Source organism: Eublepharis macularius, chromosome 4, assembly GCF_028583425.1.
Source record: "Eublepharis macularius isolate TG4126 chromosome 4, MPM_Emac_v1.0, whole genome shotgun sequence".
Classification (NCBI taxonomy): Eukaryota; Metazoa; Chordata; class Lepidosauria; order Squamata; family Eublepharidae; genus Eublepharis; species Eublepharis macularius.
The window spans coordinates 109281601-109417483 of NC_072793.1; the positions used below are offsets into that span (position 1 = coordinate 109281601).

Consider the following 135883-nt stretch of genomic DNA (forward strand, 5'->3'; position numbering starts at 1 on the left):
CTCCCCAAAACAACATAGAAAACATCTACAACTTCTCTCCAATATCTTTCCCTTTGCCAGGACCCATTCACTGTTCAAGTGCCTTCTTGGGGAGCCATAGTGGTAGGGCGCAGTCTCGGGAGAAGGCAGCAGATGCGGCTTACGCTCGCTTCTGATACCGGTGCCGCTGGGCCCTGCCAGGAGCGCGCTTCTGCATCCGAGGAGGGACGTACAGAAAGTGGGGGCCGGTAAACCAGCGCTCGGGGCGGCACACCAACTTCAGCGGGCCCTGATCTTTGCCGTCCACGCTTGGAGCGTTTCCTTCCCCGTTCGCCCCCTGCGCCGCGCACGCCCCAATCATTTGTTCCCCTCATGCCTCCCCTTCGCGCGCTCAGTTTTTGCTCGCGCCCCACAGTCAACCCCAAGCTGCCTCCGTCCGGCCCGCTCCGCTCGGGCGGCTGTTCTAGTCCACCGGGTGGTAGGTGGGGCGCGGGGGACGGCTGGAGGGCGAAGAGGCGGTGCCGCCGGCATGAGAGGCGGCGCCTGCCCATAGGACGGACTGGGAGGGGGAGTTCATGCCATTAGAAGGAAAGAGTTTCTCCGGCTGAGTTGACAGCGCCAGGTCAGTGTGGGAGCGAAGGCGGTAGCGAGAGCTCTCTGCGGCGCGGAGGGACGGCGGCTCTGGGACGAGCCTGCCTATCCTTTTAGGGGCTCCGTGACGCAGGGAGCTCTGGTCGCAGGGGGCGCGTGTCTGCGGTCCTAGGGAAGACGGGACAGTGGCAGGTGGGAGGTTGGACCAGAAGGAACCGTCGTGAGGCATAAAGTGAAGGGGGCCGTGTCGCCATAGAAACGGCCCTCCCCACTTTTTCATGCTCTTACTAGCAAAAGTTAGAGGACGCCTGATAAGACGGGGGAAAGCAGACCCGGGGGGGGGGGGGGGGCGTGTTTGCTACAGGAAATGAGTGTTTGGGGGTAGCAAAGACAAACACGTCGTTGATACTCGGGGAGTTATATGTTATGCTAGAACGTAAGATCGATCCTTGGTAGCAAAAGCTGGTATCTTTCTGATTGGGGGTGGGTGGGTGTCACGTAGATGAAGCTCTGTAGGGTGACCAAAAAAGTAAATCTGTCGAGTAAAGAAACACATCTACTCTGTATCAATTTCGTGTTGTTTGTAAAAAGAGCGAGCTATGTGTGTGCCCAAACTCATAGTTAATGGCTAGATATACAAGTCAGGTGGGGTTGGACACTTGGAGACTAAACCTCTGTGCAAATTAAAAGAAGTCACACTGGCAGATAGTGCAGTATTTGTGTGAGTGAGAGGGGTGTGTGGGGGGGGGGAATATAATTTGTGTATTGTCATGTAAGTCTTCAGAAAGAGAGTAAAAATGTTTGCAACTCCTTTAGCTGTGGGCCTGAGGCTGACTTCACAAGATCTGAAGTAAATTATAATGGTCATGAGAATACATTATTAGTAGGAGTTCTTCGTCACTTCTAAATGTCTATGTGGCTATGGAAAAATTCTCTTGTCCTAGGGACCTTTGCTGGTGTTGCTAGTTACCTTTCTGATGTTGGAATTGCTTGAAAACTCAAACTGTTCCTGTGTCAAGGTCCATTGTGAATTCAGGCAAGAAGATAGGCAAAAACGTTCGCAAACATGTCTAATTTTTTAATCTTTTTTTGACTTTCCATCCACAATAGGGAGTTTAATGGGGTTCCAAACATAATCCTGCCACAGTAGAGATTATATTTTGTATTGTGAAATATATGATGTCTTGGTGTCATATCCCAAATCTGTACTGTGTTTTGTAAGTTTCCCAGTGTAGTTTGTCCCTAGGGCTGGCTGACTAGAGACTGCAAGTTCCTGTGGGTGTTGTAACATTGAGGCAATATGTGTGAGTTATGATCCAACATGGTAACAAGGTCATGATTTAAAACTGTTGTAGTGGAGGACCAGTTTCTTCTAGTAGTACTTTGATGATAAGACAAGGAAGTTGCTGACTTCTTGGAGTTTAGAACTCCTAAAGTACAAGGCATAGTTTTTCTTAATGATATTTTGAGAATATCAGTTATCTGATCAAAATTCTGAACGTAGGGTTTTAACTGTAAGATTTTATGTCCTATTATCATCCCTTTATGATGACACATGATGCACAATAATCACCAAAATATATTCTTCTTTTTGAAGTAACACTTAACATATAGTATCACTTTTAAAAATACATGTAATGCAATGTTCCTGAAAATCTATTAGGGGAGAAGACATGGATATCAGTCATTTGCGAACCATCTCTGTCATACTGGATCCTGCATTACTTGGACAAACAATGTTTTCACATATGAAGCTAAAAAGCACTTTTGAGCATCTCTCTTAGTAGTCCAGGCATGTGAGAATTTTACTAAAGTGAGAGATGATAAAAGAGAAATCAACAGAACAGTGTAGTCTTTACCTTTGCATTATAGATCAATTTATGGAAAAAACCCATTTAAACTTGGTAGGTGAAAACCATCCTAGCTAATGCATTCTGTTGGTCAAACCCAGGCTGGTTTTTCTTCTATAGCTCACTCTGTTAATATCCTTTCTAGGTTCCCATGGATGGCAGTGGAAAAATTGTTCCCATTATGTCACTTGCTATACCATCAGTTATTTCTTTACAGATCGTCTAGATAATCTGAATTGGAATTCTTTAAAAAAAACACCTCTGTTGAATTTGTTTAAAGATCTTCATGAACATGTATGGTATATCTCATCTAGTACAGTGGTTTTCAATCCATGGCCCTCTGGTTGGTCACAGAACCCTTATGCTAGGTTGTAAGCCTGTGCAAACCAGCTTTTTAAAAATGCCTTTTGGAAGGTTCTACTGCTGATGTGCATTTGTAGAGAGTAAGGGCACCATACTTCCTGCCTTTCTTTGCATATGCATACAGAGGAACAACAGTATGGCAAAGTGAGGTCACTTGGTGGTGGAGAGAATTCCTCCATGGATCTGATCTTTGGTGTTCTTCTTTTCTATGGTACACCCTCTGGTGTTTGGGTTATGTTTCCTGTGCCCAGCTCTTCTGGTTTGTTGTCCATATTCTTAGCCTTGACACTGGTGATATAACTCTTGTCTTTCTGGTGATTCTGATATTATTTCCTCTTTTTTGTAGTTCAGGGTGTCTCATACTTGGTGGGTTCCAGGTCTGTTCTATTGTATCTACAGAACCCATGTGAAATTTAGTCCAGTGAAGGCTAGAGGCACATGACTGCACTGAAATGGGTACACTTTTAAAGCAACCACTGACAAAATAAACATTTGTGCATTTTTATGCATCATGGTGTATTCTTTTATTTCCTTTTTGCTATACACAGAGCAAGTGTTGTGTATGAATTGGACCACAACCATGCACCATTTACATGGAGCTTATTTTTGGTGTCCCCAAGACACTAACATTTGTTATAGTTTAGTCCTATGCATATTTACTCAGAAGTAAGTCTCAAATAAGTGCACTTAGGATTGTAGCTCTAGGATAATAATTGTATTGGTTTTCAGCAGGATTTCCAAACATGGAAAATTCCACAAGGTTACAGTTTTAGGTTACTAATTTAAAATTAGCAAATCTTCATACCTATTCCATTCTTTATACCATCACGTACAAATCTTTCTATAACATTTTGGTTTATGTCATAGAAATTTATAGCAGAATGTAATTAATTATCTCATAAATTACCAGTGTTATGCTTAAACATCAATCCATTGAAATGTACAAGATTCTACAATTTCATTTTGAGAAAATCTTATTCACTGATTAAACTCATGATCAGGGAAACAAAAATGTATGTTGGAACTTTTTTCCAACTAAAGGAACTTGTTGATTATTATTGTTTGATTATACAAGGAACGACACCTTTGTAAAGCATATGTATGTATAATTATATACATATTGCAACCACCAACCCTTGTTTCTTTACTATTTCTGCAGAATTTTTCAGTGATAAGAAACTTTAAGATTCCATTGAGTGATCTCATCAAACTATGCACCAATGCCAGTATTGATTGATACTGCAGCTCTCGGACTGATAGAGAAAATGTGCTTTCATGTTTGAAGTCCCAGACTTCATATCACATAATGAAATTAAGAATGGAATTCACTGCAACTTCTTCTGCAATGCTAACCACTGTAAGGAACTCTTTGCCTCCCTACCCCTACCCAGTTTTGGTATAACAGGATGTTTTGCTTGAGAGTTTTTAAAAAATAATTACTAGAATAAATTATTTTTGCAAGAATTAATTGATGAACAACTAATACTATCCAGTCTCTGAAAATATAATTCTTAACTGTCATCTTCCAATTATTTATTAATAATTCACAGTCTATTGCTTTTGTGTTTTTACCGTTCTTTGCCTAAACTTCAAAATTACAAGATACCTGTATTTTATATTCTTTGTCCCTACACTAGCTTCCCACAACTATCACACATTATTTTTTACTGTGTGACAGTAAAAAGAGGCTTACATTATGTGTAGAAGGACTGCTATTTGGAGAATTAAAAATTACATTGCATAATTATAAACCTTTGGATATATGGACTCCCTGGACTGATGCCTTTTCCTTTTTCATCCTTATATATATAACATAGTATGTATAAAAGGCTTGTTATCAAGGACAGATTTGCACAGTCAACTCATGTGTTTCAGGGTTTTTTTAGACAGTTTCCCCCAGAGCTTTGCCTCATCAGATATACTAGTGCAAGTATATCGTTCCTTGTAACAGTAACAGAAAAAATACAAGTGGGGGACTCACCTCTCTGCCCCACCCTGTCCTTTCCCCCTTCCCTGTCCCCCATAGCCTCTCCCCTTTTTCTGCTTCCTTCTCTCCTTTCCATCTGCTTTTATCTGCCCCCATCTACACACAAACACACACGCGCACACACACCCTGTAGCCTCTCCCCTATGAACTAGTTGCATGGTGCTAGCTGAGCCAGGTTTAGTTGCATGGTGGAGAATCTGCAAGGACTGGGGTGGGTACATCACTATTCTCTGTATCTCCTTCCCCCCACTATTTCCTCTTTCCCTTCTGGCAGCCTCCATATATCACCTTTCCCTATGTCCTTTTCTCCTTCAAACCCACTAAACAACTTATCTTTTGCCTGTCCCACATCTTAACCTATATTTATTAATTTGCTTCATTTGCATACTGCCTTTCTCCACAATGGGGACCCAAGGCAGTTTAAATCATTCTCCAGGTCCTTCATATTAACCTCACAACTAGGATTCCCAGATGCCTACCAGTGCCTGGGGATTTGCCTCGTCATCAGCTGATCACCCAATGATCGGCAGGAGGGGCCAAGCTCCCAGAGGCTGCCCACCATCAGCAGGCACCTCAGGACCATGCACCATGCACTTCCAACTGGCAAGGCGACATCACTTCCGGATGTGATGTCATTGCGCTGACTGCAGAAGTGTTCCCACACTTTGTTTGCTGGCGCTCGCACAGCCAGTGCGGTGACATCACTTCCGGAAGTGATGTCATCACACCGGCTCTGGTGAAGTGCCAGGGACTCCACCCTCTCGAAGGGAAGTGAGGGATACCTGGCAACCCTACTCACAAGACCCTGAGAAGTAGATTAGGCTGGGAGTGTGTGACTGGATCAAAGTTACCCAATGAGCTTCTACAGCAGAGTGGCGATTTGAAGCTGGGTCTGCCAGAGCCTACTCTGAAAATCTAACCACTACACTACACTGGCTTTTGGGGGGGGGTTGCTATTGAACAGTAGTAAGCAGCTGGGCCTGGATGAGTCATACAAGTCATGTGGTATCAAGTTGTCTGGTGGTTGCTTCTGAGCCTGGCCCCAATGAGTCCTCCCTCAGAGACCCAAACAGTTCTAGAAAGGGCCCTGCCCCCTCCCCCTCCATCCTACTGACAAAAACCAAGTCTGGAATACTGTTATGGTTACCTAGCAACAGCCACTGAGAGCTTCTGGTTCTTAAAGCTACAGGAACTCCTTTTATCATTTTTTTTAAAAAAAACTTTTTTTTTTTAGATTTCAGATTTTTCTACAAACCTGGGCATTTTTCAGGTATGTAGGAAGAGCTGTCTTGTCCATTCATGGCTCCAGTCTCTGGATTTAAGCACCTACAGATCAGGGCTGCTTGGCTATTAGTATATAAGATGCCACTCAAACCAGTTTATGGAGATGACCTACACAATATGCCTACATAAGTAAAAACATACCTTTAAAAAGCAGCAGATTTAGTTGTGCGCACATTTGCCCTTTTGCTGAGAAATATGAGTTGCCTAGGTTATAAATACAAATTTCTAAAGTTAAGAGTCCTATAGATATCAACTAGCCCATACTGGCTTGATGCATTTGCATCATTTCAAAGGTGCAGAAAAACTACAATTTAGTATTTTTTTCCAGCTTCGCTAGCTTTATGTAGTGTTGTAGCCCAGCAGATGTGATATATTGTGAGAGGGTCTTATTGAGCAGAGCTGCGTCAACATCATATAGCTCTGCATTAGCAAACCATCTCATACAAAGATGCAGTGTAGGCTGGACTTTAGAAGGGTTACTGCTAGTTTATTTAAAAAATAAAATAAAAATTATTTTTGTTATGTACACATCTTGTTTTGTTATGTACACATCATGTTATGCACACATCTTGTGTGTGCGCGCACACAAGTTTCTCATACTGTTCAGAAGAGGGCATGGGCTGCTAGTACATGAACTAGATCTGGTGATGCTCAACAGACATGTAGAATTCACCCTTTCCCCTCATGACTGTCATCTGCATAGCAGGCAGACTTTACACAGTCAGGACAAAGTCTTTGAATTCAATATTACAAATCTCAGAGTCCCATCATGCTGAACAACAAGTAACTTACCTGCTATTTTGCAAGTTGATAATTAACAATTATATATATATTATATATATATAATTTTGGTGCATGTATATTGTACAGTATCTTTATGTAGCTATAGCAAGGCCATCAAAGAATCAAACATGTTGCAGTTGTCAAGTGATTAACATTCATGCATGAATTTACCCTCAGGAGAAACTTTTAAAATGCTCATGATTTCAGTGTGGTGGTGGAAAATGCCATCAAGTCATAGCTAACTTATGACAACTCTGTAGGGTTTTCAAGGCTAACAGGGGTGTTTTGCCATTGCCTGCCTCTGCATAGCAACCCTGGTTTCCTTGGAGATCTCCCATCCAAGTAGTAACTATACGGCTGACCCTGTTTAGCTTCTAAGGTCTGATGAGAGTGGGCTTGCCTAGACTATCCAGATCAATTTCAATATGGAAAGATATTTCACAGTCGAATCAGGTTATAGTTTCCCAAATAAAAAATATTTTGAAATGTAGTCTATCAGCTGTACTTTGGCATTTGTGAAAACAATTATTTCCCATGATTTAATGAGAATCTGAAATGGATTATTAGGTTGGCTTCCCATTGGAATTGGCATTGAAGTAGACATGCTGGGGGAGGGGCTGTGAGGAATATGCAGTGAGAATAAATTATTAGCAAACTTCTCCCTGTTGCACTGTAGAACAAGACTGCAGAACTCCAGGGCTAGATAGTTAGCATCCTGCTCCCCTAGCTCTGAACCTCAAAAGTCTAGTATTAGCATAGGTGGAAGATGGTTTTCTCTTTTCTTGTCAGTGTGTTATTGAAGAGAGTAGGAGGAAATTGATTTGATCCTCTAATTTCACCCTTCATATCAGGATACTACAAAATATTAAGGGCACTGCCTCCCAAACTTAAAAAGTCACAGGGAGGAGGGGTGTTTTAGTTTGTTAGATCAAAATCCATAAAAACTTATAATATCCTGGAGTGTAGTGTGGTATAACTTTTGTCAGGGAAGCATGCCTTGTGCTGGACATCCCATAGCTCTAAACTCTCAGAGATATTATAGAGTGCTAGGGGCTCAAAGGGGAAGCTGGATAGGGTGCTTAACATTCCCCACCCCTCAGCTGTTTTTCCTCAAAAAGTTACCCCACCCTATAATGTTTTCTGTCTAGTGGGGAAACTGTTTGAATGTTCTCACCTATATCTTTCCCCCATGAGAAGAATGTCATTTTGGGCCTGAGTGATTTTGACAGAACAACAGTAGGAAGAGAAAGAAGTTAAGTAGCTCTAGCTCCATTCCACTCCCTGCAATCCTTTTCGTGTAGTTTCATCCTTCCTTCACTGTTTTTATTTTTTCAAAAAAATACTTTGGTTTTTCAAAAAAATATTTTGGGAAGAAACATAATGTAACTGACTGTCTCTTACAGTGTGGTTGAAAACCTGTCTTCGGAGAGAATTTTGAAAACCTGTCTTCTGCTTCTGGGTGTTTTTGAGTGGTATCTGCATTTAACATGGCATCTGACCTGAATCTGCATTTGTTTTTGAGTGCAAGATTTGGGAACAGTAGAACCTTAGAGACCAACTAGATTTCCAGGGTGTGAGCTTTCAAGAGTCAAAGCTTCCTTGCTTACACCATGGAAATCTAGTTGGTCTCTAAGGTGCTACTGTTCCCAAATCTTGCTTTTCTACTACAGACCAACATGCCATGTTGAACACTGCTACCAAACTGAAACTGTTTTTGAGTGGTATCCACATTCAACATAGAATCTGACCTGTCAGCAATAGCTGCTGCTGCTTTTCCTCTGCCTCATTTATAGCCCCTATACTTTCCTGGTAAACCATGCATAGCATCCCTCCAACAGAAAAAAATATAAAAATCCATCCCTTATATCTGTCAGAAGTTATTCTGATTAATTCAATAGACTTTTATGTAATCTGAATTTTTTCCCATGAATTATCTAGGTTCTTGCATTACATCTTTAATAAATTTTTAGAGTAGGTTTCTGGGCCTGAATACAGTTTAGAAGAGTTTTAATGAACACAGATTACATTTTGTAGGTTAGATTTGTTTCTTCTGTTCTTTGTCATCAAACCACAGCCTCTATCACCATCAAAGGAGTCTAATATATTTGTAGCAGCTCAGGATTGTAGAATAAGTTACCTCATGCTGTTTTACAGCTCAGCGGTGATGATGATAACAAACTGCCTGAGGAGCCAGGATTCTATTATTCATTCTCATCATGGTTGAGTGGGACAGCTGTAAGTTTCTTTTAATCTTCATTCCTGTTAAACAGGAAAATGTTTGACTACTGTTCATCAAACTATATTTTGTGGATAGTGACAAAGCTTGCTGTTCCTAGAGAACAAGGCTCAATTTATATATAAAGTAACATTACTTGGAGAAACTTTTCCTGGACTTTAGTACCTCAGGTGGATTATCATATACTGTTTGAATGTTTTCCCATCTAAACAAAAAACTTTTTACATATAAAAAGCTAATATATGTAAGCCAATCTTTTTTGATGTTAGCTTTCTATGTGCAAGGAGCTTCTTTTTTTTCCTAATGAGAGAGCCCTATTTACATCACCCTATTTACATCCTGAAGTGGTCCAACACTGTAAAAATATTATCAGTTAGTTCTGCTGAAGATACATACAGGCTTCAGTCTTAAACAAACATACCAGGGAAAAGGTTTAATTGAACCCAGCAGGATTAATTTATGAGTAAATGTGTTTAGGATTAGACAATACAGAATACAATATAGGTATTTTATTAACTTTTATAAGATTTTTTTTCTTTTTTTTAGTAGAAGAGTGCATGTTTGTAGGCCTGAACAATTGACCTACAAAGAGAGCGCTTGACCTATTTTATAAAGAGCTGAGTCAAACTATTAGTCTGTTTAGCTAAGCTGACAACCATTCTTAAGGCAGGCTGAGATTTCTTCTATGCCAACTATCTGAAACTGGAATTGAACCTGGAGTCCTATGCATGTAAAACCTGTGTTTTAATACTACCATATCATTGGTAGTATATTTCATGATATAGTATTGCATTGGGGATTTTTCATGATATAGTATTGCATTGGGGATTTTTCTTGCATATTTAAACTCTATTTAAAGTGTAGATATATTGTTGAAGGCTTTCACAGCCGGAGAACGATGGTTGTTGTGGATTTTCTGGGCTGTAACGCCGTGGTCTTGGCATTGTAGTTCCTGATGTTTCACCAGCAGCTGTGACTGGCATCGTCAGAGGTGTAGCATCGAAAGACAGAGATCTCTCAGTGTCAAACTGTGGAGAAGATGTTAGCAGGTACCTGCTAACATCTTCTCCACAGTTTGACACTGAGAGATCTCTGTCTTTCGGTGCTACACTTCTGAAGATGCCAGTCACAGCTGCTGGCAAAATGTCTCAGGAACTACAATGCCAAGACCATGGCGATACAGCCTGGAAAATCCACAACAACCAAAGTATAGATACTTTTCATAATGAGAACAGCAATAGAAAAATAGGTTCTACACATGTTGTGAAAAGGTAATATTTGAATACAGTAAAGATATGGCTTTAAATGCTTTTGGAAGAGGTTTGTTGTTCTTTTCTTTCAGAAAATTCAGTAATCTATGGATTCTTGATACTTGGATTGAAATTATTTAAATGCCAGTTTTGATTATATTTTTGCATCATAACTATGAAAGGTATTCTCAAATTGTAATATCACAAGGCTGTTCTATTTGTTAGTTCAGATCAGGTGATACATAAAGAAAAATGTTAATTATAGGCTTTGCAACTGGATGATCACTTAAGCAGTAATGGTCAGAAAAACTGGTTTTACCACTGAAGGGGAGGGACTCTGATAATCCGTATCAGGAGTGTGAGAAAAAGATAACTTGCTGGATTTTCTACTATTCATCTGCATTGCACTTTTATTTTCTAGTTATTTCTCTTTTGGCACGTTGATTAAAAGTAAGAGCGCTCATCCAGAAAGAATTAATTGTGTTCCCATAGAAATGGATAGAGATTAAGATAGTTGTTTCTGATTTGTCTCTGCTGGTTTCATAAGCACAACTTTATCCCTCCGGATCTGGGCCAATATTTTCATTGTTTTTATTCTTGAATATATTGTTTTGCTTTAGTTATTTAACATCATGACAGAAAGATTTTCTATGCCAGCAAATGGCTTCAGATAGGTAATGCTTGATTGTTACACCAACAGGTCACCACAAATCACAATTCTACATCAACACTGCAACCCATACTCTGACTTTATTTTAAAAGTAGGGAGTGAAATCGAATGCCTGGACCCCTGTTACCTGCAACAGGTTCCTGGAGTTCATGCCATATTGTCAGTTGCCATGTAGAATTACAGTCAAATGGATTTCTAGTCCTTCAAAAGTAAGTTAAATATTCTTTCTTCAGCAGCATCTGGTTATTCCCAGAAAAAAAATTGGTGAGCATTTCTTGTGAGCATATTTGATCGGAAGCTCATTACGTGTTTTCTAGAGAGATTTCTGGCCTTTCCAAGAATCTCTAAAATAACACTAAATTTCATAGTCTGACTATGGTATGATCCAGCTATTCCTAGAATTGACAAACATTACTACTGCGAGTTAAAAAATTAGAAAACGGTATTTTGAAATCTTTGTTATGGCTAGACCCCCAATCTGTTTTCATAATTCAGAAGTGCATACCAATGATAGATCTGAGCATTTTTCCTATAAATTATTTTTTAATCTACTGTCCCCCCAAATTGACCATTATAATATATAAGAATACATATTCTACTAAGGTTCAAAGACTAGGGTAGCCAGCCTCCAGGTGGTGCCAAGAGATCTTCCAGAATTACAGCTGATCTACAGGCCACAGAGATCAGTTCCCTTGGGGTAATTGGCTGTTTTGGAAAGTGGTTCCAAAACAGCCATTTACCCCAAAGGTACTGATCTCTGTGGCCTGTAGAATGGACTCTATGGCATTGTACCCTGCTGAGATCCCTCCCCAAACTCCTCCCTCTCCAGGGTCCAACACCTAAATCTCCAGGAATTTCCCAACCTGGACCTGGCAACCCTATTCAGTAGCTGCTTTCCATGCTAGTTATAGGGTAATGGGGCCTGTCCTTTATACTCATCTAATTATCTAATAAAGTATTCTTTCTTCCCTCTTGACAAAATGTTTTTCAGTACCTGTGGAGGAACATTTGGTAGAGGAAGGAGCACTTCATTAGGTATAAGTGGCAGAGAGCTGGACAGTGCCCACTGCCCAGCTTTCATCAGGCTGTTCTGTATCCTTTTTCCTTTCCTATCCCATTTTTGAGAGTACAAGCTTCAGTATCCACTAGGCACAGGGCAAGTATGAAAAGTAATGACAGTGGAGCAGCTTCTAGTTCACAAAGTACCCTAAAATAAAATAAACTCTCTCTGTGTCTGATTGGTGGTGCTGATGTTCTTCCTTTATTTCAGTATGGTGGTCTTAGTAATGTTTAAAGCTGCACAGGCCTGAATGTAGCATGAGCTTGCTAAAGGGGCTTGTTAGGCAGGTATGAACTCTTCTGTATCATTTCCCATGCCCTAGACACCTACCTGCTAACTTTACTTTCTCAACAACCTAGTTAGCCACATGTAGTGCATGTCATCTGTGCTGATTGTCTGATAGTGCTGGAAGAAATTGCCTCTGATTTCTAATCCCACTCCTTACTTTTACTGTTTTGCCAGGAGGTTAGAAGAAAAGGAGCCTCCTGCGTTTGTTAAAGCAGGGTACTATATCATTCCATTGTATGGCACAAACTGTTTTAATTCTAGAAATAACTTTTATGGAAATGTTATTTCTGATCGTTTATATTATTAGTGGTTCCTCATTTTGTTTACGAAGGCAGTTTTTTTGTGTCAGCAGAGTCACAGAAGTCACATCAAACAGCTGATCCCATGCATCATTTGCTAATGCAACCACCATGTGAGGTAATGTTGTGGTTGTGAAAGTCATGTGCACATCTTTCCATTCATTTTTCAACTAACAAGATGTTGGTTCTGTGTAGGTGAAAGTTCAAGTAAAGAGGTAGAAAACCTTCCAAGTGGTTTATCTTTGTTTTTAGAAATAAACTGTGTAATTTTATAAACAAGAAGCCATCTCCTTACAGAAAAAAACATTCACTGGGCGCTTGGAGGATATTGCAAGGCTGTGACATGCCTCATGCTTGCCGTATTTGGAATATTTGCAGCATCTTTGTTCTGCAACACAGGGATCATTTTTGTTTTCAAGATGTTTTGTATACATTATTTTCCAAAATCAGAGAGATAGGGTTTCTGGGATGCAAGCCCAAGTTTCTGAAGAAACCTGGTGGTGAGGGCAGAAAGCAAAGATTTGTCTAGAAGGTTTTCTAGAAGGAAGGGAATATCAGGAATTTAAAGAGGAGCTTAGAAAAAGAATTTGGGAACACCTGATGCTAGGGTTTAAAAACTAATTTTCTGATACAGAGTTGGTTCCAGAAACATATTCATAGGACAAGATGATCTCAGTGGCTGGCTTCGAATCATTTTCCACAGACCAGTCCATTCTTGAAACACTGCTGTATTTGCATCATCTGGAATTTTCAGTACTTGTTGAAATCAACAGTCACTTGGAAGGTTTTTGCTATGCCATGCTATATTATGCAAGTATTTCCCAATAATTATATTGGAAACAGATAATAGAACAAGGCAGGTTAATATGAAATTTCTATTAACTCCACATTCATCACCAAGGTGTTGTGGTAACCTCCTGTCCAAACAGAATTTTACGTTTTATATGTGTCAACTAGTTACTCAGATACAGTTGTATGCATAATCACCAATAAATGTAGACTATTACAGCAGATGAACATGAAGGCTTGCATCTAGAAACACTAAAAAGAGAGGATGAAATGTGGAAGAATAGAAACATGACAGGACAGAAAGAGACTATTACATTCAAATTTTGATGTCACGGCGGCATTGCTTATGAACAAATGCTTCATCAAAGTTCTCTAGTCACAGTTAGGGAAGAACAAAAATAAATTTGGGGATTGGATTGTGAATATTCAGTTGCTTCTTCAAGCAGAAATCAAAACTTGGTATTTTAGTATCTTTATGAATTTTTGTCTTTGCTGAGTTATGTTCTGTACTTTATAAACCCAAACATACACTGTCCCTGATACAATCTATTACAAAGACAGACAAAACACTTTAGGAGACTTACTTTTTCACAAAAATGTTTTTGTGGAGCTGAAATTTTAGTTGGTTAACTCAAGTATTTAATAAATGATAGATGTTCTTGAGACTAAGATTTCTAAACTCTCAGCATTTTCTGTTAGATATACACAGTATACGTAATAGTTTTGGTAGAAAGTTTTGTGCTTTGTGGATAGTTTATAGCAGAATTTATATGGCAAACACATACACATTTATAGTGTGGGTGGATGTGCAAATGCAAACTAAGAAAACAAATTACCTGTGTTCCTCAGATCATATTTAATGGGTCACACCACATAGCATATTTTCTACCTACAATCCACAATCCATTCCTGGCATTTCATTAAAAATGTGGTGCTTTAGAAAGTGGATGTCCATTCAAATGTTGATTAGAAGAGCTAATTTCCCACTGAAATCTATGGGAATGAAGAGCACTAAAATTGTATTGGACAGAGACCATTATCTTCTACATCATACATAATACATAAGATAATATTTAAACAGAAAAATATCCACGTGAGCCTCAATAATTGGACAGAAATAAGTTTGCCAACCTTCAGGTCAGGCCTGGAGATCTCCTGGAATTACAACTCATCTCCAGATGCCACAGATTAGTTCCCCTGGAGAAAATGACTGCTTTAGAAAATGGACTTTATGTCATTATACCCTTCTGAGGTTCTTCTCCTCCCCAAACCCCACCCTTTCCGGCCTTTATTCCCAAATCTCCAGAAATTTTCCAACCCAGAGTAGGGCAGCCCTAATTTGAAATTCTATATGCAGTTTGCAATTAAATGTCTCCTCCTGATATTGAGGATCCATGTAAGGATTTGTGAAGATGGACAAATGTACGTTTGTGCTCAGTTCTTTTGGTGTACTATTGAAGTTAATAGAACAAATACATTTCTCCTTCTCCCATGACATTCTAAAATAATGGCTTCTCAAAATATTAAAACAGAGGGGGAGGTATGAATAACAAGCCTAAGATATATGATTCAACTTATTTAAATAATGCCATGTACTTTAATAACAAAATCTGGTGGTGGTGGTGGCGGCTGCTGTTGCTGTTGTATATCTATGATTTGTTATGGCTCTTTAAACTTATTGCCACTGTGTCTGTCCTGCTGAAATACCATCCAGTGCAAAGACAAAATAAAGATAGATAGGTGACCTACTGTAGATAAGAACAACAAATTGTTGATTAGATAGAAGATTCCTGAAGAACTGTAAGAAAATGATTTGACAGTTATTAAGCCATATTATCTATCTACTAAATGGGACAGTGTGCTTCATCTGGCTGTCAAGTTTCAGTTTGGAGCTAAACATGACATAGAGAGAGTTGAGTGATAGGTTTTGGTAAAAATTTGGAAGGAATGCTGAGAGAAGGAATGGGGAGTCAATCCCTGCCACTTTGGGGAGGGGGATATTTATAGATAAGATTAATGCAATTGGATAGATTCAACATCTTTACCCTTGGGAGAAATTATATGTACATAATGTTAAACTATCTAAGCAAATTCTTCAAAGTGACATACAGCTGGGAGGTTAAAATGTACATCTCTGTACATTTCCTGGATCTTTCTCCTGCCTGGACCAGCTCTAACTTTGACTTTACTGTTCCAAAGTTTCTCCTGACATATATGTTCCTTGCATGGGCTGTTGCACTCCCCTGGTCAGGTCAGCTGTGGTCGGAGTTGCCTTTGCATGCTCTTGTATGGCATCAAATGGAGTTCTTTGATTTATAAGGGCCACAGGAATTAAGGAGCTAGAGAAGACATGCAATCATTCCCAATCAACTGTATGCACATATTCCTCTCTCTATGGATTCAGACAGAAATAATAAAGCATCACTTAAGTCAATTGAGATTTTGTTTGGACTGTGTTATTTCATTCAAGCTTGGGCACCGTTACAAGTTTAGTTTTATTATTTACTGAATTAATGAGAAAACATTTTTTCGTAATCAGTAATTTACAGAATAGATATTATTTCTAAGATTATCTAAGCCTGCACATGACTATCAATGATGACTTTTCATTTCTTTTGAGGTTTGTATTTCAGTATATCAGCTACTGAATTTTGGAAACAAGATTTTAAAAACAAGATTTAAAAGTTTGTGTTCTTTTATGTAGTTTTTTTCTTAATGATTGGAATATTTGGTCAATGGGAGAGTCAGTTCCAGGGTTAAATTATAACTAAAACAAATAAATCTATAAAAAGAACAACAGTTACATAATATATATACACGAAAAAGGGAGGCACAGATAAGGGTATCTGAGCCTGTTTGGTTCCAGTGATTTTATGACTGCGGAATTCAATTATAGGTGTGTTGAGAGTAACAAATCACAATTCTGTAAATTAATGGGACACAAATATCTTTATCAAATTATGTATGTGTTCACATGCAAAGTCCAATCCTGCCTTTCATAAATAAGCTCTTAGCAGTTATGTTGGACACCCCTGATGGAACTACTGAGATACAGAAACTGCTTTGTCTGAATTGTTTTTCAGACATGCATTGTTATATTACCTTTGCTTAAAATGAGATTAACCAATTGATTTTTTCCCCTTTATAATAGCACTTGGTCGTACATTAGCTATATTTTCTTGTGCATACCTTAAAATGTTTGTTGTTTAATCAAGCACAGGATACAAAGGACATTCTTGCACCTATGTGTGTATGCACGTGGTCCCCTGAGTTTTATGTTCTCTAATATGAATAAAAACTGGATGAATAAAGATTTGAGAGCAAGCAGATTAGCCTCCAGCTGACTGCAAATTAATTTTTGTAACCTAATCTTTATAGATTTTATAAACTGCCTTTTTTGTAACCTAATTTTTGTAACCTAATCCACATAGATTTTATAAATTGCCTGGCTTCTCTCAGAAATAGTTCAGCACCATTTCTCAGTCATGGGCAGTGCGATGAACTGAGAAGGCTGTGATTTTTCTTAAGAGTTCTGTTGCTTAAGTTGCTTAAGGCTCTGTTAAAGAAACAGGACTTTACATTTGAAAGTGTGGATTCGTATATCCCAAGCTGTTTAAAAAGGTTTCTTTCAGTTTAGGGTGAGGAAATGTGATAGAAAGCAGCAGTGCTGTTCCTTACAAATCGTCTGGCATAGGAAAGGGTCATCGAGCACTTGGATGTATTTATTCCACTTAAAAGCTCATGCTCAACAGACTCAGCACCTGCTTGCTTACTGTGTGTAATTATTGTTCTCTGTGCCTAAAATCTATATGTAATATTACTAGTTAGCTGACAAAGTATCATGTCTATCTTGGGAAATGGCTCATGCAGCATGCCCTTTTTTTCTCCCCACTGGGCCATTTTGAGTAGGGGGAGAGCACTCCATGGCTTGCCAGCAAGTTCACTGTCCTTTCTTTCCCTCTTTGTGCTACCTGAAATGAGTTTGGAGACAACGGACAGGAGATAGACGCAAGGGCACAGCACCAAGAAGATAATCTTCTAGAAGGAAGGAGAGTTGGGTATTAGTTGGGCACCTGAAGGGCCAGACAGGTTCCTCATGATGCTATCATCAAGTCATGGATTATTATTTGCCAAAATCTAGTGTGCAGCATTTTGAAATTCTGAATATAGTAACTTTTTTGAGAAATAAGCTGTTGTATATTACAACACCAAATGTACAAACTTCAAGGTGAGCATGCTTGTTTTACAGCATTACAGAAATTAACGTTTTAAAAATACATGATCAGAGTTGGCCAATAAACTACATCAAAATGTCTCATCTATTAGCTTGTTTCGGTTCAGTATAAAATGTTTACAATACTAAACACAACTGTAAGATATGATTTTATACTCTCATGAGGCTCTTGCAGCTTCACTGTTCTGTGATCCTCAGCATTTGAAAGACTGATAATTTAACACTTAATAGATAGTGGTATGGATTGGCCAGAATTGCCTTGCAATCCCAAGAAGAGTTACACCCTTCTACATCCTTTGAAGTCAGTGGTCTTATCAGAAGGTAATTCTGCTTAGGTCTGTGCTGTTATGATGTTAAATTAATACATTTTTACTTCTATCGCTGTATAGTTCTGTAACTTTTGGATCGTGCTTACCGGAAGCACTATAGTAGTTTGTTCATACAGTAGGAGATAGTTTGAAATGACGGTGAAATGTTCATTTGGAGCCTTAGTTCATTTGTTCGTTCGTTCGTTAACCGTTTTGGAGGGAATGGGGAATGTTATAGGGATTCACAAGTGCTGAAATTGGGAAGAATGAAATAAATATAGGTAAGCAATGCATTCATGATAGCAGGTATCTGAAGAAGTGAGCTGTGGCTTACTAATTTTGTTAGTCTTAATAGGTGCTACTGGACTCTTGTTCTTTTCCCCTGCTACAGACAGACTAACACAACTACCCATCTTGATGATAGCAGCTATACAGCATCTTTGTAATAATACATTTCAAAAAAGTAAAAAGGGGTTGTCTGAAAATGAACAATGATACCAAATTGGGAGCTGTGTCTGGAAGCTTATGGGAGTTAGTTGCTCATCAGTCTCATTTAAATTAATAGGAAATGTAATCACAAGTAGCATGTCTCATTAATTTCAATGGAATTTAAGTGTGACCTGTGTCCAGATTGAGGTTTTTGAGTTAACCAGTAAAAATATCCACAAAGAAATACTGTTAGCCTTGTGGATCAATCAAGTGTTTAAGCCAGGATTCAGCACCACCACCCCACACACACATTCACATATGCTGACAGTAGCACACCAGACCATTTGGTTTGGCACCTAGAGCCCAGAGCAGATCTCTGCCTGAGTAACCAAGGCACTGGCAGCATTGCTAGGCCCAGTGGTGCAGGAGAAGGCAATAGGCATGGTTTATATCAGTCATCACCTTCTAGACCTGCACAGTCTCCAGCTCAATCCAAAGTGAATCCATGAGAAGATGGCAGCACCACCAGAACTTGGCTTGTTTCAAGTGTGTCTGGCCAAGTCATACCATTAGCACCCCTTCCCTGCTTTGTTGGCACACCAGTGTCTTTACAGTGGGCATTGTCACCCACCATGCCCCCAGCATCAGGGCTGAAAAAAGTTGTCTACTCCTGGTTTGAACTGAGCAAAGCATAATGGTACCTCCCTAAGTCAGAATGTTATAAGTAGACATGAGCACGAACCCCAAAAAATTAATGAACCCACAGTTTGTGGTTTGGTGCCGCTGCCGAACCCAAACTAACAAACCGTGATGAACTTTTCCCGCTGGTGAACCAGTTCATAGTTTGTGGGGCTCAGAACGGCCCCCGTTGGACTTAGAGAGCCCATATTCATGGGGGAGTATTTAGCAGGCTCTCCTCCAGCCAGCATCCAAGTTTGGTCAAGATTGCAATGTTATACCCTCTCCAATTCAAGGCCCCCAGGAAACTCCCACTTGATAGACCAACACAGGAGGTCTGTGGTTGGCCGTCAGAGCTGCCTATCAGGGTTTGCAGGGATGAGATTGGAGTGCCCATGGCTACAGAACACCCCCCTCCCTCCCCTGGGTGTCTTCTCCCAAGTTGTAACCACTTTGCAGCTCCATGGTTGGAAGGAAGGCCTGCCGATCAAGGTAAGCTGGGCTTCCATTCAGGTTTCCAGGGCGACAGAAGGAGTGCAAACAGAGTTCAGGCATTCCCTTGGCTCCGTTTCCAAGGGAATTGATTGATGGTACCTGACTGTCTGGCTTCACGAACCGCTGACATACGCAATGAACCGGGCTTCTTACAAACGCTGGATTGTTGGATTTAGATGCTCACGAACTGCTGGATTGCGAACGGATGATCGGGCAGTTTGTGGGTTTTTTGCATTCGTAATGCGGTTCGTGCCCATGTCTAGTTATAAGTAAAAGCTTGGGGAATATCTTAGTTACATTTCTATTTTATGTAACATACCATGTAACTTTGTTTTTAACCACTAGAGATGCTTTGGACATCTGTCAAGACATCAGTGACGTGTACTGTAGGAATATATGGGAGTCCTTTCTCCTGAATTTTGTCACTGCTGTTTTCCTTATCTGTGAAGGAAGCATAATTACTCCCAGAAGAGAAATTCCATGTTAGCTTGGTCTTAAAATAAAATTTTAAAAAAATCTGAGGGAAAGGTCACATCCTAATAACTGTGAAAATCTAAATTCCCAGGGAGTTTCAAGATGATACTGACTACTGCATTGACAGTTTTCCAGTATATGTGGTTGAAATGCTGCCAGGGAAAATCCTTTGTCTACAAGTATAATTAGGGGGTTAAGGATACAACATAAGCATCAGTCCCCCCCCCCCTTAAAATACCTTTCTTCTTATGGAAATGATCTCTACCAGGCTCCTGGTGATTTGTGTTGATGTTTGGTGTAAGATCTGTGAAATCAGTAAGAAATGTTGTTGCACAGTTGGCAACAGAGATCCGAAATTATTGCTAAAAAGAGTATTCTAGGATCAGGAATCGAACAAGCTGCATTTTTACCCCACTGTGAAAAAAGCACCTCATAAAGATGTTATTATCTAAAACAAGAATTGTCATGTCACTATGGCCCCATATGTTTGATAAGGAAACTATGGAACTGTAAGATACACGATGGTTGTCTTTTATGAAATGATGATCTATAGATGAAGTAATCTTAATTACAAAAAATCTTGTCACAACAACCAAGTACTATTAAAATAAATTAGACATATTAGCCTTGATTAATTTGTTTTGTTGATTTCAACAGAACTTTTTCATAGCTACTGTTCTCTGAATTGGGGACAATGTTTACTCTAAATCCCAGTTAACCCCATTCTAAGACATAGTCATTCAGAAAGACTAGAAATCATTAGGTTTTTCTGTACCAATCTTACATGGGCTTAGTAAAATGTACATTCTCCTGAATACCTGTGTTGAGTTTCTAGGAGCCTAATGGTACAATGCTAAGGAGAGTTATATCCTTCTAAATCCATTGAAATGTACAGTTTTAGAAGGGTGTAACTGTTTTGGATTTCACTGCATGTGACCAACCATGAATCCCTACTCATAAGATGTAGTCCAGGTCAACTAAACTTCATTGTCATTAACTACAGATTAATGATAGAGTGCAACAGTAGATGTCAGTATTAGAAGAAAAAGCAAAATCCAAAATGTTGGTCTTGAATAAAAAAGCCCATTGTCATATCCCCACTCTCTCATGGAGATCCCTAGGAACCTTTGAATAAGTCAGCTTACTGACTTTGCAGAGTTGTGTTGCTGCTCTAAGTATATCTTGATAAACAAATAAATTCCAGATATGCCTGGAAGACATCATTCTGAAATATGCTCTGGTTGCTGTGTTGCTGTGGTATTAAAGTCACTAACTCCCTTGATAGACTATTCCAGTAGTTCTTCCCTTTCCAAATGCTATATATATTAATGCATATATATATGCATTAAACTAAGCTACTACTACAATAGAAACTGCAGTAGTAGCTTAGTAGCTTAGATTAACGAAGCATTTCCAAGTTCTTCACATACATTATTTCATCCCATCTATGCAGTAGCTCCACAAAGTAGATCAGAATTATAGCAGATAGGAGTCTGAGACTGAAGGACAGTTGCTTTTTTAAGACTACTGAATGAGTTCATGGCAAAGGCAAAATTTGAACTGGGGACTCCTCTCAGAGCCACTATGCTACACTAGAGCTACTTATTAAGCTATAATCAGCCATGCTTGAAGGTACTTGTTAAACCATAACCTTGAGTCTGTCACTGTGGACATTGTCCCAGTCTTGAGCCATTCAGTGCCTCTCTGTACCCACCGCAGTTTTGCAATCATTTTTCCAACATGTATCATACTGCCTTCATGTGCTTGTCCCTTGCCCACGCCGTCCTTGGCTTTTTTGATGTGGTAATGAAATGCATGCCTTTTTTCCACTTGCATAGTCTCCTGCCTAACTTGCTTGAGCGTGGTCAAGAGGAGTGTGTATCTATGTCTACCAGAGTGCTACATTTCCTCTTAGCTAAGTCTAAAAGGACTTGTAATGAGGCAATGTTTCATTGAGGCTATGTTTCATTGATTAGACTGCTTTTCTGCAAGTGGCCTTTTGTGGTTGTTTTTATACTATAATAGACATGATCTAAGCATCAGACAAGTGTGTATATACTTGTTGGTCCCTGTAGTTTTATTTTTAAGTTAGTGATTTGTTAGCAATTTGACCTCATTTATCCACTAAATGATCTCCCTTCCTGAGTTCAGATGTACAAATTAAATCCAAGAGTTGTTTGTAAATGACACCTCCAAAATATAAAATAAAATTGATGCAAAATACCAGAAGATAGTGATTCAGTTGTAGGATTTTAGACCAAAAGAAAGCTTTAAAGTTTCCCTGTAAGGTTTGAAAATTTAAAATTACTAGTATAGATGGCAGAGAATGATTGTCCGAATGGCCTGTTTCTAGGCCAACCGAACGATTCTAGAAATTGTGGAAAACTGTACGCTTCATGGAAATGATGTGAGAACACTTGCTTTTGCCTTATTTCACAAAGTACAGGAAGGGCAGGATGTGGGATGATATAGCCTCTAAGGACTCATCCTGGACATAAACTGGTTCCAGTTGTAGATTTGCATATGGAAGGAATGCAGGAAGTGTACTATTCTTGATTTTCTGCTTTACTTTCCAGCAAATTGCATTGGGACATCATCCATGCCTAGATTCAGAATTTATTTTAAGATATCGTTTCAAATATCAGTGGGATGTGTATGTGTGTTTAATTCTTTTACTTTATTTACAAGAATTAGCCTATTTACATATGTAAATGTACACACACGGAAGATACGTATTCACTTAAGCAAAATCCTCTAGATACATGTCTTAAAAATAAATTGCTAGCTTGATAGTTTTTCTAATGAAGCTCTGAGTAAGCTCCAGTTTTGTGTGCTCTCAGGCACCCAGTAAGGCTTATTTTTTTAAGGATGTCAAATGCTGATTAAAGGACTGTAAATTTTTTGATCTGATTCAGCTGAACAGTAAAATGCCACAGTTACTCAGTTAAGTAATACATCCCACCAGAAGCACATGACACATAGCAGCAGCGGGCATGCTTCGGGGGTAATAAAAGTCACAGTTTCCTAGTTCCTCATAGACTCCTTCCTTAAACAGAAAAACAATTCCATTTAAAGTATTTCAGCTGTGTCTTTTAAAAGTGAAAATCAACATTAGTTTTAAGTGGTTTCCTTCCTAAGTGATCCAGAGTATTACAAATATACTTGTCAGTTTTTAATAAAAAACAAGATTTAAGTGATTCCCCCACCCCAAGGCACCTTCTGAAGCTTTTAAGATGGTTTCATCTAAATTACAAAATGTATAAAATGTATACATTTTTATAAAACATGTAATAGAGAAAAAGAGAAGTATGTTATGAGTATTTGAACAGGGTTTATGGCCAAGCTGTTCTAGTGGCTGTCTGGCTATGGCTCAATGACTTTTTCAGGCTACCACCAACATTTGCTATGTGCACTTAGTTGCCAGCCTCCAGATAGGGTCTGGAGATCTCCCGGAATTACAACTGATCTCCAGATGACAAGGATCAGTTCTGCTGGAGAAAATGGCTGTTTGGGGGTGGACCCGGCCCACTGCGAACCACACTTTACCCAGGCTTCACCCCCAAATCTCCAGGAATTTCCCAACCCACAGTTGGTAGCCCTAACTTACTAGCAAGTCCTTGCTATAATATGGGACTCACAGAGTCAAACTAGTGCTTTGATATAAAGATAGTCAAGTAAACACCACCACGTGGACAGATCGCAATGAATGGAGGCAAATATTTTGAAGATTACACACTTGCAACATAGTGCATTTTCAGTGAAGTCTATAAGCATAATGAAGTGTTTTATTTAAGCAAAGTATGAGAATGGATTATACCCCATAAAATACAATGTAAAACTAATTTCATAAGATAATGAAACATGAATTGAAACATCTTCCCTTTTTTACAAGTATCAAAAATTGATTTTTGTTTCATTTCCATTTGAAACATTTCATTCATTTGCATTTCATTAATTGTTATGTTCTTTCATCTTAATTATTTTATTATCATTTTAATTTGTTTAAAAATATATTTTAATAGGGGAAACATATAGTTAGAAAGTAACTTCATTTTATGTCCAGCATGGAGAAATTATCTGGGTTTGTAACACTTATTCAGAGGATCATCCCTGCCACATTTCAGAGAGATAGGAGAAAGGGTTTCAGATATACAATTAAACTGAAAGGTTATGAAACTTAAAGTATGATGTAGCATGTGTTTCACATTTATTTATTTATATAATGCTTTTCTCCCCAATAGGGACTTAGCTTAGAACATTGTTCTTTCCTCCTCCATTTTCTCAGAACAACAACCCTGTGAAGTAGGGTTGCCACACTACAGCCAGCAACCCCGGGACCATTTAGGGGGTGGGTACTGGTGTGTCAACATGACACCAGCATGCAAACGTCACTTCCAGGGAAAACCACAGAGTTTTTACAAATCCTAGAGCGCTCCATTATGTCATTTCTGGTTTTCACTGAAAGTAGTGTCAGGATACTGGTACAATGCCAGCATGCACTCGCATTCTCCCCCCTGTTTCTTCCCACTGGCGCTTCAGGCACTGGTGGGTAATGATGAACTGGATTGCTGGGAGGTCTCCTATCAGGAACACTGCAAGAAACTAGACCTCTGACCATGCACTGAGCCTGCAATATGATTGGGAGATACACTAGTGGGGAAAGGCCTATTGGAACTCTGCAAACCCTACTGTCTGGAACTAGTCAAATGATACATTTGTCCATTCATTTTGATTCATATTCGTTATCTTTATCCTATTGGCTAAAATAAGTATGTTTTTAATGTAAAATTTGATTTTATTAATTAAAAAGTACACATCTCTCATTTTTAGCAGATTTTTCAATGGGGAAAACACAAAATAATAGTAAATGCATTTGATAGGGGATGGGAACTGACATTTACAATCTTTTTTCTATCTTGCTTAAGCCTTAAAATATACTACAATTTGAATTGTCAGTTCCAGGTTGGGAAATTCCTGGAGATTTGGGGGGTGGAGCCTGGGTAGAGTGGGATTTGGGGAGGGGCCTTAGTGGGGTATAACGCTATACAGTCCACTCTCCAAATCAGCCATTTTCTCCAGGGGAATTGATCTCTGGGACCTGGAGACTAGTTGTAATTCCAGGAAGTTGGCAACCCTAACTACAATAGATGTTTTGTAAAATCATATTTGTTCAAATTGCTGATCTCATTCCTCAAAAGCTTATTTTTGGCTTTAAGCATGCGGCATAAAAAGTACTAGAAGCAAGGATCTCCTCCTTTTGTGCTTTTTAAAAAGAAAATATGTCAACATGTTTTTGTATATTTTGTAAAAAATCTAAGGAGGAAGAGTCAAAGTCTTGGTAGTAGACCTTTAATCTCCAGTCCTATGTATTGTATTTAAACTCTGAAATATTCATAAACTGAAATCTTCAGTCCACTTTATTCTATAATAACTTTTCTCTAGATTGTTTGGAAGTATTTTACCTGTCCATGGAAAATCCATTTCCCCAATCTGAGTTCTATTCCCCTCCTGACATGGCTGAGGAACAACTTCACACGGATAAATCAATCTGATTCTTTTTCCATGTTCAAAGATAACCTGTTGAGGCACAAATACATCTATTTAATTAATGCTGAAGAACTGTTAGCAATTATACTAATGCAGCACTTGAAATAAGCTGTTGAGAATATTGTGGTTTGGTTTGGTTCGGTTTTGGTGAGGCTTGAATATTTCAGCCAGCAGTGACGTTTATATTAACTGCTATTGCATGTTCTGTATGGAATTGCCCCAGTGACCGACTGGTTTTCGGTTTTAATTATTAGAAAAAATGAGCCAGGGAAGACTAATGGGAGCAATCTCGTTGCCAACTCCCTTTTTATCTTCAGGGCAGAATTCCAGGTGTTGGCCTCTATACATGTTAGATTTTATGAGTCTTGTATATTGCTTACTGTTCTGAGTTTACTGAAGAAGAATCTTTAGCAGTTCCCTTAACATACAGAGACATATTATATTCTTTTGGAGGGCAGTCACTATGATCCTCAGAAAAGCCTTACTAAAGACCAGTTTAGTTTACACATCTGCTGCCTCTTTCAGGACACAGGAAGAGGCATAGGTACTGAGAGTAATGTGCTGCCAGGGTAAGCACCTTAAGCAATAGCCTGAATCTGAGCAGGCTGTTAGGATTGTTAGCAGTATTGACAGAACAGTCTTAGGATTCACAAACCAATTCTCCGCTTTATGTTGTTCAAATCAGTGTTTTCCTGCAAGCTAGTACTCTATTAACCATTTGGAGATTGATGGTAAATGCAGGTGAGAAGCTGCCATGATTTACGGTGGACTTTGATACTCTCCAAGAATATTTTCTTGTGTGTGCCATCTGGCTGTACAACATCAAGTAAAGTGGTATCTTCAGTAGTCATATTACAATTGGAAAGTTGCTTCCATTTGCATGATGAAATGTTTCCAGTTGTATTCACTAGAGACTCTGGTAATGCTACAGCCATTCTCCCATCAGGCTAGAAATGCGTGGTTCCTTTCAGAATTTTTAACCATTTATAGGCTAAAAATATGGGTGAGCCATGCTGTTGGTATAGTAAAAAGAGTGGGGCTTTGTGACCTTTTAGAAGAACTTCTAGAACATCTCTGTCTAATTTACTTCACTAGGTCACTGTGAAGGCAAAAGTCATGATCACTGTCCTAAACACCTTAGATTAGGATTTTAAAAAACATTGCAATAGAATGAGCTGCAGGTTCTTTAGCAAGGCAGAAGTGTGATCTTTCCACTTGCTGGTTTTCTCTTCATTTCTTTACATTTTTAAACCTGATGACTATTTATCTATATGTACATCACTAAGGTGCCACACTGAACTGATACTGTTTGCAGAGAAAGGAAATAAAAATACTTAAATGACTTGTAATACAACAATTGTTTAGAAAAGAACTAAGAGTCTTAATTTCAGATTAAGATAGAATTTGTAATATATTCAGAGGTTCCCTTTCAGTATTAATTTTTGCATGTTGCACAAGAGCAACATCATTGCATTTCATTTTGAACACACTCTAATAAGGCATTATTCTCAGTGAAAATAGTTAGATAATAGAGACAATAGCTACCAAAGTGATTTATACACATATCCCTGTTAACATAAGTCAGCATTAGAGATGGGCACGAACCGAAATACGAACCAAAGCTCATCATGAACAGGGCCAGTTCATGGTTCACAAACTGGCAGTTCATGGGAGCTCATTTATCACAAACCGTTGTAAATTCTAGCCGGGTTCATTTGGTTCTTATTTCAGTTCATCACTGCAGACAGCCTGGCATCAATCAATCAGTTTCCTAGGCAATGGGGGGGATGGGCTCTCTACAGACCTTCTGCTGACTCAGAAGTGACTTTTCATGAACTGAACAAACCAGTTCGCAAACCGGGGCAAGTTCGTGAAAGTTTGTGGTTCGTGGTTCGTGAAACGTGACAAACTATGAACCGCACAGTTCGGAATTGTCCCAGTTCATTCCCATCTCTAATCAGTATTACATAGAATTTATTTGTTTAATTCAAAATGACAATTGTATGAAAAGAGCTTGATTATCAACAAAAAGTAGTTAATTTGCTTTTATTGCAACAGTGCAGGTGAGAAACTAAGGACTTTTTTCTTGTTTGAGAGGGCATTTTGTCCCCTGTGGTCTCTGCTTAGGTCAAGCTTTATTCATTTCAGCTGTATTTCTACCTTAAGGACTTCTGCGGGAAAGCTAAAAGTTGTTGATTTTTTTGTTGGTAGAAGACATCATTGGGGTTTGGTATAATGCATCCCTTAGAATGATATTATTTATTTTATTTTATTTATTCATTTATGGTCCTCCTTTCTCACTGAGACTCTAGGCGGATTACACAGTGTGAGAGTAGTACAGTCAATATAAAGTTCAATTTCATAAACAATGCTGTAGGGTAAATAAACACAAGTTTACAAAGACATAACATTAGTAGGAATCCAATACAGAGTTGAAGAAATGCTGAAACAGAACATAAGCAATTCTAGAAATACAGAATATATATACTCTTTGCTCTTGAAATGAGAACGTAGTTATTGGCACAGAATAAAGTGACAGAATAAGTACATACAAAAAGAGACATTTAAAGAGGAATAAATAATATAGATAAGGAAATTATTACGACTAAAAGAGAATGGGGATATACAAGGAAGTAGCAGAAACCTAGTTCAACTGTGAAAAACCAATGATCTGCAATATTGCAGCAATGTACCAAAATTGGATGGCATCCTCTCCAAAGGCCAACATCCTGTTTTCCAGCCTTCTCACAATCACTTTTAAAAAGATGAAAAATTGGTCCTAAAATTCACATACTGCAAAAGAAAAGAGAAAATTAACCAGTAAGGTCATTCAAGTTCTAACTGGTACTCCCCAAAGCCAATACATTCCTTTCTTTATAGCCAAGTGGTCCTTTTCAAACATACTGAGTTCCTTCCATTCTTTACAGTCAACATGGAAATGTTTTCAGCCAAATTCTATTTGCAATGCTTTAAACGGATGCAAGAAAAAACAGTATGTTGATCCTCATGGACATGATCATGCAAAGTACCATCTGCTAAATCTACAGTAATATTCCCTGGAAGTTATTTAGTGCAAAAAAAGAACTGAACCATTGAAAAAACGTTTTGTAGCTTTTCTGCAATTTTAGAAGCTGGCAATTTGACATTTTTCAAATGTTTGTAAGAGTGAAGGGGGTGGGCATTGCCACCTGCTCTGTTCCTGATCCTGGCCGGCTGAAGGCAGGGGCGGGCATTGCCATCTGCTCCACACTTGATCCCGGCCACATGAAGGGGGGACGGGCATTGACACCTGCTCTGTGCCTGATCCCGGCTGGGTGAGGGTGGGGTGGGTATTGCTACCTGCTACGCTCCTGATCCCAGACAGGTGAAGGGGGCGGGCATTGCTTCCTGCTCCATGCCTGCTTCTGGCCAGGGGAATAGGGGTGGGCATTGCTGCCTGCTTCGTGCCTGATCATGACTGGGTGAAGGAGGGTGGGCATTGCCACTTGTTCCACTCTTGATCCCGGCTGGGTGAAGGGGGAGTGGGCATTGCCTCTTGCTCCATTCTTGAACCCAGCTGGGTGAAGGGGGGGGCAAACATTTCCACATGCTCTGCTCCTGATCCCAGCTGGTTGAAGTGGGGATGGGCATTGGCGAGGACTTTTTTTCAGCTGGAACGTGGTGGAACGGAGTTCCAGAACCTCTTGAAAATGGCCACCAGCCATGTGACCATTTTCGCCAATGGTGATTTAAACTTTTAAAAACTTCTCCCTTGTTCCAGCTGACTCAAAGTGACATCATTGGTCCTGGGAGCATGCATGCAATTTGCGCGTGCACATGTGGTACCAGGGGCACCACCTCCCGCCAAGAGTTGCCCCCTGTGCCGGCAACCCACTGAGTTCCACTACCTCTTTTCCCAGAAAAAAAGCCCTGGGCATTGCCACCTGCTCCACTCGTGATCCCAGCTGGGTAAAAGTGAGGGGCAGGCATTGCCACCTGCTCCACTCTTGATCCCCCTGGGTGAAAGGGGGGTGGACACTTCCACCTGCTCCACTCCTGATCCCAGGGGGATGAAGACAGGGATGGACATTGCCACCTGCTTTGCTCCTGATCCAAGCTGGGTTAAGACAAGGGTTGGGCATTGCAACCTGCTCCGCTCCTTATCCCAGCTGGGTGCAAGCAGGGGGCAGACATTGCCCCCTCTCTGCTCCTGATCCCAGCTGGGTGAAGGTGGGGGGCAGGCATTGCCACTTGCTCCGCTCCTGATCCCAGCTGGATGAAGGTAGGGGGCAGGCATTGTCGCCTGCTCCACCCCTGATCCCAGCCTGGGCTTCCCACCGTGGTGCACTCTTTGGAGGTCTGGCTGTCTCATCTGGGCTTTCCTCCACAGCAGCACCCTCTGGAGGTGCACCAGGTTAGGAAGTGAGTTGTCTTGAATAGACTTAGCCTTTTATATAGTAGGATATATATATTTAACTGTGATATGCTATTCTGTCACTGATATCATAAATTCATAGAACAAGTATGTGAGTGTGTGCATGTGTGAATGTGTGTTATGTGCCATCAAGTTGGCTCTGACCTATGGTGACCCTATGAATGAAAGACCTCCAAAACATCCTATCATTAACAGACTTGCTCAGGTTTTGCAAACTCGAGGACGTCGCTTCTTTTATTGAGTCAACCCATCTCGTTTTAAGTCTTCCTTTTTTCCTACTTCCGTCTACTTTTCCTAGCATTAGTGACTTTTCCAAAGAATCTTGTCTTCTCATAATGTGACCAAAGTATGATAGCCTCATTTTTGTCATTTTAGCTTCTAGGGAGAATTCAGGCTTGATTGAATTTGTCTTTTTATCTGTCCATGGTATCCACAGAACTCTCCTCCTGCACCACATTTCAAATGAATCAATTTTCTTCCTGTCAGCTTTCTTCACTGTCCAACTTTCACATCCACACATCATAATAGGGAATGCCATTCTTTGGATTATCTTGATCTTGGTTCCCAGAGAGACATCTTTATCTTTGAGGATCTTCTCTAGTTCCCTCACAGCTGCTCTTCCAAGTCTCAGTCTCCTTCTGAGTTCCTCGTTGCAGTCTCCCTGTTGAACACGTATACAGAAAGAAAAAAGTTTGCACAGCAGTCAAGTTCTATTTCTTTGGAGGCGATAGGGATGGGGTTAATACAGAGAATACAATCCAAACCCACAGGCAAGCCAATTTATCTCCATTTAAAGTGGTGTTTAAGCACATTTGTGCATGCTAGATGAGGCCTGTTTATCATTCACCTAAGCTCAGTTTTTGCTAACAGGAATATTTAAGAAATAAAGCAGTATTGCTTTATATTTCAGCAACTAGGAATAATCCTTGTTGAAACTCGGAATAATCCAGAAAACAACTCTGCCTCTCTACATATATTCCTATTTAAATCCCTCTACTAATTAGTAAATGTTAAAATTAGGCTATGAACTTTTTAACATAATAAAATCAATGTATGTGGTAACAATGATTTCTTTTAAAACACGGAAGTGTTCTGTGCTGTTTCACAATATTTTCAAATTATTGTAAATGTTGTTAAGGCAAGCTTGTAAACAGTCACCTGCTTAGTTGCCTGAGGCAAGCAAGATTCACCTTCAGGTAAACAAAGAGGGGGGGGAGTTTTTCGAAATGAATCTCCTCCCCCCTTTTAGGGCATCAGAGTATTATAGTACATAAGTGCGGGTCGCCAAGCTTGGCAAATATTTTGTATGATATATTTGCAAATCTGTGTAAAATTGTATGGATATTCTTTGTGGATATTTGGGTGATATCTTTGGATCCAAACCACAGGTTTCTATGTCTATGGATATTTGTGGAGAGGCTGCGGTAGATCACCCACTTGCATATAGAAGGTCCCAGGCTCAATCTAGTTCAAAGGATCAGGTGGTTGGTGATGTGGAAGACTTCTCTCTAGGTCCGCTGAAAAGCTGCTGCCAGTCCAAGTAGACAATATTGACTTGATTGGCCCGTGGTCTGATTCAGTAGCTCTGTTCACACATTATAGTGAACAAACATCCAATCTGTGTACAGTGTACATTTGATCGCTTTTTATACCTGAGTAACTCTCATGTTACATTCAGCTCATGTACAGCTGAGTATGTTACTGAAATGGCACTTTTATCCTGGTTTCATTTGTTAAGTGACTGCAAGTTGACTGTTTCTTAAAACGGGTATATGCATGTACATACTAGAGATGGGCACGATCTGCATTACGATTGAAAAAAACCCATGATAATGGTGATCGCGCGATCGTGACCCAGCGAATCGTTATCGTCCATGGCCAATGATCCAGCGATTGGGTGGGGCCTGGATCGGGGCGATCGGGCTTGGATCGGGGATCCAGACACTCGGGCTCCAGCAATCTATTGCCCTGGCAATGGAGCCAGGGGAATGCCTGAGCTCTGTTTCCCCTCCTTCTGTCGCCCTGGAAACCCGAATGGAAGCTCAGCTTTCCTTGATCAGCAGGGCTTCCTTCTAACCACGGAGCAGCAAAGCAGTCACCAGTTGGGAGAAGACACCCAGGGAGGGAGGGGGAAGGGGGTGTTCTGTAGCCATGGGCATTCCAATCTCATCCCTGCAAACCCTAATAGGCAGCTCTGACGGCCAAACACAGACGGCCAAACACAAACACAGATGCCACCGGCATCACCCACTGTTCCTGTATCGCTGGGAACAGCGGGGCACCCCTCGACTTTTGCCTCCATGATCCACGATCCACGGATCGGGAACAGGAGATGCTCGGTGCGGGTCGTTAAATCGGGATCGTCGCCGGCGCCGATCCACAATCAGCTTGATCATTAATTTTTTTTGGATCATGCCCATCTCTAGTACATACAGGATGTATGTGCATTAACTGTAACATGTGAATATATAAGGCTGCTTTGTGTGTTCCTTTTAGCACCAGACTAGACATGACAAGCATTTGTGGTTCAGAGGTCTTCAAGTGTAAATGAGTGAGAACTTCTAATTTTAACACCAAAATGAGGAAGGTGTGGGTGAAAGGAGATAACTCTTCACACTAGCCATTTTATCTTTCCACTGTGCCCTTGGTGGAAGAAAAGGGACTTAACTGGCAAACAGTGGAGAGGTAAGATAGGGGAATCCAAGGGCCCATCTGCCCTCTTCCATTATGAATGGAAGTTAAAATAAGACACTACTGATCTCCTAGTCTATACATTAACAGGGTAGCCATGCAACCAAGAGACATTTCTACTATTCTCAGATCTTTTTTGTCCTTACATAGGTTAAATCTATTGTGATATTAGTTAAAGTGTGTAATGGAGATAAAGTGCTGATCTGAAGAACTTAGCCACTGCCACTTTTTAAAGTAATTATACTTCTCATGAAGTTTTATTTTGAGGTCCACAAGATGTTTGGCTTACACTACAGCTCAGGGCAATAGTATGAAGACCACATATGCGATATAAGGACGCAGAGTTCTGTATTAGTAGCTTAGCATCTTGATCTTTGCCAAAAGGAGCAAAGGTCTCAATTAAACAGGCCAGATTTTTCAATAAAGAACTGATAGTGATACATGAGCCACCCACTAGCACTCTAATAGAATGATTCATAGAGAGCAGCACTTACGACTTTCATAATGAGATTTCACTTGCTATTTCAAATGCATCTGATGCAACACAAGGGAAATGGGAATTGAAACATATTTTTGTGAGAACTGAGATAATGTCCTATGTTCTGTGTTACCTCTTTGGTACCCTCTGACCCTTTTCATTGTCTGATGTACCAAGATGAGTGGTAAATATATGGATACAGATATATAACTGTGGGTAATTAATTAACACTGTTCTGCTTCTGTATGGTTATGGGCTGTAATAAAGATTGACTTGACTATAAACCTGCCTTTCTTCCAGAAATCTTGGACCTAAGGTTTGTAACAGCACACAATTAAAACAATAAAAATCTTATAGAATCATTGAGTTGGAACGTGCCTTGAAAACCATCTAGTCCAACCCCCTGCCCAATGCAGAAATAGCCTAAAGCATCCTCAACAAGTATTCATCCAGCTGCTCTTTGAAGACTGCAAATGGAGGGGAACCTACCACATCTCTAGGCAGCCAATTCCACTACTGAATCACTCATTAATATGAAGAATTATATTCCTGATGCCCAGCTGGTATCTTCCCTCTTGTTGTTTAAATCTGTTGTTCCAAGCCCTGTCTTCTGATGCCAACAAGTACAGCTCCTTTCCCTTCCCCAATTGACAGCCTTTTAAATAATTAATCCTCAGCCTCTTCTCCAAACTGAATATTCCCAAGTCACAAAATCACAGAGTTGGAAGGGGCCATACAGACCTTCTAGTCCAACCCCCTGCTCAATGCAGGATGAGTCTAACGCATCTCTGGCAAATATGTATCCAGCCTCTTCTTGAAAACTGCCAGTGAAGGGGAGCTCACCACCTCTCTACACAGCTGATTCCACCTTTGAACTATTCTGACCATGAAAAGGTTTTTCCTAATATCCAGCCGGTACCTTTCTGCATGTAATTTAAGCCCATTGCTTCAGCTCCTTGTCCTCCTCCAAATGACAGTCTTTCAGATATTTAAAGGCCCTCAGTCTTTAGCCATAGGGCTTGGTCTCCAGGCCCCTGACTATCCTGGTTACTCTCCTCTGCACCCATTCCAATTGTCCATATCCTTTTTGAAACAAGGCCTCCAGAACTGCACACAATATTCCAGGTGGGGCCTGACTAATACAGTATATAGTGGGACAATGACAGCCTGTGATTTGTATGTTATGCCTTTGGTGATACACCTCAAGATTGCATTTGTCTTTTTTGCTGCTGCATCACATTGACTGCTCATATTTAGCTTCCCATCTGCCCATATCCCAAGATCTTGTTCACACACACTGCTGCCCAAAAGTGTATCCCTCATCCAGTATGCATGCTTTGCATTTTTTTTTAGCCAGGTGGAGAACATGGCACTTATCCGTGTTAAATTGCATCTTATTCAAATCTGCCCACTTTTCCAGTGTGTTCAGATCTCATTGAATTCTATTCCTGTCTTCAAGGGTGTTCGCTAATCGCTACTCCTCCCAGTGTGGTGTCATCTGCAAATTTAATGAACAATCTATTCACACACTCATCCAGATCATTTATAAAAATATTGAAAAGCACTGGGTCCAGAACTGACCTGTGTGGCACTCTACTGGACACCTCTCTTCAATCATACTTGATGCCACTGACAACCTATTAAAGGTTACTCCAGAAGCCATCCACTGAATTTATAAAACCATTAGTCATTTTAAAAAATAACACACTGCTGGCCCCTCCATGTACATAATTTGCTTACTGGTTCATTGTGGTTCCAGGACAAGGTTTTCAGAAAATAACTCCAAGTAGTAATAGAAAAATATATTTACCTACATCATGCAAAAAAATGTAAAATGTTATATACAGGACTCTAGCTCTAGGTTGGGAAATTCTAGGAGATTTCAGTGTGAAGCCTGTGGAGGGGACAGAGTTTGGGTAGGTCCAGGACCTCAGTAGGGTATACTGCCATACAGTCCATCCTCCAAAGCAGCCAATTTTTCCTGATCTCTGTCACCTGGAGATCAGTTGTAATTCCAAGAGATCTCCAGCCCCCACCTGGAGGCTGGCAACCCTAATTACATGTGGTTCACTGTTTATATTTCTTCTGTAAACAAAAGGATACAGATGCTTAGATTTTCCAATAAAAGAAATCATTTGAGATTTAAAAAATACAATGTAATACTATGCCTACTTTTCATAAACTATATTGTTGCTATTTCCCATTTATTGTACAGCCCAAATAATGAATACAGACAATGCAGTGAAATCAATAGTACTTATTCCAAAAAAACAGTTTTGAGATTTGGCTTCAAAAATACAAACACATGGATGAGTTAAGTCTTAAGAATCTATTATGTATAGGAATGAACTGTTTAAAAAAATCATATTTAAGACTTTTCATCATCTTCATGTTGCTAATTTGAGTTTTCAGCTGCAATGTTAAGTCACTGAACTCAATTAAATCTTTTTCCTGTATAATGACATAAGAGGATGGTGTCAGTCAAACTCTAAGTTTACTAGGTATGTTGTGCTCCCTCTACTGACCCTGAAGCAACATAGCAAGCAAACCTAGTGCATTGTGTTTTGTGGAGCAAGAGTGAAGGTTGTCTTGGTTAGTAGGTGTTGGAATAGCAAGAAGCAATGGGAAACAGAAATATGAGTATGATTTACTTGCTGTCCTCTAAACAGCCTGCGTGATCTTAGATCCAGAGGAGTTAGCCATGTTAGTCCATAGTTGCAAAATAGTAAAGAGTCCAGTAGCACCTTTAAGACTAACCAACTTAATTGCAGCATAAGCTTTTGAGAACCACAGCTGTCTTCGTCAGATGCAACATGATCTATTCTGTGATCTAAGCAGCTGAAGGAGAGATAAAAAGTATAATTCATCAAAGAAGAACATACTTGAGGCTATTGTGTATACTCTGCTTTAAGTCATGATAGCATTCAGTGAACCCCTGCTTCTATGTGGTAGTTTACAGCAGCGAAGCAACTGTTTACTGGGGATGGCAGTAAATGGAACATAACTATTTAAAAAAAAATTTTTTTTAATTTCTAACATAAAAACTACAAAAACCTACAGAAATATAAAGGGAAAAAAGGGGACTGGGGAAAAGGAAAGAGCAACATATAAACAGAAAACACACACTACGTCTACATGTCTTGTATTCCCTTCATGCTGCAATTTTTCTTTAAAGTTAACTTTCTAACATGCTATCAGATTGGTAGATCTTATAAAATACAGACTACATTCAGGATCAGGTCTTCTTCCCCCCCCCCCCCCCCGCGTCTCGGTCTCAGTTCTCTCTGCTCAGCTACAATAGCTGCTCTCGTTCCCTCCTCCCCCCCACTCTCCCCTTCAGACTTTGGACTTTCTTCTTGCTGAAACTCCTGATGGTTAGACAAAAAGTCTCTCAGCTGTACTTCCGATATTATCTTGTAGGTTTGATCCTTGTATCTGAACCAGATACCTTCCGGAAACAACCATTTGTATTTTACATCACATTTCCTCAGGAAAGCCGCAAGTCTTTTATACTTAAATCTTCTTTTACGAGCCAAAAATGGAACATCCTTCAATATCTTAACCTTATTGCCCAGATAGTCTAAGTCCACATTATACGAATTATATAAGATGGTGTCCCGAGTCTTCTTAGATGAAAAGTCAATAATAATCTCGTGAGGCAGCTGACGCTTCATTGCATATTTTGAAGATGTCCGACGGACTTCCAAAATATCGCTTTTTAACTCTTCTTTAGTTGCCTTTGCGAATGACGCAAAAAGTTCCGACACCAAATCTTTTAGATTTTCACTTTGCTCCTCTTTTACATTCTGGAGACGCAGTACCGTTTGGGCACGGTCCACTTGTAATCCTATTATTTGATTCTTCAAGAGCTTCACTTCTTTACTTGTTGCTTTCATGAGTACTACGTTTTCGCATGCAGACTGCTCTGCTCCAGACGCTGTTTCTTTAATGGTTTTCACTTCGCTTTCCACTGAATCAACCTTTTGCCTCATTTCATTTAGCTTCGCTACAAAGGGCTGCATAGCTTCAAAGACCGCTCGTCTGACCATCTCTTCCAGGGTTTCCCCCTTCCCCTGTAACATCACCATCACCGATTTACTCATCGCAGGGCTCTGCTTTTTCGTCGCCATCTTGGGGGGGGGGCGGCAGCTAAGTTCCAAAACTCCATGAAGGGGAAGAAATCCGCGCCTTCTTAGCTTCAACTCCCACCAATCCGTCGCATACGCTTAGAAATCAGAAGGGATTCGCTTACTTACAGGTTTTCACCTTAAATCTGCTTATTGCTGTTCTCCATGGCCCGGCAGCACGCGAAGTGCTGCGCAAGTCTGCCGGCCTCCGTTGGAGCAAACAGGCAATTTACCCCCTGCATTGCTTTCAGGGGGTTCTTCCCGCCGCGCTCCGGACCCTGCCTCCCTCACTGGGAGTCCTGGGGGTTAACCCTCGCAGGTCAACCGCCCGGTCAGGCTGCTCGGACGTTTCCTCCCGGACCTGCGGAGAGGAGCGTCCGACATGGCCGGGAAAACGAAACCAAATCAAATGGAACATATCTTAATATGGAAATGGCAAATGATTAAATGCCACAACACTGAAACTTGCATAGAGTACATGGGAAGGTAGCACCTCCCTTGTAACATTAATAGTGCTCTATATATTTATGTACTGTAGCAAATAGTTCTGGGCAGGCACCACTTCAGAACTGGTAAGCAAGAAAGTCTTAATTCTATTTTAAGAGGAAAAGGAATAACAACCATGAATTATTTGTTTCTTTCACATGTGATCATATTAAATGTAAATGTGTAGATTGTCTGTATAGCAAATTGGAATACACCTGGTACAGTCAACATAGCTATAGAGTGTATGGTTGCCAGGTTTTCTCAACCTCCTGGCAGGGGACTTATCTCTGGTGTGTGTGGGGGGGGGGAAGTGACGTCATCATGTGGCTCCGCAGGGGCTCAGATTGGGGCTGCTGCAGAGTGTGGGGGTGCTCCTGCCCTCCACAGTGGCCCAAAACACACCCATTTTGGCCCAAATCAAACTTGTTTCGGGCCCATTTTGGCATGGATTGGGCCCATTTTGAGCCGCTGCGGAACATGGGAGCAGAACACAGGAGACTCTGCAGCACCTCAAAACAGGCCCAATCTGCCCCCAAACCAGCCCAATTTGGGCTGAAATGGGCGCATTTTGGGCCCCTGTGGAGGGCAGAAGCGCTCTCGTGCTCCGCAGCACCCCCGATCCGGGCCAAAACGGGCCTGATCCAGGTGGCTGCTGTGCACAGGAGTGCACTGCACCATAGGGGAGCGCACACGGAAGGTGCACGCCCCCCTGCTGGCCAGGTAAATGGGGCAGGGTGTGTGGGGGGGGATTCCCTGCCCCTGCTGGGGGTCTGGCATCCCTAACAGAGTGTAAAGTAAACTGTTGGTGGAAGAAGCTTAATCTCTGCTGTATTCACATCCCAGGACTGTTCCTTAGACAAGCCTGACCTCCTCAGTGGTGCCACATGATCAGATTGTTAGATACATATTCTGCATCCACTTATAATTTAAGTGTACATAAAATGCATATTTATCTAATTCTTTTTGCTATTTTCTCTTTAGGGATTTTTTGGGTACTTTTCCTGTGCTGTTTTTGTAAAACCGGTATTAAAACAGGATGTCGTGCCTGCTTCCTTTTGACAGCTGTAGGAACAAAAATTGATCATTTTGTCTGACTAGAATGTCTTCTATGTCTAGAATGTAGACATTCAGGTTAGCGGAGAGACAATGCAGTAAGGGGCAATTTGTTATCTGGGATGCTTTTCATGCCATGGTGATCTCATGTGTAATGTTTATTGGCACTGGAATAACATGGAAAAATCACAGCAAAATTCTAAAAAGTTCAATATTGTTCTTAGCCTCAATTCTTGTATGAAGAATTTACAAGAAATTGATTACTTCTAGTCACCGAAAAAGTTAACTGTAGCCAAGGTTGTTTTTACACTATTCTTCTCCAAGAGCTCCGGTCTTACACCCCTTACCCACCCCCAATTGTATTATTCTATGAATCCTGAGAGGCGGGATAGGCTGACAGACAGCAACTGGACCAAGGTAACCTAGTGAGCTCCACAGCAACTAAGGGAATTGAATCCAGGTCTTCCCAGCCCTACTCCGGCACTCTAATAACTGGCTGGCTGTAACATTGGGAATAATACTAAGGATAAACACAGAGAATTTACCCAAGCAAATCTCACAATACAGGCCTGGCAGCAACCACTGGGCAACTACCATGTACCATGTATGACTCACACAGGCCTAGGTGCTTGGTACTGTTTAAAATCAGCCACACCATGAAAGCCAGTGTGGTACACCAGTTAGGTTTCAGACTAGGATCTGGGATACCCGTGTTCAGATCCCCACTCTGCCATGGAAGCTCGCGGGTGATTTTGGGCCAGTCACACACTCTCTGCTTAACCTACCTCACAGGGTTTCGCTCCTCCTGGCAGCCTATATATGCTCATCTTTCCCTATGTCCTTCAAACCCACCAGAGAACTTGCCTTTTATCTGCACCCCATTTTTAGCTATATTTCTTAATTTATTTCACAAGGGGGGCCCGAAGCAACTTACATTATCCTCACAACAATCCTGAGAGGTAGGTTAGGCTGAGTATGACTGCATCCAAGTCACTCAGCAAACATTGCAGAGTGGTGATTCAAACCTGGGTCTCCCAGATCCTACTCTGAAACTCTAGCCACTGTACTGGCTTTTGTGGGGAGGGGGCTGTTGAACAGTAGGAAGCAGCCAGGGCTGGGTGCTCATTTTATTATTTGGGGGGGTTGGGGTTAAATGCCCAATTTTTTTTAAGTCTTAGATTTTTCCTCAGACCTGGAGAATTTTCAGGTGTGTAGGAAGATCTGTCTTGTCTCTTTATGGCTCCAGTCTCCATAGGGTTGCCAGCCCCCCCTTACCTCCAAAGTGGGGGACAGGAGGTCAAAGTGCAGGCACCTAATCCAGCTCCGTAATGCACATATATACTCCAGAGGCCCCAATGATGTCTCTTCCAGTTGAAAACCTGAAGTTATGGGGTCTCAGTGGGGGGAATATTGGCCCAAAACATAGCTTTTTTGCTATGTTTGGAGCTGATTTGGCCCCAGTGAAACTCCGTAGCGTCCACTTTTCAAACGAAAGTGTATCATCAAGCCTCTGGAGCATGTGCACATGTTTCACTGAATGCTGCAATGGCTACTGGCCTGTGTACCCCCGCATCCTTTCATTCCCCCCCCCACTAGTCAGGTGAGCAGGGCTGGGGGGTGAAAGGTGGGTGCAGGTGATCACTCATCCCCACCAGGAGGCTGGCATCCCTAATATCTAGATTAAAGTATCCTCAGATCAGAACCTCATGGCTATTCGTATATAATACAATACTTCAGATTCTTTGAAATGAGCACTGCAGTTCTAAGAGACACAACACTGTTTTAGGTTTTATCTCCAAGAAACTCAGGGCAGTTTGGATCATCTCCTATTCCCCCATGTCTTCTAGGCCACACTGTGGTAGATTAGGCTAAGGAACAGTGATCAGCCCAAGGACATTCAGCATGCCAAATGGCTGAGTGTGAATTTATTTAATTATAGCTCGCCTTTCTCACTGAGACTCAAGGCAAATTATGCAATGCAAGTTGATACAGTCAGTTTTAAGGACCTTCCAATAAACAATGTAATAGGGTCTATAATGGCAAATTGGCAAAGGTTTAAAACCAGCAGAAATCCAGTACATAAATCCTACCCAGTAGGATCGTAACCAAAGCAACAGATAGCACAGAGTAGTAAAATCTGGGGTCCCTATCCCTCTACTCATGCGTCCCTCTGAGATGACTTCCTTACAGTACAGCCCCCTTATCTGAATAAAAAAGCCCTCTTGAATAATTCAGTTTTGCATCATGAACCCATCTTCTAGTCCAACACTCTGACTTTAACTGACTCCACACCAAAAGGAGATGTTTACATTTACAAGCAAAGGAATGTTTTGATTGCCTTCACACTAATTGCATCCTGTCTTCTTGTGATATATGTCCTGTTCTTTCCCCTCCCCTCCTCTTCTGTATTTGACCAGTTCGGATCAGGCATCTGATGAAGAGAACTTGATTCTCGAAAGCTTATGCTACAATAAAATAAAATTGGTTAGTCTTAAAGGTGCTACTGGACTCTTTTTGATTTTGCAACTACAGACTAACACGGCTAACTCCTCTGGAACTCTGACTTTGTATCTTCCTGGCTTTCTAGGTATGGCTAAAGTAGCGGCATTGCCAGTGTGTAGCATCATTATTGGCGGGAGCAGCAGAACTGGCAGGGATTCTTTGGGAGTAGTATCAATCAGTCTTCTTGTTTCTACAGGCTTTAACACAGAGGCTGCTATGTTTCTCTTAAAATTCATTTTAAGCCTTGAAAATGCAGAGAGTTAGCAAGGAAAGGTATTCTTATCTGAGATGATTCCACTTAAATAACATGGAAAACAATTTCAAAGGCATCTTCCATCCATGTCCCTTATCTGAACTATGACGATTAGATTTTATTTTCTGAAACAGAAATGGCGCTAATAAATTAACAGCCACATATTTTTCCCAACACATAGCTCATGTGGCACCACTTCACTGACTTCATTGCTAATGTTTATTTTCATAGATACAAAAGAGTTGCAGACAAAAATAATCTAAGGCTACCAAAGGCCATAAATGCTGTCCCTGTTGTACTCAAATGCTTGTATATAATTTTTAAAGCAACCTATTTCATGAATGTTAAATGCTTTGGGGTGCAAAAATTCCAGTGCTCAGGAAGAGAACAGACAAAATTCTATCACTGAATCCTCAAACCATGAGAAAAAAGATGTGGCAATACAGCAGTGCTTTCCATCCAACACAGATAATTGTTTGTTTTGAGATTGTGGTCTGTGAAAATACTAGCTCTGATTGGCAACTTATTTTTTAACAGTGACCAATATTTTGAACTGACTGTGGGCTTGATTGGCAGCAGAGTTCTCACTGTCTACTGTTTGGTTCGATTTACAGACTCTCTTCCTCCAAAATAAAGGTACAGGCAGAGGACTCTAACCCCTTCTTCCCTCATGTGAACATCAAGAGAAGCCTTGGCAATACCTTCTGCCTATGTCTTGGCTTGCAGACTTATGCCTAGGAACAATCTGCTCAGGTTCATAATAGGAGGAGGGCTTTGCCTTGATGTCTACACTGGGGAACAAAGAGTTAGAGCCCTTGGAGATTGTTAGAGGCCTTTGCATATAATGTGAGAAGGTGTGTATGCACATAATAGCTGTCTTTGGGCTCGAGTCATACTGGGAGTCAAATGCAAAGCTTTCGGGGCCTAGATTTGGAAATCAGTTGCCTATACTGGTCTTTATGTTTGTGTCATTTGGGACACAGACAAAGTAAATGAATAAACAAGCTTATTCTGTAATTTAAACTGATGGGGGGCAGTGGAAAGGACATGCAGCACATCTTTCAATTGCCATCTTCACTCATTTCCCCAGATACATCTACGCTTCCTGAATCTACCATATTATTTTAATGGTTTTCCTCTGAAGAATCTGTGGGAGTTGTAGTTTGGAGAATATGCTCAAAATTCTCTGTTAGATATGTACAGGTCCTTTTTACATAACTTTAGAACTTCCAGGATTCCCTGATGACAGGGAAACACTGTTTAAATTGGTTTGTTTGTTTGTGAAGATCTCTCTTCATTCCCTCTACCTTTTTGAGGTCTCACTCCAATATACTTTTTCTGGATCCAGTTTTACTAAATGTACTAATCGTCTAAAGTGTTGTGTGGTATATGCAGCACCTGTTTACTTTATCTCGACAAAGAAAGGCATAATCATTGAAAAGATTTTTTCAACCTACTCCCGGATGTGTTTACTCAGAAAGCTCTATTGATTTCAGTGAGGCTTATTTCCAAATAAGTGTTTAGGATTGCTAACTTCAAGGCATGCCCAGACTCACCCTGGTCACAGAGTACATCTGCTGCCTTAACTGTGACACCAGCTACTGTGAAATGTTTGTATATGTCACAGAGGAAGTTAAAAGTTGACACAAGCCTCTCCTTATTCTTATAGTGAGATAGTCGATAAAACTTTGCTGCTTTAAACAACTTTGGGGCAGAAAGACTGTGTAGTGTTAGCTTGTTCAAAGTAAACAGAATCAAACAGTTTTTTATTACATAAAGGTGTAAAGTCCACACATGCCAATAGGTCCCAAGTTCAGATGAAATACCCGAGCCAGCTAAGCTCTTTAAAGTTCCTAACGTTTCTTCTAATCTCAGAGGGTTGAAAGAAAGAAAGAAAGAAAGAAAGAAAGAAAGAAAGAAAGAAAGAAAGAAAGAAAGAAAGAAAGAAAGAAAGAAAGAAAGAAAGAAAGAAAGAAAGAAAGAAAGAAAGAAAGAAAGAAAGAAAGTGGTTCCTAATAAGCAGCATCTTTTGTGAGTAGGGAAACACTCCCACCAGCTAAACAGTAGAGACTTAGGAGTCAATGCAATATGAAAAGTTGTGAGCTTGGAAATTCCCAGTTTTACTCTTACTAATTCTTACTACCTAATGGGAGCAATATTAAAATATTGGAACCACAGTGTTATAACACTGAGACAAATGTCTACAGTAGAGGTGGGCACAGATGGGGAAACGAACCAAAATTTGACACAAACTTGCCCTGTTCGTCATTCATGAACAGGCGGCCCGTGGGAGGCACGTTTTTCACGGAGCCACGACTTTTGGTCGAGTCCGTTGGTCCATTGCTCTGTGAACGCAGGCATCCCAGCGCCAAGCAATCAATTCCCTAGGCAACATAGGAGCTGCCTGCAGACCTTTTGCTGCCTTTGGAACACACCAATCTTAGCCCTGAAAACCTTGATAGGCAGCTCTAGCTGCCAACCAGAGAGCTCCCATTATTCTCTATGTGAGCATTTAGGGTGGAGCTGCAGTTTCACTTTCCAGCCTGCAGTTACCAAGCAAGGAACTGCTTGTTGCAGGAGGTTTTTTTGCATTATGTGTCGCAAGAGAAAGGGTTTGGGCTTGTGCTGCAGCAGCGCTCTGGGACCAAGCTTATTATAAGTTACTGGGTTTCCTCGGCTGAGGACTCACTCTTCTGTTTCATTTTTTCCCCTTTCTATTCTTATTTGCTTGTGGGGTGGTGGGCTAGGGCTCTGAGGTTCTAGAGATAAATCCGTGTCAGCTGACTCCATTTTTAATTGATCTGCAGTTTTTTAACACAGAGATGCGAGGCCCCCTCCAAAACAGGTGCACACTGGGGCAGCCCAAGTTGAGTGTGCTTGTTAACTGGCCAGCTTGCCCAAGGAAGATGCAAGAGGAAGACAACAACCTGACCTAGCTGCCTCTCCACCCTATTTGTTCCTATTGCAAGGAAAAATCTGACTGAAACAGGATAAACACATAGATCCTGCCTTTCCCAGGGTCAAGTCTCCCTGAAATTTGGGGGGTCTTTAGGGGACACTTAGGAGTAGCTTCCCTGCGAATTTGGTCAATTTTGGACTTTGGGAAGGGCATTTTAGAGCACCTCAAAGAAGGCGCCCCCTTCCACCCTATTTGTTCCTATTGCAAGGAAGAATCTGACAGCAAATGGAAGTTTCCTGGGGGCAGCCACTTTGGAGATCTGAAACTCAGACTTATGAAATGCAGTCTTGGCCAAACTTGGAGGGTGGCTGGAGGAGAGCCTGCTGAAGACTCGCTGTGAGTTTGGCATCTCTGAGTGCAAAGGAGGCAGTCCCAGGGCCCCTGGAATTGATGGACTACAGACTGACAAACCGCTCTGTGAACCGGGGTTGGTCCATGAAAAGTCCATGAAATGGACCACAGGTCGATGGTGTAGTTTTTTCCTGGTCCATGCCCACCTCTAGTCTACAGTTAGGGATTAACTATGAGCCAAATTAGATGAGCTTATTTTTAAACAGTTGGGTCTGGGTTAGCTGGACCAAGCTCAGGTTCCCAACCTAAACCACATGGCAGTTGCAGTGAATGGCTTTTAAAAATAATTAAGGAGAGCTCATTTGGGGTTGGAACTCTGCTACAGGGGAGGAAGGGCTCCTGCATCCCACCCCCAGCCATTTTCCCATGCAGGAACTGTGCTTGGGCAGTTATTTCACCATTTTGGAGTATTCTGTGCATGTGTAGCAGCAAAAAATAGCATGTCTAGTTTGGTCCTGAAACAGGGTTAAGTATCTGTTATCAGTGGCTTGGGAATTCTGAAGTCATTCACCAAACATGTGCAGTGTGTAGTATTTGGAAATTTTGGTGAAAGTATGTAGAACTTCCCACTGCAGGGTAAATAAGGGATGTATGGTAAAGTCAGTACTTTTGCATTTGTATACAATGGTGCTGTGAGGAAATTGCTAGTAGCTCTGTTCACATTGGTGCAAAATATGGAATTTATCCCTCAGAGATGCCTTTGTCCCAATAAGTTTACCAATCACTGTTCACATACTATACTTTGTTTAATGCACTATATCACATTAAAGTTGCCTGTTTTTTGAAATCAATTGCAAAAGTTTTCTGTTATAGGGACAAAGATATTTGCTGGTACAAAGATAGTAAAGTATAAACTGGCAAAAAAAATTGCAGGGAATATGAGCAACTACCATGGTTTTTCCTCCAGATGTAAATGAATGGAAGAAAAAAAAAACCAGAAATGCTATGCCTATGTAAATTGTATGGAAGTAAGAGGCTTTCTGTTGAATTTAATGTGTGACTAGCAAGAGAGGTATGAGAATGCATCCAGATACAGACCATGCTTTTTAAAAATCCATCTTTCCCATTTGGTATTTTGAGGCACATAAAATTAGCAGTACATCATTAGATACCCGAATCATAATCAATTAAATTAAATAGAAAGTTTACCTGAATCCTTGTAAGACTCCTAATCTGAACCTTGCCAAAACTGAAATTGTGCTTTCGCCTGGCAGGATCCTCTGTTTTATATTAACTATTTGTTGGCAATTTTCTGGGTGCAAATACTGGATAAGATCCAAAGAACTATATAATTAATTCCATGTCTGCTTTCAACTTGTTTCTCCTTCCTAAGTTTCATAGCAAGTGCTTTTGAAACTGTTCACTTGGTGTCTATATTAAACTCTTTTAAGCATCTGGTGAAGTCCATCCTACTTACTGTGCTTTAACCACATGTATGTTTCAATTTTTTTTGGTTCTTATTTCTTATTACTTACTTCTGGATATGTTGCCTTATTCTGTTTTTTCCCCTTCTTTTGTTTTCAGAGTTTACAATGGTTGACACAGAAATGCCGTTTTGGTCCGTAAACTTTGGAATTAGCCCAGTGGACCTTTCTGCAATGGACGATCACTCCCATTCCTTTGACATAAAGCCTTTTACCACAGTTGATTTTACCAGTCTTTCCTCACCGCATTATGAAGATCTTCCTCTCACAAGAACTGACCAGACAGCTATTGATTACAAATATGATATGAAACTTCAAGAGTGCCAAAGTATGTCATGTTTTATTGTTGTTATTTGAATGGTTTTAACCTTTGAGAAGAGTTTCTGAATCTTCAATTCTTGCAGATATATCTGAAACAAAATGCTTACATCTTTATTAAAAACCACACACACAGAGTAAATAATCTAGGTCAGGGATGAGCAGAAGATCATTCAGGATTGATCAATACCTCTCCGAACAATTAAAAGTAGCTGTTCGCCCTTTCTCCCGTGCTTTTTAATTTTTAATGTTTATTTTATTTGAAAAGGAAGAAAAATAAAAAATAAGCTTCATACACAATAGAAATAAACAGACTACAACAATAGTAAGAAATCTACACATAAGCATCCATAAAAGGTTTCCAAATATCTAAAAATAAGTCCATTCATAGTTGTCATATATATGCCATACATTCTAATATAGATAAAATTGTAAGGTCCTCCATCCATTGAAATATGGAAGACGGACATTTATCTCTCCAGTGTTGTAATATAAGTCTTTCAGCTATAGTAAGTGTGCAGTAGGCCTATTTTCATTGACCATCATTTAGATTCCAGGATACAGGTAGGTATCCTGTAGGATTCAGGAGGACACAGGTAGTTTAAAAGTATGTAAACATCCTCAAAAATCAATGGGTAATCTAATACAAAATTAATATGAGTAATATCTTCCTCCCAAAAAGATCAAATAATTGAACATGCCCAAAGCATATGCTTAAGAGATGTCCTATAAACTACAGTGGCAACAATTAGATACTGTACTTAGTCCTTTACTATAAAGCTACTGTGGTGTCACTGTCTAGTATATCCTAAACATTATTTTTTGCTGAATGCCATAGCTTAAGACCTTGTCCCATTGCTGTGGCAAAATTGGGTGATCTATCTCCTTATTCCATTTATTCCTAAGATCCTGCATATCATATTTATTAACTGATGTAAAATATTTGTAAACAAATATTGTAGGTTTCCCTTTTTGCATAGATTCAATAAGAGTTTCTAAAAAGGAGGGAGGTTCTGAAACCATCAGTGCTGCAGGATACCAACAAATGTTGTAGTTGTGAATATTGTCATCTAGCAAAAGTTGACAACTTTTGCTGGAGAGCTCAGCTGAGAAAATATTTAAATATAGAAAATATTTCCTCTCGCTTTTTAAATCTGGATTGACCCATAATTTAGCATGTGAAAGTGGGTCAAATTGATATTGTTGTGACGTTATGTGCCATAGTTCTGTAATTGTAGGAGGAACAGGATCCAGTTTAACATGAGTAAACCCTAATGCACTCCATTTAAAAAGGGTAACCGTACAAGAAGCCTCCAAAATTTTCAAGATGACCAATCCACCTGGGAGGAGTAGTCCCAATAATTAGTATATATCTGTAAGTATATATCTGTAAGGGATATGAAAAGGAATTTCACACGAAACAGATATAATTCTAGGTATAATATTCATTTTGAATGTATTTATTTTACCCCATAAATGACATTTAAAATTGCCCATCTGTCCAAATAAAGGATATATCAGCAGTTAACTTATTAAAATTCAACTGAGAGCAGAACCACAAGTGACAAAAGGCACAGATTGGACACTTGTCAGCTTCCCTCAAGTTTTGATGGGAAATGTAGGCAGCTTGGCGGAATGTTGGACAAGTGACAGTTGAAAAGGCCATTGGACAGCAGTCAGAGAGCGAAGCTGCGAGACCAGGATGCCTACATTTCCCATCAAAACTTGAGGGAAGCTGACAAGTGTCCAATCTGTGCCTTTTGTCACTTGTGGTTGTGCTCATAATCATATACTTAATATTTCTTGGAATCAATAATATTCTAAGATAAGTGATGATGACATCTGGGTGCCATCTAAATTGTCCATTAGCAAGCAAATACACTCTGTAATATATTGTCTTCCAAAGGCATCAGTTCAGAATTTGTCCAAATAATTGAACAGCAAGACAAATCACCATAAGTATTAATCACGTTCATTAATGCTGGGATGGAAGACGCCTTCCTCCAGTGTTGCTGTAATCGCTTTCTCATTCTTCCTTCAAAGTTACCACACACCTGCTTCTCCCTTCTTTTGTGTGGAGGAGGAGGAGGAGGAGGCATGCTCATGCACACATTATTGCTCTGGGAGGGAAAACAACAACACCAGCATGCTCTCCCATCCACCTCTCCTTCTCCCAGGTGGGAAAAGAGTGTGCCGTTGATTCGTTCCCCCTACAACAAAACTGTTATTTCTTCCAGAGAAAACATAGAGGTAACTGTATATTTTTCCTGCACATGGCAAATTATACTTGGGAGTGGGGGCGTGGTGGTTTGCTTTGGTAAAAGAGCACAAAGATTTCCCCACCTAAGCACCTCAGGCCTGTTCTGAAATGCTATAATTGTACAAACCTCCATTTTGTGACCAGCAGCTCCTGGAAAAAAATTATCTCCCAGAAGCATAAAGTCTGCCCTTCCCTGGTCTAGATTTTCTAAACTTGTCTGTACAGTTCATCAGACAGTCTGGGATGCAGAGATTACTTTCAGACCTATAGGGATTTCGTGGTTGTATGAAAAGAATTGAACTGATTTTTTTTCTTTCTTTCCTTTAGCTGGTCATTTACCACTTCATTATTTTGTTCATTTTCATGGTCTGGTTCTCTGTTCATAACAACTATGTCATTTTTATCCTGCCCTTTCTCCAAGGTCAATGTATGTGTTTCTTCCCTTCTCCATTTTATCCTCACAATAACCCTCACAACAAGTGAAGTAGGTTAGGCTGTGAGGGTGACCCATAAACACCATAGCTAAGTGGCAATTTGAAATTGCGTTGCCCCAGTCCTAGTCTGGTAGTCTAACCATTATACTACATTGGACATCAATATATGACAGAGATGCCACTTCATATACAATCATGCATTTTAAAAGGGGGGAAGGACATTTTACATATTTATAACTCGTGTATTAATTCCAGAGATGTGAAGTTACCCAGCTGTTAAAAATGTCAAGCTATAAACAGTATATGTTGAATGATCATTAGTGATAAAAAGCTGTAGTGGGGAGGGGGAGAATAATTAATTAAAGATGAATTGCTCTCCCATGAAAAGTGGATTATTTACATAGCAGTGACATCCTGCGTGGAGCAGAATCTGTCAGATAATGAGAAAGAACAAAATACAGTAACTGATGCACGGGAGTCAAGGAAATTGCAGACAAAATAAAGTCACGTTGATCAGTGTTATCCAAAAGGTGCACTACCAAGTTTCAAAATGCCACTTTTCATCTAGGATTTGGTGCTTGACTGGTTTGAACATCAGGAAAATGTCTGGATCTTTTATTCCTTCACAGACATATCCTATTTGCAACTCTGCTGAAACATAGTAAATAGCCTCTGCATTATAAAGTAAAGCCTCTGAATTATTTGTCATATGCACAAAATTCTCACCAGAGGTTAATTATCAAAAGACTAACAACAAAGCCTGTTGTGGGAAAAAATACAATGGGCTCTAGAAAGGGGAGGGTGGGCAGGCAGACATTCCCTCCTCCTCCATCACTGATCCTGGCTGGATGAAGGCAGGGGGGGGGGGCAGGCATTGCCACCTGCTTTGCTCCTGATCTGAGCTGGGTGAAGAGGGGATGGGCATTGTCCCCTGCTCCGCTTCTGATCCCAGCTGGATGATGGCGGAGGTGGGCATTGCCACCTACTTCACTCCTGATCCCAGCTGGGTGAAGGCGGAGGGCAAGTATTGCCCCCTGCTCCATGCCTGATCCCAGCTGGGTAAAAAGTGGGCAGGCATTGCCACCTGTTCCATTCCTAATCCCAGCTGTGTGAAGGCAGGGCACGGACATTGCCACTTGCTTTGCTCCTGATCCCAGCTGGGTGAAGGCATGGGATGGGCATTACCACCTGCTTTGCTTCTGATCCAAGCTGGGTTAAAACGAGGGGCAGACATTGTCCCCTCTCTGTTCCTGATCCCAGCTGGGTGAAGGCGGGGGCAGGCATTGCCACTTGCTCCACGCTTGATCCTGGCCTGGCCTTCCTCCCATGCCATGCTCTCTGGAGGCCTGGCTTCCTCATCTGGGCTTCCCTCCACAGCAGCACCCTCTGGAGGCACACCAGGGTAGGAAGTGAGTTGTCTTGAATACACTTAGCCTTTTATATAGTAGGATGATTGATAGAAATAGCTGATTCCTTGTAGTAATAAGAACAACAACAACAATAATAAATTCATTGTAACAAATTATTATTAGATTCATTGTAACATTTTCTAAAGTGTCTGTTGGAGAGTTCTTCTAAAAAGTAGCATTGGATTTACAAATATTTTTATTTTAAAATATCTCTATTGTTGTTTACAAACTGAATAACAAAGTAATTAGATCAACTGTACTCTACACAGATAATACTATTTGTTATTAAAATTGATGTTCCGTAACAAAACCAAGATTCTTTAAGATTCTTTCATCTTAAAGTAAACTTTGCCTTATTTATATGGAATAATTATTTTAAAATATTTTATTTTCCTAAATGATACAAATCCTTAATGTTGTGGAATTACATGGTTATTTAGCCCCTGGATACAAAGGTCCCATTCCACTAACCAAGGAGCCTTCTTCTGATGTAAGGAATCTTCTCCCTTGCACGAAGAGCCTTGCTGCAGCAGAAGGTTCCTTGCGTCAGATCTCAGAAGACAGTTCCTGTGATAGTGAAACAGAACCTTCGGCTCTGGGCCTTAGAAGACATGAATAACTTGCCATACAAAGCAGTTCATGAGATCAAAACTGTATAAGGCATGTCAGTTCCTTCTCTAATTATGGAAAAATCTAAATGACAGTAACAGCCAGTGCATAGTAGTATAGTCTACAGTCCCTCCCTATTTTTTTAATCAAAGCATCTCTTTGAACTATTTCCTTACAGCACAGCCCTATTACCTTTGTAAGAAAGCTGTCCTGAATACACACACGTACACAATTTTTATATTAAATTTTGTGTTTCTAGTGAAGGCCGACATAATACTGAGAACAAAGCTCAGAGTACAAACCAGGCTTTGCAGTTGAAATGGGAGGCTAACATACTAGTGAATCAAACACTGGTCCAGCCATTTTTTTTCTTTAACCGTGCTGCATGTAGTCCATCTTCTCTTTTTTCATCTGTAATATCATCACATGAACATTCATGCAGTTATCTGTTCCTTTGTTATTTTTTAAAGGAAACTTTTTTAAAAAATGCAAAAACATTACAGGAGTTGGGAGGGGGGTTCTTCGTGATGTCGGAGCAAAACTTGCTTCTGCTTCAGAGTAACTGAACAGGTCTTATTTCAGTGCTTAATTCTAGAAGAGTGTAGGCATGTTTAAGTATTAGACATAGTAAAGGCAGGCTCACTGCTCATTAATTCTTCTTAAATCTAAATTTGAAAGAAAGTTTGACTGGCAATAAAAAATTGTGATTGTCTGGCATGTGGCCTAAATGACCTACCTAATTTGAAACTCTTCCATATATTTCACTGCAGTTGGGCCTTATTGAATGAGATGGTAGGGAGTGGGAGTAAGTAAAAACACACCTTACCTTTCTGCCCACTCAGAACCACAAGCTGCATGCAGGGATAAAATGCTTGGATTGGGCCAAATCCAATGCCAATAAGTTCAGATAACATGGATGATTTTCTCAGAAACAAATTCCAGTGTGCGTCTACTTGAATGGTATGCAACTTTGTGCATAATGGCCAGTGGTATTGGATGCAGGGCAAGCATATCAGGAGGTTGTAGAGGTGAGGTACATTCTCACTATCCACTCCATCTTGTGTAGAAGAGGGTATCAGTTTAACCAGGTCAATGACTTCATAGCCTTAGTCCAGCATACCTGCAGGACCACCTCCCTCTCTATATTCCTCTATGGCAGCTTCGCTCATCTGAACAGGGTCTCCTGCAGGTGCCAGGCAGCACATGGGCAAAATCAACAGTAGCCCGTACACAGGCTTTTTCTGTGGTGGCCCCTACCCTGTGGAACAGCCTGCCTGAGGAGGTCAGGAGAGCCCCCACGTTCCTGGCTTTCCGCAAACAGTGCAAAACTGAATTATTCAAAAAGGCTTTTTACTTGAATGGGAGGGCTGTATTGTAGGGATGGGGTCTCAGATGCTTCGCTAATGAGTTAAGGACCATAGACTTCACCACTATGTTGCCTTACATATTATCTGTTGCTTTTAATATGTACTCCTATGTACTACCTGTGCTTTATGTTGTCTAATGTCAATCCTAGACGTGATTATGTTCTGTTCCAGTATTTTCTTCTAGTTTGTACTGGATTCTTGCTAACGCTATGTCTTTTTAAACTTGTTATCTATTTACCCTATGTCATTGTTTATGGAAATGTCGTGACACAGTATGGAAACGTATTTGATATACTGTACGGAAATGTACTTGATACTGATTATACTAAGCTCATACTGTATAATCCGCCTTGAGTCTCAGTGAGAAAGGCATAAGTGACATAAAATAAATAAATAAATAAATAAAATAGCATACTAACCATACCAATCCCTTGTCAGAGCAGAAAACTGGCAATAATACTTGGTTCTCAAAATACTTTATGTCACCATTTCTTACAGCAACCCTATAAGATAAGCCAGTATTATCTCCATTGTATTGTGAGTTGCTTGTCTAAGTCTTTCTCATAAGTTTATGACTGAGCTGAGATTTGAACAAGCAGTCACTGGGTTCTGAACTACAACACTATATCCAAATACCTACAGTAGCAATTTGCTAATTATTTGGTTCTTATGTTATCAGATGCCCAGGCTTTGGGGGTGGGGTGGATTCTAAGACTGATAATTGCAAATTGGTCACATCTGTCACTATTCTTGCATATGTTCGCATGCAGTTCAAGACTATGGTGAATCTCCCTTTTGAAATGTTTTTTTTAATTGTTCAGGTGTAATCAAGATGGAGCCCCCCTCTCCACCCTACTTCTCAGAAAAAGTTCAGCTGTACAATAAAGCTCATGAAGAAGCTTCCAGTTCTCTAATGGCTATTGAATGCAGGGTGTGCGGAGACAAAGCTTCTGGGTTTCATTACGGAGTGCATGCATGTGAAGGCTGTAAGGTAGGATGGTCCACAGCAAAAAAGTATTTGCTGATATTTCAGGCTTCATATTCCATTCCTGTTATCAGACATATCTAAGCACCAGGCTTGCAGTCATTTAATGCTAATAGCACAGGATGCATTTATTGGCTCATCTGTCATCTCTATTAGATAACAGTGACAATAAGAAAAATTCTTTATATTAAAAGCCTGCCTGGTCCACAAACCAGTTTCAGTTGGGAAGGCAACATCTAAATTCACAAGTGCCCATAAGGTTTTTTAAATATTTGCTCAGTTTCTCAAATAAAATAAAGGAATCCTGAAAATTGAATTGTATTGGTCTGAAGAGATAAATATCTTTTCAGGCTGTATGTAAGCAGAAACAAAAAATTTTCCCATGCAGTAAAGGTTCACGATATAAATAGAAATCTCTTTAAAAGATATTTCCCACCAGACCCCACAAAAACCGCTCAGAGTACATTTGTCAATTTGTAGTCTTTCTCTCAAGATACCAAAATACCTACCAATAACTCTTTTTATAGCATTATTGATTCCAAATGTTTTTCAGTAGCTGTAATTTAACACTATTTTTCCCAGTTTACAAAATTAGTTTTGCAGAGATATAGCTAAAAAAACAGAAAATGTCTTCAGACAACCATCACCTTTCTTTTGTATTATTCACCCTAAAGCAAATTGGTTAGCTGTTGTGTTATTAAAGTCTAAGCATAAAGATCAGGAGATAATTTCCATGAAATGGATGAAACTGCTTCTAAATAAATGAGTAACTTATAGATTACAAATGTATGTTTTAGAATATTGTATTGTGCAATGTGATTATAAAATGTAAAAAATCTATCCTTGCATTTTGTGACACAAATGTTAAATGCAAGTTTCTGTGATACAATGGATTATACCATAGAGATGTCAGGGAACAATGGAAGATTCTTTAAGGCTAATACTTCCAACTATTCCTTTATTCTTATTGAAGGGTTTCTTTCGAAGAACAATCCGGTTAAAGTTAATATATGATAGATGTGAGCTCAACTGTCGAATTCATAAGAAAAGCAGAAATAAATGTCAGTACTGCAGATTCCAGAAATGTCTTGCAGTTGGAATGTCACATAATGGTGAGTATGTTTGCTAACATCTATATTTCTTATATCAATAAAGATTACACACATAATTTGTTTTATTATTATTTGTTTGGTATAACAACTAAGGATTCATTTTACTGTAACAGTTCAGGATAGAGGATACGAACAAAATATCCACAAAATGGAACAAGGGACAGATAGGGGATTTTTCTACAAACCTGAAGGAAGTCCCAGGTTTACAGGAAAATCTGAAATCTTATATATAATGGGTTCAAAGAGTGGGCAAACCCTCTGGGCCTGGTTCTGGTGCTGATAACAGCCACACAGTACCCCAGAAGCTCTCCCAGAGTAGTATGCCCCGCCTGTTTATACCAGACTCACAGGTTTCAGGGTCCTTAGCTGGAAGCCCTTGTGCACAGCAAGCAGACACTCAAGACACAGGAAGGATAATTATTTATTAGCTCAAGAGAACAGTCAAATTAACCATACTCACTCTTGAGGCAAAGCAATGGCAATAAAAAAAAGAGCTTGACCTAATCGGAGCTAAAACAAAGCCCACTAGACAAATAGGTACCCAACCTCCATGCTCCTGTGATTCAGCCTCTTCCTTCTTTCTTTTCGATCCACCCCGCCTTTTCTTAAGCCTGGGGGAGGAGCCGCCTAATCAAGGACAACCACCAGGTGCACTTAATTAGCCACTTATCCACTGTTCTAGACATCCCCCCCAATTCTCCAACAGGGTTGTTAGAGCATGGTGGAGAATTCAAACCAATTAGGCAAGACAGCCTCCAAACATATAACTGCAGCATACAAGTGAGCAGACAACATAGGTTATCAATACAAAGGTCAGCAAATTAAAATACACACTTAAAATATGGCAGGAATACAAATGATTACAAACTGCAAATTACAAATAACTGGATTGTTCAGGATGGATACATGCAATCATATTACAGCTTCACTCAATATCATCATAACCTCTCAACTGGGCATAAGCTAGGACATTATCATTCCCCTTAATGCAATAACATCAAAGGAGAAGTTCTGAAGGCTTAGAGCCCACCTCATGACTCTGGGGTTTGTCTTCTTCATCCTATGAATAAATATAAGAGGATTGTAATCTACTTCAAGATGGAAATGAGTCCCCTTTAAGTATGTTTCAAGTTTATTTATTCCCCAAATCAAAGCTAATGCTTTTATTTCATACAAATTATACCTCTTCTCTCTAGGCCAAAGTTTACGACTGAGGCACACTATTGGACAGAGACGATTATCTAGGCCTTCCTGAAACAACAACACCTTTATCCCACATTTTGAAGCATTTATTCTCACCACAAAGGGTTTAATGCAATTAGATGGTTTCAACTCAGGGGAACGTGCTAGATGTTGCTTAGTGTGAGGCGGCAGAATGCCCTTAACAGGCTCTTGGGTGTTATAATTATTGTCCTCACAGAAAAAAAGTTCCCTTTTACTTTCTGCAGCAGCTTGAGTTTCCTCCCCCCCTCTCCCCCTCGCTTCCACAACCGAAGCTGGGGTGGTGGACATTCCTGAGGTGGGGGCTGCTTGACTCTCCGCTTGCCGGCTGCTGATTCCAGGTTGCTCTACAGCAATCTCTTGCAACGTCTTTGCCTTGCTTCTGGTGATAACTGGAAACTCTTTAACAGCTGTTTGCAAAAACTTAGTTCTTTTTCTTGGTATTGGCAACTGCTGGTGGCAATTTTGTTCTTTAATTTCTGCCAATTCCTTCTCCACCCCGCAGTCAACATGCTTCTGACTCAGGTACACCGGGGCACTTCCCATACGACCCAGCATCCTAACAGTTCTCATATTAATCCTATCTCTCCCTTCTCGTGAGGCAACTTGGGGCAGGCTCTGGTCCCTTCTAGACTGACGAACTTGGGCTGGCCACTTCCCTTCCAAAGACACACATCTACTCACGAGTTGAGGCTGGAGTATCTCTCCAGAAGAAACAACAGAATCAGGAGTACCTGCTTCTTCTCTTTGTTGTTGTAAATCCCAATCTTCTTCAGGTACATAGTCCCGTGAATGTGCAGTTGTTTGAATTCCACTAGAAATAAAATGCATTCTAGGCTGCCACAGTCCCGACTTAAGCTGCAAATCAGGACATTGGGAGCGCACATGTCCTGACCGACCACAACCAAAACACACAGTTTCTTTCTGTCTTGGCTTCTGCCCTTCCCCACACTTTGGCTCCCTCCTTCCTACTTCAGACACAGGCAAAGGTCGGGGCTTCAGTGTTGGAGGAATAGGGGCCACTTGCTTGGAAACTGAATGCCAGCACTCCACAGAAACCTGACTGGCAGCTGCAATTTCGTCCAGTAGCTGAGCCAACTCTGTCACAGTCCTCGGTCTCTGAGCTCTAGCAAGCATAGCATATTCTGCTGGAACAACTTTATACATCTGCTCCTTCAGCATCAGGTCAAACAACCCATCAAAAGTGTGGACATTAGCAGACTCTACCCACTTAACACACATAATTTGTTTTATTATTATTTGTTTGGTATAACAACTAAGGATTCATTTTACTGTAACAGTTCAGGATAGAGGATACGAACAAAATATCCACAAAATGGAACAAGGGACAGATAGGGGATTTTTCTACAAACCTGAAGGAAGTCCCAGGTTTACAGGAAAATCTGAAATCTTATATATAATGGGTTCAAAGATCTCTGAAATAATACTAACAAAGTCTGTCGCTTTAGGAAAATAATGGCCACTGACTTTTCAGGGGCCATTTTGGAGATGACTGGGGAAGGCAATGGCAAACCACCTCATAAAAAGTCTGCCAAGAAAACGTCGTGATGCGACATCCCCCATGGGCCAGTAATGACTCGGTGCTTGCACAGGGGACTGCCTTTACCTTTTAGCCCCCCTAGCAATATTACTAGGGTTGCCAGATACCCTTACCCTCCCAGCAACAGGGGGACGCAGCACTCACTTCTTTGTACATGCATGCTTTGTTCTGGGCTGATTTGGGCCCCAAACAGCCCTGATTCAGACTATTTGGGGCCCAAATCAGCCAGTGTGAAGCACGGGAGCACAACATCACTCCCACCTGGAAGGCCTGTCCCCCATCTTCCCCCCCCCATGAGTGAAGGGGTGGAGGATCTCCCACCCCCACCAGCAGAACAGCAACTCTAAATACTGCTGAGTCTTTCAAACCTTCGTTTCTGTAATTATGATGCCAAAACAGCATTGGAAAAGGTGCCATCCCATCTCCTACCATGACCCCTGATGGAATTCACTGGCAACCACTATTACAGCTTCACCTGGTCCAGTGGCAGCTGCCATATAGCCTGGCCAGAATTTTATGAGGCTGTTAGGAGACAGGAAGGAGGAAAAGCTGATGTCAAGGCTGTTAGGTTGGCTGATGGGTAGGAAGGAGACAAGGAAACAGGAAAAGAGAAGACCCTATGGCGATGCCCTGGATGAGAAAGCTAAAATATGGGAGGGTCTGTGGCATTTGCTTAGCATGCAGAAGGTTCCACATTTGATCTCCAGTATCTTCAGTTTAAAAAGGATTTGGTAGTACTAGTAATTGATGTGAAAGACCTCTACCTAAGACCCTAAATAGTCGCTGTCAGTCTTAGTAGACAATACTGACCCTGCTGGACTAACGGTTTATTAAGTACACAGTAGTTTTGTGTGTATGTGTTTGTGTGTGTGTTCAAATAGTGGGGGAGGAGGCACAGGGGGAAATTAGATTCCCCTACTTGCAAATCCTTGCAAGTCTCCCATGTGGTTCATGCACTAAATGGTAGGCTCAAACTGGATAATTGATATTCCATATAGAAGTTAGAAATTTTCAGCATGATCCAGTCCTACATACATTGGAAGTTTTGTGCACAGGTTTGTACACTCAATATGAAAATGAGATACCCAGCAGGGAAGACAAGCACTTTTGACAAGCACAGCAGCTGACTACTATTCCTCTTATTCATCATACGTAGAGCAGAACCACAAGTGACAAAAGGCACAGATTGGACACTTGTCAGCTTCCCTCAAGTTTTGATGGGAAATGTAGGCAGCTTGGTGGAATGTTGAACAAGTGACAGTTGAAAAGTCCATTGGACAGCAGTCAGAGAGTCAAGCTGCAAGACCAGGATGCCTACATTTCCCATCAAAACTTGAGGGAAGCTGACAAGTGTCCAATCTGTGCCTTTTGTCACTTGTGGTTCTGCTCGTAGACAATACATTCTGTTTTGGGGCTCTATCTGCACTCACCGGTAATGGTTTTTTTACACATTATGCCAGTAATGACACTACCACCTTCCTTTGAACAGTATCATATTTTGCTTTCTTTTGAGAGGATTCTTAGATTAAAATTGCGCACTTGGACATAAAGAAATATTCACTTCTCCTCCAGAAAAAAAGCTTCATAGGATCATGGAGCACTGAGTTATATTTCTTCATCCTAAAGGGAGGGATTTGTGAATGTATATTAGATACACTTAATTATTACACCTTCTAGACCTTCAATCCCAAGGATGTGTGAGAACCTTAGGCAAGTGACAAGAAAGCACTCTAAAAGCCAGAAATCTTCTGGTACAGAGAATTTGGTCAATGACAAAGAGCCCAGGCTGAGGCAAAATAGTAGATCTAGGAGTTTAATATCATCTAATGACACTAGATGGGCTCTCTGGTGCTACCTCACTTCCTATGCCAGGAGGATTAAGGCTATGACATTCGAAGTCCTGGTTGCAGCTGCCTTAATTTCCTTCTTTGGCCAGTAGCCCAGGTACTATTTGGAGCCACTTTCTGACAGGAGCCTCCTGGTTTGAACTTCATGGCACCTGATATGCTAGGCTCTGAAAGTTGGTGTGGAATTAAATTCTATGGCAAGAACTAAAGAGGCAAGATTTAACTTTTTAGAGCACATTTCTAGACTTGTCAAAATGAATCATTTTTGTGAAAACATTTTTGTTACACACCCACATATAAAAGTGTCTTCTTTCAGCAATTTGGAGAGAACCATAAATAGGGATAAAAGTATCCACATATTGTGTGGGATAAAGAAAAAAGAACAGGTCCCCATGTTGACAAGGCAACCAGTCAAAACTCCTTGTCTTACTGTACTGTGCTGTGGCCTGGCCTCACAGCACAGTTCAGCTAAACAGTAAGTGCATCCTTGCTTTGCTTGCCCTCACTGATGGCATTATGTAGCAAATAACATATTGCTCACTATGTAATCCCAGCGTGCCTGGGGTTACAGGATGAAGAAACCAGTGTCAAAGGAGGAGTTGAGAAAGGAGTATTTTGTATTTCTCCAAAAGCTTCCTTGGTGAGCATCAATTTGTGTCCAGATTTCATCTCAGCTTTTTTCCCCTTACATTTTATACTATCTCTGTCTACCTATCATAATGTGTGTATAGCTTAGCAGAAATCTTGCTTAGCTCTTGAACTGTGGGTTAATACCTATGCTGAGCAATCAGGTGGAACAGTTAGTAAATTGCCCACAACTATGGTTGCCAATCTCCAGGTGGACATGGACATCTCTCGAATTTCACCTGATCCCCATGCTACACATGAAATGGCAGCTTTGGATGGTAGATTCTATGACATCATATCCCCACTGAGTGCCCTTCCCAGGCACTGCCCCCAAATCAAGGAAATTGCCAATCTGGAGTTGGCAACTTTAACCACAACTGTAACATGTATAACTGAAAGGGTGAATGTAGAATTCCATGGTGAGCAAAGTGGCTTAGGTGGGAGAATTGCAACTTGGTGGGTAGTGGCACAAATAAGTGGACACACACACCCCTCTGCCATCCCTCTCCTTCTCTGCTAAAAACCACCCCTTCCCAATGTTAGCATTTAACTACCTCACATAGTCCATTCGTCATGCAATTTGAAAGACGAATCTTGAACACTTAAGAGTCTGGTCAATTGTACATGATCATTTAAGACATCCTGTCTGTACTTTAAGGTCATTTTTTGAATCACTGTGAAAATATTTAACATCAGGATTCTTGAGTGAATGAATTCTAATGAAGATTCTGTATACTTTCCTTGGCAAAGCCAAGTGAAAACAGGAATAGGATGTCATAACAGAGAGACTTATAGAGTAAAGAATTGAAAACATGAGTGGGAAAATAACTTCTTTGGGGGGGTTGTTGTTTTCTGAATATTAACAAAATAAGTTTATTGATGCCAAAAGACAATCTTAAACTTGGAATGATGGTACATCTGGTGAATAAATTGTTCTGAGAAATATTTTCTCAAATACGATTTTTTTATTTGAAGGACAAAAATTGTACTTGCCGGGTTTGTTATATACAGACAACTGAGAGGAATGCATGTACTAGTAACACTTTTAACCAGATGAAACGTTTTGTCTTGGGAGCACAGTGCCAACGCTTCTATGAGCTTTCCTGTTGGATCCAAACCTATGTTGTTTGTTTTGCCTATATCCAGCTTTAAAAGAGATTAACTAGACAGAATTCTAGGGGATCCATGAGGAGATTTTCCCAGCATTTAAAAAAATTCAAAAAGCAGCAAATGGGGCTACCATGTCCATTGTGGGGAGAAGGTAATAGTCCCTCCACAACTATACCACAATTTCACCCACTGAAATTAGGCCCCACACATACACATATTATTGAAAGAGGGAAAAGAATGCAGTCTTTTTGTCTGTCTCTCCTCTCTGCCCCGTTTCCATGGTTAATAATACAGCAGGGGAAGGGTTGGTTTCATTTGCTGAATCTGTGTGGAGATGAAAGAGTTAAACCTCTTTTCCTCTCATGCAGTATTCTAGATCTGAAATGAGGACCTGTGCAGCTCTTGTTTTACTTTAAAAATGCTGGGAAGATCCAATCATGGAACTCCCAACATGTCAAGGAGTGATGAATTGCCCAATTTCTAGCCTTATTAATCATTTGGCAAATTAACTGTCAGTGTTTCATCATTATTGGAACAATTGGAGATGCTCTCATTCTTGAATTATTGTTGACAGAAGTAAAGATTTGCAGGAAGCATATTGCATACGTATTGCACAGTTTGGCACAAAACATGAAAATCAGAATTCCTGCCTAGAATGTTCTTGCTATTAAATGAATCCTTTAAAATAATGAGAGCATTACTGTACATTTTTTAGCTAGACACTGTAGCAAAACTATTCATATTCTGAGACCCAGCAACATTATCCAGCACAGAAGCATACTTAAAAAAAAAACTGTAACAATATCTTTCATGTGATGAGTATGTATCTAGTGTAATTGCCTGGAACTTCCATGAGCTATCACAGACGAATTTCTCATCATCTTTTGCATTCGCTCCCTGTGATTGGGATAGGGAAACAGGAGGACAAGCTGCCACTTGTGTTGACCTCCAGCATTTGTGGTTTATGGCACTTATCTAGGAAATTCTCAGATCGTTAAAGGTATTATGTGCTTTGCTATGAGTTTATTGCAGGTAGATAGAACAATGTGGCTTAGGAACATGGGAATTGTCGGTTGTCTGTTCTGCTAAGAGCTATAAAGTTCTGTTTACATGGAAAATTGCTATAGGAAAGGAGACTGTGAATATGACTGCTACCATACAGAAATTAAAAGATGCATATAATAAAGTTTGGTCCTCAACAATACATTGATTCTGCTTTATATGTGAGCACCCACCACCTGATGTAGCAGAGAAGCTGGTGGGTGCCCTTTGCCTCCACTTGAAAACTCAAAGATCCTATGAGTCTGGCCACACTAACAGCCAATCATGTGAACAGTTTGGTCATGAGATTTTCTTTCCTCCTTGAAGACTTAAGTAAAATTGTGGTGTAGAGATTTTTTTTAAGTTAGTTAAGTTTTCTCTCCCTCAAAAAAGAAAGTAAACAGAGCCTCCATCCAACTGACTCAGTTTACTCATCATTTGAGGTGCCTGGTGGAGGCTCTTGCCAGCTCATCTTCTGCATGAGGTCTGTGGTTGCTACTGCAAATGAATGGGCCAGAAGTCTGGTGGAACAGCCTTCTCACTAGACTTTTAGGTGGTGCTCAGCATCTAGAAGCTGGAGAATGACCTTTTGTAACTGTCAGAGTTTGCCAGACCACTTTTAAATTTGCATCATCTGAATTTCCTCTGCATCATTTTATTTTTTGTTTAAAGGAGTACTGTTGATATTCCATCTATATTGTTCATCCAGAATTCTACTATTTTATGCAGAAGATGAGCAGGCATGGTAACAGCTGTAGAAAGTCTCCCAAATCACAGAGTAGCTTGAATGTAGTTTCATTAGAAAAGTTGATCATATACAAGGTACATGTAGCAGTTCACCGAGAAAGAACAAGGCTGACCTATTTGGATGTAGACCATTTGGATGTAGCATATGGGGGTCTAAGATGTGGGAAAATGTTTTCCTAAAGACAACAGAGCAGGCAGCTTGATGATGATTTCTTACTGGCAAATGTTGCTGGCAACTAACAAAATGCATGTACTGTCTCTGCAAGGAGAGGGGAACTGATCCTACAGGCTAGAGTCCAAAACAAATAGCCATAGGCAATTATTCAAAGATTTCTATTGGAAGAAATCAGAGACAGGAGGTATTTTCAGGAAGAAGCCTAAATTTAGACTATATGAGGTAGTCCTCTGTTCCCTGTGGAGTTGCTAAGTTTCTTTTAATTCAAATAATAGTGCCAGAATGGTTGCAGAAGAATGGTTGCAAAAGTGAGAGAGAGGTAAAGCAGTGGGCATTTGGCAGTAGGTTTTGCTATGAAGACCCACGGCAATCAAAATGTGCAAGCAAAACTGTGTCTGTCCTGTTGATGTAAAGTCAATCAAGTGAATAATGATTGCCTTCTTGTGTTACCGTTTCATCCAGGTGTGGGGAAAATGCTATTTCTGACCAAACAACATAGCATAACCAGAGGTGTGCCAAGTATGTACATAATAGGAAAGAACTAAAGAGAACTCAAAATAAGCACACCTTTTTGAACTTGGAAAGATTTGTAGCTAATGGTGGACATTCAAGTATGTTAAGTTATTTACATTACTTGAATGCTACATTTCAGCTATAATGGATCTCAAAGCAGTGCTGTCTCTCTTCTCTTGTATTACTTTCACAAACTGATTTCCACTAATATTTACCCCCTTTCCTATCCCCCATCTTCACTTTACTTTCAGAGACTGAGATGATGTTTTCTTGAGATTCAAAGTGGTTTGCCTTTGTTTATTATTGCAAATTTGGTGCATTGTGGTTGTTAGGACCTGATAGTGGTGCTGTATATGACAAGTCCCCAAACAATGTAAAGTTGGAGAGTCCACATAAACATTAGATGGTTATTTTGCCATTACAGTACACATGAATGCTGCAAGCTAGAACAAGAATTTAGCATCTTCTGATACATTGCTCTGACCCATATGCTAAGAGTGTTCCAACGTGGCAATTCAGTGATGGTACAGAATTGCACCTTGCATATATACCAGCAGTTTATATACTCCCATGACTTCAATTAACAGTGTTGTCCCAGTTCATTTACACTGAGAATTATGGAGCCATTTACACTGAGAATTATGAGGCCACTAGGAACCGGGATGTATGAACAGTAAGAGTCATGCTATCCAGCTATGAGATAAGATATTTGCCTTTTCAAGATAATCTTCTTCCTTCTATGCTTTACAGTTTTAGTTCTGGTACAAAAGCACATTCCTATGAATGTGGAATGCTGCCATATGGACATTCACTCAGAATGAATCAGGCTTCTTTGGTCTCACATCCAATCGAGTGAGTAAGCTACCACCAAATTCCTCTCCTGAGCATTATAATAAGCCATTTTGTATGATACTTTCCAATATTATGGAACCCAGATACTCTCTTTAGCTATTTTATGAAGCCCACCGCTGGTTACTCGTCTTATGGGCTGAACATTTGTTTCCATTCTTCTTAGTGGACTTTCACAATCAAATCTGCATTCTGTGAATCTCTCTTTAGAAGATAAGGAAAAAGACAATTACAGCTGCATACGTATCCATTAGATGTGTTGGTTTATTTCTGTTGTAACTATTTGTTTGTTTGTTTCCCCCTCCCCTTGTGCAGCCATTAGGTTTGGAAGAATGCCACAAGCTGAAAAGGAGAAGCTCTTGGCAGAGATTTCAAGCGACATCGACCAGCTAAATCCTGAGTCTGCTGATCTGAGAGCCCTGGCCAAGCTCTTGTATGATTCATACATAAAGTCCTTCCCTCTGACAAAAGCCAAGGCGAGGGCAATCTTGACGGGAAAGACAACAGACATATCAGTTAGTTCTTTCTGCCTTCTATTCTCTTATTTAAGCAAATGATTTACCATACCGACAAATCAGTATTGTTGTCTTATGGGTTTTTTTTTTATAAAAAACAACCTCCTGCACTTGGCAATTGCATATTTCAAGCCAGGGTTGAAACACAGGAAATGTTTTTAGATAGGATAAGTAAACATTATTTGAAATAACCTAATAAAATATTTGAATGCAGCACAAGAATGTGAAGGTCAGCATAACCTTACTGTACTCTGCTTCTTCCTGTTCTGTCACCCCTTTTCCATAGGTTATCTCCCACATTATCCAACAAGACTATCTGTTAAGAGAAAAGGCTCTAATATTCATTCCAAACATCCTTAGAGCAGTACAGCATTTAGTAGCTGAGAGACCATAAAGATCCATTCTTACAGAGTTTTTCATTCTGACTTCCATTTCTTAAATGTATCTGATGTTTGACAGCTCTGCTGCAAGACTCTGCAGAGCTAATACTAAAATTCAATCATGACTGCAGGATTGAAATTATTAGTTTAGAATCAATTTGTGTTTTATTCGGGGGGGGCTGTTTTAGTTTGGAAAATCTTTTCAAAGAGTGACCCACATATGATCCAGAACTCTGTGTATATTCCAGTGGGCACACAGAGCTCCTGCATACATAAGTTTTTGTCTTAGACTTCAAAAAATAGGGCAGCCCTTTGAACATGTGCTGCTTCACTCACCATTAAAATTGATGAGAGAGCCCCTGCAATCAAGGTAGTTCTCTGTGCATATTGGAGCATGCATATTCACAAAGGTTGGAATTCATCAGTTTTTATCAAGATGAGAAAAATCTCCTGTTTTCTTGCCTGTCACTAGGTCGTTCTTGCCTGTCCCTAGGAATTATAAGCCAGTTTTGATACACTATTTAAAGCAACATCCTAATGCATTTAGCAGATATATGCAACAATAGGAACGGATTTCATCCTTTAGTCGACTGTATATCAGTTTGTAGAAGTATCAGTGAGGCACTCTTTTACCTAGTGTTGAATTTAACACAAAATGCACCTAATTTTTCCTCCTATTTCCCCACAAATTATCTCCAAATCTGCATATACCCTATCCATTCTCTAGCTTAGAAATTTATTTTATTGTGATTTATCACTACTAATATGTCATCAATAACAAAATAAATAAAATGCTATTACCTACTTGTCTTGCAGAGAGGCATTCTGGAACTGAGAGCGAGAGCTGCTTCTCTTCAACCTTTTTTGTATTTAGGTACAAATACAAGAGTACAAAATATGCATCTGTCACGTTAGGCACAAAGGGCATGTGCATGAATAAATTTCAGTATTTCCTTTTAAAATGCTCATATCTGAAGAAAACTTCATCACCATTTGTGAATATTTTGATAAGGAAAGCCATGACTTTTTACATACATGTGCCCTTCTACCTAGCACAATATTTGTGTATTTTTTGCTCGGTGTTTGTGCCCAGACATGATTCTGAGACACATAAGGCTTAAAGTAGTTTCCCCAAAAACCTACAGTGGCCATTCACCTTAGAAGTGGCTGTGATCAGGATCATCAATAAAATATGTCCTGCTTTGTGACAGAGCAGGACCTAGTATTTGTTCAAACAAGGTGGAAAGAGAAAGGGAAGGGATAAAAAATCCTTAAAACTGTGATATAATTAAATTTATCCTGTCTTTTTTACTGCTCTCCAGAATTAACTACTATCAGACAATCACATAAATAGTGCTTTATATATGAAAACGCTGATGCTAAATTTGATTAGCAGTAGCTTTGTTCCTAATCCCTCAGGTAGTTTTTAGGCAGATGTTATGATGCCCAAGTCTGAGAACACATACGAAGGAGAAATGTGAAAGCCATATTCTGCTGCAAGTTTAAAGGAAATATTAAAAACAGGCAGAGGCTTGTTAAGTGTTTATTAAAGCAAATCTAAAACTATAGTCTCTGCATATATAAGTACAACCATACAGAACTTAACCTAACAGAGATGAGAGACTGATGCTAATAGAAAGTCAAGTATTATATGATTCCTTCAGAAGGGAACAAAGAAATTAGAATTACAGAACATAAAACATTTATGTATGTAGGATATATTACAGTGTATAACAATATAGTAGTATAAAACATTATATTATTATTATCCACATTGTAACACAATAAAACATTTAACACTTCATAGAATATAGTTGACTTCCTTGTTCTCTCCCTTCATTTTGTGCAGTTAGTTATATTAATTTACGCAATGAATTGGCCCTAAACATGTTTATTATGCCATTGTGTATCAGGCAACTACAATTGTACTATTTTTAACTTGGTAAGACTCAGCTAAGTAAAACCCAAATTTCAAGCTTGTGACTTGGAAGTCAAGCTTCATAAATATGAGTAAAGTAGGAAAAACAAGAGATCACAGAGATTTAAAAAAGCAGGCAAGAAACCCCATCATGCAAGTAAAGAAAAAATACATTCATTTATTCAGATTAAAATTCGCTACACATTTTGCCAACAAGCCTTTGGCAGCTTCCACACGTCCTTAACTCTGGTGGGTTATCGCACTCATTACACACATCATCATTTCCCATGTGCAAGCGGGTCATGATGATCCTGGTTTTTAAAGCATTTTTTGTGAGACCTGTTTTGGTCTGTTTATTTTTGATGCAGGTTTTCCGCACAATCATCCTACCATATCAATGCATACAGTGGCTCTTTTTGCCCTTCAGAAGGGCCCTCCCACAAATCTCCAACCCCTCCTATCACCATTACCTCTCCTTTAAATATCACAGATGTGTCTGGCTCACATGTGTGATCGTATAATTCTCCCCCCTCCCTTTTTTAACTTTTTAAAACAGTCTTTGTGCTATTACAGTATCTATGTATACAAAGGGAATTGCTACATTGGATCACTCAACAATCAGATTATCAGTCTAGGAACAACACTGACAATGGAATGCCATTTCTGATTTTATTTTAAACTAGCAATAAGGCCCATTATTTGGGGAAATATAATGGGCCCTAGCAATGCTTCCTCTGCCCCCACCTCGCCTTGCAGGACCAGTTGAGGAGAGGAATCGGGGAAGAGATCAGCTCAGCTTGTGCACGGCCCTCCCAAGGCCTTGCGGAGGTGGTGGGGAGCCCCACCCACCTGGCCGCTGCAGGACCTTGAGAGGGCCTCGCCACCGCACTGAGCCTTTCCAGGCCTCTGGAAGCCCTGAGGAGGCAATGGGGCGGCAAACCATTTTGCCCCCAACTTGCTTCTTATCCCTGTTTATTGTTCCTGCATGGAGATAAGGAGTGAGTGGTTGGGAACATGGTTTGCCTTTTATAAAGTAGGATATGGAATTGCGCGATTGTGTTACTTTACTGTTTGCATATTTATGAAACACTTTTGCATTTAAAACTTTGAACAGGAAATCAGTGGTAGAGAATGGAATACTATGCATGCCCAGTTTCTATAGAAACTGAAAGACAGAACAATGGTATAGCGCAATCCCACTTGTGCTCAAAAAAAAGAAAGTTGAGTAGGAATGCGCCAATGTCATTTGTGATGAGGTGCAGATAAAGAACATGTTTTCTGTTTGGGGACCTTTTTTTTCGTAACAAACACCCACAGAACATGCATGAGTATGCTGCATGTGAAAGGCGAGTTCTCAAAGCAAATCGGGAACATGCGGATTTGGGACAGGGAAAACCGCAAAAAATTGGAACATGTGGAAGCAGCCTTTCTCAGAGGAATCTCATTGTCTTTCTATATTCCTTCTGTGACCATGAGATTTCCCTGAAGAAGGCTTGTTGGCAAAATGAGTATGGAATTTAAATCTGAATAAATGTATTTTCCTTACTTGCACAACTAGCTTTTTTGCCTGGTTTTTATCTCATGTGTAACATCTCTTCTTACCTTGTATTATATCTGAATAGCATTCCACCTTACTCATATTTGGCACAATCCAAGTAAAGTGAAGTGCTATCAAATTGATGGGCCATAAATTTAGTTTACGTTTCCTCATGTGTTTCATTGTTCTGTCTCAAAGCAGTGCTGGATTTATTTTCAAAATTATTTTAAAACACAGCTTTAGCTAGACTTACTTACTTGGATACCAGCTTGCAACTGCAATATTAATTGCCAAATATGGGCTCAGGCAGCATGCAATGCATTCCTCCAGTTTAAGGAGCCATCTTCCAATGGAAAAGCCACTTCCTTTAGAATATGGTTCCTTAGGCTGGAGGAAAGCTTCCTGCTTTGCTGAGCAGAGTAATAGGATAAAAGTCACTGATTTTATTTAAAATAATGGTATCCATACTGTGTGGTTATTGAATCAGTGTCCTCTAAAGAAATTGAGATTAGAGTGGGTTGGGGAGCAGCTGACAATGGATAAGAATCGTTTTCAATATTGTCTGTGGCTCCTTCCTTATTGGAGCTAATAGAAGCTTAGAGGAGCCATTGAGGAAATGGTGCTAGAAGAAAAATTTGAATACTCTGTGCTGGAGTGGCACAGCTCCAATCAAGACTGACTTCCCCCCACCCCAATGGTTTCTGTTGATATTAAAGTAATTGTGGGAAGATCTAAAAATGGGTCTCCTCTATAGGGACATGGGGTGGTTTGCATACAAACAATCTAGTCACTGCCAAACTGGCTAAGATCAGGTGGTAGCTTCATAAATGTCAGCATTTGAAATCTTATATATCAGCATTTTTAAAATGTCAATAATTCTGCTTTATTTGGGGAGTTGTCAAATTTTGGTTTTAGATTTGCAGGAATCAAAGGCTTCCCTGTCCTCTGCTTGCTGCAAACCAATTCAGCATTAAAAGAAAATAGGTGATGAGTGTATGAGCATCACAATGCATGGTGTGTTTGCTAGCTGAAATGTTCCTTTTCTCCCCTCCCATAAATTTATTTGCAGGCACACAGAAAACCCTTTTAGACACAGTTCTAGAACGCATAGTGAGCAACTGCAGTCTGATATCCCAGGTGCCCTGAATAGCCTTGAAGGCCTACTGCTGCAGCCACTGTAGTTGTAGTTATTTTTACAACAGTTTTAGAAGCTTTCTGCACTGTGTGTATCTGAATAGGTTATGCCACCAGGGAGTGTTTGTATGGCAAGCTAATCTGAAGTAGCTAATTGGGACCTTGTAAATGGGTGCGTGATGCTTGAACATCATGCTAATGTGCTGCCCATATAAATTACATAGGGTGTATTCACATAACCTTGTTGCCTCTGAATATTGCAGAACCAGCCACCAGGCTAACCTTGCCGGCATAAAGCTATAAATGAAGAGACACCCCTCTATAAAATTACCCAGACTTCCCAAGTTTAAGTTTCAGCACTATGGTCAGAGTAAATGCTCTCATTCAGTAAATAATGAGTAAAACTTTTATTATTATTTGTACTGTAATGGACTTTGTTCTCAGAAACATCAAAATGTTTACTATGGCCACAATTTTAAAGTTATGTTCCTTATTTTAATTGTAGGCACATCTGCGTCACATGTAAATGATTGGTAATGCTCAAGTAGTCCATGGAATCTTAAATTACTAAGTAACCAAGATTTTTCTGGAATGTTCAGCACTGACTGGCCATGGGAAAACAAACTGCAGGTTACAGAGTCCATTTCAGCATCTCAAATTTTCCCTGGCATATGTCTTCCTTTGGAAAAATTATTGCTCATGACATTGCACTAGAGCTAGGGTTGCCAGATCCCCTCACCCTGTCGGGGGGTGGCACTTACCTTTAGTGCCTTCCCATGCCCACATGTGCTCCCAGTGCAGTGCGATGACATTACTTCCCAGAGTGACATCATTGTGCAGGTTTGAAAGTACTCCCAGGCTTCGCGCTGGGCTGATTTGGGCCCCCAAATGGGATGAATTGGCCCAGTGCAAAGCCCAGGAGCACTCCTGGAGCCTGCGCAGTTATGTTGCACCATGCCAGGAGCGCATCCCAGAAGGCCCCTTTCCCCCCTTTTCCAGGTGAGTGGGGGAGAGGCTGGAAGATCCCCTGTCCTCACCAGGGGAACAGCAACCCTTGCTAGAACTGTGATGGCTTTTCCTAGCATAGTTGTCTCTTTGCTGGCTCAGAAAGTAGTCAAAATATTAGCCATGCATTGTCTTAGCTGCTATGAAATGGTTTTCTCCTCCATTGATCCATTGATTCAGCATATGCGGACTGAGTCTTATTCATCTGAATACATCACTCTAATTCTATACCTTATGTTCTTTTTCACATAACAAAGCAGTGAATAAGACCAGATGTTATTAATGATAGGCTGCTTGAGTGTCCAGAAGACCAAGAGAAAAGAGAGAGAGCCATGGAAAGAAATCATAAAGCGACAAGGCACCATGACCAACTTATTATCACACTCCCCGAGAATACAATAGTAACAGTTTTTCAGTCACAGTTGTTCACGCATTCATCTGCGAGTACAGCATTCAGTTTTATTTGTACATGTTTAAACAAGGTTATTTTGAAGTACTTCTCTAGGGTTACCAGTCCCCTTGTGGAAGTGGGGGATCCCCTCCTCCAATGTCCACCCCCCCCCCACCACTCACCTGGCCAGTAGGGGGAAAGGCACTGGAATGGGTCTTCCAGGCATACTTCCAGGACATCACAATGACATTGCTTCCCAGGAGTAACATCATTGTGCTGCCCTGAGAGCTCTCGTGCTTTACAGTGGGCTGATTTGGGCCCCAAACAGGCCCCAAATTTGCCCGCTGTGAAGCACATGTGCTCTCCTTCACCTGTGCAATGACATCACCCAGAAGTGCCATCACCAGAAGTGCCGTCATCGTGCAAAGCAGGCATGCAAGGAACACAGAGAAGGTGAATGCCAAGTAGCCATCCTTCCACCAGGAGGATAAGGGGACCTGGTGACCCTATACTTCTCAGATTATCGGTGGAGGTTTTTTTCCTAAACTAGACAGGGCCACAGTATCAAGTGTAATCTCTTGCTATTAGGTATGTTTAGCCTTATATTATTACAAATCTTTCATTATATCATTTTAAAGTTATGTAACTTCACAATGTAAATATTTATTTATTTATACCCCTCCTTACTCTCCAATTGGGACTCCAAGTGGCTCACACTGCTCTCCTCTCCTGTTTTATCCTCACACAACCCTGTGAGTTAGGTTAGGCTGAGTGTGTGTGACTGGCCCAAGTGAGCTTTCATGGCAAAGTGGGGACTCAAACTTGGGTCTCCCAGAACAAGTCCATCGCCACACTGGCTCTCAAATATGAAGCTATTCCTACAGAAAATACACTTCAACATATTAGACATTTGAAGATATAACACTGGTCTCTCTCAACAAATTTGACAAATGTTAAATACTTCTTTAAAAAAAAGCCATCTCACCAGACTAGGAACAAAACAGACAATTAAAATAATGTATTGGCACAATATGGTTCTAAAATGATAAAATATTCCCAGTTCTCCAGTGTTTGCTGCTACTTTTAATTATGTTTATCTTAAGGAAAATTATGGCTTTATTTACAGGGGTGGGGGGACAGCTTGTTAGCTTGCAGCAATTTGTAAAAGTGATTTCCTCCAAAATCCTAATGTCCTTGTAAATGATGGAGTCAGAATTTGTTGACATGGAAATAGTTTAAATGCTGAAGCTCTCTTACAATGCAGTCATAGCAGAATTACACCCTTGAATTGAATATGAAGCCCATATTCAGTAGACATAAAAGAGTGTAAGGCTGTTTAGGATTTCATTGTAAGGTTAGTAATCCCCAAACAACCACCATCACTACCAGTTATACATGTACCCTATATACTTATTTCTCTTCTTCAACTATGATTTATCCGCTCAAGTTTCAATGTACTTTATGTGCAGTGGCACAACCTGATGCCTTATGGAGATGACACAGAAAACATCAATTGCATTTTTCTTTTCAGCCATTTGTCATTTATGACATGAATTCCTTAATGATGGGTGAAGACCAGATCAAGTGCAAACATCTGACCCCCATGCAAGAGCAGAACAAAGAGGTAGCCATTCGCATCTTCCAGCGCTGTCAGTTTCGCTCAGTAGAAGCTGTTCAGGAGATCACAGAATTTGCCAAAAGCATTCCAGGCTTTGTGAGCCTAGACCTGAATGACCAAGTAACTCTCCTGAAATATGGTGTCCACGAAATCATCTATACGCTGCTGGCCTCCATGATGAATAAAGACGGTGTTCTCATTTCAAATGGACAAGGATTCATGACTCGGGAGTTTTTAAAGAGTCTGCGGAAACCTTTTTGTGACTTTATGGAGCCCAAGTTTGAGTTTGCTGTCAAATTCAATGCACTGGAACTAGATGACAGCGATTTGGCAATATTTATAGCCGTCATTATACTCAGTGGAGGTAAGTGTGACAAGACCATAGTTATCCTTGAGTTGCAAGGAGTCTTGAGGCAGGATTGGGCAACTTGTATCCACTCAAATCATATTCAGCAGACCTGTCATATATTTTATGTCATGTATGCTTAATACCCACCTTGTTTATGTAGTTCCAAGCAGGTAACTAAAACAGGCTCCCCTATGTGGCTGATGGGTCTTGGTTGCAAATATTGGACAGAGCTGACTTTATATCCCTGTAGGGAAAACTGTAACGATGTTTGATGAGGAATTTCTGTATTCTAAGATGCAGCTCACTTTATATATTCCAAAATGAGGCTGAGATTCAGTGTTGGGTGGAGGCAGAAGCTGATAGAGCTAAAATAGCCCTCATAACCTTGAGGCACAAGTGATGCAACCCCTGCTTGATCACACAGGCAACAAGGGCATCAGGAAGGGTGGATGAACCAGATAATGTAGATGTTCTTGGGACAATCCTGCCCACACTGCAGAGAATTTATGCAGATTCCAGCACAAAATATATTAGATTCTATAAAGTCAAGGAAAGCTATTATAAATCTAAGGAAATTCTCACAGTGAAGGTACTTCGGCATGTCCTATAAATTCTTACTGAGCAAAGTTTGCAGTTCCTTGACAGCATATGCATTGTGGAATGGTGTCTCTTCTGCAATCCCCACCGAAACATTTATTCTCTGTGTGTGCGCGCACTCACACACTCACATGTTCCAGTTTTTTACATGATTTGACGTATGTTAAGTTTAAAGGTACTTAAATTGCTCACTTTTGTTCATTTAAAATGTAGTAGTGACTTGTTTTTATTAGATTAATTAAAGCCACATTTTGCAAATATTCCTGCTCTTAGAAAGCCTTTACTTAAATAGGATTTTTGAACAAATTGGTCCCTGAAGGCTCTGAATTAACTCAGCAAAGTAAGTGTGATATCAAGTCTGTTCCTTGGATGGTTGAGCAGAAGGTTTTCCAGCTAAAAAGAACCTTTAGAGTATTAGCAAATTGACAGAGTTTTGCCATACTAATTAAAAACTTACAGATGAGAAACAGATTGTTAAATCTCCTATTCTTAAGTGGAAAACGACTCATTTGACTGAAAACCAAATTAAATGTAAGTTCAGTTGGACAAAACAGTGTGATCTTTGTAATATTAAATTTCAACTTCCAGCTCCAAAAGTCTTTTAATTATTTTGAGTCTGATTCATGAACTAATAGCGATCTTAATTTGTCATGGTTGCATCATTAATTATACCAGAAGTATAGCAGAGAATTAGTGCATAGCCCCTACTTTAATCATTAACTCCTCTGAAGGTAATCCAATTGCTATACATAAAAATTACAAGGGGGACTTGCAAGAATCATGGGGGAGGTTCATCTTCCCCCTGACCAAACAACCCCAGCTTCACTGCAGCAGTGAGGCTGGGGTTGGGTGGGCTGCAAGGGAGGATAGACTCTCCCCCTTGATTCTCTCAGGTCCAGCTTTCACCAAGCTGCCCCAGACTTTCACAAGTGATGACAAAATTCCTGGCTGCCCACAGCTTCACTGATGAGATAGGGGCAGTGATGACTGTGCCGCCCCCAATTGCCTATCGACCTGCCTGAAGTTTTGCTGCTGCTGCCAGCAACATTCTCAGCTGCCTGGCAGCTTCACCCTGGTGGCAGCAGCAGCGATGACTCTCCCGGCCACTGCAGTTTCATTACTGTGGCAGGGAGCCCCACCAGGCTTTTGGTTACCATGGTGTCTTCCTCATCACGTGGCCTGCCTCTGAACAATTGCTCCACCTCCTGCCCTCCTCTTCCTCGCACATCTGCCAAGAACAGTTTTCTTTGCTTGCACAGTTAAGTTCTTGAGGTGTAGCTATTTTGTAAAAAATCCCACCATTTCTTTTAGTTTTCAGATTTTTTTCCAAGCCTGGAGGCTCCCTGAAGTTTGGAGAAAATTCTCCGTTATGTCAAGGTGGCCCCAATCTGAGGATTTAAGTTTCCACAGATCACAACCAGTTGACTCTTAGAATATAAGTGGGGACTACAAAATATCTTTATTTTAAAACCAGTAACATTAATTATCTCTGTCACCATGTAAAGTTTCCATGGTAACCTCTTTAAAATTTACTTTTTGTTAAAAGGCTGGTTTTCCAGGTTATGCTTACCATGTGTGGTTAAGTGGTTGGGTTGTGATGAATCAGCACTCTGCTGATTGAAATCCTACTACTGCCATGAGCTCAGCAGATGGCCTTGGATAAGCCACTCCTCTCAGCCCCAGTTCCCTAGCAGTTTTGTGGTGATAATAATAACGCTGACTTTGTACACAGCTCTGAGTGTGGCACCAGTCTGTCTAGAAGTGCAGTATATAATCACGGTTATTATTATTATATTGAGAACAAGGTGTCTGGATAAAGTCTCTCCTGAACCTCTTAGATCCTTTCCTGATCTGGCTGAGATCAGAAAAAGGAGCATTCAGTACTTCATTGTATTTGAAATCCTTTGCTACTCCAGTCAAAATGTTTATATTATATCATCCCACACCAAGTCTAGCTGTTAAAGAGGTCTACCGTTTTGATTCTTCAGACGGACAAGCTATGCTAGCTCTCATATAAGAATAGTTGACTGTTTGACCAATACATATCATAATTATTTCCATGTATTTTCATAGCCTCTAATTTCTAAACAAAATTACAAAAATGCATGTTTCTAAATCTCATTGCTTCCTTCCCCCTCACTATAAGGGATGATGCTACAGCCATTATCAGCTTGATTCCTTAATTGCTTCTCATATAAGATACGATATGAGTGTGGCATAGACCAACGGATGTTGTTTGTAGATTTTGCAAACCTCTGTATTAGTCTTGCGTAGTAAATACCATAACAGTGTTGGGTTTTCTTCTGAAAGTTTAGCACCAAATTACTGGAATTCAGTGCATTAGTTGAAAAAGCCTCTGTACAGGGACCAGATGTGGATCAGGGCTGTGGTGCTGTGCAAGGGGGATCCTTCCTGTACCATTTCCCTGCTTTAATATTACACCCACACTGATTGCTTTAAGCCCCACTAGGGAAATGACAGATGCCCATATTGTGCTTCATCTCTTTTCCCAACTTTATACTTAAAGCAGTCCTAGAAGTAATAATGCAGAAGAGAGAGTGAGGAGGGAACCCTTCTCCAGCACTGCAGCCCCAATCCATGTTGCTCCCTAGAGCTGATTTAAAAAATAACACAAAGTAGACTTCCAGCCACAGAACTCTGTGCCACAGGACATTTGGCCCTGAGAAGCCAGATCTTAAGTTGGATTAATGTGTCTTCCTTAGCCATAGCTTCCAGTTCTTTCCATGATTGCCTTTCGTTCCAGTTTTTCGGACTCCCAACAGTGTTCCTGATTACCTGATTATTTTAGTTCTTCCCAATAACAACATAAGTTGAACACAAAACTGAAACTTCTGTGGAAATGAAACATGAAGTGAAGTATTTTAATTAACCACAGGCTATAAATTGAAATATAAAAGATTACTTAAACAAGGCACAGCAATTAATTGTTCCCATTGTTCGTTAATTAAGCACACAACTGTGTCATTTTTCCCAGTTTCTTTCTTTGTGGTTTCTCTTGACATGAGTCAAGATTAATGCCTTAGTTTGCTATCACCCGAGAACAGGAAAATATAAAATTATTTCAAGAAATGTTCTATTTAACTTAATTATTAACAGACATAGCTACTCAGAGAGCTTTAGCTAATCTGAACTCTTCTGACCTTTTACTTTGGGAATATTCATTGTCATTTGAGAGAATATGAAACATTCAGATATGAACTGCCAGATTTCCATTAAAGTAAACCCAAGTATATATATGCTTCACTTCCCAATCTGGAATCTCAGATTTTCACTCCTGAATATCTGTTTGGAGAGAGGCATTTGCTACATTCCTTAATTAGGGTAAAAATGAACACCATTTACAGTCCAGTTCACGAACTGGTTCATTTGGTTCGTGAAAACATCACTTCTGGGTCAGCAAATAGTCACTTCCGAGCCAGCAGAAGGCCACTTCCACGTCAGCAGAAGGTCTGCAGAAAGTCCATCCCCTGTTGCCTAGGAAACTGATTGATCAGTGCCAGGCTGTCTGCAGTGACGAACCAAAAAATGGACCAAATGGACCAGCCTAAAGTTTGTGGCAGTTCATCAGAAATGGACTTTGATGAACTGCCAGTTCGTGAACCACAAACTGGCCTGGTTCATCACAAACTTTGGTTCATATTTCGGTTCGTGCCCATCTCTAATCTTAGTATCAGTGTAATTGTATACTGAGTTTGTCTGGTTTTTGCTGCTGTTCTTATTCTAACCAACTGATCATTGTTGGCCTAAGAATTTTGTTATAAACTCACACTCATAAGCATAGAACACAGTCTGAATTTTAAGTAATGTGAGCAGTGTAAACTGGACAGGAAGCAAGCACAGATCTCCTATTTCCTATGATGTCACTTGCATACTATGACTTTTCCCAGGGAAAGACTGGTGTCAATAATGTTTTAAAAACTTCTCCTATGGTGACTGTAAACACATAGATACTATACATGTACTGTGGAAAAAGCTGTAAAAGCCATACTGGCCCATTCAATATCCAGAATAACAACAACCCAAAAAATCCATGTAATGCCTTTTTACTAGGGCCAACCAAAATGACACTTTGTGTGTACTGTGTCTGTTCAAAAAAGAGATGTGGCACCATTCAGCAAGAGGCTAAAACCTTTGGCTAACTGGCTCTCTAAATGGTTAGAATCACCATTTGAAGGCAGAAACTATGCAGTATTTGCTACACATTTCCACCCTATGATAGTTAAATAAAGGCCAATCCATTATAATTTTTTTCTATTTTTTAAAGTACTGTGAGAGTTTGAATTTGTAAATTGGTGTGGCAAACTAAACATCCAAACTGTGCAATTTGAATCTAGAGTCAAAGCTCATGTGATTGAAATGTTGTCAAGCATTTGATTTAAAGGTAGAAAATACATGTTAAGAAACATTACAGAGCATTACATTCTCTGTAATGCATAAAACAAAGTAACCTATGACCTGATGTTACTATGCTGTGCATTTCCTCAGCATTGCCTTTGGCAACCAGTGATATTGGCAATACTAGAGAAACTCACAGCATAATACTAAGTCTTGAGCTAAGGAGAGTGATGCATTATAGCACCTTGAATTAGGCCTTGTAGCAGCCCAGTAACCAGTGCAGAGGTAGTATGTTCTCACCTGCCTGTACCCCACAACAGACAAGAAGCAGCATTATGTACCAGCTATATATTGCCATACTGAGCAGAATTACACGTAAATCCATTGAAGGCAATGGGCTTAGTACAGTGTAACTCTGATTAGGATGGCACCGCTAGTTTCCAGAGCTTTGTAAGCTGCAGCCCCACATAAATAACATTGCACAGGTCTAGTCTGGATAAAGTGGCCAATCTCAGGTGGGGTCTGTAATTCTCCTGGAATTAAAGTTGATCTCCTCACTAACCAGAGGAAACGGCAGCTTTGGGGATGAGACTCTATGGCACCACAACCCTACTGAGCTCCCTCCCTTCCATACTCTCTAGGCACCACCCCCAAATCTCCAAGTGTTGGCAACCCCAATCTGGAAGGTGTGAATGACAGGAGGTAGGCTTCTAGTAAAGTGGTGCATATTAATGTTACTGAATTCCAGTTGTAAGTAACTATTTGAATAATATGCAGACTTAGTTGTCATTGGTGAAAGGCATGTTCAGATCAGGGTTTTCAATCAAAGTTACATTTTTACTGAGTGCATATTTATTCTTATCTTGGTCTTGCTTCTTAACATATTCTTCTAGAACCTTAAATTGTATTGTGTGACTATTCTATTAAGTGGTTACTTACAAACCAAACACTCATTTTCAGGTTTGTTTGCTTAAGTACTAATACTTGCCTGTTTAGAACATATCTTCCTTTAAAAAAAAGTTATTTCTAATCTTTCCAGAATAATCATGTTTTAATCATATGGACAGTTACATACTATCTCTTTGGACCTGGAACCTGATTTGTGCTGTGCTTACTGAAATTCATCACACAAGTGCTGAGTCATGGCTGAGTCATACCAATATGATAAGAGTTCTTCTCAGCCAAAGGCTGACTTTACTTTAAATGACTTTCAGTAGCAATTGCTCTTAGTGATAAAAATGCATAGTAATTGAGTATGTGTACATGGAACATAAACTCATTCTTAGGAACATTCATAAATGAATGTCTAACAGAAAGTTCAGTTAACTTTAAGAATATAGGAGAAAGAAAAAAGGCTGTTGAGAGTGAATATCCTCTAGAATATTATTGTTAAAACTTTTACATAATTTTAAATTGTTACAGGAGATTTTTTATATATATATTAAAATTTTAGGAGTTTTATTATTCAGCTGTAGCTAGAGTTGCCAACCTTGAGGTAGGATTTTGAGCCGGCGTTCTTCTTGTTCCTGATCAAAGGAAAGACTGAGACAGGACTTTAAATTCTTATTGCCTTTTTGTTAATTCTGCCTTGTAAACACCAGAGGATTCACCGTGGTGTTCTTCTTCGGTTCTGATGTAGGAAAGACTGAGAACAGAATTATTAACTCTTATGTATTGATTTATGAATAGAATGATTATTACTTTCACACTGTGCACTAACTACTTGTAATAATAATATAAATTAGAACAATTTGTTTGTTTATGATTGTCTCCCTGAGGTTTTCCCCCTTCTATTCTTTTAGCCTTCAAGTAGGGCCTGGAGACCTCCCAGAATTATACCTCCAGACAACAGAGATCAGTATCCCTGGAGAAAATGGCTGCTTTGGAGGGTGGATTCTTTGGCAATATACCCCACAGAGGTCCCTCCCTTCCTCTATCTTACCCTCCACAGGCTCCACCCCAAAATTTCTAGCAATTTCCCCAGAGCATCACCAGTGTCCCCAGCTGATGTCACTATCAGGTGCACAGGGAGTGACATCAGCATGTTGGGACACTGCTGACTTTGCTGTGTTTCCCCTTTTCCCCTTGTCAGCAATAGGAAATATCTGTTGGTGGTGAGGGAGCGGTAAGCCTGTTTGATATGGGTTCATATAAGTTTCTATAAGGCAGTATTATATATCTCATTTGAGATTTAATTGCTTTACTAAATCACTAGCATCATTTTTAGCCTTTGTTTCTAGTTTTCACTGCTGCTGCCTATCCACTATGACTTCAAGTTGTTATTTCTAAGTAATCAGCAGCCAGTTCATATCCTATCTCTATATATGTGGTTAGGATTCTAAGCACCCATGAAACCTCTGTTCCTTAGTTTGTTGCTTATCTATAAGAACCCTGCCTTTTTATGCTATGTAAGTTTACTTAAAAGCCTTTGATGAGAGCTTTGGTCAACATATTTTTGAAGTATATAGTGCTTTGGATCCAGCAATATGCAAGTGGAAATGTAGACAAACCTAATGCAGTTCCACTTACACAAATTCTTTTGCAATACTGTGCACTTTCTCCTTATATATTATAATGCCCAGAAATTGGTTGGACAACATTTTGCAGAAGTGGGGATATGATGTTTGATTTAATGAAAGTGGTTTACATGGACTTTAGGTGTTTCAACTTGTGCAGCAGATCTCATGCAAGTGTAAATTTTGTACAGAATTCAACACAATGTATACCACAGCCCTACAAACAAGTTTGTTGATACTCAAAGAATTCTAAAATGTTGGTAAAGCAGGACTTGCTTTTGCAGAAGCCATTTTTATTCTTCCTCTGCAATATTTTATTATTACCTTCCACCATGTTATCTGGAATAGATGCTACATTGGCAATCCACCTATAAGGAAGCAAGTTTAGTGACAAATCACGTTTTGTTAGAAGAGTTATTCTTATTTGAGTTTCTTAAGAACTTTTGAGTTGTTGTTATCCAGTCTGGTGACTTGCTTATTTTTAATTTTGCAATTTATGTTTTAGCCTTTCAGTAAGCTCTAGAATTCTGTTCTTTGTAACCTCCATTTATTAAGTTTCAAGTTCTCAAGTCTCTGGAGGATTATATTCTTAGTTCTGTTTGAATGTTCCAGCATAACTATGGACATTTCAAGTGTGTGCCATGATCTCAAAAATGTCATTTTGAAAATGAAAAGAAATCATTAAAATACTCTTCAGTGAGATCCATGAATGAGGGATTCTCTACCATTTTCAAATATAATGGTAACTGAAGCTGTATATTTCATGCATGTTTCAGTTTTATATTGTTTCACAGTGAGTCATGTCCAGATGTTTGAGTATTTCCTTGCAACTTGGCTATAAATTGTTTAAAGTTATGCTATCCTTTGAAAAGGCCAAATTAGCAACATTTTTAAAATATCAAAAAAAATCCAAGTTGTTGAAACATTTTTGGAAATATATACTGTGCTATTATATGAACAAGTAGATACAGAATATTTTTATTAAATGGGTTTTTGAGAATGTTTTAAGTTCCCTGCAAAATTGCGTGTGTATTCCTATGTATGACAAACTTCCTTTGGTTAAGAACAAATTGATAGGTAACGAGCAGTGCTGGTATTCACTTGTTTACAAAACATTTAAAATTATTTAGGGGAGCAGGGGTAAAAATTAACTTTCTAATGTAGAGTTCCAGTAGAATCCTAGAGTATTGCCCAAGCACAATGACATCACTTCTGGATTTATGCCAGAAGTGAAAGCATGGCATCAGAGTAATGCATCAGAGTAATGCCAATTAACACCCCCCCCCAACTCTCCTGATGGATGCCAGAACTGGTCTGGCAAGCCTAGAACCATCACAAATAATGTGTGCTCCCATTAGTGGGCTCCAAGTACACATGATTGTAACAACTGAAAAGGGCTTATATGTTCTGTTAATGAAAAGAAGTCTTCCATGGCTTCCTAATTTATTAGGAGCTACATTGGATTGACCCTAGAGTGTGTTTTCCCAGTTCTCAAGATGGTGAAGTATGAAATAAGGGTGCATGAACATCTCCTCACCTCACAAAACAGAAGTTTTGCAAAGTGAGGGGAAAGCTTGGGAATAAGTATCTGGTCGCTCAACAATATACAGTGTTTCAGTTCTAAAACATTCAAACCAGTCAGGAAACCTTTACTTCTGATCTCAGACTCTAATCTCTGGTGCAGGGGGTGGCTGGACATTGTGGTTAGGGGGTAGCATTTGCTTCATTTGTTCTTCAGTGTTCCTGGTCTGATCCTCAGGCTATTGACCCTGGAAAGCCCCTAGATTAAGCACAACCAGTATAATCCAGGTCCCGTAAATGGATGTTTTCTTTTGTACCTGATACCTTCATACAAAGCAACTGGGATTGGTTGAAGTAGACCTAAACAGACCACGCTCAGCCTGTCAATTTAGTTTGATGGCCTGGCAATAATCTGATTAATTAACTTCTGTTTGCAGTGTGCACGTTGAGTTCTTGTTATCTAGATGCCATTTCCTGTGCCCAAGCAAGTGTAACTGGTTATATATTAGCAAGAGAGGCAGCAATAAGTTATTGGCAATTGTTGTCAAACGTCAACATGTTACACAATTAGCAACAACATTTGATCAAGTCTTCAACTCACATGCTTGTAGAATCTCAGAATTTCCTACTTTTAAATTCAACATGAAACTAGGATTAGGGTGATTTTAGAAATAATTTATCTGGTTAAATTGTGTGTGAGAGAGAGAGAGGAGGGGGGAGTTAGTTTCATATCAACCTTCTAAAAACCTGAGCAAATGATGGATAGCAAAATACAATGTAATAACTATATGATGGGTGAATAGTAGGTAGAGGATTAGAAAGATACTGTCATTACCTCAGAATGGAAAACAGTAGGATTTGGTCCCTGATCCAGCTGTGCCAGATCACCATCAATCCTTTATCAATCCACCATCAATCAATCTTTCTTGCGCATACATGTAAGTGTTTGTAAAAGTTACACTTGCTTTGAAGAAGATTTTATTTTGCCCAATACTTTGTATGAAATCAATCCAAAAAGATATTTTTCCTTTAAAATATCTTTCAAATGGTGTAAAACAAAGCTATGTAAGCTAAAATACTGGTTGGAATGTATGTTATTGTAATCATAATTAATCATTAATCATCATCAGGAATCTTCATTCCTGTCAAGACAGGAAAATTCAGAAGGTGAATGATTGCAATAGCATAATATCCAATGACTTGTGGATCTTGCCCTGTTTCCACGATCATCAACAAGAGCAATCTCATATATGTGTATAACTGTTCAGCAAATGGTGTAACGTGGGTCTGTACCACAGTAGCATTCCCTGAGCAGCAAACTGGAGTGTCCATTGACAGAGTGCTGCTGGTTCATACATGATTCTGTGATCATATGTATGTCCTGTTATGCCAATAAAGGTATTCGATTCGATTCAATTCTGTGCTAGCCAGATTGCATTAGAATAATATGCAAATGAGTCCATCCTGTCCTTGTTCTACCTCTCCCAAATCCCAGGTTCTATCTCTGGCATATCCAGCTGAAAAAAAATAATCAGATAGTTTTTGGTGGGAAAGAATATCAGATAGCTGGTGGTAGGAGAGCTGTGACCAGTCAGAACAAGCAACACAAAACTAGATAGTAGAGATGGGCACGAACTGAAATACGAACCAAAGTTCATCATGAACCAAGCCAGTTTGTGGTTCATGAACCAGCAGTTCATCAGAGCCCATTTCTGATGAACCGCCACAAACTTTAGGCCGGTTCATTTGGTTCGTTTTTCGGTTCATTGTTGCAGACAGCCTGGCGCCGATCAATCAGTTTCCTAGGCAATGGGAGGATGGGCTTTCTGCAGACATTCTGCTGCCCCGGAAGTGACGTTTTCACAAACCAAACAAACTGGTTTGCAAAGCAGGGCAAGGTCATGAACTTTTGTGGTTTGTGAAACATGATGAACCACAAACTGCATGGTTCGGTATTTTCCCCGTTCGTGCCCATCTCTACTAGATAGATAAGCGGCATGAGTCAGCATAAAATAACTTCCTGTATTCAGCCCCCTCACTGTATCTATTTCAGTGCCATGATGCCACTGCAGTATTGACAAGTAGTAATATTAGGACAGTGGCATTGACCCACACCATTCTTTCAGAGCCAGGGTCAGTTGTAATATTCTGTTGGCATATCTAATTTGTAGGACCCAAGCTTATTTTCTTTTAACTTTTTATTTTATTTTTACCCTGAGTTTCTCCCTCATGGGGACCACAGGTGGCTTACATGATTCTTCTCCATTTTAGCTTCACAACAACCCTGTGAGGTAGGTTAGACTAAATGTGTGTGACTGGCTCCAGGTAATCAGCAAGCTTTATGACAGAGCAGGGATTCAAACCTGGGACTCCCAGATCCTAATTAGCATTTTAACCACTACACCACACTGGATCTCCATAACTGGGTTATGGATTATAATTTGAGGAACTAAATCAGATTCAATTGAAAGACAAAAATCTATGTCAGTATTAGTTTCATTTTTGCTTAGATTCAAAATGCTTTTGATGCTTTTCAGTGCTTCTACTGAAAATTGAAAATCACATTAAAAATCAAAACACTCAGAAACCAATGTGAGAACATTTTAAACATCTAGGACATTCCATTGCTGATCTAAGAGTGGCAGAGAAACTTCAAAGGATGATTACAACTGTGGAATTGCTGAAACAGAATTCGTTCACAAATTCAGAACAATGGACCCCCTCCCCCGGGCTGAATAGGGACATAGGATTCTTATCTCACCACAGTTGCTAATTTTCTGTATTTCCTCCCTTGTTCTCATCAAGCTATTACATTTACATTTCACATTGTACCTCCACATCCTGGCCGTTTTCACACTGTCTATAAATCGTGCGAGACTCACGGAAGACTGGCGGCTTCCTCGTGCGATTTTTGACGCCATCTGTTTACAAAACGCCACAAACAGTGATTTACACGTTTTGTAATCGGATGGTGTTAAAAATCGCACAAGGAAGCCTTCCATGAGTCTCGCACGATTCATAGACAGTGTGAAAATGGCCCCTGTCTTATTCTTTGCAACACCCCTCCCACTTTCTGACTGGGAGCAGAACCACAAGTGACAAAAGGCACAGATTGGACACTTGTCAGCTTCCCTCAAGTTTTGATGGGAAATGTAGGCAGCTTGGCGGAATGTTGGACAAGTGACAGTTGAAAAGTCCATTGGACAGCAGTCAGAGAGCCAAGCTGCAAGACTAGGATGCCTACATTTCCCATCAAAACTTGAGGGAAGCTGACAAGTGTCCAATCTGTGCCTTTTGTCACTTGTGGTTCTGCTCTGGGATTTAAAAGAGATCTCCATTCCTACTTGTATCTGACAAAGGGATCTTGACTGTCAAAAGCTTATACCCTGGAAAATCTTGTTGGTCTTCAAGACACTACTGGACTGGAACTTGCTTTCCTATTGCAAATGTGACTTCTAAGCATTTCATAAGGATGTCATCATGCCCAAGTGAACTGTTCATCTTCAGACTTATACAGTCTCAAGCAAGCCACATAGAGACTTGTCTGAGTCCCTCTTCTGAAGCTTATCTGTTTAGTGCTGGCTCAGAGACTCCTCATCTCAAGCCTAGGCACTTCTTTGGGAGTTTCCCTTCAGAACTGATTCAGAAAATCCACAGATCTGAGGGCTGAAAGTTGTCCATTCTCTCCCGCCAAAAAATTAGCATCAAAGATTTTTCAGCTTGGTTCAACAAATGGGCAGTTTCAGGATGTGCACCAAAGCTTGTACAGCTTCAGTGCATAGTTTAACTGCCAATCCCTAAAGAGGCTATGTTTAGTTTTGAGCTGGAAATATTTCAGAATTCTCTTAATATATGAGTAAAATTGAAATATTGTCTAAAAAATATTTTCTTTCTTCATGCCTAGATCGCCCTGGATTACTGAATGTGAAGCCCATTGAAGACATACAAGACAATTTGCTGCAAGCTTTAGAACTCCAGTTAAAACTGAATCATCCTGAATCCTCACAGCTGTTTGCAAAATTGCTGCAGAAAATGACAGATCTCAGACAGATTGTAACGGAGCACGTGCAGCTGTTGCAAATCATAAAGAAAACGGAGACAGATATGAGTCTTCATCCACTCCTACAAGAAATTTACAAGGACTTGTATTAAGGGCCATGGGGTTTCTTAATTCATTGACATGATGTACGTTCTTCAAATTGCACTATTTCTTCAAGGGCGGGAAATATTACATACCTACAAAATTACTGTGAAAAAACATTTTGAGAGAGAGCTTTACTATTATAGATCTATTTTATGCATATTGTTTATAAAGACACATTTACAATTTACTTTTAATATTAAAATGTCTATATATCAAATTGTTGGCAGTATTTTCAAGATTACTTTTTTAAAACTGTTTATTTCATAAACCAAAATTGTTTGTTCAATCTGATTAAAAAATATCATTGAAGTCTGTTAACTGTGCAGTTAAATTTTCAGCTTCTCTTTTTTAAAAAAAATGTATATTTGATGTGCAAATAACAAGTATGCATCTGCCCAGAAGGATCAAATTATATATGTTACATAATTTCATTTCTGTTTGCTTAACTTCACCCAAGGAAGACACAAGGGACTTCAGTGTGAAAAGATCTAAATAAGATTTTCCAACATCTAGTTTTGAAAGTGGCCTGTCTAATTTTCTGTAATCAGTTTGCCCTTCTGATCTCCATATTTATTAATTACATTTGTACTATGTCCTTCATGCAAGCAGCTCAGGGCACAGCACTCTCTGTGGTTAATCAATAGCTTATTGGGTTCTAATTGCAATGCAATTACACACCCATCCACAATGACTGTTGTATAAGACTTGGAAGATGAACAGCCCACTCCCGCAATCTGCTGCCAGCCGCCCGCCCGTGGGAGTTAGAACAGGAGAAGAAAATTAGCTTTGCTTCTCAGGCTGTTCCTGAAAACCCCGCAAACACTGTGTGGGGTAGCAGCAGCAGCAGCAGCAGCATGCGTGTTCCTTTTGATCTTGGCAGGACTGGCGGCAGGATCATTTTGTGTGATTGCCCTCAAGCTAGGCGAATGTTGCAAAGCAGCAGGGATTTTTTTTACAAGGGCAGATTAGGCATGCTTCTTTTTATGCTATCCAAGTCAGGCACATCATGTTTACTGAGCAGCAAGTCAGGACAAGAGAATGTTCAAGAATTTAAGACTGTAAGAAAATCCAAAGAAGAATATTCTAAACTTTAAAGTAGTTTTGCACTGGGAAGAGGTTCTTATATTTCACTGTATTCTTTCTTGGATTGAAAACTGTCTCCCACCAAGAAATATATTTTACTGTTAGTGTGAGCAGTATCTGCTCTTCTGGTTTTACAGGAGAATTTGGAAAATTAAGCTAAAGCAGAAGTACAGCCAAAAGAATACTCTTGCCAAAACACACAAAAATGTGAAGTCCCCCCCCCCACACCGCTGACATTACATTGAGCTGCAAACAAATGGGCAGGTGACATTCATGGGCTGACTGAACCCCAGTGGATCACAGAGAAGTTGCACAGAATGAATGCAAGGATAACTGATGGACACATGAAGCTTCTAATGCCAAGTTAAACCATTGGTCTTTCTAGCATAGCAGGATTGGTTTTGACTGGCAGCTTCTCTCTACAGGCACCACAATGAGTCTTGTCAATCTCCAGATGGTGAAGCTAAATAGCAAAGGGAACCCCCCTGACTGGGGAGAATGATCATAAATAGCTGATCCACAGAAATATACTCTGAACTGAAATTAGTAAATTTTTAAGTAAGTATATTTGGTGGCTGGAGATCTCTTGGAATTACAACGAATCTCCAGGCCACAGAAATTAGATCCCCCAGAGAAAATGGCTGCTTTGGAGGGTGGACTCTATGGCATTATACCCTGCAAAGTTCCTTTCCTTCCTCAACCCCACCCTCTCCAGGCTCCACCCCCAAAATCTCCAGGAATTTCCTAACCTGGAGCTGACAACCCACTCCAGAACAGGTAGGTCCTGCTATCAGAGATCCCTTAACTGGAGCAGTAGGCATTGACTACTGCTGATTGTGTCAAATGCATTGAAAAGGTATTGAGTAGTGATGTGGCTCACCACTTAGCAGCCAACACCACATGCCTCCCAACACTGCCATGTGATGCCCTGCAATAGCGGCATGGAGTTTCTTTCACGGTGTCCTTTTGATGGCAGGTGGGTGGCTACCAGGGACTGAACCAGTGGGGACATGTATACAAAGTGTATTATCTACCAACAATGATAGCTTCTTTTCAAATGGTGGATTAAAAGCACCTAAGGGAACATTGCATGGAAATTGCCAGTGGAATACAAACAGGAAAATGACAATCAACATTGCACTCTGCTAGGCTCAAATGAATATGGCTGCATTTCTGAATGTCATTTGTTTTTGCTGACAACATTCTGGCAAAAAAAATAATAACATAATGACATTCGATTTATATACCCCCCTTTAGGACAACTTAACGCCCACTCAGAGCAGTTTGCAAATAATGTCATTATTATCCCCACAACAATAATCACCCTTTTAGGTGGGTGAGGCTGAGAGAGCTCCAGTGAGCTGTGACAGACCCAAGGTCACCCAGCTGGCTTCAAGTGGAGGAGTGGGGAATCAAACCCAGTTCTCCAGCTTAGAATCCCATGCTCTTATCCACTACACCAAACTGGTGTACATCTTTAACATAAGTAAAGCCCAGCAGGCTCAAACCAACCGTCCATCAAGTCCTGTTTCCTATCATGGGCAGCCGAACACCCCTGGAGGACCTACAAGAAGGGCATTGATGCCAAACCCTGCTCTTGTTTCACCCTTGCAACTGATGTTCAGAGTTGACACTGCACACTCACATGTGCAGCTGGATTCTTTGGGGTTGATCAATGAGTTACATTTTTGTACAATGGAAACATACATTCATAGGCAAAAAGTACCAGAATATATGTCCATTTGCAATGACAAAAGAGAGTCAAACGGCAATCTTGTTGTGGATGGAATAATGATGGCTCTAAAATGGAGATTTCTGGGCCAGGATGGTGATGAGGTAGACACATAACATCCTAATCCAAAGATAAAACTTTAGGGAACCACTGCTGTTTTGTATTCTTCAAACTTTAAATTTCAACAGGTACTAAAATCTGACAAACTGCAGATTTTGTATCAAGCAATCTTTTTTTTAAGTTATAAAATGTTTATAAGTATGCTGCAGGCATGTTGGACTATTAAAAGAGACTTAAGTTTTCTTGCAAATGGAAATGCACTACAAAGCTGATGTTGTCCAAAGCATGTAAGCAGCAAAATTATGTCAATTCTTAATTAAGTAATTTAGAAATATATCAATATTACAGAGGAAAGACTTTCAGGGTGACTTTTTGCTGTGTACTTCATTAGAATATATAACCACAGTCAGGAATCAAAAACGTTTTCTAAAGCCTTGGGTGTTTTCTCATGTGAATTATTATTATAATTTTGCTTTTAGTTTAAATATATTCTGTTTCTATGGCATTTTATTTATTGGAAAAAAGAAGCTTGTTCATGTTGGTTTATAAGTAGGTTGTGATATTTTCAGAACCTCCAGGGCTTTGGTGAAAATATTCCAAGTCATAAATCACTGGCTGCTTTTTGATCATGAGAGCAACCAAAAAACATTTTATAACTTGCAATTAGAAGCAATCAACTGACATGGGTTTTGTTTTCTTTTTAAGGAAGCTTGCCATGTGCTGGCCATGTTGTGGTAGGCTGATTGAAGGGAAGCAGTCCTTTTACCATACACAAGATAAAATTATTTTGCTTGCATTTTTCTCATTCTACAATCAAATGTCTTGGTTTTTTTCAAACAGGAGCAGATATTTTGCCAAGATGATAATCAAGGGTGCAGAGTGTGTGCTCTTCTCCCTGTCTCTTCAGAAAACATGGAGAATCTATCTACCTGTGAAAGCCAATCACTCTGGCAAGTTGCTACAGGTTAAACTTGCACAACAGTATTATTTATTTTATTGCCTTGGTTTTTTTTTTCAAAGCATGGGTGTTAGCAACTCCCAATGCCCTTGATGTGGTTGGTTGGTTGGTTGGTTGGTTGGTTGGTTGGTTGGTTGGTTGGTTGGTTGGTTGGTTGGTTGGTTGGTTGGTTTATACCCCACCTTTCTACCCAACAGGGAGCCAAAGTGATTTCATTGCTCTCTTCCAGTTAAACCTCGCAACAACCCTGTGAAGGTAGGTGAGGGCAAGAATGTGTGACAGGCCCAAGGTCCCCAGGTAAACTTCGATGGCAGAGTGGGTATTCAAACCAGATCCTAATCCAACAGTCTAACCAATACACCTTATCAATAATCTACTTAGTGGGGGAGGGGCTGCAGGCTAGTTTCCATGGGTGGCCAAGACTCATAGGCTCTTCTACTCCTGACTGTTACAAACCCATGTTAATTATGTCAATACAGGCTTATGATCCATGCATATACATTAATTGATTGGTTAGTACTTGGACAGGAGACCACCAAGGAAGGCCAAGATCACTTAATAGAGGCAGACAATGGCAAATGATCTCTAAACATCTGTTGCCATATGATCTCTGAACATCTGAAACCATATGAGGATCACCAGAAGTCAGCTGCAACTTGATGCCACTTTCTATCACAACAACCATTTAAAATACATTCCTTGTCTTTGTTATAGATATGGGCCGAATCCACACGGCTCAAGTTTGCCGCTATTTTCCCACCATTTATGCGCTTCTCAGAGGGCTGTTCACATACTCTTACCTCAATCCCGCCATTCTATCGTATCTGTTGCACTGCTCCTCAGACAAGGTCGTCACACTTTCAAACGCTTCTCTTGCACAGTTCTCACCATGGATTGTGAACAAATAGAAGTGGTGCCCAAAGGGACCGCCCCCTCATACTTCCTTGTTTCTTGCCTTTCCGGAACACTGACCCTCTTTGCCAAGCAATTCTTATGGTCCCAACTCTGTCCGAGGCATGCCCACACCCCTTTCCTGTTTATTTATTTTTTTTAAGGGGGCATTCCTAGAGCGATTGTGCTATCTCGTTCATGAAGATCACCCACAAGCAGTTTGGGAAGTGGCATTGTAAAAAGTCCGTGGAGGCATCAAGGGGGGGGGGTGCCATTTTTTTTACAGTAAATAATGTTTCACTGCCAAAGGATTGCTTAGGTAATTTCTGATAAGCAGACTTGTGCCTGCAAAGGTTGACTCTTTCTGGGTTTTTTTTTTTTTTAAATTAAAATTATTGGTATAGCGAAAAATCGCTATCCTATAATTATAGCTGAACGGTAACATTAACCAATCACAGGCATCAATGGGGGTGTGGCCCCCATTGGGGGTGTGAGCAGAAAATCGATATAGCGAAAATCTAGCATTAATTTTTTTTTAAGGCTACATGATGTCATCATTGGCGATGGCAGATCTAAACCCGCCCCATATCACACAATTCTCCCAGGGATGTGAATGGAGTATAGCGCGATGCTGGTGCAGTAAAAGAGGGAATGTGAACTCAGACTGGGACATTGTGGGATAGAATCCAGCGCAATTATTGCGTATGAAAAGCAGAAGGTAGGGAACTGTGGATTCGGCCATGGTAACCCATCTCAAAAGTGTATACCTCTAAACACACATTTTAAAACCGGAAATGTTTGGTTGCCCATGTCATCACAGGATCTTGACTCGGTATTACCATTTCTGTCAGTCACTACTGATAGCCCATAGATCCTAGTGGTTATATGGCCCACACAGTGTGTTTTCAAAAGAGTCAAAACAGCTTGCAAAATCCTGACCTGTTTGCAAGCCAGTAATGATTTACATGATCTACCATTTGTAAACAGCTACTTGCAGTTTGTATACCAAAAATTCTGAGTAGAACTATCCTTACCTTATTTGTTGACAGAAAAGCAAATGTTTGACAGTCTAAAATTTGTCTCAGTCTAGAACAAGAATGTTGTCCAGATAAAATCTCTTGTTTTACAAGTAATCTTCTAAATAAATCAGGGGAATCATACAAGATATGACTGAAATATCAATTATTAGAGGATGGCAGGCCAGAAAATGTGTTAAATAACTGGGGAACTTGTTAGGCCTATGGTAGCATGTTATGTCAATTTCTGCCCGTTTAGAAGGAAATACATTGTAGACGTGAGACTTTCCCTCAGTATAAGAATGCTGCTGGGCTCTCTGTTGTGAGAGTTGCACAACAGTAGGTGTTTGACACTTGTCCTGCAAAACTAACAACAGAGATTTTCAAAGGGGAAAAGTTCAGAGGAGGACAAAAACAAACATAAGAATACCCTGAATTTACTATCTTGACAAATCCTGGATTTTAGTTGTTTTCAAATGTTTAGAGATTGAAAAGTCAGCTGAGATCTCAATAGTTTTTTTATTCTGGTCATACAAGTCCAGTCTCTGTGTTCTTCCTTTGCCTTTACAACCCAGTTCTTGTTAACACATGCCATTTTTAAAAAACTGAGTTCCTGGAAGTAGCATTATCAAAGTGAGTAATGATATGCAAATATAATGTAAAGAATTGTAAGTTCTCTGGCACAGAATCTGAATTTGCAGGTGGTAGAAATGGAGAATTGTGCTAATTGTGCAAAGTAAATGCATTACATGCCACATGGATTAGCTGCTGCTTCTGATAAGATAGCAAACCAGTGTAGAAGAAAAACCTTACAGAAATGGGTTTCACGCCATCATGGATAGCAGGGAAAGTGGCACAGAGACACTGTTTTGCCAGCTGAAATGAACCTCCCTGAAATGAACACACACTGGGGAGGGGCACTTAGGGAAAAAAGATACTTCACCTAAAAACTATAAGCAAAGCCTCATTGTGGTTTCTGTCAAGATATGTCTGTAATTCAAATATGTTTCTTGGTTTCATTCCTAAACTTAAAGAAACTCATTAAAAGCATCCAACTCCTTTACATCCAAAGTCTCTGTTTTGTGATCTGTGCTGTGATTGCTCCTAATTCAAAGGCATCCTCTGGATAAAGTTCTCATAGGGCTGATTTCCACCTCCCAATCTATATCCAGAAAATTAGCATTTTTGATGATGATGTGTCCAGGTAGCAGAATTCACACTCTAGTTAGGGGGCATGTCCTTATAGCAATGACAGTCACAGCATCTGGGTCTCAGAATGGTGGTAAAGGTTTGGTAACTGTGTAACTATGTTAGTCCAACCAATGACTTATTTTAATGGAAAAGTTATATTTAAAGTTGTTATGCACCAAAGACTTTCGGAAAAGGTCAGTGCATAAGTTTCTATAAATGAAAAAATGTGGAACATTTCTCATTCGTATTTTGTTGAAAGCACTTCTTGATAATGGTATAAGGCTAAAAACATGGTCTCTGTGTGTCGACTCGTGGCGTTACCCTAAATGGGGGGTCGTGGTGTTACCCTAAACGGGGGGTCTCTTTGGGAGTTGGGGAAATTAGCATACAAGGAGAAGCAGTGAGAGGGGGTAACCAAGATGTCTCCACCAATGTATACCAAGATCATTTCCTTAGAGAACACTCAGAATGAACCAGGTGGGTGCTCAACAGGAATGGTTTTTAATTAAAGGAACAATAAAAGCAAACACACTGGAAATCACACACAGCATACACACAGAGCTAACTAGAAAATCAGGGAGGACGAGGGAGAGAGATTCAGGGAAAGGCAATATTTACCAGTCTAGGAGACAGAGGACATCTGTTGGGGGCAGCAGCTTGAGCAACCAGTGTGTCACGGCAGGAAAAAGAAGACTCAGCCATGCATCTGAGGGTGTGCATAGGATTCCAGAGCACACATTGCATGGGGCTGGTAGCAGCCCAATTATAATGTGAAACATCCCTCAGGGCAGAATTACATGTTCTGCCCCTGAAACAATAGCTTAATGGCTTGCCCGGAGGTGAAACAATAAATTGGGAAAGATTTGATTGAACTTATCTGGGAGAAACTATAGGAGAAAGGGGGTACTTGATGACCTATAACTGCCAAATACCAAGTCTCAGAATAGCCCAGATTAGGAAGGAGGGGTGAAGAGGGTTGATGAGATTTGTTTTACTTAAGTGCTTCTCCTGGGTGTGGAGGTGTAGCTAGTCAGCCTGACACACCTTCTGGTAATTTTCTAACTCCAGCCGTGGTTGGCATCATGATATTCCATATTCATAAGCTTCCCTTTCAATAAGGAGAAGGGGCATGACTACTAACAGTGGGTCCACATTTTGTAAAATGTACTTTTCTTATTTGAATGGAAGAGGGCAGCTTTTCATACCCATGCTTGGCCACAGTGAATATCTATAGCTCATTACATGAAACACAGTTACCCCAAGAGATCTCCCCAGCTCACTGGAAACTTTAAGGGGAAAAATGGCATTCTCCAGAGGCAGGGGAGGGAAAGGGAAGCCGCAGCCCCATTGGCTCTCCACAATGGGAAGAACTGGCAAGGCTTCGGAGTATCTTGTCCTGCTTGCAACAAGGATTATTAAAGTCATTCTGTTGTGTCAGCATATCCTCAGTTTGTTAGTACTAAATCTCAACTGGCCATAGCCTGCCAGAAGAGCAGAGGAAGCCTGCCAAACAAACTCAACAAAAATGCAGCCTTAAATATAACAAATGAGGTTGCATTTTGCTGTGGAAATTTTCCCTTAAAAATGCATGTGTGCACTCGCGGGTGTGCACACCATGATCAATATTTGGATGGGAGACCACCAAGGAAGCCTAGGGTCGCTGAGGAAGGCAATAGCAAACTATCTGCTCATCTCTTGCCTTGAAAACCCCATGAAGGGTTGCCATAAGTCAGTTGTAACTTGATGGCACTAGATAGAGAGAGAGACAGAGGATGAAGGGAGCAGGTTACAATGGGAACAATACAAAACAATCTTTGGATGAGAATTACACTGCAACTTCATTCTACAAAGGGCCTGTTAGGATACTTTTGACACCCCTGGATTGTACCCAGGACAAAATCAGAAGCAGGTCTCAGCCTTTTGTCTTTCCTGTTCCATTCCATGCTTCTCACTAATCCTTCTCCCTGCAAAGTGTGTTTTAATTTTGCAGAAACAGGGAGCTAAACAAATATGGGATCTTATTATTTGTCTTCATCATTAGGTACGTGAGTCAAAAGGAAGTATGCACATTTGAAATCTATTCCTGATTGCGCTTCAAGTACAATATCCTTAGGTCTCCATGATTCAGATAAATTAAATGGAAAGGTTGTTGATGTAGAAGTTATATTGGAATGGGTCTACAAGAGAGTTCCCAAATAGAATTTAACTAAGCAGAAAGTCTAAGTTCAGAAAGTCCAGAGCATAGATTGTGAGCCCGCACGTGTTTACTTAATGCACTGTTAGGATGTTGAAGAGGATGTAGAGATATGCAGTCCCTGGACTGGCATGAAGTAGCCCTCACAGGTGCTTGTAGCCTGGGTGGCCTGTGCCCGGTTACCTAGGGTTTTTGCAAACCAGTTGCCCCTCAGGGGGGGCAAGAAGGAATTTTTCCCTACCAGGCCAGATTGGCTGTGGGCCCTTGGGTTGTTTGCTTGCTTGCTTGCTTGCTTGCCTGCCTGCCTTCCTCTGGGCACAAGGCATGGATCACCTGAGGGGGGGTTGGGGCTCCAGCTTAGGTACAGCTGTTGGATCATTGGCAGGAGTTGAGCAGCTCACTTGCCTTTGAGGCAGTGGGCCAAATCCACTAGGGTGAGTTGTGCTGACTGAGCAGCTTACGTCATCTTTTTGGGATCCCCTTAAAGGATCTAGGGGGAGCCAAAGGGTACATGCCTGGGCTGGCCCTTGCAGGCTTTACTCTGGGTGGCAGGGACTGCCAGGGTCACCCCTAGATGGGTGCTAAACCCACTGCCATCCCATGGTGCCCAGCAGGCACACTGGGGACTGTGTGCCATCAAGTGGCAAAGGGCCATTTGATGCAGTGGATCCATTGCCCTATGTTGTGCCAATGTGCCAATGGCTATAATCAATGAAGCTGTGGCTTCTTTTCATCCAAACTCATTGTGTTGTGTATTCTTTGTCTGGGCAGCAGCCTCACAATTAGCCTACATAGATGCAATGGCTATTGGCAGGCAAAGACCTTTCTGCTATTCTATAAGTTAAAAATTGGAGGTGCTGAGCAAAAGGGTAGCTTGAGCAAGAGACTTCATCAAAGCAGCTTTTACTATGATGTTAGATGGAATTTCAATCCCAAAAGACAGGTTCTCAGCCCAACTCAGCAAAACCAATGCAAACACTGAACTGGACAAGACACGCTTTGCTGTTTTGGATTAGAATCAGATTTGGGAAGTTATGTTCCAAAAATAATTCCTTCTCCTCACAGAGGTATCAAAGATGCTAAGAGCTTAGGCTCCAGTTCTGGATCATCATCACTGTGGGAAAGTCCCCTTTGTGAAAGTCCCTTTACCAGTTTCCTCTCTGCTCTGCTTTAAACAGTTATGTTAGCAAAATGTCATCTGAAGTTGATTCTAAGTACAGCATGATCTACTTACTGCTGTGAAAATACTACTGAGATTCAACCTGGCCAGAAAACAGAGACTTCCATCCTAGCATAGAAAATAGCAGCAGAAATAGATCCATGTACAGAAACAAGTTCATGCAAACAGATTATCTGTGCAACCCTGTATAGACTTCCTAAATCTATATAGGATTGCACAGATAATCTATAGACTTTCTAAGTCTATATAGGTCTATGCCCATGAACCTGAGTAATGAGAGGATTTCACTGTCAGTTACCAGAATCAGGACATCTAGGTGAACCATGGATTCAAAACTATGGTGAAAGAGTCAGGAGATTTCTCTACTGAAAAGGAAACAACATGAACACTGTATAGTATCAAAAGTTTCAAAACGGATATGTTCCTGGAAATTTCCTATTATGTTTAACATGGGATTAATAACAGTGCTTCATCATTCTAGGATAACTTGATTACCAACTGATGTGATTATTATTTCAGTTGAGTGTGTGATGTATGCCTTGTGTGTATTTTAAGAAGCAATCTCAATCTCAGTCTAATTGTTGGGGAAATCTTACGTTTTCAGAAGTATAAATATTAAACATTTTTTTTAAGTTCTAGGATAAATCTACTCAGATTTTCCATTGTAAAAATCTCTTTCCCATCTTTCTATTTTTTCCAGAACTTCTACATTTAGAAAGAATGACATATTTTAAAATCAAAATCTTCAGATTAGTGGAGGAAAGGGTATTGGACCCAGCTCATAGGAGATACTTGCATATTGCAAGTGTACCTATTCCTGCTTTTCAGATGTTGGAGGCTGCATATGACCAGGGATGTGTTTGAATTGTGAAGAGACAGAATTATCTCACTGCTCATCATCTGTTTGATGGGTTGAGGTCAATGAGGGGTTTACCAACACAATAAGGTTCCATTGTAGAAAAAAAATGATCCAAAGATGGCAGTACAGATTTTTTCCCCCTTGTAAGCACGAATACTATTTTATATAAAGACAAAATCCAAAGGGAGTACTGTGTTAGTATGCTGTAGAGGGCCAGAGAGGATTGTAACATACCTAATATCTTGAGGCCTCTCATACAGCAGATGCAGATAATGAGAACTTAGCATTTGAGTGTACTTTCTTGAACGTGCGGTTGTATATCCATTAGAAGGTCCATTGTTGATGGTGACTAGTCACTTTAGAATAGGGGGCTGTTCCTAAGCAAAGAAAGGCCTACCACAAATGAGAGAGAAGTATAATTGTCTACAATAGCCCACAGATCATTTAATAACATTGAAACAGTTTTAGCTTGGCTTATAAATGGCATGTGGCATTCTCACTTACTTTGGAGGGCCTGTCTTGTTTGGCTTTGTCAGTCCTCTTTCTCCATTTCATTGGGAGATACTGTAGCTTTTCATAGAATCATAGAGTTGGAAGGGGCCATACAGACCATCTAGTCCAACCCCCTGCCCAGTGCAGGATCAGCCTAAAGCATCTCTGACAAATATTCATCCAGCCTCTTCTTGAAAGCTGCCAGTGAAAGGGAGCTCACCACCTCCCTAGGCAGCTGATTCCACTTTTGAACTACTCTGACCGTGAAAAAGTTTTTCCTAATATCCAGCCGGTACCTTTGTGCATGTAGTTTTAGCCCATTGCTTCGCATCCTACCCTCTGCTGCCAACTGGAACAGCTCTTTGCCCTCCTCCAAATGACCTTTTAGAATGCCCTGATGCACCCTTATATGCAAGATACATTAAAGGAAGTGGGACATATCTACTTGCTTTGCAGTGACTGGCAGTAGATATTGGACTATTTGGTGTGTCCTGGGTAGCAGAAGGAAGCATGTTAGATGTATGGATTTCGGTATAAGGTGGTCTTTACCCTTGAATAGTAATCAATGGTGTCTAGAAAGTAAACCTGCAACATGGCCTAGGTGAGGCTCAGGTGGCTAGTGGCATGGAAGTGTGTAATTAAATGTGAAATTTAATTACAGGTAGATTACATGTAGAGAATTACATGAAGAGTCTTCACACGATTGTCTCAGCTTGTAGAAACGGAGATGTTTTAATATTAAATGTTTAAATAAATTAATATTTCATTTTTGTTCAAAGTTAGTCACTTTAGGTACCTTGGCAGAAATAAGCAAGGAAGCAAAGCCTTGCCATCTTAACAGCCTCCTCACCCTGTAGCAACGTGATTATGTGCATGCTCAGAGCATGCAGCCTAGATTGATTTCTGGTACACCAAAAGCAGATTTGGACTGAATATTATGCATGCTGCTAGCATCCATACAGCCACTTTGCTACAGGTAAACATTTCTAAAATCAACAGAGACTAACTAAAAAAAAAGTTACAACTGAGAACAGAACTAATTAGTCCAGAATGAACTAGAATCAAAATAATTCTATTCCAAAGTCCAGTCACTTGTCTTCACTAATTCTGACAATCTGACAGTGAGATAATGTGGTCCTGCCAGCATTTTTTTAAAAAAGAAACATAACCATTCACAGGAGTCTGGGAACAAAACTGCAGAATTCCAAAGTACCCTGCATTTTTTCTGGAAGGTTATCTTGCACATATTAGTTTTCCTTTTCAATAAAACGCAAACAGCAAGAAAAAGAATGAGTCCCAAGTTACAAATCAGTCAAAATGTCAGTGTTTATTGCTACACAGATGCAATCCCCACTGCCAAGGGTAATCTAATGGATTCTTGGCAGTTAGGATATACAGCTATCATGTCTTAAATTATGGTAGCTACATATTCTAATCAAAATACAAAAGAATGAAAACTTCACAGAAACAGCTGATTTCTCCAGAAAGATTCTCACTTCTCGTCCCCGTCCCCCCTCCATTCCTGTTCAGGTAAAATTACTGTGTGTTCATGCTTTTTCTTTTCTTTTCTGTTTTGTAATCAACCTAGTCCCAAAAAAATGTTATTGTATGATTGGTGTTTCCTCTGTTTCCCACGCTTAACCAGCTGGAACATAGTAATTTGAAACAGCAAACCTCACAGCATTAACATTCCAAGATGTTTTAAGGGATATGTTAACCTGTTTTCTGGAGTAGTTTCTGGGATTAAAAAAAAAATCACATTTTTCATTGTACAAGGATTGGCTCCCTGAACTATTTGGCACTTGAATACCCATGATGTTACCACTTTGTTTATTCCCAAAAATATTAACTCCATGTTACTAAGGCTAATTAGCGTATTCTGATGGTAGTCAAATGAAGTGAATTAAGAGTTAGTACTCATGCCAGTTATGGAATTAACTATACTAACAGCCAAGCAGTTTTTAAAGTATCAAAAATGAATTTTAGTGCCACAACTGAGAAGGCCCTCAGTTGGTAGGGCTACCTGAAGTTTACTGTAGTGGTACTGTAGTAGATTCATATGGGAAGAGGCAGTCCTTAATGTATGCTGGCCCCAACCCTTTATATATTTATTTTATTTAAGCCCTTAATGGTCAATACCAGCAACTTAAACTGGACGCAGAAGCAAATTGAGAGACATTGTAAGTAGAACAAGAATGGAGTGATATGGTCACTATGATCCATTCCAGCCAGAATTCAGGATGCAGCATTCTGCACCAATTGTAGCTTCTGGACGGTCTTCAGGGCAGCCTCATGTAGCATGCATTGCAGTACTCTAATCCAGATGTTACCAGGGCATGCACCACCATGGTAAGATCTTTTTGCACCAGCAAGGCCAAAGCTGATGAAAGGTGCTCATTGCCACCACTGTCACCTGCTTATTCAACAGGAGACCTAGGTCCAGCAGCAATTCCAAGCTACAAACCTGCTTATTTAGGAGAAGCACAGAACAGGAGACACAACAGTTTCCTGGGTCAATCCTTCCACCTAGTAATAGCATCTCCATTTTGTCAGGGTTAATTCCAGTTTATAATTCCTCATTCATCCCAAAACTGCTTCCAGGCACCAATTCGTGGTTTCCATAACCTCTCTGGAAGTGTGAGATTGAGCTGAGTATCATCTGCATATTGGTGACAACTGAGCTCAAATTTCCCAGCAACTTCATCTAGATGCTGAAAATCTTGACGGGCAAGATGGAAACTTGTGGGACCCCATAGACCAGAGGCTAAGCAGCAGTCCCTCCAGTACCATCCTCTGAAACTTACCTTCTATGTAGGAATGAATCCACTGCAGAATGGTGCCTCCCAATCCTAACCCTGAAAGGTGTCACTGGGGAGGAGGGAACTACAGCTCCCATCATTAGGGGTCATTTCGTAGAAAAAGAGCTGCAGGAACTCATTAGCATAACTCATTAGCACAACTCATTTGCATATGTCACACCCCTTACCATCACCGAAAGTGTGTAATTAACATAACTGATTTGCATATGCCACACACCCTAACATCACCTATCCTGGCTGTTTTTGACCCAATCCTGGCCATTCAGGGCCGAAATTGGGCCCAAAATGGCAAAAAGGGGCTGCAAACGGCCGAAAAGGGGCCCAAAATGGTCAGGATTGGGCTGCTGCTGAGCGGGAGAGTGATCCACCACTCGTTAGAGGCCCGATCCTGGCTGTTTTGGGCCTGATCCTGGCCATTTTGGGCCCGAATTGGGATGTTTCAGCCCTGATCCAGGCCGAAATGGGCCCAAAATGGCCAAAAATCAGGTGGGCGGGGCCACCTGACATGTGACCTCTTTGGAGAACTGCCAGAACTGCGTTCCTGCGCGTTCCCCCTCAAAATGAGCCCTGAATATCATTGAGATTGACCCGTGCTAACTTGCATCATGTAATCCGCCTTGAATCTTAGTGAGAAAGGTGGACTATACATAATGTAAATAAATAAATAAAACATACATGCATTGAGTAACATTGATAACATGGGCATAGATGGAAAAAATGGTAATTACATAGTGTTTATTAAATGTGATGTTTCTAATGAATATGAATTTTTAATTGTATGTTTTTTAAATATGTTATCCACCCTGAGCCCACTCACGTGGAGGGCAGAATACAAATTTGAAATAAATAAAATAAAATTAAGAATTGACTGAGGAGTTTGCTCACTCATTATCTAAGCAACTGGGTACAGAGTAGGAATCTCAGGTTCCCCAGTGGGGGTAAGGGATCCCCTGGTCCCACCCTCTGTCCCCAACCACCTAACCAGTGGGGGGGAAGGCAGGGAAATAGACCTCCCGGGAACACTCCTGTACTTTGCAGCAGCCCAATTTGTGCCCCAAATGAGCTGAATCGGGCTCGTTGGGCCCCAAATCAGCCCAATAGAAAGTGCGAGAACATTCCTAACCCCTGCACAATGATGTCACTTCTGGGAGTGACAAAAGCAAGAGGGGGAAAACCCAACCTGATAAACCAGTCAGGAACCAAGAAGGTTGAACAGCCAAGAAAATATTAAAAATAAAAGAAATATAAGCAGGCATTACATTATCCACTAAAAATTGTTGCTCACAGATAGACTACAGTTTACCTTCTACTCATACATGAACTAGAACAGATTGATTTGGGGTTGATTTTTTTGCGACTTTATTTTGTATTAAAAACAAAATAGCACTTCATCCTCACCGTAATATGCTCAGGCTAAATATGTCCCATAATAGCCCAAATTCTATACATACAACTACCTTCACTTTCCTTTTGTTACTGCATTTTTGTGATGGAGACATCTAAAACAGTAGCATAGGTTGGCAGTGAATGGAATACTCTCTGAGATACCAGCAAATTTCAAAAGTGTTTTGAAACCAGACGATTGTATAATCCACTGTCTCTTTCTGGCCCCAAGAATAGCTGGGGACATAATGTCCTCTAGTTGTTGTAAAAGCAGAAATGAATTGCAAAAAGTCTTATTATTACAGCAGAGGTCAGCTCAAGTACATTCATTTATTTATCCATCTACTATTCTGCCTTTCCTTTCCTAAAGAAGGAGGCATGGCCTCTGTAACGGTACCACCCAGGCACCTAAGCAGTTCATCTAGCTCCAAAACCTATTGAAAGCCAAGAGCATCTGCTTGACAAAAATTCAGGTCTCAGGAGATGGAGAAGAGTTCTACAAGGCAACAGAATAACATACTCCGTAGGGTGGCACAGGGCAGCAGTGGCTAGAGTTGCCAGGTCCCCTTACCCTCCAGGCGGGAGGTGGGAGACCTGGCGCACTCACTTTTTTAAAAGTCTGCATGTGCACACTCCTGGACTATACACTTCCTGGAAGTGACATCATTGTGCAGGCCATGTGCCACCCCTGGGAGCTCTGTTTGGGGCTAAAATCAGAGTGCCCAAATCAGCCCACTGTGGCACATGGTAGCATGCCATGCCGCCCAGGAGCACGCCCTGAGAGGTACATTCCCCCGCCTTCCCCCCCACTGGCCAGGTAAGCGGGGGTGGGGGATGGAGGATGGGAGTGGGGGATACCCCATGCCCAGCAGGAGACTGGCAAATGTAGCAGTGGCTCAGTGGTTGGGCACCTGCCAGCACCCCTTTTGCTTTGGCCCTAAGAATCAGTTCAATTTTTAAGAAACCTTACCAGTCACAGGAGTCTGAGGATAAAATGACAAGATTCCAAATTTTCTGAAAAGTTATCTTCATCACATGAGTTTCAGTATCTGGCATCTGCAGCAAAAAGGCTCAGGTAGTAGATGATTTGAAAGATCAATAAGAAGGCAGAGAGGTTGAGACCTTCCCCTGAAGTTGCCCCCTGGCACTGATATTCATAGGTTGACTGCCTCTGCATGAGGAGGTTCCCTTTAATCGCCATACTTGCCACTGATAGGCCCATCCTCCATGACTCTGTCCAATCCTCTTTTAAAATCATCCATGCCTTGACAATCACTACACCCTCTGGCAGCAATTTCCACATTTTAATCACTCATTGAATAAAGGCATATTTCCTTCTGTCATTCCTGACTCTTCTGCCCTCCCTGGTGTCCTTTTGAGTTCCGTTCCTGTCCCTTTCTGTTCAGATCATAAGGAAGAGTTGTGCATGATGTTCTACAACACAGACAAATACAAAAATTGGCATTGCATGTAAAAATTAGCAGCACGAGGACTAACCCAGTCAAAGGTTATAGATCCCTGTCAGGCTATCAAAGGTAAAGTGCTCGTGCAGCTACACAGTTATGATGGAAGCCATGAGGAAGGGGCGAGGGGATTTAAAACTCCAGTCCCCATCTTATTTTGCTAACTGCAAAATACTGTTAGTATCTTAAAGGAAGAAATGCAGGTGTTTAAAAATTATAATAGCAAGAGGGGCCAGGTTTTGAACACCCCTTTTGCTTTGGCCCTAAGAATCAGTTCAATTTTATAAAAAAGCAAGCCTAAACTTAGTCATAGTTCAGACTAGTCATCGTTTGAAACTTAGTCATAGTTCGGAGTCATAAACTTAGTCATAGATTGGAGGGCAATCTGAAATAGAGTTACACCCTTCTAAATCCACTGTAGTTCAGTGAAGGCTTAGAAGGGTGCAACTCCATTTAGGATTACACTTCAAATCTCATTGAAAGCAATCAATAGTCCCACAACCATTGTCTTCCATTAGTTTCATGGGCTATTCCCAGAAGTGACATAGTGATGCAGATGATGTCACCTTTAAAAAAAGTCTCCTACTGCTGCTCTGAGCAGCAACAAGCAACTAGGGCTGCTGATGGGAGGCCTCCCACCACAACAGGAGGCCTGGCAGATCTAAACATAGTCACATAGTCAAAGGTTTATTGTATTCAGCCATAGGCCATTACAAGTCACAAACAACAAACAAAACAGAAACACAAGCTTGAATAAAATTGATGTGACATGGTCAAAGCATTAAAATTTAAAACTAGATACATAGTCAAAGCATTAAAATTTAAAACTAGATACAACCATTAAACCATTTCCGGCAGATCTAATCAGGGCCCTTGTCTACCTTTAAAACTGTGTTTGATGTATGAAAGTATCCAGAATTTCCAATGGCTTCAAGGGCCTATCTATTTTTATTACACAACCACAGAAGCAGAATAAATTATGCAAAATAAGTAAAGCTATCTAACTTTGCTTAATTTTCCTGCAATGTAAATGTGCATCTTAATGTATAATGGTACCAAATTCATCTTGCACTGGCACAGAACATGAAATACTTAATTTATAGCACACTGTGTGCAATGTCTTGGTATGCTCTAGAGTCTGTTTTAGAACATTTTATTCATGTATCGTGTTAGGGCAAAAATATATGTAACCAAATGAAATAATTGACTTTATTTCATGACTTCTATGATGAGTTTTGTAAACAAATCTCACAAAAGATACTTAAAACATATTTCTTCACACACTGCAGTTTTCAAAAGTTCTGTGGGAGATCATTTCCAGGATCATGAAGAACTAAAGAGCAACGGGTAAGCTAGCGATATTGTCTGGCTCCCTTTTACAGGATTTGTCATCTAAACAAAATACCAGGGTGACAAATGGGAGAATGCAGAATTATAAACTCTCCTGCCTACTCTTAGTAGGCCACTTGGCACTGACCTGAATATTTCAGTAATTCATCAATGAAATGGTTTGTTCAAACAAGCAGCAGGGTACACTGAATGCATGGAAGGGGGAGAATGAGATGGTGGAGGCTGGCCCCACTCCTGATCTGTGTCTTCATTGTAAATCTCTGAACAGACCCTATGTACATGCTAGGGTTGCCAGCTCCAAGTTGGGAAATTCCTGGGGATCTGGGGGGTGAAACCTGGAGAAAGTGGGGTTTGGGGAGGGAAAGGACCTTGGCATAGTATAATTCCATAGAGTCCACCCCCTAAAGTAGCCATTTTCTCCAGGTGAACTGATCTCTGTGGCCTGGAGACCGGTTGTAATTCCAGATCTCCAGCCACTAGCTGGAGGCTGGCAACCCTAGTGCATGCAGATGTGCCTCAGTAGGCTCTGTCCATGCGATTAGAGATGCTACCAAATTGCATGAAAAAACTTACATATATACAGTTGTATGTGAGGGCAGTTAAGAAGACAAGTTGTTTATAGCCGTGTGGGTCCAAAAGAAAAAGCCAAAAAGCCAAGAACACAATTCATGTAATACCTTTTATTAGGACCATACCAATGACACATAACAGTGTGCAAGCATTTAAAATTCCCTGAACTCTTCATCAGGCCAGAGTTTACAAAATAAAAATGAGGGAGGAAACAGATTTCTCTCATCATAATCTTAAGATGTTCTCATCATGCCAAGGTCCAGTGTGATTTCTGGCAGGTTCAGCAAGATCAAGTAAAAGCAAGAGGCAACAACAAACTCTACAGTAACAACTCTCCTCAAAATCTCCATATCCCCTTCTCGTCCAGCAAGGCTTCAGTCTCTTTTCAGAAGAGAAAATGGTAGAAATCTCTTGGAAGTCATTGATTTCAGGACGGAGATGATTTTTACTATGTTAGGTGACCAGGAGGACACAATTGCAATGGCAAAAAGAGAGTAGCAGCCTCCTTCCCCACGCATGGTAGGAGACATTCTAAGACAAATGATATGGATCGTCACTTCTGAAAGGTGGCACGTGTGTTTACTTGGATGAGTCACCTTGAGACCTTGAGGCTCACCTGGCATCTACTCTTGTTCCTTTTAGGCACCAGACCAGAACATTTCTGTTCACCCAGGCTTTTAATTAAGGAGCTACTTAAAAAACAACAACAACATCATTTTAGGCTGAGAAATGTTTAAGACCCATTTTAAGCTGCTCCAAGTTTTCTGTTGTTTTATGCTTTGCTGTGTTTGAATGGTAAGTTTTAATAACTTATATTTTATACTTTTATTGTGTCTTATTTTCTATGCTGCATAGAGCAGGTTCCCCGGAGAGCCTGGACTGAAATCAGATAGAGAGAGAGAGAGAGAGAGAGAGAGAGAGAGAGAGAGAGAGAGAGAGAAATGTGGCCTGTAATTTCTTTAAATAAATAAAATTTAAAAATATGGATCAGGAAGCTACACACATTTAAATGGTGTGAGGAGATATTGTAAATGGGATATTAGTCTGGTGCTTAAGATCAAGCTGCGACATGTCTCAGTAAGAACTCAACCCTTTTCACCCAACACTGAAACTGGCAGAAGGGATAAATCTCTATTACACTGGAACCAGTAGGATCTGTGTCTGTTACTGCTGTTGCCAAATTACCTCCCTCGTGGCTGTACAAAGGAGATGCAAATAGAAGAAATGGTTAGCAATCAAACTGTGTTTATTGGTGGCAGGGTAGTACTGGGCTGGTAATTTTTGGCATCGTTTAAAAAAAACTTTCACAATAGTTGAAAATGAATCATTTACTGTTTGAGCAGACAATGCCTGTTTGAATGCAACTGTCTTAAGAGCAACACTGGAGGCCAAATAAAGTAATGTAATTCAAATTCTAGCAATGTGGCAACATGTGTGGATGTCAAAAGATTAATAAATGCCAGGCAAATAAGACAAGAAAATGCCATGCTTATTGCCATCTATATTTCACTCTGAAGTTAAAGAAGATAGAAAAGAATAGGGCAGTCTGCTAGACAGAGTACTCAGTATATATCCACTTCTTCCACCAGAACAAGCAGTTTTGGGTAAGTTCGGTATTCTAAAACTCTCCTGTATTGCATGGCATTTATGTTAGCATTTATTTGCCACTTTTCTATTAAAATACTCACAGTAAATAATAAAATACAACTATGATCATAGTTATTACTAGAGATGGGCACAAACCGGATAAGAACCAAACCATGTGGTTTGTGGTTCGTCAAATTTCACGAACCACGAACTTCCACTAACCTGCCCCTGGTTCGCGAACCAGTTCATTTGGTTCGTGAAAACACATCCTGGTCAGAAAATAATCACTTTTGGGCCAGCAGAAGTTCACTTCCAGGTCAGCAGAAGGTTTGCAGGAAGTCCATCCCCTGTTGCCTAGGAAACTGATTGATTGGCACCAGGCTGTCTGCAGTGACGAACCAAAAAATGAACCAAACAAACCAGCCTAAAAGTTTGTGGCGGTTCATCAGAAATGGGATCTGACAAACCATGGTTCGCGAACCACGAACCGGCGTGGTTTGTGTTTAATTTTGGTTCATATTTCAGTTCGTCCCATCTCTAGTTATTACATAGTTATTATTATTGTGCAGTGGCTAGAATGTTGGTATAGGATCTGGAAGACTCAGGTTCAAATCCACTCTGCCATGGAAGTTCTCTGGCTGCCCTTGGGCCAGGTATGTAGTCCCAGCCTAAGCTATTTCACAAGTTGTTGTGAAGATAAAATGGAGAGGAGAGAATGATGTATGCTGCTGTGGATCTCTGGTGGAGAGAAATGTGGGATGTAAATGAAGGAAGTGAAAATATTAAACATTACAACGTAATACAAATGTTAGGGTAGGAGTCTTAACTTTAAAAGACCTTCTAAGACACAGCTACCACCAGAAAACCAACACTGATGGAACCACACAGATTTGGGGTGCTAGGCCATTACTGAAATTAGGGGTGGTCACCAAGAATGGATGAACAAGAGGCAGCTGTGGCCAGGGATGCCTTGCACCAGCTTTGGCTGGTAAGCTGGGCAGGAAAGATCTTGTCATTAGGGTTGTCATCCCTCTGCTGAGTGTGCGGGATCCCCTGCCCCCACCTCTGCTCACCTGGCTGGAGTGGGGGAAACACTTGGGGAGAGGCACGGGTGTGAAGCACGCATGAACTTCTTCATTTAAGTTTGAAGGTGATTTTTAGCAAATCATCCCATAGCAATCCATAGCTTCCACATTGCACAGAAAATGAAATCATTTTCTGGAGCAACAGGTGGGCATGAGAGGGGTAAGTTCCCAGCTGTCTCTCAACCCCGTTCCCCAGTTTGGCCCCTGGGGGACCTGGCACCCCTGCTCGCCACTGTGGTGCATGCCCTGGTAACATCTGCAACATGCTTTAGGTGGGCTACCCTTGAAGACTGTTCAGAAGCTACAGTTGGTGCAGAATACTGCAGCCGAAATCCAGCCAACACTCGATCATAGGGACCATCTCACTCCAGCCCATCTACACTGACTCCTTATTTGCTTCCGGGCTCAATTCTAGGTGCTGGTATTGATCTTTAATGCTCTATGTGGCTTGGAGCCAGCATACCTGAAGGACCGGCTTCTTCTGTATGAACCTACCCATCTACTTTGGTAATCTTTAGAGGACGTACTTCAGGTGTGTCATCTCAACAATCTGAGAAAGGGCCTTCTCAGTTGTGACACCTAAAATTTGGAACTTCCTCCCCAGGGAGATTAATCTGTCTCCATATATTGTTGTCTTCAGCTAGCGGGTGAAGATTTTTTGTTTTGCTTTGCATACCCAGAGTAACTCTTATGGGCCCTCCTCCCTGGTTGTATTGTGTTGTATGTCTATATGTTTTTATTGAATTGTTTAAATATTTTATATATACCTTATATTAAATACTGTTTAAATGCTTTAATATTTTGATGCTACCCACCTTGGGGACACTATTTGGGTGGAAAGGTAACATAGAAATGTTTTAAACAAATACATAAAAATAAGAAGGCACTTGTGCAGGTCTCCAACAAATCTGTCTCATAACTCTGGGTTTCCAAAGTGGTGCCTTCTTGAGCTAAGAGTATATGCGCAGATATATATGGCTGGAGGTAGTACTTCTGGTCCTTTGGATCCAAACCATTTAGGACAAACAGGAAATCAGTGCACTTGGTACAAAATAGGTGTTATATAGTCATGGCAGCAAGTGCCCATTAACTGCTACATTCTGAACCAGTTGAAGTTTCCACAATATCCTCAAAGGTAGCCTTTTGTAGAATATGTTACAGAAATCCAGCCTAGATGTTGTGAAAATATAGTCTTTTTCGCGCAGGAACTTTAAAGTTTTCAATATCTGTTCTGCTTCCCATGTTTGCAGGAGTTTCACACTTGCAAGGTAGTTATGAGACACAGTACCGACGTTCGTCTGCAGTATCCGATTTTCCCCCTGTGGACATACCACAATTTTATTTTGAAGCTGCTGCCAAGTTGCATCTGACCCAATTGATGTCAGTGCGAACTCTACACTCCCCTTCTGCTTCTCTTCTCCTCCCTCTCCATTTCCCTGGTTGCTGATTGATCTGTGCAGAATTAACCACTCCTACCCTCCTCAGCTCTCTGAACTCCTTTTGCACCATTTTTATCAGTAAAGCAAGGTAAGGGTCATAAAGCTGCTTCTCTGTTGGCTTCCTTCCTCCCGGGTATGCACGCATTCCCTTTTTTTTTTTCAAAGCCAGGAATGATTACTAACATTACTGCTTATTCCCTGCTGGCTTTAAAATCCAGGGAAGGGTTAAATGGCTGCTTTTCCTTTTCTTCCCTCGAGGGTATGTGTACACTCTCTCTTTTTTTCAAAGCCAGAAATGAGTTGTAAGCAGAGCTCATTTAGAGGGGGAACGTGCAGGAACGCAATTCCGGTAGTTCCCCAAAGAGGTCACACGACAGGTGGCCCCACCCACCTGACTCTCGGCATTTTTGGGCCTGTTTTGGCCTGGACTGGAGCTGAAATGGCCCGGATCGGGCCTCTGACGGGTGGTGGATCACTCTCTCGCTCAGCAGTGGCCCGATCCTGACCATTTTGGGCCCCTTTTTGGCCATTTTCAGCCCCTTTTGCCATTTTGGGCCCAATTTTGGCCCTGAATGGCCAGAATTGGGTCCAAACCAGCCAGGATAGGTGAAGTCAGGGGGTGTGGCATATGCAAATCAGTTATGCTAATGAGACACTGCCAGTGATGACAAGGGGCATGGCATATGCTAATGAGTTCCTCCGGCTCTTTTTCTACGACATGACCCCTGGTTGTGAGTTGTTGCTGTGTTGTTAACATTACTGCCATTTCTCCTGGCTTTAAAAGCCTGGAAAGGGTTAAATGGCTGTTTTTCCCTCCCTCAGTGCTGCACTGGGAAGCTACCAGGCAGGGATGAAGCAGCAGCAACATTTTAACCTTTACAGGCAACAATTACCCTATGATAATAAATCAATGCAGATATGGATGGCTTCCCTGGGAGAGATGTTGTAGTATTTTTGGTTGCTAACAATGCTCTTGCTCTTTCAAACACTTTGAGCAGTCAACAACAACAGTGTTCTCTCCAATTGCCAAGGCAATGTTCCTGTGTTTTGAAACATGATGTTGAAGCAACATCACATTTCAGAATTTATTACAGAGCCAAGTCTTTTTAACTTGCAAACTTTGAAAAAAAATGCATTTCCCTATAGTGCCAGTTCATCCATAAGTAAAGCAAATAACTAGCAAAAAGTTGAGGGTACCTGCTTCTTGTATGAATACTGCCCATACATACACATTCTCTGTTGTGGTCCTCACCTTCTGGAATGACCTGCCTGAAGAGAGCAGGAAAGCAACCACACTCCTGCCTTTCTGCAAACCATGCATAAATGAATTATTCGGGAGGGCTTTTTCCCACAGGTTATACAGCTGTGCTCCATAGGTAATAGGGCTGTGCTGTCAGGAAATGGCTCGGAGAAATGCTCTGGTAAACGGATAGGAACTGCAGACTGTGTAACGTCTGTTGCTGCAAATATGCTCCTATTGGATAGTTTCTGATTTGTTTACTATGTTATGTTAAATTGCTTGTTTCATTTCAGCTCATTTCATATTTCTGTTTTTATAGTTTTGCTTGTTTTCAAATTTCTGCAATCTGTACCCTATTGCATTGTTTATTCAATGACCTAGCCATTGATCATATTGACTGACACTGTATGATCTGCCTCAAGTATCGGTGAGAAAAGCAGACTATACAGAATGTAAGAAAGTAAGTAAGTAAATGCTCCACTTAGAGACTTGCCATTGGGGAAGTCTCAGGTTGCATGCCACAAGTGCGGTTCCTGTTTAGCTTCCTTTAATTTAATAGAGGTGGAACATCACAATTACTCATTGGATATGCTAAGCTAAAATTAGGGTATTCTTTCATCCTGCTTTCATTTTCAGAAAAAGACCTTGTGTATATTCAGCTAGGATGAAATGAATCATGTATTTTGATGTTTCTTTTCTATCACTCTACAAATAATGAATTACTGTCAGGATGAGATGGTGTTCTGACTTTGGAAGTATACATAAGATCAATAATGTGATCTATCACTATATCTAATAGTAAACTGGGACTGTCTTCAGTGTGAATAACAAAAGTCACACAGCAGAGCCACCATCAGACAAAATTCTCCAGAGATGAAAAATAACGAGTTCTCAAAGTAACCAAAAGAAGAAACCTTAAAAAACAGCATCATAAGGACTGAAAATGCTTCAGAAGGGATGAAAACTTGAGAGCATCTAAACATCAACTAAAGGCAAGGGATGGGGGAGAGAGTATCAGCCTCGTCAAACCCCCGAGAGCTTGGAAAATCCTGCATAGTCCTGGCTGGATTTCCCATTTGGTCTCCCAGTCTGTTGAATATAGTTCTAAGTAATAGTTTACATGTTTGTGTAAGTTATGCAAGGTATGGATAGCATAATGGTTGGGAACATCGACTACAAGTTCCTGATTCAAATTTCTTATCTATGGGAATGCTAACATTGCCTGTTCCATGTCCTCGATTACTGATAAATTTGGAAGTTTGTGGAGTGCCACCAGACACTACATTAAAGCTATTGCATGAATTTAGGGAAAGCACTCTTTCTCAGCCTTAGCTTCTGATCTGTAATTCAGAGATAATGAGACAGGCTACCAAACTGATTACTGTGATAATTTGTATCAAGGTCAAGAACACACTTGAAACTGCCTTATATCAAGTCACAGAAGATGGGACTATGAAGGTCAGTATTGCCTACTCTAACCGGCAGCAGCTCTCCAAGGTCTAGGTAGAAATCTTCCACATCACCTACTACCTGATTGCCAAGGACTGAACCTAGAACTTTCTGCAGGCGTGAAGAAGTACTAATGGAGTACTGAGTATTACTAAAGGAAAATGCTAGATAAATTATTGCTGCTCTCAAAGATATTTTCTAATTGTTTTTAAAAATATTTGGTTTGCTGAGCCCAATTCCAAGCACAGTTCTACCATCCTTATTATCTACTTTAAAAATGAAAAAGTTAGCTATGTCTGTGCTGAGATATAAGAGACTAGGCAATACTCAAGCAGGTCTTTGATACACACTAGGACTTTATTGGATATGTCCAAAAGATCCATCTAGTATGTATGTATTCTTCACAGTAATCAACTAGAGTAGGTCCAAAGGTCCAAAAAGCAGCATTTTGTCCATGGCACCTTCTACCATCCATAACAGCATAGCTGCAGATAGCTTAGTAGATTCCCTTCTCACAGGGTTTCCATTCACACCATTCAAATTTTGTTGAGAAGTGTGTGAGTGAGAGGACAATTGGCAAGAAAAATATAATGAAGTCATTTTTTTTAAGTTTTCATATAGCAAGTAAAATGACATTACAAGATAGTGTTTTTTGGTTGTTGTCCAGAGGCATCACATAGAGCAACTGTTGTATATAAGCATCTCTTTGGTTTTGGTTATGGACATGGCTACATCATAATGCCTCTTCTTATGCAAACCGCTTCTGCTAATACTATACAAAGAACCAAATATTATAAACCATACATTTTGAACTCTCTATGAAACACATTTGGCAGGATATCTAATTATCAAGCTGATTTCTATCCTTGGTTATTAGATACATGTTATTTCACACTAAATTACGGTGGCAAATGCTAAACAACTTAGATTTTCATGGATTTCTGCTATGCAGTATAGAAATGATGAGATTATATTGTTAGGCCAGAGTCAAAATTATATCAAATAACACTGGATGCTGGCTATTCCTGCCACACTCCTTGAAAAAGCAACATGACTGTAAGCAATATGTGATAGAATAGGCAACTCAGCATGCCTTGGACACTGAGGGCGCTGCATCTCTCTCTCTCTCTCTGTAACTCTCTTGATAGAAAGCTGCTTGTCTTTGTCTAAGGTGTGAACACCTCCTGACTCCTACTCTGTCTCTGTATCTCTTGGGAGATTCTTCTTTTTTGCTTCATGGCCTTCCAAAGAGGAAGGATGTATTCTTCAGAACTCCTGCCATGAAGACCTCTTCTACATACTCACTTGCAGCCTCGATGTCGGATGGTTGGCCATGGTATATAGGGAAACTGACTTTTTTAGACCAAGACTCTTTCTTTCTCCTCCAAGATATTGCCATGAATGGAATCCACCTCAATATAAACTGAAAGTTCTATCTTTTCTACAGTTTTATTGCCTGAGGATTCATTACTGCATGTTGGGGAAACACTTCTGACCAAGGAATTCTGCTACCAAATGAAGTATAACTGTTTCTAATAATATGAACATTAATATTTCCATTAGGATTATAAAAATGTTGGCCAACAAGGAGCTGCTGCTATGCTTTGTCCACCATTGTGGTGTTATGCAGAATATCTCTTTACAGAAAAAAATGGGCTCGCAGGGAAACTGAAGGGAATTATTTCTTGTCATTTCTATTTGGTGTTAATTTCTCAAGTTGCCACAGTGACCAGTAACAGAATCTGCATGCTTGGTAAACACTCCTGTTCTTCAAGCCTGGAAGATAACCCTAACAGTCACCATATGACCATGATTTTTCGAAGGATATTTCCTTTGCTATACTATGAGAAACTGGCACAAGCTGACTTTCTCCTTTATTTCCCCCCCAACATATATACCAGCTGTTCTAGGCCTCACATCATTTATATTGCCCAACAGTTATACAATTATCTTGTGACAGAGATCTGTGCAGGACTTTGATTGTAGGAAGGGTTCGATTTGCAGTGAGTTCAATGGATCACCTGAGTCACCTTATTTGCAGAAGCTGCTATAGAAAAGCATGTTATACCCATCATCCAAAGCTGTTACCCACAGATTTGCTCCACGAGAGTCATCTGAAACAGGAAAACAGTGATGTAACTCTACCTATAGGCTGTTTGAATCTCTGAAGCTTCATTCACATGGTGATAAAACTCACAGCAAACAAATTGCTCTCTACTACTTTTAATCGGCTTATGAGCTCTGTATTGAATTGTGACCAATGTGTGTATACCTTGACAGAAAGTAATTTGAAAAAAAATAGGCTGGAGGGAGGTTGTTTTGGACTGAGATCAGCCTTTGTGGTTAGAAAAAAGTGTTCTGCTTCAGTTATTATTCTCTCTGTTAAATATGTGCCACTAAACTATACAGACCATGCTAACCAGCTAACAGTGCAACCTAAACAGAGTTACTCCAGTCTAAGCCCATTGATTTCTATATTTAAGTATTTAACATTGCAGTGCTGATTTGGATTAGCATCATGGATTTACAAAATCTGTTTATTTGTTCTGCCAACCACTACAGATAATAAACACTGGCATCTCCATGGACTTTTTTTTAGTGGATATCTGCCATGCTTTGTTTGCTACAATTATTAGCCAGATGTGAAAACAACTAAAGGTTAGTATGCATATAGATAGATAGAGCAATGAAGCTTTTTTAACAAATAAAAGGCTCCTTTCTTACCATCTGCTGCTATGTGATTATGACATTTTCCCAAAGAACTCCCAAAACTACCCATGTGATAAAAAGAGTTTTTAAAAGTCATAACAATATCAATAGTTCTATTTTCAAGGCCATACAGGTTATTAACTTCTAATGACAAAGTAGTGAAGAGTCTGAAGACCCCTATATACATGCAAGAAATTGAGCAAATGACACTAATGATCTGCTCTGCAAAGCCCTCAGGCTTTCTGTCTTCAGAAAGGTGTCACATTCTTTGCATTCTGTTGGAATTTGGCTAAAAACTTGTATTTGAAAGATATTTCCTCATTATAGAATGGCATACCCAATAGGGAGCAATATCCAATCATGGCTTCGTGATGTGTGTCAGATTACACTTTAGGTGTACATTTTAAATGAATATTATATAATTCATTTTGGTTTTAAACAAAAGCCCTGTGTGAACAATACTCTACTCATACATTTATGTTAGCTGCTGCTGCTGCTGCTGCTGCTCCTCTCACAAACTTTCTCCTTGAATCAGCTCTTTCAGGGATTGTTTCCTCATTATTTGCATCCTCCTGAGATCAATTGTGGTAGGCCTAGGTGATGCCACACTGGTGGAAGTGCACTTGTACAGTTGACCTGTTTACTGCTTCTCATCCATTTAACAATGTGGTCTCTTACAACTCGTCAGAGGGGACAGCTGCTGTTCTGGAACAAAACTGCTCAGGGCCCTGTGGCTTATTAAAAGAGAAAAGGCCTTGGAGATCCATTCCATCTGCCACCATTCTCTCCTACTCTGCTTAAGCACATAATTTTCCATGGCAATAGGCTGAGGGAGCAGTAACTAGATGTTATAAGAAAATTATTTCAATCAGTGCTGAGGGGATGCGGCTCTCCCAGCAGCAGCAGAATGCAGCTTAAGCTGGGAGCCGTCCTTTGCGGCCCCGCCCTGGAGGAAAGGAGACAGGCTCCCTTCCCAGACATCCTGGGCTTAGCTGGGGGGCGGAGCCAAGAGCCTGATTCAGGCGGCTCCTCTCTTCCCAGCTGCAGTCTCTTCAATCAGTGCTGAGGGGAAAGACTTTGAACATATGAAGCTGCTTTATACTGAATCACATTATAGGTTCCTCTTAGTCAGAATATTGGTTCAGGCTGTTATCAGCATTAACTGGCAATGGCTCTACAAGGTTGAAGGCTAGTGTTACCTAAGGCTAGGGTTGTAAGGCCAAGTCTGGCTACCAGCAGCAGGATTGGGGATAGAGACATAGAGGGGGATGGCAGTACAAGCATGAAGACATCATTTCCTAGGGAAACCCAGAAGTGACAGCAGTAGCTCTAGGAATCTCTGGAAAGGAATTCTAGAAATTCTATCATTTTACCACAGAACTTCTAACAATTCCTAGAGCTTTTCCCTGTAAGTGAAGTCATGCTTGTGACACAAGTGAGGTTTTAAAAAAAAAATCCTTCTGCCACTAATGAGAGCTCAGGGCTGGGAATCTCCTGCCCTGACTGGGGTGGGGGGAGGGGGTTGGAAGGCCTAACAAAAGCCCAGAAGTTCTTTTCAGCCCTGTTTCCGGTGATGCTGGGATTGGGCACATTTAAGCCAAAGGTGGGTTCTGGAGGTGAGCTGGAAGGGATAAAGGAGTCCCTTTGAAATCATAAATCAATCCCTAACTCAAGGCACCTTCCTTCAACCTCTCAAAGTGGTGGTCATCCATCAACTGCTTAAAAAACCATCCTTAGACAAAAATGTTGTAGCCAATTATCACCCAGTCTCTAATCTACCCTTTCTGGGCAAAACGGTTGAGAGTGATAGCTGACCACCTCCAACCCTTCCTGGACAACACTGGTGCTTTGGACCCTTTTCAGTCTGGTTTTAGGCCAGGCTATGGGATGGAGAGGTCTCTAGTGGCTCTAGTTGATGACCTCCACCAGAATATAGACAAAGGCTTCATTGTTGCTCCTATCTATCAACACAGTAGATCAATAATAATTTTTAAAACCCTGGAACATGCAAACTGACATGGTGCATGTGAATCACATCTTTTGCCTCCTTTAAACTTTTCCAGTGGAATCCTATATAGAGTTTTTCCAGTCTATTTTATTTATTTCAATTTCTATTCTGCCCTCCCCACACTGGCAGGCTCAAGGCTGGTGTGGGGCCTATTTATTTCACTAGACTTAGACTGGAACAACTCTGGAGACAATTGCACTGTTCTTTCTCCTGCTCCTTTCTCCTTCCCCATTTGGAACCCTTTAACATGGATGTGTTGTGGGAAAACTTCAGTAACAAAGCAATAGCCAAGGTACAGCTTAAGTCAATCCTTGGTAGGATTGTCAACTGCCTGAAGAAAGTACATTCTTATTACCACTACCAGGTGCTAAGGAAGGCTCTGTTCTGAAAGCTTTGCTTTTCTTAGCAGGGCCTTCTGCAGGTGCCATCCTGAACATGCAACAAACCAAGATTCCTCTATAGTAAGTGTATAAGATTAAACTGTTTCTATATATTTGACTGTATAGTGATTAGATAGAGGGAGGGATCTTGGTTTGTTGCATTTTGTATCTTCTTCCCTGTGTGCCTCCTTTAGAGCTTCCATCCTGAACATGACCAAGATCAAGAACTGTCCATACATGTGCATTGTGTGTTATGGCCCCCATATGATGGCATTCCACAAACTTTGCGCTACTCTCTTGGGTACAAACTGTGCAAAACTGACTTATTCAGGAGGGCAATTTTAATAGTAGAGCTATACTGTAATGGAATGGTTCAAAAGATGCTTTAATAAAAAGGTAAGGATTGTGAACTCTACTACTGAGTATAGTATGTACTATCTGTTACTGTAAGTATTATCCTATTGTCCCCAATATGTTACCCATGGGTGCTATATTTCCTGGTAGTATTTCCCTGGTGCCCAACAAGCTTCTCAGAAAATAGGTGATACCACTGTAAGGCAGGGCTTGTTATTGGTTTCCCCACACAAAGTAAAGGGTTTTCCTCTGAAATAGCTGCCACAGCCACTGAAGAATCATGAAAAATGGTAAGCACCCAAGCTTTCCTTAGCCAGTGAGTGATTGTTTCCCCTTCATGCTTTCATATTTTTTATTCCCTCCTCTATTTCTCACTCCCTCCCCCCAGCTTTTCTTCATTTCTTTTTATTCCTTTTCTGTTATAAATCAAGGTGGGAGGTATTTCATTTGTCTGTTCCTATTGCGGCTGCCGTTTTAGATTTGGCAGCCATTTGGGGGTGGTGCTTACGACCTCCTCTCAAAATTCCAAACGTACCCACAGGCTCAAAAAGGTTGGATGCCTCTGGTTTAACATGTCATGTTACTATTTGTGCTTTGTTCCAGGTCTACTTCAGATTTCTGCAGTCCTCATCCTATTATATCCCTTATTGGATATTCCATGCTATTGATTTTGCTGACTTACATTGTGTCTCAGTAAAAAAGCAGACTGTAACTGATCTAAATAACTAAATACATGTTACTTATGTCTGAGCCATTAAAAGCTTCAGCTGCCCATTAAGCTTCTGATTCTCCATTCCAGATCGCCCCTTTCTGAAGCTGTTTTTCCTAAGAACTATCAGAGTTTTGGTTGTTGGGGGTTTTCCGGGCTGTATTGCCGTGGTCTTGGCATTGTAGTTCCTGACGTTTCGCCAGCAGCTGTGGCTGGCATCTTCAGAGGTGTAGCACTTCAGAGGTGCTACACCTCTGAAGATGCCAGCCACAGCTGCTGGCGAAACGTCAGGAACTACAATGCCAAGATCACGGCAATACAGCCCGGAAAACCCCCAACAACCATCGTTCTCCGGCCGTGAAAGCCTTCGACAATATATCAGAGTTTTCTTACATTTACTCACCTACAACGTGTGGTATTAGAAAAGAGCAAGAGTCCAGTAGCACCTATAAGCAGTGCTCATTTTGAGGGGGAATGCACAGGAACGCAGTTCCAGTAGTTCTCCAAAGAGGTCACATGTCAGGTGGCCCCACCCACCTGATTTTTGGCCATTTTGGGCCCATTTTGGCCAGGATTGGGCCTAAAATGGCCAGGATTGGTCCCAAAACGGCCAGGATCGGGCCTCTGATGAGTGGTGGATCACTCTCCTGCTCAGCACTGGCCCAATTCTGACCATTTTGTGCCCCTTTTCAGCCATTTTCAGCCCCTTTTTGCCATTTTGGGCCCAATTTCGGCCCTGAATGGCCAAGATTGGGTCTAAAACAGCCAGGATAGGTGAGGTCAGGGGATGCGGCATATGCAAATCAGTCATGCCAATGACACACTTCCGGTGATGGCAAGGGTGTGGCATATGCTAATGAATTATGCTAACTAGCTATGCTAATGAGTTCCTGCAGCTCTTTTTCTATGAAATGACCCCTGCCTATAAGACTAACAAAATTTGTGGTAGGGTATGAGTGTGTGGTATGTTATTCAGGCCTGGGACAGAGTAGCGTGGCTGCTTTGGCTAAGGTCACAAAATGAATTGTGGTAGAAAGGGGAAATAGAACCCACTGGGAACTTCTGCAGATGCCCTCTTGACATAAATGATAGCAAAGCAATGGTGCTGAGACAGGTATGTGAAATATTTTGTGGTTTCTGCTCCATGTATTGCTCTGTCTGCAGATCTGCCTAGAAATAGCAAACTGGGATAGTGTCAGACATGTGGTGTCCTTATGAAAGTGTATCTGATTCAGGGAAAGTTTAGCAACCTTGCATAATATCTAAAAGCTATTTGACTAGCTCTGAGTATTCAGAGAACTCCAACCACAACTCAGTATCGTCACGATTCACTATATAGTTTTGACTCAAGGGAATCATGTGCCAATTGCAAAAGCTGTTGCAATCTTGCTGAGAACTACAGTGGGAGGTTTTATTAGCTGGTTGTCCTTATTCTGCCTATTAATATGCATTGTTTACAACAAGTAATCATGCGATAGCCATGCTATCCATACGTGTTGCCATTGCCAGCAGTGTCATTTCACAAACATTACAGTTGGGTGATTAGGTAACAGGCTATTTAAGGTTATCCTACCTAACCAAATATTAACAAAAAGGGACTTTGCCTCCTTCTGGATAATTAGTTCCATTTTGACTTGGTCAATATCATATTATTCCCACTGAGTTGCTAATGGGAAAGAAGACTGGAAAATAACATCAGCAATGCATCAAGTTTCAGAGCAAAATCAAAATCCCACAAATTTTCAATTCCTATTAATGCTGCCATGCATACACCATCTCTCTGAATTCTTAGAGTGATCATTCAATTCATAAGTCTCCTTAGTTACTCCTCCTAACTCTCTTTAAATTTGTTTTTGTTCCCATTTCTGCAATAATTGAAGTATTTTATCATGGAAATTCCTAATTCCATTTTTGAAGTATATCTCAGAAGCTTTTATTAAATCCCAATTAGAATGGTGCCCCAATGACACACAGGGCCATCTGAGAACAGCAGAATATGAGTCCAGTTGGAGCTTAGAGACCAACATGCTTTTCAGGATATAAGCCTTCAAGAGTCAGAACTCCCTTCTTCAGTGCCATCCTTCTTGTTTAGGATGGCACTGGCAGCCTTTCCAGCAACAAGGAATCATTCCTATCATTATCTTTCCCCATCAATATCTACTCTAAATGATATCTTCTTCATTGCATATTAAGCATAATGTTTACCATGGAACTGTAGTACATATGAATAGGCTTGCAAAGCAAGGAGGTATTCTAACCATAAGTAATCAACATCTACTAGGATCCACCCTTGCCTTGGTTACCAAGTGAAACTTGCCAAAAGGTGCCACGGGAAACCTCACATTGTGTGTGTTGCACTAATAAAATCAGGTGTAGTTAAAGTATTCCTTCATTGCAAATATCATGTTGCTTTCCTGACATTACATAATGCTTCCTGTGAGAAAGATATGATTTTACTCCATTTAAAAGTGCACTGCACAGGCAGTATGAGGTTGACCTTTCCATCTAAAGTGAAGGCAATCTTTATTTATGGCTTTGTTTCAGACTCCAGGTGAATTCTGCCAAGAAAAGCATGTTATAGTGCCATCCTAAGCAGAGTTATATGCTTCTAAGTCCATTGAAGTAAAGGGCTTAGGCGGGTTTAACTTTGTTTAGGACAGCACTGCTAGTTGTGTGATATGGATATTTTCAAAGCTTGGTTCTAATATATTTTCTATTAACTCTTAAAACCTTTTGATTACAGATCTTATATTTTAGCTGTGACATACGAGTCTCCATAACTTTTCATTCTCCAATTTTTTAAAGGTACATGCTTATGGGAATAATTTCCTGACAGCTAAGGCAGAAATAGATTTAAAATGTCATACATTGTTGTTTACCATTGCACAAGGGCATAGACTTTCCAATTTCCCAGGGGAGGGGGTAGCAACTGGGCCAGAGACATTGCTATATCAGGTCCTTAAAAGAATCAGGGCTCAGTGACATCATAGGGAGAGCCAATGACATCACAGGGAGGGGCTTCCATTGCTACCACCTATGGAGGCGGGGCCATGGGGGATTTAGGAAAGGGCTCCCACAAATTTAGGGGGACCTGGCCACCCATGGAGACCCCCCCCCAACAATGCCCCTGGGCCAAACTTAGGAAAAGGTGGAAGCTGGCCAGTCATTATAGTGCTATCTCAGCGATCTCCTCCTGTGTCCTATTTTTGAAATTCACTTTTAGGATAGTCACTTTAAGATCTACAAATATACATACCATGTGTATAGGACAAACTAATAGTCACAAATTTGACATTAAGAAAGGCAACACAGGAAAGCCTATAGGGGAACATTTTTTTAAGTTTTCCTGGATGGTCATTTAGAGTCTTGATTCTGCCTTATTCATCAGGGTACGAAATACAATTCTCCATGACTCTCTCTATATTGGGTATTATTCGTAAGGGTGACTTAGTACTGAAATTTACTAAACTGTGGCATTGCAGATGCTTTCGTTTGGTAAATGTGTGGTTGAAGTCTAAATCCGGGCAGAATACAAATCAGTTGCTGTGTACTCAATTTCTGAGCAATGTACAGAGTTCAGAGTAGTACCAATCTCCTTCTTCTCATTTCAAACTCATATCCTATAAGTGGGTACAAGCACATTTTGAGGTAATTCACAACAGTGCTAGTCATGACCCACAGGGCTCATTTGGAGGCGGAACGCACTGGAACAGCATTCCGGTAGATCTGAAAAGAGATCACATGGGTTTTGGCCCCGTCCACCTGATTTCTTTTCTTCCTGTCTGTCCTCGTCTTTAGCAGCAGGCTCTGCTGCTTTTCATTTGTGACTCGTGAGAGAGAGGGAGAGAGAGAGAGAAAATGACTGAGTGCAAGCTGAGTGGGGCTGGGCTCCAAAGGAACGTAAGCTGCTTAGAATTCATTCTGCTCTGCTGCTTTATTTTCATTTGTGACTCGTGAGAGAGGGGGGTGAGTGAGTGAGTGAGTGCAAGCTGGGTGGGGCTGGGCTCCAAAGGAGAGTAAGCTGCTTTGAATTCATTCTGCTGCTTTATTTTCATTTGTGACTTATGAAAGAAAGTGAGTGAGTGTGTGCGTGCATGCGTGCATACATGCGTGCAAGCAAGCAGGGCTGGCTTTCCAGAGGAGGGTAAGCTGCTTTGAGTTCATTCTGCTGTAAGGAAATACCTGGAGATTTTGGAGGAAAGGGGCCTGAGGGGTGGATGGTGCCTTCTGACACACTTCCAGTGATGTCAGGGGGTGTGGCATATGCTAATGAGATATGCTAATGAGTTATGCTAATGAGTTCCTGCGGTTCTTTTTCTAGGAAATGACCCCCCAGAAAACTCACAGTTATACTACCTAGGATTTATATACCTTGCTTTCTTAGCACACTGCTTAAAAACTCCATCTTACAAACACAGACATTCAGAACATATTATTAACAAAATCACATAATTAAGTGCACATTCCTTACCAATGTTCTTTCTGGGCTGCACACAGGGAAAAAGGAAATTTTTAAAAGGCCTCTGATCTGCCTTCCCCTCTCAATCTTGTTCATGCAGATGGGCTTTCTCATTGTTTCAGAGAGACAGCACTCAGACTGCCATTTTAGGAATTCTCCTTTTCTGCAACAGATACCATCTCTCCATTTAAATATGGAATGGAAATTGAAAGAGGAAGTTAGGAGTGGCTGAAGCAGCCCCTGCCACTACCATGAAAAAACTAACTGTTCTCCTACACCCAGGAGCAAAAAAAGCAGCAGCAGCAAGCAAGCAAGCAAGCAAAGCTATTTCAACAAGGAAATATAGAGCCTACCCTTTCCCAGTGTTCCATTTCCAAAATACAAAATACAATAATGTAACTGAAAAGTAAAATAAAATAGAGGCTCACTTTTTCCATATTAAAAGGAACAGAAACTGGTCCTTAACAGAGTAGCATTGATTGCAGAGAAAACATGATGATTGATGGGTGGTTGGAGCATGCTGGCTGGTATGAGTGTGAAAGAGAAAGAGACAATAACAAACTTATACTTGCCTTCATTTTAGAAGAGTTCTTTATTATAGCAACTCCATACTTTGATAGGAAAGTGGAGAGATAGATTCCTATCTATTGATCTATTCCTGAGGAGGAAGTCCAATGTACACATCAAAGGATAGTTCCGGGCAGTAAAGGAGTAAAAAGCAAACAGATGTCCTGACCTGTCTATCTTTCTAACTCTCTGGTTTCTCCCCCTCTGAAACCTGAGGAAAGGGACAGCATTAGAAGTGGAGTCTTCTTATTGTTGTTGTTATGTGCCATCAGGTTGCCTCCAACCTATAGTGACCCTATGAATGAAAGACCTCCAAAACATCCTATCATTAACAGACTTGCTCTGATCCTGCAAACTGGAGGACGTGGCTTCTTTTATTGAGTCAAACCACCTTGTTTTAGGTCTTCCTCTTTTCCTACTGTCTTGCACTTTTCCTAGCATTGACTTTTACAGAGAATCTTGTCTTCTTATGATGTGACCAAAGTACGATAGCCTCAATTTTTTCATTGTAGCTTCTAGGAAGAATTCAGCTCGATTTGATCTAGTACTCACTTATTTGTCTTTTTGGCTGTCCATGATACCCGCAAAACTCTCCTCCAGCACCACATTTCAAATGAATTGATTTTCTTCCTGTCAGCTTTCTTCACTGCCCAACTTTCACATCCATCCCTAGTAATGGGAAATACCACAGTTTGGATTATCTTGACCTTGGTTCTCAGAGAGACATCTTTATCTTTAAAGATCTTCTCTAGCTCCCTCACAGCTGATCTTCCAAGTCTCAATCGTCTTCTGATTTCTTCATTGCAGTCTCCCTTTTGGTTGATGATTGAGCCAAGGAATAGAAAATCTTATACAATTTCAGTTTCCTCATTTTCAACTTTAAAATTTTGTAAATCTTCAGTAGTTATTACTTTTGTCTTCTTGATGTTCAGTTGTAATCCTGATTTGGTGGTTTCTCCTTTAACCTTCATCAGTAGCCATTTCAAATCTTCACTATTTTCTGCCAGTAACATGGTGTCATCTGCATATCTCAGTTTGCTCTTGTTCCTCTTGTTCCTTTTCAATTTTCACTACACCTTTTTCTAGATCTAATCCAGCTTTCCTTATGATATACTCTACATAGAAGTTGAACAGGTAGGGAGATAATATGCATCCTTGTCTGACACCTTTGCCAATTGGAAAGTATTCTGTTTCCCCATATTCTGTCCTGATAGTAGCCTCTTGTCCAAAGTACAGGTTGCATATCAAAACAATTAGATGTTGTGGCACCCTCATTTCTTTTAACACTCTCCATAGCTTTTCATGATCCACACAGACAAAAACTTTGCTGTAATCTATAAAACACAGGCTGATTCTCTTCTGAAATTCCCTGGTATGTTCCATTAGCCATTGTAAATTTGCAATGTCATCTCTGGTGCGTCCTTTTCTGAATCCAGCTTGAACATCTGGCATTTCTTGTTCCATATATGGTAAGAGTCTTTGTTTTAGAATTTTGAGCATCACTTTGCTTGTATGGGAAATTAACACAATAGCCCGATAGTTGCTGCAGTCTTTGGCATCTCCTTTTTTGGGAATTGTAATATAGACTGAGCATTTCCAGTCCATGGGCCATTGTTTTGTTTTCCAAATGTAAATTTGAGCCAAGCAATTATGTCCAACAGAGGCCTTGCAATCTGACTGTTGCTACATTGAAAGTGGGTGGGTCCTTAACCCAGCCAGGGTTAAGAACTAAGCTACTTAGTGTGAGCCATAGCCATAGGTATTTTAAGGCAGTGTATGCATTCTTTTTATATAAAACTTATTTGAGCCCCTCAGCCCCCTATAGTTCACTGGTTGCCCAGGTGGGTTCAGCCCCCCTGGCCAAATCCAGCGGGGCTTGACCCCCTCAGCCCCCACCCCAGTAGTTTATACCTATGCCATTGCATATCATGCCCTTGAGGAAAAAAACATTTTGGTGTGCAACCATGCATTTCCTTCAAGCACAATAAACTTTAGAAAACATAGGCACTGGGAAACACAAACACAGAACTGAACATTTGAGTCAGAGCAGGAAAAAAGGCCCCTGGATCAAGCTGTCTTTTCCGCACTGATTAGCAGACATCACATAAAGTGTTGCCTGAATTTAAAGCCAAGGTTCTAGGTTTCTTCTGCAGCAAGTGCATGTTTGTTATGAGACAAGTTATTAGATCTCACTATGCCTTCATCTTTATCTTCTTGTCACAAAATAGCAGGGAATGAGCAAGCTGTGAGACTTCTTTGGAATCTGTCTTTTGAAAAGCTTGAGAAAGTGTTCTTGCTGTCACAAAGCAGACTCCAATTATAAGGTTTGCCATTCCTTACAGATCTGAAGAATGAATCAGGACAACCTAGGAGTACTTATCATTTGCCATCAATAAGTTCCCTAGGCCAACATAATAGTTGTTTGAGCATCAGTGTAAAATCACTTTTCCTCACTATTACCAGGTATATATTTTTATCCTGCATTTTGGTGAAAAGTTGGCTCTCAAAGTGGTTCCAAATAATCAAAATCTAATAAAAAATGACAAAGTTCAATAAAAAATATTCCTTAGCAAGGAATATTCATTGACTTTACTTCTTTTGTGAATGTAGCTGCTGGGCTTTCAAGGAGGGGGAAAAGGGGAAGTTTAACTCTTTCCTGCCCTGCCATTTTATTGCTAAAAAGCTACCAAAAGCTGCTTTCATGCCCACTGGAAAAAACTTACCAGTACTATAGGGCAGGGATACCAGATCTTCATGGGAACTTCCCCAACTGTCTAAACAGCCCAGCATGCTGTATGTGAAGAGGATGTCACTTTCTCTAGTTGAGATCTGTGTTTCAGTTATTATTAAAGGAGAAAGATGAATGAGGAAAAAGTTGGGACCGTACACATGCCTGTAATCTTGTTGAGGCATGACCAGCATTCTATAGCCAGTCCCACTTGTAAAACTTTATTTACTCTAACAGAGATAGGAGCACTAGTGCAAATCACCTGCAGCCGCACAGCGGCTTATCAGATTCTGCCTTAGTGATATGACTATGAATCAAATAGTTAATCACTTCCACAGCATAAATGGCTGTGTAGGATACAAAGTGGCAGCATTCCATTTCAACCACCTACACCCTTTGGCTGGATGCCTGCATTTTGAATCTGTGCAGGGAAAGCCTGTGAACAAAACCCTGCTTGCTATCAGTTTGAACAGGTGTGAAAACAAGCTCAGTGTTTCCATTACATGAAGACCCAGGATCTCATTGACATATCCATAGGAAATGGAAAGGACGTTGCATTTCTCCAAGACCTCTTCATACCTTCCCTTAAGCTTCTTGAGCAACTTTGAGAGACATAACACTTTTTAAAAATGGGTGTTCCCTTCCCACTCAACTCACTTCATGCCTACATTCCCAGGGAACTGTAATTCTCCAAAATGAGTTTCCTTTCCAGGAATGCTGGCCTGTGTGTTCCTCTGTTTCTATTGTTCCCACTTTCACAGAAATCCCATCAAGGGGGTTGCTTCCTCGTTTGATAACATGTTATAAGAAGCTTGTCTCTATACATTATGGCCATCCATAGGAAAAAGATTTCATTGCTAGCCTACAGAGATTGCTTACCACCCCCACCCCCCACACACACACACGGGTGGAGCTTACATCCAGCGTTAAGAGTCTTTCCACTGATGCAGAAATGTTTCTTGCCCATCAACACAAGTTCCCTCGTGCCAGAGAAAAGCACCACCATTAATCACACAGATGTTTGTGATACAGCACAAGTTGGTATCTTATTGATTTCACTCTCCAGTTTTTTTTAAAAAAATGCCTACAAGTGGGTGATATGCAATAAATGGTGAAAGCTGGCAACGGGGAATCCAACCAATGTATTTTCTGGTTTGGTTTCACCTGTGATGAAAGTGTTCCAGTGTTCTGTTTTTCAATCTGAAAAAGATTCAGTAACTGTGAATTTAACTTACAGGGAACATTCTCAGTGGGCTTGGTCAGCAGCAAGCAAAGCCAAGTCATAGTAGTTCTGTCAACACTGCAGCAGCCATTTGGTTTATGTCCTTCACCAGCAACAATGATTAATATCATTTTACCAGATGGAAGTGGTGAGGAACGAGACCATGGGTGTTAGCAGCACCACTAGCTGGGTCTGTGCTGAGTAGCCCCTGCATGTAGCACTGCATGTAGCACTGCAGAGCCCAATCAGTTTGGCCTGCTCTTGGGACATTTTAACTTACCAGTCTGCCCCTGCTTTTAACTATTTAACCATTTTTAAAAACACTGTTTACTTTATTAGTAATTCCCAGTACCTGACCAGATTTGAGCCTGCTACTGCTCAACAAGGTGAATTCAACCCAAATATAGAATTGGATCCCATAGAGAATTTCTGCAGATGGAAAGGGTAGGTGATTTTGACCAATTCTTCTCTTACTCTCTCCTCATGCTATTCTCCCATGAGCAGTATTTCAGGAGGCATTTTGGATTGCAGCAAGAGTAGGGAAGCAAGGAAGTTATATTTTGCAGATAGGAATACCTTGTATCACTTGCCATTCTGGTAAAAATCCATCAGTATCTGGGTCTCAGGAAGGGCTTTGATCCATATTTGAATTTGAGTTATGCCCAGGATTGCCAAACTCCAAGTTAGGCCTGGAGTTCTCCTTGAATTACAGGTCATATCCAGACTACAGAGATCAGTTCTCTTAGATAAAAAGGTAGCCCTGAAGGATGGATCCCACGGAATCACATCCTCACTGAGCTCCCTCCTCTCCCCACATGCCACATTCTGTGAGCACTTCCCTCAGATCTCCAGGAATTTCCCAGGTCATAGGTGGCAGCCATATTTATGCAAGTTAGTTTTTAAAATATTGGCTCATAATCTAAACAAGTGTTGGAGCTTCAGAAGGTGCACATGGACCTTCACCACAGTGACGTCAAATATATACTGAAATCTAGAAAGGGCCTGTGAGTAAAGAAGAAATGTAAGGGGGGGTCAGTTTCAGAAATGAAGGCAAAAGAGGCAAAGCAAGGACAGGGTGATGTAAAGCGAAGGCCAAATTGATTGTCGGGTCAGAAAATGTATGAAACCACAGGGGTGCGGGGTAAAATGCTAAACAACCATCCATGACCATAACAAAGGTCCCTTGGTTTATGAGCAGCACTTGTTTACATTTGCTGCTCATAAAATGGATTTTAAATAAACAGATCAGTTTCTCATATAGGCCCTGGCATGTAGCATTTTATTGTTAAAATAATAAAAAAGGGAATATTAAGCTGCTGGTGTGTAAAATTCAATAAAGGAATTACAAACCTTTTCCTGTTATGAAAAAAAATGCAAGAAAAATATTAAAAAGTGGGATATTTCTCAAGAGGATGTTTTTAAGTTTATCTTTGTTTCAAGAGAAGTCAACATCGTTTGGACAGAAAATTAGAGTGGGTTTTTTTCCTGCTTTAGTACCATTTAAGAATGTGATGATTTAGGGCTTTATCCCATCTTTGGGACACTGAGGCTCATGATCTCAGAAAACTGTTTGGAAGCGGTTTTAATTTTTAGTACATTTAAGACAATAAATGGGCACCAGGTCAACAAGCATGTGCCAGATTCATCACATAGTGGACAATGGATCTATTAATAGAAAGGACTATTAAGAAATGTATTTGATTGCTGTACCTTGCTGAATCAGGTCTATGTATTGTTTGTAATATCCCTTCAGAAAAAAAAGAATACCAAGGGCTAATTTTATTCTATTATAAAGGGATGAATTTTGAAGAGATTCTCTGCCAGATCTGAGCTGGGGCCAAAAATTCAGTCTTCAGTCCTCTGGTCCATTCTTCACTAGTTATCATATTTCTTACTGCTGATAAAAGAGTACATACTGTAAATGTAAAAGGAAGTTAAGTGAATGTTTCTGTTCTAGAGCATTTATCATGTTTGGTTCAGTTACAAGGTACCAGAAATACTGTCCCAGTGGGGTAGCTGTGTTACTGAATCTCAATGAAAACAAAGAAGAGTCCTATGGCACCCCAAAGAAAGATTATTGTAACATAATGGTCTCTTTTAACATGAGGAATGAGGAATTTATTTATTTATTTACTTACTTATATTATTTATAGTCTGCCTCACAGAGATTCAAGGTGGATTACACAGTATAGGTCAATCCAATCAACAGCACTGACATTCAATAAACAAGGGAATAAGGTTTGCAAATGCAAATTTGCAGAAATTTGAAAACAAGCAGAAATCAAGTACAGAGCAGAAACCATGCTGAAAAAAGAGTATAAGCGATTCTAAAACTGACATATTAAATAATGCAGAAACTGCCCATGAATATCATACTTACAGCAACAGACAGTACCTAGGAGTATAGTCTATAGTCCCTATTCCTTTACCAATGCCTCTCTTTGAAACCACTTCCTTACAGTACAGCTCTCCTATGTTAAAAATCTCTCCTGAATAATTCATTTTTGCATAGTTTGTGGAAGTCGAGGAGAATGGGAGCCCTCCTAACCTCATACAGCTAGTCACAACAGAGAACGTGTGTGTGTTGGCAAGTTGTTGATTTTGCCCATCTGCAGGGTGATACCTACAGAAGGCCTTGTTCATAGGAATGAAGCTGCCATGGTGGAGCATAAAAAGAAAGCCAGTCCCATAGATATGAAGGACCAAAGCCATGAAGGGGCTTTATATGTGATAGCCAAAACCTGCCCAGTAACTGATGGGTAGCCAATGGAATGACTACAGAATGGCAGTAGTATGTGCATACTTCCTAGTTCCTGATAATAACTGAGCTGCTGTGTTCTGTAGCAACTGGACTCTCCAAGTTGACTTTGAGGGGACACCTATACAGAGTGCATTACAGTAGTTTAGTTTTGATGTTAGCATGATGTGGATCCAGGTGGGCAGATTGGCCATGTCAAAGTAGGAGACTATCTTCCAGGCTACACTGAGTATGTAGAAGGCATTTTTTTCCGCTGCATTAACTTGCTTCTCTAGCTGCAGTGCTAGATCCAATATAACTGAGTCCACAAGGGTCAACTGGACCTCATCGAAAGTGGGAAGCACAATCTACCATCCCAGCCAGTATCACTTCTATCTTGTCTGGGTTGGGTTTCAGGGTTCCCCCCCCACTTTTAGCCATTTGACTGAAGCAATCAAGCAGCAACTCAAGACCTCTACTGCATCAACTGGTGATTTTGTTTGCAAGATATAACGCTGGTTGTCATCTGCACATTGATGACATCCAATTCCAAATTATTTATCCTAAAAGCTTTACAAAGAGGTTGAATAACATGGGGGATAAATTGCACAGTGTGGAACCCCAGAAGATAATTCCCACAATGAAGATAGCTGGTATTCAACAGCAATCCTCAAAATCCCTTCCATGAGGAAAAACATAAACCAATCCATGGCATATCCCCCGATACCTACTTCTGCTTCCAAATGCTTCAACACGACAGCATGAGCTACTGTATCAAAGGCTATAGATAAATCCAGGGGGAGCAACAAAGAAGCATGGCCTTCGTATACATTCAGACAGAGATAATCAACTAAAGCCACCAGAGCCATCTCTGCCCCATAGCCTGGTCTGAAATCAGACTGAGAAGGGTCCCGAGCACTGGAGTTATCCAAGAAAACCTGGAGGTGGTCTGCTATGACTTTCTCAATCGCTTTAGCTAGAAAGGGCATTGTTCAGCCCCTTTGCTTCAATATGTGCAGAAAAGCCTATTGCAAATTCATCCTATTCATGTTTCTATATTTGATTGCACCCAAAACAAACAACTATGCATTGAGATTCTCTCTCAAATAGAATTCTCAGGACCAGAGCAAGAGAATGTTCAGTGAGGCCTGTGGTAAGCAGACAACAGAATGGGGTGATTTTGGGTCTGAGCAAGAGACCAGGCAAGCAAGCATTGGCTGAATGAGAAGACTGAAGCAGTAAGAAACTCCGGTAAGACTAAGAAGCCATTCCAGTGATTGGGAGATGTAGGCTCTTCATGGATTAAAGGCTCAGATTAAGGGAAAACGAAGTAGGAAGGAGGGCTACAACTCTGATCAGAGAAGACAACGACTGAAAGTGGGACTGCACAATATGGAGATCTGCTCTGTTAGCCAAGGGGAAAAAAAGACCAATTGTCAAGTATATCTGATGTGGCCAATCCAGATAGCTGCTTCTTGTCAACTATTAGTGTTGATGCTAGAAATCTCTCTGAAAAGGGCTCCGAGACCTGTGCATGTAGAGTTCTGGGGTGCTTCCTGCTACTATCTTCAAAATCTCTGGCATGGTTCAGCGGCTGCTTATTGAATGTGAATACAAATTTTGTCCCTTGTATTATTTTTCTAACAATCTGTGAACTCCACAGTTTAATTCCAATCTTACTGTATTCTGTGCACAAGAAGTGAGAAACCCCTTACACATGCTAATATTACATTTACAGGCTTTCTTGCAGACTGTGGGGAAATTAATATTTGGACTTACTTTGGTCTTTGAAACATAGTACTCAGCATTTGGGTAATGCTTTAATTTCTATATTACATGGTTTAGGGAGCAATCCTAGGCAGGTCTATTCAGAAGTAAGTCCCAGGTTACTCAGTGGGGCTTACTCCCAGGAAAGTATGCTTAGAATTGCAGCCTCAGGAATGGAGAATTGTGGGGTTGTTAATATAGATATTTCTTTCTAGAAACGTAGGCATTGACAAGAGTCACAGTAATAAATTTACAAGATTTGTATCTGTCCTTCTGTAGTAAAAGTAGAATAAAGGAATGTTTGATCCACTGTGATTTATAGCACATTATCAACATGCTATGCTGATCCTAAATAAATTCTTATATGCTGTAAGCAAGGAAGAATTTTCTGGTACTACAGACACAGCAAACTGGATGCTTGTCTGAAAATGACCTGAAATAAGTCTAGTGTGGACCTGTCCCAAGAGTCAAACATTCCTTTGAGGTAGGTGGTTTAGATTGAAGCTATTCCTGGACTTTTGTGTAATATGTAATGCCATTCATTAATAAATAACTTGGCATGTCTCACCTTGTGTTGACATTTTCAATAAGCTATAAAACATTCCCTTACAAAAGTGCTGCAGGAAAATTGAAAAGCTATTAGTGAAACTTGCTGAAATGCAGACATCTAGTGGTTCCATCTGTTATTGCACAACATGTACTATTAGGGAAAAAAAACATTCCATAGGGTCCCCCCTCACAAACACCAATTGCTTGTTTTTAAAATGTTTCCCCACTGGCTCAATAGCTATCAGGGGATGGCGATCATGGTATACTTGCAAGACCAGAGAGTTTTGTGCATTGAGGCGGCAGCTTTATGCAAGAGATTAATGCTGTAGAATTATTAAAACAAACACAGACCACCACCACTCTGTGCACATACCAAGAAATCAGAAGGCGACTGAGTCTTGGAAGGGCAGCCATGAAGGAACTAGAAAAGATCATTAAGGGTAAGAAAGTGTCGCTGGAGACCAAGATCAAGATAATTTATACTTTGGTATTCCCCATTACTATGTATGGATGCAAAAGCCGAACAATGAAGAAAGCTAACAGGAAATGGATTCATTTGAATTATGGTGTTGGAGCAGAGTTTTACAGATACCATGAACCACCAAAAGACAAGGTCTGAATTCTCCCTAGAAGCTAAAATGACTAAACTGAAACTACTGTACTTTGGTCACATCATGCGAAGACAAGGCTCACTGGAAAAAATCAATAATGTTAGAAGTTGAAGGCAGTAGGAAAAAAGGAAGACCTTACATGAGATGAACTGACTCAATAAAGGAAGCCAGTGCCTTCAATTTGCAAGTCAGGTTGTCAGTGACAGGATGTTTTGGAGGTCTGATTGGGTCACTGTAAGTTAGAAGCAACTTGATGGCACATAACACATACACGTAAGTTACAACTATTCATTAAAAAGGTGCTTTCTAAACAGGTTTTAGTACAATAATTGCATTTGTTGCCTGCAGCCTAGACATCTTTTGGAAATATTCAAGACATTCAGTATGGAAGTATTCAAAGCTAGTTTTGAGGACCATGCTTTAAAGCTGCTGGAGCACACACAAGTGATTGATTAGTTTTCTAAAACACAGGAAGGGCAAAAGAGAACTTAAATGAGGTTGGATTGAAGTCACCTTCTCTTACCTTACTTACTTTACAGGGCTGTTAAGATGAAATAAAACAAAAACAAGTTTCTCTGGCTTTACTTATTTAACGTTCTATATCATAGGAACAGCACCTGTATTTGTGCTATTTCTGTAAAGCTTTGAATTTGGAATGTAACTGACAAGTATACATACGGCTGGCAGTAAAAAGTCTGCTTTACTTGGGAACCAGCAGTGCCATATTACCCTTCTAAATCCACTGACTTCAACTGACATTTTCAGCTGGTTTAGCTGCATTCTTTTTCATGTTTTGATTTTGTATATTTTAAATTATGAGGGCTTTTTATTCTATGTCATTTTATTAATGCACATTTTAAAATTCTGTTGTTTTTAATTGTAGGTTTTTTAGGTGTTTTCTACACAGGGAAATTTATGTAGCTTCCCTGTTGGTGCTGAAGCTGCTAATACAGCATAGCAGCAACTAGACATGGGCACGAACCAAAAAAAAACCCCGAACCATGAGGTTCGTGGTTCGTGGATTTTGACGAACCAAAAAACCACGAACTGGCATGGAACTGGGGCCAGTTATAAACCAGTTCATGGTTCGTGGGGTTTAAATATCCTTTTCCAGCCACTTAGCAGTGGCAGGGAAAGGGGCATTTGTTTAAAGGGCTCTTTCCTGCCTTGCAAGCAGCAGGTCCCTTTAAACTATCAGCTGGCAGGTGGGGGGATCCCCCCCTCGCCACCTGCCAGCTGATAGTTTAAAGGGAACCTGCCAGTGGCAGGGCCCTTTAAACTGCCCAAACCCCAGCCCCCCCAGCCCCTGCCGCAGCCCCACACTCACCTTCCCCTGCAGTTTGGCGTCCTCCCTCTCCTCCAGCGAGGGGCAGGAAAGCCGTTTTTGGCCTCCTCCGCCCTGCACAGGCCTGCAGAGGGACAGAGGAGGCCGAAAATGGCCTTGCTGCCCCTCAAGGCGGACATTTGAAGGGCAGCAAGGCTGTTTTCAGCCTCCTCCATCTGTCTGCGGGCCTGTGCAGGGGCAGAGGAGGCCAAAAATGGCCTTGCTGCCCCTCGCAGGAGGAGGGGGAGGATGCCGCGGGCTGCAAGAGTCCTCAAGGTAAGTGTGGGCCTGGGGGGGCTGGGGTTTGTGGGCCATTTAAAGGGCCCTGCTGCTTGCAAGCAGCAGGTCACTTTAAACTATCAACTGGCAGGCGGCAATGGGGGATTCCCCCTGCCACCTACCAGCTGATCAAGTGACCTGCCGCTTGCAAGATGCAGGAAAAGTTTCCCAATACGACCCAAACGAACCTGAACCAGTGACCAGTTTGTGGACGTTCGTAGAAAGAAGCTTCCACGATCTGTGGTTCGCGAACCATGAACTGCCCTGGTTCGTGCATTTTTTTGGGTCGTAAGTGGATTTGTGCCCACCTCTAGCAGCAACAGAGCTTCCTCACAGCAGGTTCCCCCAGTAGTTTTTTAAATTGGTGATTTAATAGCATTATGTTGACATATTGTTATGCCAATATATGTATCAAGTTCTCTGAACTACCAGTGTCCATTGTGGAAATGTAAGGAGAAAGGCATATTTCCACAAGGAAAGTGGCTAGACATATATTTTTTTAAATGAAAGCTGAGAATCCAGGAACCCTGATACACATATTGGTGTGCGTGTGCGCACACACATATACATATAAAAGAGAGAAAGCTCCAGTGTCAGGGAGAGGAAATGGCTGGAAATGGATAACAGGGAGAGGTAACAGAAACAGGCCATGGCTCAGTGGGAGAACATCTGCTTGGCATGCAGAAGCTCTGAGGTTCACTGTCTGGCTTTTCCAGTTTTAAAAAAGGATCAGGTAAAGACCTCTGCATCCAGTTTGAATACACAACACTGGCTTGGATAGACCAGTGGTCTGATTCAGTGCAAGGCAGCTTCATGTTGTGGGGAAAATCCAGGCTTGCTACCATCTTTCCCAAAGCTTCAGAGCAAAAGCAGTGTGGGAAAGATCAGAAAAAAACTGGGGAAACGTTGAGAGGTGAATGCACCAAAATGCTGTAGGGGAA

At 40.6% G+C, this 135883-nt stretch overlaps 1 protein-coding gene across 1 annotated transcript; it reads left to right on the forward strand.

The window, feature by feature from the left end:
• Positions 1-565: 565 nt before the first annotated feature.
• On the forward strand, positions 566-86765 carry PPARG (peroxisome proliferator activated receptor gamma). The gene is made up of 7 exons (XM_054978364.1): positions 566-601; positions 46433-46660; positions 53551-53720; positions 54688-54826; positions 64833-65032; positions 72929-73379; positions 86259-86765. The coding sequence occupies exons 2-7, from the start codon at positions 46441-46443 to the stop codon at positions 86504-86506; spliced, it is 1428 nt and encodes a 475-aa protein (XP_054834339.1). The 5' UTR covers positions 566-601; positions 46433-46440; the 3' UTR covers positions 86507-86765.
• The last annotated feature ends 49118 nt before the right edge of the window (positions 86766-135883 follow it).

Coding starts and splice junctions, on each gene's coding strand:
- PPARG (XM_054978364.1), top strand. CDS start 46,441: ATGGTTGACACAGAAATGCCGTTTTGGTCCGTAAACTTTGGAATTAGC. Junction 53,721..54,687: donor ATGCATGTGAAGGCTGTAAG/GTAGGATGGTCC, acceptor TTCTTATTGAAG/GGTTTCTTTCGAAGAACAAT. Junction 73,380..86,258: donor CGTCATTATACTCAGTGGAG/GTAAGTGTGACA, acceptor CTTCATGCCTAG/ATCGCCCTGGATTACTGAAT.